The sequence below is a fragment of the Schistocerca nitens genome, chromosome 11 (genome assembly GCF_023898315.1).
Source record: "Schistocerca nitens isolate TAMUIC-IGC-003100 chromosome 11, iqSchNite1.1, whole genome shotgun sequence".
In the NCBI taxonomy this organism is placed as follows: domain Eukaryota; kingdom Metazoa; phylum Arthropoda; class Insecta; order Orthoptera; family Acrididae; genus Schistocerca; species Schistocerca nitens.
In genome coordinates, this window is record NC_064624.1 from 67,738,547 (window position 1) to 67,882,725 (window position 144,179).

Consider the following 144,179-nt stretch of genomic DNA (forward strand, 5'->3'; position numbering starts at 1 on the left):
GAATGATTCAATATATTATCTACATTTAATACACAGCAACATGTAATCTGACACGAACCAAACACAGATTCATAGCGGTACCTATTTTTCACTGCAAACTAAGAATTTCTTGAATAGTTTACCTACTAGCGAAATATCACGATAATTATAACCATTAACGTAATGCTAGATGGTTATTCATGAAGCGGGCGAATTAAACTATGAGATGCGCGAGAATGAGCATTTACTACCGAATAGTTTCTTTAAAATCGTTTCAGAAACATCGCAGATTGGCCGGCTTGAGCGGCAGTTAAGCGAGCCTGACTGGTTCTGTGCCGAATAGGTCTGTACTGGCATTACACTGTGGTCACCTGCAAACCCGCGCAGCACACACTGGTAAACTGCACTTCCCTCCACTCGCTCTGTAGTGAAGTGTCGAGAGTCGCCACTTATTTTAAACGCACTTAGACTTCAGGTTTCCATAGTGTAAATTTACCACAGTTTTCAGTGATTAAATTTTCATAAATGTAATAATTAAACAAAAGCGATATTTTGCCAACAAACTTTCTTTTAGACAAATTGTCACAGGAAATCAGTCTTTGTACTGATTGTTTCGTATCCGACAAATAGAAAGAAATAGACAAGCATTTAGCGGTCTGAATCATGTGTTTGGTGAGGAAACGTGTCTGTATACAGTCATTGGCACGTCGGCAAACGTTTAGTTCTGATTAATTAAGTATATAACATTATATGTTACTTTCGTTTTCTATATGCAGTGCCATAATTACCGGAAGGTCACATTTGATTTGATTTCATCTTTTGCTATATTTCAACATGCCAGGAAGAAGAAACTGGCAAGAGTAGGTGAGAGTGCTCGATTACAAAATGAGTAAAAAATGATTTAATGGACCCTTCTGACTAGATGAAAGTGTCTAACATTACAGTATCAGTTGAGTGAATTACTTCTTGTATCATCGACAGCCGCTTGTTGAAATAAGCCTCCCCATTCCCACAAAGTTCCAGAATTCCTGCAGATCTGTGTCAGTTCCTTCAGCAAGAGGGAATACATGCCATCAACTTCCACCCTTTTTCCCAGCCGGGTTTGATCCCCACAATTTCTACCTTGTGGTCATCATTACACTGCCCTAACCCTATGAGTGACAAATACTGCCTGTCCAGTAGACCCAAAAACAACTGCATCCTCCAAGTGCATAATGATGTAACAGCGCAGTTCATACAAACATATTCTTGTGATTCCATATGTCATAACTTGAAACAAACAGTTAAGCCGATAATTCAGAACAGAAATAATATAGTTCGATGATAGTTACATAAGAGAACAACAATTACATAATAAATAATAATAACAAGAAATAGAAACAATTACTTAATAAATAGAAACTTCTAGTTCTCAGACATTTTGAATTAAAATGAACACCTTTACAAGAAATCAGACGGCCCACTTCAAGATTAGCACATAATTACCATCTAGTGTGAACGCCTGGACTTACACCAGGACTACTCTGTCTGCATGCTGTAATCAAGTGACAGTAACCAAATTGCAGTTCCAAACATGTACGCTTGGGGCTCTGCTGCATAGGCCTAGGACTACATCTTAGGTACATCATGTAATACAGGCTTAAAACCATACCAGCTGCAAGCGATGACTTCAAGTGACAACAAGTGGAAGACAGTTTTTGACAATGTTTATTTTCGGTGATGAAGCCAAGTTTTGTGTGTCTCGAAAGGTAAATCATACACACGAGATTATAGAAAAAATTCGTGGTTCACCTAACATTAACGTCTTTTGTGCCACGTCCTCTTCAAAAGTTTACAGACTACTTTTCTGCCTGGAGAAAACCGTGCCTGATTTCGTGTACCTACACACACTGCAGCTGTGGCTTATGCCAGAAGTACAGCAAGCAAGTGAAGGGTTCATTTTGCAACTACAAAATGCTCCACCTTACTTTCTTTCAGACATTTATGATTATCTCAATGCCGAACTGCCTCAGTGTCGAAATGCACATGGTTCCCATTGTCACCCTCTTCTCCAGTGGCCCCCCCACAGTCACCTGTCTTAGCTTCATATGATTTCTTCTTATGGGGTTAAGTCAAAGATCACCACGTTCCTGCTTCCATTGCCACTTAATTTGGAAGAGTTGAAAGGAAGGACTAATATGGTCGCTGACAATGTAATTGGTAATATAGATAGAAACTGCCTTGGACAGATTTAAAAGCACAGAGAACATAACATTATGGCATAAAACAGAAAATTCAGTTTCCAGTTCTTCAGAAGGATGAGAAATGCACTGAACTCTTCCTGGGACTGACATGAAAGAACGCAAAAACCGATTTAAAAAAATGGCTTGGGCTTGTATGCCACACAGTGATAAAAATTTCTCTGTATTCCTATCTGATAGTAAATACATAGCAGATGATATGTATATCTGACACTGAAAAATTTCACACAAGTATTAGTCATGAGCAGCATGACACCAGTAAATGATGTACTCTAGAACTAGACAACCTTAGAGTACTGCTAATTATTTTGAGCAGCTTGAGCTAATATGAAGAGACTAATACACTTCTATTCTTTCATTTTTCTACAGTGCGTTTGTGGAGAAAGATGTGTTACCCTGAGTGGCATGTGGCAGAGACCACGTGAACTAGTTGTGACATGTTTACCACAAGCAGCCAGAGATGCTAAACAGCACTATGAATTTTGAGTCAAAAGGTTCCAACATGTCCTTCACTCTTTATGTAAATGTAAACAGTGGTATAAATGTGCACTCTTGCTATACATTATGAATTTTAACAACTGAGAAGCATCAAAAGAGTGCTGTGTAGACAAGTTTCACAAGGTGCATTTTAGCTGTGTATGTTTTTACTTGCGACAATTCGGTTTGTAATGAACTTTTTGTCAAACCTGTGTGGAATATGCAATACGATCTCCACTCAAATGTGAACATTACATGAGTGATGAATGCATAATGGAACATGATGTAGACCCGAACAAGTTTTTAAAGATCTGAAGGTGACAATCTTAGCTGTTGAAACCAGTCAATAAGAAACTGTTTGGATCGAAATCTTGCCTATAGACTATTTCTATGAAGTACATAGAGATCGCTGATTCTCATTTCTCATTATATAAAAAATTCGGAGAAGTTATATGCCAGTTTAAGCTTAGGGAACAGGTGTATAATGAGCAGGCTGGCGGAAATATGGGACGAAATATCACAAAGGCGCCATTAGAAAACAAATTTTGTGAACAAACAAAACAAAAATTTTGTACAGCTGCTTGATATGTATTTACATAGAAATCTATAACTGGCTGTAGTACCTTTCCAATATAAGGAAACTTTTGAAAGTGGAGTCTTTTTAATTGACATTAGCAAATTAGAATAAAAAGTGATTGATGAACGTTTGTCATAGACTTTCTTCTATCAGTATGAAGCTTACAGTAGACGCTGAAGTTAACAAAACACACAGACTTGGAGAGGAACAAAGCACAAACTGAGTGTGACTTTACCTTCTGGATTCTTTTCTCGACTTTATTTCCAAACTAATTTATAGTAAAAATGTGAAAATAAGCAGTTAAATATTCATCTAATGCACTTTGCACATTTCTTTAACACAATTATTTTCTTACCACATTATAATGTCTTCTGTCATTGTTAGCACTTTTTTAAAGAGGACATTTAAGCTTCATTCGTCTTCTTTTTTTTTCCTGATGATCGGAGTTCCATGTGACTTTTCAATATAAATACTACATGGAAATCGTTGTTGTTCTGGTTTTCACTTTAAGACTTCTGTACAAGCTCTACACTGTCTACCTCAGAAAGGAATGTATATGTAGAATTAGCCATTTCACACCAACTTACTTGAACTTTGTAATTACAACTTTTCTCTCAACATTATGGCTATAGTTCGACACTGAGTTAACACACACTTCCCTAAATTGGAAGCAGTCAGGTTCGAGAATGGGGCATGTAAGAGCTACAAAAAGCAATATTTGGAATATCGATCGCCACTGGCCATTGGAGTGGGAAGGATTGAGAGCATTGAAGCTGCCAACCCTAAAATCCGAATATACTGCCAATACTGTATTTAGTTTCACCATTTGTAGAAATGAGTGAGCTAATGTGAAACTACAAATCACCTTCCATTAACTATCCAATTATACTTGTTTACTCAGACAGAAATCTTAACTGTGCATCATATAATGGGACAGCATAAACAATATAAATTAACAATGATGTGCCCACAACTGCAGTGGCCAAACGTTTCATTGCTAGCAACGCGAAATGTAGAAATTAAATATTACATTCCTGTTAATATACGAATCATATAGTCACAGTCAGTGCACATGCTGTTTGGAATAAAAACACGCATGATGATGTCAAAGTTACTTGGTGCTTACCAATAATGAAATAATGCACCACATCTTTTTCTTTTTTTGGCTTAAGTACGGTAACATTATTATTGTGATCAGACTTTCACAACTGTCTCTCTGCATTTCAAAGAATATATATGATATTCTTCAACATGCACACAAAATTAACTAATTAATTCCTTTTAGTAGGCTATAATATAACTTATTTACAACCATACAGTTGCAACATAATTTTTAGAAATAAGTCTGTATGGGTGGTAGTTGGACTGGCAGACACACCACTTCCAGTGGCTGTAGCACAACAAACAGTACTAAAATCGACACTTTTTGTAGAGATCTTTGATATAGTCTATACTGAATCTGCATATTATCCTAATACACAGGTATAAATATCAAAGCTACCAATACTGCATACTAGCTTCAGAAGCACTGAAACCATAATGGCAAGTGCTCCATTTTTATTCTGACACTAATTAGTGTGGGTGAATGAAAGTGGTGCCAAATAGTTAAAACGACTTTATCTTTTATGACATAGCTAAAAGTGGCTTCAATTGAGTGATGCCACAGTAATTGGGGTGCTGCAATTTCTGCATGGTTACAGTTTTCTATATGGCGTCTGTGTCAACTGAAATTATTGAGGCAGGTATTATGTAGTAGTATAGAGCGTGGCATTCGAATAATTAATTACACATGAAAGAAAATGCAAAAGATACCAAAACGGATTTCAGGCAGGAATAAAATGGAAATCACACATTCACCTTTAAAAGAATTACCATTCAAACCTGAAAATGGTTTTATAAATCATTTCTGAATTACAAAAACAAATTTAGAGTACTTCTTGAATCATGTATCAAGCTCCATTTAAAGATGAGGAACACAAATTTTTGATGCAAACCCAGTTTGCCTGAAACTGCAGGTGATGGATACTGGCATGTCAGTGTTATAGTGCCTCTACACTATCCCCAAAAATACATTTTTGGGGTACTTACATGAGATGCTGGATGATGTTTACAGAAGTAGCAACCATAAAAAAATTTCTATCTGTGGGCCACTTTCTAATAACAAGAACAAATGTTGCATAGTTGTAGAGCTGCATATTGGACACCATTTAAAAATCCGATACTCATATTAAACATGCATTATAAGTTCGAGTGAAACTGCAAATGACACTTCGATATTTGACATGTGGCATTTACCTGTCATCTCTACAATATTTATATCATGTCCCCAAACACAAATTTTTAAATTCTTGCATGTTCTGTTCCATGTTGTGTACTATGACCAGAAGATATAATTGAGAGCTAATATTTTTTCATCCTTGCACCCAATGTCAGTTAAAAATGACAAAACAATAATGTTACTCTATAATAAATTTTATAGTTATGCTTGGTTCAAGTGCACTATAATATAATTGAACATTGAATATCCATGTTCCTGTATTAAAAGCTAAAGTTGAAAGTATGTTGCCAACAGTAACCTTCTTTACTTCCTTCCTGAAATTCACTGGATAGATGCTCAAATGTATGTCGCCAGTACTGTGATCTGAATACATTTGCCAATATTGTGTTGACATTCAACATTTGTAGAACTTAGTGAGCTGCAGTGAAACTACAAATCCCCTTCCAATAATTACACAATGACACATGCTTACACACAAGCAGAACCTACCCATGTGCCTGATAGCACAGATATGATACATTTCCACCATATAGATTAACTATTTTTGCTCATATCTGCAATCTCAAAAAACTTTAGCTATGAAGAACTTCGAAAGTAGGAAGCTGATATATGCTCCTACTGAAATAATTTAACTAAAAACATACATATCATGTTGTAAGAATTGCTTGGTACTCACCTTGTACACAACCTACAGAATGATACCACACTTTATATCTTCTTGTTGTCTCACTGGCTAAGCAGAGTAATAACAGTATTTCTACCCAACTTTCTCAGATTAACAACATATTTTAAAGAAAATACAGATTGTTTTTCTAACAAAAAAAAACAAGCAAAAACCATCCAAACAGGCCTTGAAGGTTCAATAGTACTGACTGGCCGATATGTCAGCCTCAGTCTTTAGGCATCATCAGATGGGGATATGGAGGAGCACATGGTGAGTACACCACTCTCCCAGCCATTGTCAATTTCCGTGAGCAGCTTTTGTAGACACATAAAATAAAATAACAGGTTTCTAGAGTACAATTTTTTTCATGTAGTGCCAAACAATTTCAGCAAACAACCTTTTTAGGTGCCAGATAAATCTGTACACACGCCACTCTTCGAAGATTTTAACGATTTGTTATGTTCATTGATTTAGGCATAGTGATTAATTCTTATTTTGGCTTTTGGCACAAATAAATGACAACTGTATACAATTTCCCGTGTACCTACATCAACATATATGCTCTGTAGGCCAGCCTGAAGTCAATGGTACAGCGTATGTTCAAATACCAGTTATTAGTGTTTCTTCCCATTTCATTCCCTTGGAACATGGGAAGCATGACTGTTTGAACGCCTCAGCATGTGCTGTAATTAATCTAATCTTTCCCTCACTATACCTATGTGATTGATACATAAAGGGCTATAATATATTCGCATAGTCATCATTCATAGTCGGTTCTCGATACTTTGTTAGTAATCTTTCTTGGGATAGTTTATGTCTGTCTTCAAATTCTGCAGTTCAGCTTCTTCAGCATCTCTGTGACATTTTCACAAAGCTCAAACAAACCTGTGTCCATTTGTGCTGCCCTTCTCTGTATACTTTCAATATCCCCTGTTAGCCCTTTCTGGGACAGGTCACACACACTTGAACAATATGCTAGAACCAATCACATGACTGATTTGTAAGCTATTTCCTTTGTAGACTGATTGCACTTCCCCAGTATTCTACCAATAAACTGGAGTGTACCCTCTGCTTTTGCACCGACTGAGCCACCTCATATCCCTACAAAGGGTTATACCCAGGTATTTGTACAGCTCACCTCATTGGTATTATAGTAATAGGATACTACACTTTTTCGTGTTGAAGTGCACAGTGTTATGTTTCTGATCATTTAAAGCAAGTTGTCAGTTATTACATGCCTTTGAAATCTTATCACGATCTGGCTGAAAATTTACACAGCTTCTTTCAGACAGTACTTCATTATGGATGACTGCATCATCTGCAAAAAGTCTGAAGTTATTGTTAATATTGTATGCAAGGTCATTAATATATGCTATGAACAGCAAGAGCCTAACACACTTCCCTGGGGCACATCTGAAGTTATTACTACATGTAACGACGACTCTCCATCCAAAATAGCATGCTTCATCCTCCCTACCAAAATTCCTCAATCCCGTCGCAAAGTTCAATTAATACTCCATATGAATGTACTTTTGATAACAAGCACAGGTGTGGTACTGAGTCAGATGCTTTTCGAAAATCAATAAATACTGCATCTACCTGACTGCCTTGATCCAAGGATTTTAGTATGTCATGTGAGAAAAGAATGAGTTGGGTTTCACATGACTGATATTTTCGGAATCCTTGCTGGCTGGCATGGAGGAAGTAATTCTGTTCGAGATACCTCATCATGTTTGGGCTCAGAGTATGTTCTAAGATCCTAAACCAAATGGATGTCAAGGATGCTGGACTGTAACTTTGTGGATTACTTCTACTACCACCTTATAGATGGACGTGACCTGTGCTTTCTTCAAACTACTAGGCACCATGTTTTGTTTGAGGCGTCTGTGACAGATTTTAGTTGAAGGGGGGCTAACTTAGCGTAAATTCGGTGTAGAATCTGACAGGGATTCCATTGGGCCCTCGAGCTTTACTCAAGTATAACGATTGCAGTGGTTTATCAGCACCATTGACACTAGTACTTACTTCCCTCATCTTTTCAGTGTTATGAGGACTAAATTGGGACATTTCTCCTGGGTTTTTCTTTGAAATGGAAAATCTGAAAACAGAGTTAAGCATTTCAGATTTTGCTTTGTTACCCTCAGTTTCAGTTCCTGTTTCCTTCGCTAGGGACTGGACAGTAACTTTTGTGCCACTAACAGCCTTTACATACAACCAGAATTGCTTTGGGGTTTGTGAAATATCATTTGACAACAATGCCCGGCAATTCCTGCCCATCAGTACGTGAGGTCTGCCTGGTCTCGGTTTATCTATGTTTATTCCTTCATAGCTCCACGTCAGAGTCACAGCATCGATATTCGACGTGGGCAGCTGACAGAACATTTGACAATATTCTGCTCCAGCAGTCATTGAAAGCCTCACACATTGATCTCTTGACAGACAAATTGCGTTTTATTCAGCAATTCTCTAGCTACAGCTCTATGCTTTGTTTTACATCTATGACACAGTAGTCTCTATTTCTTTAGCTGTTTCTTTACCGTAGCTGTATACTGTAGACATTGCTTCCCATTATGAACTGTTCTACTGGGTACATATCTGTCCAGTGCATGCTCAACTATTCTTTTAAACTTGAGCCAGCATTCCTCTACATACTGCTGCCTTGTGCATAAACTTTCAGTTCCTCATTGAGATACGACACTACTAATTTTTTTATCTACTTTACTGAATACACACACACACACACACACACACACACACACACACATATATATATATATATATATATATATATATATATATATATATATATATATATGCTTGTTTCAGTTATTCTTTGTACTCTGTTAGTCATTTGCTGCCACAACCATATCAAGTTCACTGATGTGGACATCCTCAAAGAGGTCAAGTCTATTTGTTGCCGTTAGAAACAATATATTGTCATCATGAGTGAGGTTCCTAACTGTCTGTTCTAGTTAGTTTTCAGAGAAGGCAACGGGACCGATGACCTCACTGTTTGGTCTCCTCCCCCAAATTAACCAACAAACGACTAATTTTTTTCCTAGCAGATATGCAGCTCTGATTCCAAGAATGTTAGAACGACCTCCGTGGTAGGTTCCTTCTTCCGCATTGATTGACTTTGACCACAGCAGCAGATGACTGTATAGTTTAGTAGTTCGTGTCATGCGTTTGTACGGTACTATGTTGCGTTTTCTGTGTAATATGTAAGTGATATGATGGTGGAGACAGGAAATCACGGAAAGACGCATATTGAGTGTGGTACTAAGTCAATACTTAATTTTTATTATCATTACAGCTAACTGCCTCGAATGAAGTAGTTTGCCAATGCCTTGTAATGGTGCTATAGTAACTGTTCGTATAGTTATTATATCGGTTTAATTTCATTTATTGGGCACATTCGAATGATAAGTTTGTTCCACATTTAATTCTTGTATCATCTTTGACGCCTCTGGTTATGGTTTGAGATAGCCCTAGAATTTCGTAAGTAATTATTTCAGGTTATGTGTATGAGAACCAAACGCTTGTTATTTTCAGTGAGCTTATGTTTCCGCATTGAGAGCAGGAGGTGACTAGTGTTTAGACAAACATATTAATGCACATTACGTACATGTGCTGTTCGGCAATTACGAAAAATACCAGATCGACGTGTGGGTATGTAATATGCTTGCTGTTTTCGTTCTGTCCGATAAAATTGCTAAATGTTTCCCGTGATTTAGCAAGAGAACCGCCAGAAATTTTGATGTGTTGTCTGTAATTACCGGAAAAGTGTCTATATGTGGTGGTTAGAGAAAGTGCAGGTCAATGTGAAATACTTGGTGATCGACGAAACAAGGCCCTCATGAAGTTCACACGCCCGTTGCATTCATATTGTTATATTTGTGTTGTGCATGCGAAGTTCGGTAACAATATTTGTGAAGGAAGGAACAGGGACAATAAGAGTTCACTGTAATCTGTAGTTCGCCCGGGTTGTAGCGCAAACAGTTATACTGCCGATACATCAGATTCGTTAGCACACGTTAATACAGAGTATCAGGGATTGGTTATGTTGGTATGAAAGTGAATGCTGTAGAGGGAATTCATTGTGTTGCGTTTTCCATGGATTTTCAATGTGCGTATGTGCTCCATAGTTTAGTAAATAGTGTTAACTGCTGTTTGTAGTAATATGCACGTTTCAATCTATGGAAGGATATGGGAAATGTAATTGACTCTGTAAGGCCTAATGGGTATGTGTAATTGCCATCGACAAAAGTATCCCAAAACCACAGAACATTGTCATGGGTACGCTTATGAGAAAGTAATTTCACCAAGTCTTGTTAGAGGAATTTAATCGGTGTTAAATCTTGACAGTCATTTATTTATTTTTCCATGCAACGTTCAGGCAGCAGTGTGTGTTTTTTAGTGACTGGGTAAAGATTGCAGCATTGCGATATATTGAGTTGATAATGTTGAATATAGTTGACTGTATAAGGAAACAGTTGTTAAAAATACATACTAAACTGACTGAAAAAGAAGAAAGTTCTGTCTGTATGGGTGGATTTTCATGTTCTGCTTTTCTGCATACCATGAGCAAATATGGGTTTATAGATTGATTGAAAATGCAGCCAGTATGATTGAGAAGTAATTCTTTTCTGTTCTTGCCTACGTTGCTAAGAACATAATTATAAACCTCTTACATTATTCTATATATTAAGGAATTTGCAGGATACATTGACAGGCTTAGATATAGCTCGAACTCATTTAATCTTTTATTCTTCATACATAAAATTGTCTACAGTAAATAGATTTGTCTGGTAAAATCACTTTATCTTAGTTGCTTCACATGACACTTAGAAATTTATGTGGAAAAAGCAAGATGTCAGCTACCATATTCAGAATAGGATTGTATACCACAAGCAAATGCTACTAAGTAACAGCAGTAACTGTAAGTCATTTGTTTCCATTGTGTGTGGTTTTTGTTTTCTGTCAAATTCAGTTTTGTTTTCCATTAATGACAGTGAGGCTTCAGAGTCCTTATAACCAGCAAGTTGTAAATCAGTTCTTTTTATCAGCTTCTTTGTTCCTCAGCCAGTTTTAAATTTGTAATATGCATTGACTCGTTTGCTGCAGCCAGAAAATGCTGCCTGTGCACTACGTTGAATAGTAACAATTTAAACAATATAACTTTTGCTTTCTTGTTTTTCAGTGGATTAGGAGAGCACTCATGGACTCCAAGGGAACTAGTTGGCTGAAAAAAGAGAAGATTGAAGTATATGCAGAACCAGGCTCCTTGGTAAATAGCTTCTTGTATTTTGTTACCATTGTTTCATTAATTTCTTTGTGCAATGTGGTGTGTAAACCAGCAGATTACCTTCCCTGTTGTCAGATGAAATATTTGGTACTGGCTGTTGGTTTTGATTCTTGACCAAATGAAGTTGTGACTCTTGGCTGTGCAACATATTTGCAATGGATTGGTATCTTGTAGTATATAATGCTGCTCTCCAATATTTAATTTGTTTTAAAATTTCTGTAGCTTATTGTTAGTGTGATGTTGGTGTGCCAGTAGTTAATGATTACAGTTTTGTTGTCTACTAGGAAATTGTCACATGTTCTTGAACTATTGTGGTGTTTGCAATCACTTGTTACAAATTAATTTTCTACTTTGAGATTTAGTTTGGTGTGTTGTTAATGTCTAGTTTGTTCCTTTCTTAGAAAGTGGTATTATTAATGGATATGATAAAGTAATATATGAGTAGGACTTTACTTGCTAGAGTGCAGATGATTCAGCTGCTACTGTAGATCAGTTGTATGGCTTGCTGGATGACTTGATCAGATGCTCTATTTGTGGTCAGTTTTTAAGTCGACCATAGTTGCTTTCTCAGACAAGAGGGATATATATGTGGATTTATTGCAAAGACAATATGTGGCAGTCTATTTGTCATGGTGCCTGATGGAGAAATCTAAACTCATGACGTACAATATTGTTTTCCTGGTGTATTATTTTTGCTATTGCTCATCTAATTGGTTTTATGCACTCAATGTTTTTGTTAGCAATATTACTGTGCTTGATCAGTTTTTGATATGGGGGTAGGTATTCAGAATCTATTAAATATAGGGAAGTGGTAGGTGACAAAGAGCTGTTGTTGAAATCCTTTGAGGAGTTTAAATACTATTAAATGGAAGAGCAGTTGGTAGTGTAATTTACAACCCTAAGAAGGAAATAGTGGTAATGCTGATACTAAAAGAGTAAAGAAGTGTTAGTTTTAACTATGGAATGTTTGCAATGCTCTTTAACCAGTAGATTTTCACATTACCACTCTAAATATTTGGTAACACATAAATTACTTAAATGTTAGTATAATCACAGAGTTAAACTGTGTGGGCTCAAATATGACATACCTGTAACACACAACATATGCCTACAGATTTGGTGCTCATAAAAGAAGTAATTATAGCAGAATGTCACTGTCAGCTTTCGGCAAATTAAAACATGCTGAAGCTACTGTTAGAGCTCACTTCTTGATTCAGTATGTCTGAGATCAGCAGGATTTGAAGTTGCCAGTGTGTGGCCATCAACATTCTACGAATAATTCTCTCCTCATTGAACTTGTTTTGAAAATATATTGTTCATTTCTTTCTTCATCAAAGTGCTGTATTTAATTTGTGTTTTTGTAGCTGGATCAAAACACGTGTGACCCTGTAAAGATGTCTTTGCTCTGAATCATTCATCTTGAAAGTTCATGTAGAAGCAGTGAAAACACAAATGTATACCCATGCTAGACAATGTCACGTTATGAAAGTAGCCTTGACAGGTTTTTGTTAGCGTCAACTGCCAAAGTCTGGGTCAAGTAGGACCTTCCTCTCTCCCCCCCCCCCCCCCCCCCGCCCCCAAGGAAGAAAACCTTTGTACTTTCAATGTCTCACTTACCTTTCTTTCTATGAACTTGGTGTGTGTAGTGTCTTGCTCATATTCAGGGTGTTCATTCTTCTAGTGGTACTGTGGGTCTAGCATTGATCTAAAAATGTAAGCAGTTGGTAAAGGCAAGTCATCGTAGATTTAGCACACATGCCTTTGGTGTTCCAGTCTTCTTATCACTTCTTTTTGGAACAACTACAGAAGTGACGACTACAATGCACGTTCATATCATGTGTTACATCTGTATTGTAAATGTATCTGTTTTTCCATTAGCTCAAAGCTGTGTGACTGAGCAGTCGCTGTTCCAGGTTTTCATGTGAGGTTGTATCTGAACTGGTCCAACGGTGAAAAGCAAAACTCAGTTGCCGACAACTCAGGTGCCTCAGTTACATTTTCCAAAGAACAGAGAAAGTAAAATCAAACACAGAAAATGTCAGGATAGAATAATGATATACAAAGGATACATTTGTACTCAACACATTGAGGAGGCCTTTGGTTGCAGGTAGGTAGAATCAATTGACTGCTAAATATTTAAGCTTTTGGACAAAGTCATTCATATGAAGTACAGAACAACACTAGAGCATGAATACATCTAATGCAAGCAGAAATCTGTTGGTGTGACTGGTGGCGTAAAGGGGTGCTGTGGGGTGGGAAGTGAGGGATAGCAGGGTAGGGGTGGAGGTGATGCTGTGCTGCCTGTGGGATTGGTCAAGGACATAGGGTGACAGAATAGGGCTTCTAGGTGCAGTGTTGGGAGGCTGTATGGGGGGGGGGGGGGGGAGTTGTGGGGTAGGTGTGTGCACTGCTCAGTGCTAGAATGAGAGCAGGGTAGGGAATAGGTGGGGCCGAGTATACAGACTAGTGAACATTGACGCTATAGGGGGTTATGGGGATGAGTGATATGTTGTAGGAAGAGTTTCCATTTTGTACAATTTAGGAAAGTGCTGTCACCCTCTATGATCACATCCCCCAACACACATGACTTTGTCACTGAACAGTACCTTCCCCAGTGTCTGACTGTCTCTTAACCTACAGCCCATTCCTGGTCGCCATGTCCAACTACATTCTCACACACAATTACTTCTCTATTGAAGGGATTGCCTACAAACAAACCTGCAGTACATCAAAGGCCAACTGTATGTCACCATGTTCTGCAAATTTATTCATAGGCCACCTCGAGGATTCCTTACTAACCACCCAGAATCACAAACCGTTCACCAGATCAAGATTCGTTGATGACACTTGTGATCTTATTGGTTTGTTTATTGAACTTGATCTGATTAAGTCCATCAGACCCTCTATTAAATTGGATCATGGTTTCCCTTTTTATATCATATTTTTCTGAAACTAAGTTTTAATATGGCAAATAGTATTAAATGATTTGAGTGTCTGAAGTAGCAGTGTCAGTGAATAATATTATGAACTAAAAGTTAATACTGGCAGTACTTCTACTACTGCAGTTTCTACCACTAGTGGTTCTGGTAGTGGTGGTGATGAAAGAATTTGTAGGTGTGCAAGGTAGACTTTTTCTGATGCAGAGCGTTACGGGGAAAGGAAATGTAAGGAGACTCTACCAGCTAAGAATATTGGGAAACAATGTGGTTTGAAGGAAATGCTAAGGGTCACACTGAGGCGTGCACAGCCTAAAATTTCCTTTACATCCTTTTCCCAGAAATGGGATTCCCATGCCTTGTCTTGTCAGTCACAAATACAGAAGTGTCAGAGTCCGCCCATCTGCTTTGACCCATGACGTCACAAATATGGCGGAAACGGCCATACACTAAGACTCCAATATGGCGCCTATGATGTCATTACATAACCATGACCACTAACATGAAAATACAATTAAAAACCAACACACATGTTCCACAAAAACCTAAGGAAACTAACGGGACAAGTGTGGGAAATTGGGGGTTTTTGGGTGGGGACAAAGTAAATACAACCAAATTTAGACACACACCACCATACTAAACGACAAAAAAATGATGGCACAAAACTACTCAAATGCCACTAAACACAATATACAGTGGAATCGGACACTTAGCTTGATCTACATAGTTCAACAGCAGCTCCCGATCCCACAAATTGGAATCTAACATTTCCATTCACCTGTTATCCTTAAGACACCTCCACATATAGCCATCCCTGATAAGAGATGCCAGAAGTTTAGTAAGCCGCATTTCTTCACAACACACTGAACACTTCAAGACTTCATCCAAAAATCCGAATAGTTGAAGAAATTTTATTAGAGACAATGTCCCCCATCATCGCTGACAACCGAAAACTGTTGACCCTGCCAGTCACATCCATACCTACCAAACACATAAAAAAAGCAGTTTACCAAAATTCACACACACCAATCAAAAAAAAGTAACATTGACATAACAAAACCAAAATTAACTCCCTGAAAAATATTACGCTGAAAGCAGTCACTACCAATACCACACACATGCAATGCTACAACGCAAATGAACATCATACGCCACGTAACACGCTACCCATAAACACACTACCAGAGAGAACCACCAACCGCAACAATACACCACCTATAAACACGCCACACATGCAAACTAAACCAAAAACATCACCTAACACACAACACATGAACACACCACCAGATAGCACCATCGATCACATCAAAACACCTACAAATACGCCACTCTCACAAACTAAATTCCACACCGCCATGATGTCACATACCACAATAGCCTTCAGTCACGGGTCAAAGCTGACGGGTGGGATCGGACGCTTTGGTCGACCCCCATCTCCCACATACTCCTAAAGTAGCACTCCCCTTCGAAGTCAGTACTACCCATGACTGAAGCAACTGAATCACATTTTCTGCTGGGATTTACCCTACCTCTCATGCCTTGATATGAGGAATAATCTCTCCACCCTTCCCACAGTTGTGTTTTGTCTCCAATTGAACTGATAAAATATTCTTGCCCATCACTACTCCAGCGCTGCTTCCAACCTCATGTCTCATCCTAAAACAAAGCTACAAGCAAGACATGCATGTTTCCTGCAGCCCTGTCAGACATCTCCAACACAAAGGCAGGGCTACCTGTGAAAGCAACCTTGTGATTTGCAACTACCCGCCTGCAGCCACTGTGCTGTATCCTACATAGGCATGACAACTAAATTACTCTGTCTGCAGGAGTGACCACTGCCAAAGTGTGGCCAAGAAAGCTGGACCACCCACTTGCTGGAAGTGCCCCCAGCATGATGTGGTTCACTTCAGTAACTGCTTCACAGCTGGCTCCAACTGGATTCTATCTTCTAACACAACATATTATTTCCTGTAACCCCTCTAGACTCAGCCTATGCTAGTCCACGTCCTGTACCCATATCCCCTTTCCCTGCTCTCACTTCACCACACACACACACACACACACACACACACACACACACACACACACACACGCTCTCTCTCTCTCTCTCTCTCTCTCTCTCTCTCTCTCTCTCTCTCTCTTTCTTTCATCCCAGTGCAATTACTATTTTCCCTTTCTCAATTTCTCTCCTCCCCTTCCCCTCCCACAGTACAGCTTCCCAAAACTACCTTTAGCAACTCGTACATCTCTGCCACATCCTTGCATGCTATCACAGAGAACACATTATCTTCCCCCCACCTCTCCTTCCACTTTTACACTGCTATCCCTCTCTCGCTACCCCATGCCTCCTCATATCTCATAACCCACCCTAACAGATGGTTGCTCATACCAAAAGCAGATGGTCCTTCCCAGTTCCTGGAGACAGTGGCCATGTGTGTGTTTGTTGTGTTCCTGTGAATGTGTTCCCTATTTTAGAAGGGCTTTGTCCAGAACCTCAATTTTTTAATACTGTTTCATTGTATTTGTCTGCAAGTCAGTATAGAAAGTAAACATGCCAAATTTCATGTTAATGGGAAAGTGAACTGGAAAAAAACACACCAACAAAATCTGCAAGAAAAGTCCTCAAGATTGTTCTACCTCGTGTGTAAACTGAGAGGAGTGTTTCATTCAGACATGTGTTAATTCCCCTGATGTCAGTAACATAAAAAAGCTCCGTGTGATATGCTAGGTGGAACATACAGTGCCGTCTGTATTTTGTTTACCAGGCTTACAATACTAATAGTTTTTTATATCTCAATGACTCTACTGTTGGCATCAGGGAGAATGTTAAAGAATGTGTTCCCAGAAAGCAGTTTACAAACAAGATACTGTAAGTAATGCAAAAATCCACATCCCAAGTCATAGGCTAGCAAGAACAGGAAACTCTCAGTAAGTGAATGGCCTCAATAATTTTACTTATTATTCCCTCCCTGCTTCATCCACATTATTTTAATATTTCAAGATAAAACTGTGTGATTGGCTGATAGAAAATGCATGTTGCAATTAGTTGTATGATATGGGTATTGTTGATTTTAATATTAAAGATTCTAGTTGTACCCACTGATTTCATTATACTACTGTTTTTTTTATATGATGCGCATTTCGTATAAAATAGTTAATGATAAGTAAATAAAGATTATGGAAGTAGGAAATAAGATTGAAAATAGCAGCATAGGAAAATGAAGTGCAAGATGCTAATAAATTTTCAAATATGTTGCCACTGATCATTCATATAACTTTTCGATCATTACCATTGAAATGCACCTTACTGACTGTCACTGAGAAGGCCACTCTCTGAAAAGAATGAGTCATTCATTCTTTCGAAGTGTCATAGACTTACAATATGTGATACTTTCTTGTAATATATCTAAAATTGTCTTCTTAAGAGAACTCCTTGCAGATATTTTTTTACTATTCACCACAGGTTCAGTTACACACATCTACCATGAAAGTAAAAGAAGAATTGGATGAGCAAGAGAACCAACAGGTAAGTCTAGAATTTGTGACTGTATGAAATTAAGCAGTGTTATGTTATGGCTCAGTTTTGGTGAATATAATATAGATTGGCTTGATGCACTTGTCCACGGTAGTCTACCCTCCACAAACCTCTTAATCTCTGATGACTGTCACCTACTACATCCATTTGAACTTGCTTCTTGTCTTCATGCCATAGTCTCCCTCTACACTTTTTACACTCACATATCCCTCCATTACCAAACTGACTATCCCTAGATGCCTCAGAATTTGTGCTATTAACAGGTCCCTTGTGTTAGTGAAATTGGTCCCTATTTTCCTCCCTCATTTGTTTCGTCTACCCATCAAATCTTCAGTATTCTTCTGTAGCACATTCCAGATGCTTCCATTCTCATCTTGTCTGAATTGCCTATCATTTATGTTTGACTTCCATACAGGGCTGCACTGCAAATATCTTCAGAAAATACTTCCTAACACTTAAATTTATATTAGATGAGAACAGTCCTCTTTATTAGGCACATGTTCCTTGATATTCCTAGTCTTCACTTTATTTCTTTCTTACTTCAGCCATTGTCAGTTACTTTGGTGCCCAAATAGCAAAAGTTGTCTGCTGCTTTTAGTGTCTCATTTTCTAGTTGAAACTCAACATTGACCTATTTCAGCTAGATTCTATTGCTTTTATTGATGTTTGTCATACAATCTCTTCTAGTAATACTATACAATTTTACTCTTTCAGCTTTTACCTCCCACACATCCCTTCATTGACAATTTCAAGATCTGGTTTTGTTGATAGAATTACATTGTCATTGGTAAACACACAGTTTGCTTTACTTTCTTCCAGATTTCCTTTGTGTCTTTGTCATACAGGGTGCATACCAGATGTAGGCTACAAGCCTGTCACATTTCCTACTCAATGCTTCCCTTTCATGTCTTTCAGCTCTTACAACTGGAGTCTGGTTTCTGTGAAAGTTGCAAACAAACTTGGGCTTCCTGTCTATTTATTCTGCTGCTGTCTAAATTCCAAAGAGTGCAGTCAACTCCACATTCTCAAAAGCATTTCAGTAAATCTGCAAAAACTGTAAACACAATTTTCTCTTTCTTTAACTCGTCTAAGGTAAGCCATAGTATCAGTTTTGCCTTGTGTTACATGTTCCTGGTACCCAAAGTGATCTTTAACCCTCTAAAAGCTTTTCCATTCTTGCAAGCATGATATATTAATCTGATGGTCTGGTCCGATAGTATTCACACCTGTTAGCACCTGCCTTTCTTTGAATTTGAATTATTATATTCTGGTTGATGTACAACTTTGTCAGCTATCTCGTACCTTGCACAAAAGTGGAATAATTTTGTCATGGATGGCTTTCCCAAGTATCCCAATAATTCTGAGGGAATGTCATCAACTGCAGTGGCCTTGTTAAGACTTTGCTCTTTCAGTGTTGTATCAAATTCTGGCCATATCCTATTATCTCCAGCCTTGTCTACAACTACTTGCTTTCCCCTTTCTGGAGCAAGTTTGTTCCCCTTTGCCCTACAACCATTCTTGTTTAGCCATATTGCATGTTCTGTTAACATCATTCCAGTAATGTCTGTATTCCCTTTTGTCTGTTTTAATAGCCACATGTTTGTATTTTCTCTTCTCATCAGTTAAATTCAGCATCTCATGAGTTGTTAATGTATTCATACTATGCCTTACTTTTTACCTATGTTTCCTCCTGCCTTCACTGTTTCATCTCAAAGCTGCCTATTCATCACCCAGTGTATACTTATCCTCTATTTATCACTTGTTGCCTAATGCTCATTTTCAAACCATCAATGAGTTTTGGTTCATGCAAGTTTATCTAAATCCCATGTACTTAAATTCTACTTTTACCATTTCAACATCATTACTCTGCAGTTAATAAAAACAACTCTAGCCAGAGCCCACAGCTAGCACTGGAAATGTTTTGTAGTTTATATTCCTGTTTCGAAATCTTTGTTTTTGACATTACATAATCTGCTTGAAACCTTGGTTTCTCCACGTTATTCCACATACACAAGCTTCTTTCATGATACTTGAAACAAGTATTTTCAGTGGCTAATTCATGCAATGTGCAAAATTCTACCAGGCGGCTTCCCCCTTTCAGTCATTTATGCCACTGGATGTTCTCGTAACTATTGTGCATCCTGTTCCTACTACTGAATTTCATTACCTTCTAGAATTGGCTTTCATCTTCTTTAGCTATTGAATAATTACTCATCAAACTTTTTCCTATTCCATTCTTATGCTGGTCTGGTTGCCATACAAATTTCTACCACTGTTGTGTTTCCTTCATGCGTATTTCACCTATGGTAATTCATTGACATTGCTGTTGATAATAGAGTACTCATGTTCCTATTTTCTTGCTCATTACTGGGGCTCCCCCGCATGACTCCTATTTGATTTTTTGTAGATAATCCTGTACTAACCTGATCAGAAGTCTTGTCCTTTCTGCCACTGCACTTCTGCTCTTACTACAACTGAATACAACCTATCAATGTTTCCTTTTTAAAGGCTCTAACCTCCCTAGGCTGTTGTCGTCGTCGTCAGTTCAGAGACTGGTTTCGTGCAGCTCTCCATACTACCCTATCCTCTGCAAGCTTCTTCATATCAAAGTACGTACTGCACTCTACATCTTTCTGACTCTGCTTAGTATATTCATCTTTTGGTCTCTCTCTTTGACTTTTACCCTCCACACAGCCCTCCTATACTAAATGGGGGATCCATTGATGCCTCAGAACATGTCCTACCAACAGATACCTCCTTCTAGTCAAATAGTGCCACAAATTCCTCATCTCCCCGATTCTATTCAGTACCTCCTCATTAGTTACATGATCTACCTATCTAATCTTCACCATTCTTCCGTAGCACCACATTTCAAAAGCTTCTATTCTCCTACACACACACACACACACACACACACACACACACACACACAACACACGTGCAGGGAGCTGCCAAGCTGTGCTCTCAGCTCTCTGAGACTGCGTGCGAGTGAGTGTCTACTGCTGACAAAGGCCTTAATGGCCAAAAGCCTTAATTCTGTGAATCTTTTTATTGTGCCTATCATGACTGAGCATCACTGCTGTATCATGAGTAGCGACTTTCCTTCTCTGGTATTGTTACATTCCATCCTGGATTTTCCATTGTTTGATGTTTGCTTCTATTCTCTTCTTGTTTAAACTGTTTGTCATCCATGTTGTCCACTTCCATACAAGACTACACTCCAAACAAATACTTACAGAAAAGACTTCCCAACACTTAAATCTATACTCAATGTTAACAAATTTGTCTTCTCGAGAAAAGCTTCACTTGCCATTGCCACCCTACATTTTATATCCTGTGTACATTGACCATCATCAGTTATTTTGCTCCCCAAATAGGAAAACTCATATACTACTTTGTGTCTCATTTCCTAATATAAATCTCTTGGCATCACTGATTTATTCAGCTACATTCCATTATCCTCATTTTGCTTTTGTTGATGTTCATCTTACATTCTCCTTTCAAGACACTGTTCCTTCTGTTCAACTGTTCTTCCAGGTACTTCACTGTCTCTGACATAATTAAAATGTAGTCGGCAAACCTCAAAGTCCTTATTTCTTCTCCATGGATTTTAATTTCTGCTCCGAAATTTCTTTTGTTTTCCTCACTGCTTGCTCAGTATACAGATTCAATACCATCAGGGATAGGCTACAACCCTGTCTCACACCCTTCCCAACTGCTCTTTCCCTTTCATGCCCCTTGACTCTTTATAACTGCCATCTGGTTACTGTACAAATTGTAAATAGCCTTTTGTTCCCTGTGTTTGATCCCTGCAACATTCAGAATTTGAGAGTGAGTAATCAAGTTAACATTGTCAAAAGGATTCTTCAAGTCTGCAAATGCTAGAAATATAGGTTTGCTTTTCCTTAATCTGTGTTGTAAGACAAGTTGTAGGGTCAGTATTGCCTCATGTTTTCAAATATTTCTATGAAATCCAAACTGATTTTTCCCAAGGTCAGCTTCTACCAGTTTTTCCATTCATCTGTAATGTATTCGTGTTAGTATTTTGCACCCATGACTTACCAAACTAATAGTTTGTTTATTTTCACGTCTGTCAACACCTTCTTTCTTTGTGATTGGAAATTATATTCTTCTCGAAGTCTGAGGGTATTTCACCTATCTCCTACATCCTACTCACCACATGGTAGAGGTCTGACAGGGCTGGCCTTTCGAATGCTATCAGTAGTTGTAATGGAATGTTGTTTACTTTCAGGGCCTTGTTTCGACTCAGGTCTCTCACTGCTTTGTCAAATTTGTCATGCAGTATCATTTCTCCCATTTCATCTTCATCTACATCCTGTTCTATTTCCATGATATTGCCCTCCAGTATATCACCCTTCTATAGACCCTCTATATAATTCTTCCACCTTTCTGCTTTCTCTTCTTTGCTTAAAACTGGTTTTCCATCTGAGCTCTTGATATTCATCCAAGTGCTTCTCTTTTCTCTAAAGGTCTCTCTAATTTTCCTGTAGGCAACATCTATCTTACCCCTAGTGATGTATGCTTATCCTACTAAGAAATGTACGAGGGCTATTCCGAAAGTAAGGTCCGATCGGTCACGAAATGGAAACGACTATGAAAATCTGATAAAGATTTGCACAGATGTGTTGGGTAGTGTCTCTAGTATAACCCCAGTTAGCATCACGTCGCTCTTCTCATTTCTGAGCTCGCAGTTAGTGCGTAAAGATGTCGAGAAAATAGTGTCTGCCGCCAAGTACGAGGGCCTGGTGAGAAATATCCCCTGAAGCTATGCAGCTAACATTACATAACTGTCGTGCTGTTTCGTCTTCAAGACAATTCTCAGCCGCATTCTGCAGGGGCAATGAAGATGCTCCTGCATCGTTTTCAAATGGAAATGTGAGATTACCCACAATACAGCCCGTAATTGTCTCCCTCTGAGTTTCAGCTCTGGTCACATGAACCGCTGTCTTTGAAGACAACATTTCGGCACAAGACAACGAGCCGTAGGCCAGCGTAGAGAATTGGCGGAGAGCACTGGCGGCTGCCTTCTATAGCGAGGGTATTGGAAAGTTGGTACAACGCTACGATACACGTCTAAGTCGGGTCGGCGACTATGGAGATAAGTAGCTGCAAGGTGTATCTAACTGTTGCAAATAAAACATTTTTGATTTTTACCGTGGTTTCCATTTCGCGACCTATCGGACCTTACTTTCGGAATAGCCCTCGTAATACTCCACACTCATACATATAGACTGCCTGGCATGCTTTTCCTGATAACATCCTCCTGAGTAGACTCTGCCTGGAGATCTGAATGGGGGACTATTTTACCTCCTGAATATTTTGCCTAATGTAATTTCGTGCAGTAGTGCTGCATGCTCTTGAGAAGAAAAACAAAGAGAGCTACAGTTTCGCTTTGCTTTCAGCCATTTGCATTATTGGCACAGGAAGTTGGTTAATGCTACAAGGCCAGGTCAGTTGATAATCCAGACCATTGCTCCTGCAACTGCTGAAAAGTATTTTGCCCCTCTTGAGGATCCATGTCTAAGTTTGATATCTCCTCAGAGAATACTTATTTGTGTTTGCACCTAACACTGTTTTCAATGTTGTTGACATGCAAGCAACCCTGCCTCGGCAGTGTCCATGGGGCTCATTTGGGGTGGGGACGGTGAACTATTGTTTAAAGTGCTGTCTTTGAGCAGGAGCAATAGTTATAGCATGTATATCTGTAGAATTACTTCATTATCTATATGAAGATAAATAACAATTCTGAGAGACTGCATTGGTAAACATACAAAGCAACAGATGAAAACTGTTGCTAGGTCTCAAATTTGAGGCTGTAACTCCTAGTTTCAGGATCAGTTACTTAAACAATTAGCCTAACCAAGCATGCCTCCAGGGCTGCCAAGGGGATTTCACTTGTGTGTCCTCATAGATTTTCGTCTTTGGTTCAGGATTTGAAGGTCAGTGGCCAACCAATTATTTGGTAAAGCAGTATGATACCATTCTCCATAAAAGTAGAAACAAGAAATGCATTTGGCAATTGGGTGATTTGTGAGTGCTGGCAAGTGTAAAAAATGTATTATATAGTTGTCTGTAGCTGAGTGCATAGGGTAATATTATTATAATCATAAAATTGGTGGTTCTGATCACACTAAGTGCTACCAGTTCTTTTAGTTTTATTTAAATTCCATATGTAAAGCAAATGGTAATTTTAATTCATGCTGATTCATACTTTTCTAACAGTTATTTTTAGTTAAAAGTTACATAAAAATGTGAGTATTGTTAAAAAATTACGTTTTGGTACAAAAATGGAGAGCATCAAATTGAAAATAAATAAATCTCGCATAAATGTATCAAAATTTTTGTTTTAATATGTTGAATGATGAAAAAATATGTAATTTTTACCAAACCATTACAATTCAGTATTTGTTAAATTTGCAGTTTGTTAGTAGATATGGAAGTTTTTAAAAAGTAGTAGTTCCTACTAGGAGATTCAAACCAGCAACTTTTTGATTAAGGCACTTATATGGTATTCTTCCAATTACCAGCAATTGTGTTAATAAACAGGAAATGTTTTGTAGTAGGCAGCACTAAGAAGTCTTCTGATCTTCAAAGTCAAATTTTTTTTAGTTTGGTTACTGCCTAGTGCTGGTTTAGGAAATTGATGTTCCAGCACTAAACTCCAAATACTGTAAATCTGAAGGAAATTGAAGAGGATGATCTGCAAGATACCCTTTTTAGTCAAGTTCTTATTGTCACAGGTATGTGTCCATAATGGTTAAGGTGGCAGCCCATAAAATGCAAGAAATCCAGGTTTAACTTATCAGTGCAGTCAAAATAAATTTTTACATCTGTTGTTAGACAAATCTCTAATATTAGACAGTCACTAGATCACTATGTGAATGTTTCTGATTAGCTTAAATCACCCGGTATTCAAAATTGTATTGGCTGATTGCATTCAGCAGAACAATGAGTGAATAGAGTAGTCAATTTTACTTGATGAATGACTGTAGGATTCATTTTTATTCATGCAGAGGAACTGTTCTCTTTCCAAAATCATATAGGAGAACAAAATTATCTGCTGTTTAGGTCTTTTGCTCCAAACATGTTTGCTGTGCCTTTTCTTACGACCTGAAATGACCTGTGCATTTTTATATTCCCATGCAACGCCACTGTTCCATAAAATAACAGTTCCATTGCCAGAAGTGATCCTGCAACATTCACTCGTTTTATTTCATCTGATGGCTGCCCCTTCAGGTCTAGTGGTCAATTGTGCAGAAAAAGTTTGGTTTTTACTTCTCCCTCCTGTCCCCACTTTAGTCAATTATGTATCTGTCATTTTAGTATCTGTGCTGTAGTAAGAAATGTGAAATGCATTTTTATGTTCTTTAGTGGAGAAAATTTCTAAGGCAAAGTATTGTATTTATGTCTTTTGTGTTACTGTATTCTGTTTTGCTACCATCTGCATCATTGTCAACTATCAACTGTAGAGATGTCCTTGATCCCCTTTCTAACATTTTTGTTAAGAAGTTCTGGGGTTTTCGTTTTTTGTTCCATGTTTTGCAAGATATGATTTTGCTTATAAATTAATGGAAGGCTTCTTATATAAGCTGTCTTGGTGGTTCTCATATGTTCAACTTTTGGTTGGCCATGGGGATTCAGGGGATTTAGCTTCATTTTAATTTGCTGTACAGATATCTGCTGTCATGTAACTATGTAATGTTGTTAACATTTGCAGGTCCTCACTGTATTCCACAACATTCTCAATGCTGTGGGTGTATTGGCTGTTATGTCATGTCTGATCACTTTACCAGGTTTGTTAGGCAGAAGTATGTTCCTGTCTTCCAGAGTTTGTTTTTAACAGTGGCAATCTGTGATGCTTCAGTAGTCCAGTGCTCATGTTCCAATCTCTGTATTTAGAGAATTTATTATTTTGGGCATGTCTATTACTAACAGAATAGATATTTTCCTGTTGTGTGGTTTTTCTAAACAGTTACACAGGCTAATTTTGGGAAAACATGTTTCATAGATTTTCACAGGAATTTTTGTTTTCACAGCTGTGCTAATGTCACAGGACATCATTTTGAGATGAAAGAGTTCAGTTTGTCCTCTCAAAATTTAGATCTGCATTTTCCATGGATTCTCTAAATCTCTTCAATGAAATGGATGGACAGCATGGCTGATGTTGTCTATATTTGGTCAACCTCATGTCATGTTGTATTTTATTGATGTAATTTTCCTCCAAATCTTTTTCACTGTTTGAATTCATGCATCTTCAGTTATGTAGCTGACAAGTATATATATCCTGTCACTGCAGTATGATAGAGGATTTTCATTTGTATACAATATTTACCAGACTATTTCCTAAGCATTAATGTACTATGGTGGGTGGATGTTGGAACTCAAATAGTTACTTTTTCCACATCACATTTGACACTTCAAAATTATTTTTTCCTCACATTTGATACTTACCTGCATGCAGATTCCAAATTTCAGTAACATTCGATGAGATAAATGCAGATTTATCTTATGGTCCAGTGCTGATTTTTCATGATAATGTATTACTGCCTGTGTTCTGTGGTGCATCTTTCTAGTAGGTCCTCGGCATGGAATATCTGATTTTGTAGCTAATTATTTCTAGTTTTCCTTCCAGTGTTGTGTACAATGCCACTGTTAGTTAATGAAACTCTGGATCTTGTCTTGAATGCATATACACTTTTCTAAGAGTAAGAGGATTGCTTATTGAATGGGTGTGAGGCTACAAATTCAAGTGTTCTGGGTTCCATCCCAGGCATCATCTGTCACTTTTTCACATGGAAATTGTCTATGTGGAAAATGACAGTTTCCATTCCATTGTGAAGCTCTAGGTCCTCATGTAACTTACTGTATCAGTGAGTTCAAAAGTTGGAGGAAGCCAGTGGTGTACCACACCCAGTAAGACAATGTCTAACAGAGCACTAAGGTGTTAATAACTAACTCCAGGTTGTTGAAAGCTTTACTTTTACTTCAGTTTTGCATTAGTTCTTGTGACATTAGACATGTATTTGCCTCAGTACCAAAATTTGGTGACCTACACTTAGATCTGCATTTACCTGCTTATTGTCTTTACAGGTGGTTTTCTGACCTAAAAAATGCATTCTGCATATAACCTGCTAGCTGCTTAGTTTCTTCTTGACCATAGTGCCCTCATTGGCTTTGCATAAGTACCCTATCATCTTTCACTGAATAACATAGGTCAGAAAATAGGGAGCTGAGATCATCATACAATCAAAAAATGTTCATATTGGAGCCTTCACCTTGGCACATTCAGGGGGGGGGGGAGAGAGAGAGAGAGGGGGGGGGAGTAGTAGTAGTAGTAGTAGTAGTAGTAGCTGCTTGGCAAGGATGAAATAATTTCTGTTTGGTTGATATCTGATGTGTCTACCTCCAAAGTAAACAGAACTTTGACATCATATGTTCGTCATGTTTTTCTGACATTTCCTACATCGTGTAGGACCACCTCAGTATGAATCAATTGGAATGAAAGTAAATCTAATTTAATGTGACACATATTCTTGTTACCTAATGTCAGTAAGTGAACACATGTGACCAATAGCTTTTTAGCCCCACTATATGTGTAACACAAGAACAGAAGCTTTGAATATGCCATTCTTTCTTTTTTCAGTTTCTTCAAGATCCACCAAGGATTGTAATGCCTAGTCTTCGTATACAGCAAGACCTAGAACTGAAACGGGATTTAGATGGCATTGAGCATGATGTAAGTTTTCACATCGGTGATGCATTGTACATGAAGTATTGTATGGATATCATGAAATGCATTTGCTGCAGTAAATTCCAGTGATCATAAATGATGAATCATTAAAACCTAGGATATTAGCACTTCTCCAGAATTTTTATAGTATTTCAGTTGACTGTAGGTATATTGTTCTACATCTACATTTATACTCCGCAAACCACCCAACGGTGTGTGGCGGAGGGCACTTTACATGCCACTGTCATTACCTCCCTTCCCTGTTCCAATCGCGTATGGTTCGCGGGAAGAACGACTGTCTGAAAGCCTCCGTGCGCGCTCTAATCTCTCTAATTTTACATTCGTGATCTCCTCGGGAGGTATTAGTAGGGGGAAGCAATATATTCGATACCTCATCCAGAAACGCACCCTCTCGAAACCTGGCGAGCAAGCCACACCGCGATGCAGAGCGCCTCTCTTGCAGAGTTTGCCACTTGAGTTTATTAAACATCTCCGTAATGCTATCACGGTTACCAAATAACCCTGTGACGAAACGCGCCACTCTTCTTTGGATCTTCTCTATCTCCTCCGTCAACCCGATATGGTACAGATCCCACACTGATGAGCGATACTCAAGTATAGGTCGAACGAGTGTTTTGTAAGCCACCTCCTTTGTTGATGGACTACATTTTCTAAGCACTCTCCCAATGAATCTGAACCTGGTACCCGCCTTACCAACAATTAATTTTATATGATCATTCCACTTCAAATCGTTCCGCACGCATACTCCCAGATATTTTACAGAAGTAACTGCTACCAGTGTTTTTTCCGCTATCATATAATCATACAATAAAGGATCCTTCTTTCTATGTATTCGCAATACATTACATTTGTCTATCTTAAGGGACAGTTGCCACTCCCTTCACCAAGTGCCTATCCGCTGCAGATCTTCCTGCATTTCGCTACAATTTTCTAATGCTGCAACTTCTCTGTATACTACAGCATCATCTGCGAAAAGCCGCATGGAACTACCGACACTATCTACTAGGTCATTTATATATATTGTGAAAAGCAATGGTCCCATAACACTCCCCTGTGGCACACCAGAGGTTACTTTGTCTGTAGACGTCTCTCCATTGATAACAACATGCTGTGTTCTGTTTGCTAAAAACTCTTCAATCCAGCCACACAGCTGGTCTGATATTCCGTAGGCTCTTACTTTGTTTATCAGGCGACAGTGCCGAACTGTATCGAACGCCTTCCGGAAGTCAAGAAAAATAGCATCTACCTGGGAGCCCGCATCTAATATTTTCTGGGTCTCATGAACAAATAAAGATAGTTGGGTCTCACACGATCGCTGTTTCCGGAATCCATGTTGATTCCTACATAGTAGATTCTGGGTTTCCAAAAACGACATGATACTCGAGCAAAAAACATGTTCTAAAATTCTACGACAGATCGACGTCAGAGATATAGGTCTATAGTTTTGCGCATCTGCTCGACGACCCTTCTTGAAGACTGGGACTACCTGTGCTCTTTTCCAATCATTTGGAACCTTCCGTTCCTCTAGAGACTTGCGGTACACGTCTGTTAGAAGGGGGGCAAGTTCTTTCACGTACTCTGTGTAGAATCGAATTGGTATCCCGTCAGGTCCAGTTGACTTTCCTCTGTTGAGTGATTCCAGATGCTTTTCTATTCCTTGGACACTTATTTCGATGTCATCCATTTTTTCGTTTGTGCGAGGATTTAGAGAAGGAACTGCAGTGCGGTCTTCCTCTGTGAAACAGCTTTGGAAAAAGGTGTTCAGTATTTCAGCTTTACGCGTGTCATCCTCTGTTTCAATGCCATCATCATCCTGGAGTGTCTGGATATGCTGTTTCGAGCCACTTACTGATTTAACGTAAGACCAGAACTTCCTAGGATTTTCTGTCAAGTCGGTACATAGAATTTTACTTTCGAATTCACTGAACGCTTCACGCATAGCCCTCCTTACTAAACTTTGACATAGTTTAGCTTCTGTTTGTCTGAGAGGTTTTGGCTGCGTTTAAACTTGGAGTGAAGCTCTCTTTGTTTTCGCAATAGTTTCCTAACTTTGTTGTTGTACCACGGTGGGTTTTTCTCGTCCCTCAGTTTTACTCGGCACGTACCTGTTTAAAACGCATTTTACGATTGCCTTGAACTTTTTCCATAAACACTCAACATTGTCAGTGTCGGCACAGAAATTTTCGTTTTGATCTGTTAGGTAGTCTGAAATCTGCCTTCTATTAATCTTGCTAAACAGATAAACCTTCCTCCCTTTTTGTATATTGCTATTGACTTCCATATTCAGGGATGCTGCAACGGCCTTATGATCACTGATTCCCTGTTCTGCACATACAGAGTCGAAAAGTTCGGGTCTGTTTGTTATCAATAGGTCCAAGATGCTATCTCCACGAGTCGGTAATTTTCGGATAGTGCACTCAGTATAATGTCACTCTATGCTCTGTCCCTACCACCTGTCCTAAACATCTGAGTGTCCCAGTCTATATCTGGTAAATTGAAATCTCCACCTAAGACTATAACATGCTGAGAAAATTTATGTGAAATATATTCCAAATTTTCTCCCAGTTCTGCCACTAATGCTGCTGAGTCGGGAGGTCGGTAAAAGGAGCCAATTATTAACCTAGCTCAGTTGTTGAGTGTAACCTCCACCCATAATAATTCACAGGAACTATCCATTTCTACTTCACTGCAGGATAAACTACTACTAACAGCGACGAACACTCCTCCACCGGTTGCATGCAATCTATCCTTTCTAAACACCGTCTGTACCATTGCAAAAATTTCGGCAGAATTTATTTCTGGCTTCAGCCAGCTTTCTGTACCTATAACGATTTCAGCTTCGGTGCTTTCTATCACGCTTGAAGTTCCGGTACTTTACCAACACAGCTTCGACAGTTGACAATTACAATACCGATTGCTGCTTGGTCCCCGCATGTCCTGACTTTGCCCCGCACCCGTTGAGGCTGTTGTCCTTTCTGTACTTGCCCAAGGCCATCTAACCTAAAAAACCGCCCAGCCCACGCCACACAACCCCTGCTACCCGCGTAGCCGCTTGTTGCGTGTAGTGGACTCCTGACCTATCCAGCGGAACCCGAAACCCCACCACAGTATGGCGGAGTGTAATGGTATTTCAATGAAACTTGTAGGAAACATAAGTTTATTAACTGTAACACATGGTAATTTTATTGTACATGTAAATAATGAATGCCTCAAATTCGTTCTTGGAACAAATGTACCAAAGATGACTTCCTTGCAGCAGCTGTCAATTTATTTGTCTCTGTCAGAGTTCTATAATAGAAAAGATGTAAGAGGTAAAGCAATCAACTGTAAGCAGTATGTTATCAGACAAGTATTGTATTTGTCATACTATTTCTTTTCTCTGAAGTATTTAATGCAAAACATACTGCGTTACTGGAATTCTGTTTGCTCTATGTAAAGACAATGGGTTTATCCAGTATGCATGACATAAATTTACAGTGTAATGGAACATTGCTTATCCCAAACTGCTTGCAAAGAGAAAACATTGTGATAGCAAGAATTCTTGTAAACAGCATTAAATTTAGCACATTACAGTGATAGCGTGTGAAATTCCATATTCATTTAATTAACTATCACCATAGTGTACTAAATTTAATGCTGATGAAGGTTTCTCAGGTCTTCAGCTGCATGGTAGTGTTGATATCTCGCAACGTTTCAGGAATTGTCATACTGCCCATCTTCTGGCGAAGTGTCGAGATTGGTGGAGAGCGGGTTATTTATATGTGCGGTCACCTCCATCCACAAGACCTTGGGTAGCCGCGGTGGACCAGTGGCGTGCACACAGTGATGGCGATGATAGTCGCCCTTGGCAGCCATGTTTGGTTCTCGGTGTAAGCATTCTGTCTACGTCCGTGGCGGAGGACGTTGACGGGTAAGCTCCCAATGGACTGCCACTATCGCAGAGTTCCACGCTGCACCGAGTTGAGATCCCTCATCTCTGTTGACCAGATTTTTGCGAGTCCTTACTTCTATGGATCCTTTGATAATGCTTTCCCAGAAGCCAGATGCTCGGCACTGTACCCTTGTGTTTTCGAAGTTGAAGGTGTGTTTTTCATTTATGCTGTATTTTGCTTTGGCTGATTTTTCTGTGTGGCCTAGTCGCACACATCTGATATGTTCTTCACAGCGTTTAGATATACAGTGCTGTGTTTGCCCAATGTATTGTTTTACGCATTTGCATGGTATGCTTTATACTCCTGGTGTGTTAAGGATCAGCAGGCCTTTGGCAGTACCTAGGAGCTCCCTAACTTCGGTGGTGGTTGGAGAACGGTTTTGATATTATATTTGCCCAGAAATAGTGCAATTTTGGCTGAGAGCGTAACCGTGTACGGAAGGAAAGTGAGTCGTTTGTCTCCTTCTAGTTCATCATAATCTGGGATTCTCACTGCTTCCTTATTCCTTTTAAGTGCCCTGTTGATCTGCGTTTCACTGTAGCAATTTTGGAGGAAGACTTCCCTCAGGTGTTGCAGCTCGGATGGTTAGCTGTCTTAGTTGCAGATGACATGCGCCCTATTTACCAGCGTGGTAAGTACTGTTTGGCCGGCCGGTGTGGCCGAGGGTTCTAGACGCTGCAGTCTGGAACCGCACGACCGCTACGGTCGCAGGTTTGAATCCTGCCTCAGGCATGGATGTGTGTGATGTCCTTAGGTTAGTTATGTTTAAGTAGTTCTGAGTTCTAGGGGACTGATGACCACAGCAGTTAAGTTCCATAGTGCTCAGAGCCATTTAAGTACGGTTTGTCTTTGTGCTGGATGGTGGCAGCTAGTTGCATGAAGGTATAGGTCTGTGTGTGTCTTCTTCCTATGTACTGCATGGCCTAGTGAACCATCTGCCTTCCTCTTAATTAAAATATTAAGGAAGGGGAGGTATCCATTTTCCTCCATTTCCGTTATAAATTTGGTGTTCGGATGGATGCTGTTGAGGTGTTCCTGAAAGTCATCTAGCACCTGTTTTCCATGTCCGCATATAACAAAAGTGTCGTGGACATAGCGGAAGAAGTGCTTTGGTTTCTGTCTGGCACTTTGAAGGGCCACCTCCTTGAAATGTTCGATATAGAGGTTTGAATTCACAGGAGTCAGTGGAAAGCCCATGGCCACATTGTCAATCTGTTCAATGAATTCCCTGTGGTGCTGAAAGTAGGTTGTTAGTGCTTGTTCGAAAAGGCTGACTTTGTGGTTGTGCTGGGCTACAAGTGTCAAGGAGTCTTGAAGGACACTTTCGTGAAAAGCGACGTCATGTTGAGGCTCACGAGTAGGTCCTCGATTTGTAGTAGCATGTCCCTGAGTATTTTTACAAATTTGGCTGAGTTTCTCACATGGTGGCTGCAGTGTCCCACAAGGGGTTGGAGCAGTGTTGCTAGCCATTTAGCAAGTCCTTAACTGTGAGAGTTGGAGTCTGCAATCGGTCGAGAGGTACCCCTTCCTTATGGATCTTTGGGAGTCCACAGAGGTGTGGCATTGCTGGCACTCTAGGGTACAGCCACTTCTTCATTGGCTCAGGTAAGCCAGATTTCTTCAGCAGAGTTATCATCTTTCTATTCATCGTCAGGGTTGGATCCTTCTTCAGCCTCTTTTAGGCCTCGTGTTGTGGCAGTAGGTTTATTTTCTACCGGTACTCGGCAGTGCTTAATAGCACTGTAGCATTCCCTTTATCTGCTGGTAGGATCGTTACTTCAGTCATCTCAAAGGGACCAGAGAACTGCTCGTTCTTCCGCAGATACATTATTTGTAGGCAACTGAGATCTGTCGATTGTTCTGGAAGATTCCCACCTGACTTCCTCTGCTTCCTCCTTTGGAAGCCCTTACTGCTTCTTCCACACCACTATAATGTCTGGTTTCAGGTTTGTTCTGGGGATAGGGGCAAAATTCAGTTCTTTCTTGAGGACTGCGATTGTGGCAGCGTCCAGTTCTTTTCCAGCCAAATTGATCATGGCTCTGATGTCATTCATCTCCTTTTTTGTCAAAAACGTCGCAAGATATCAATGCTACCACCCGGCTGGAGACCCAATAAACCTTCAACAGTCTTTGCCGGGAAAGCAAACAATCAAATTTAATGCTGTTTACAAAAATTTGTAACACATACTAGAAATCTATTCTTTGTAACAGTATCCAGCTCTGTGGACTAAGATCAGTTGTGGTGAATATTGGAATTTTTACTGGGTAGACATGATTGGAAAATTAAGAGAAGGGAACTGAAACATTTCAGATGTGGGATTAGAGAATGCCACTGAAAATTAAGTGAACTTACAAGGAATATGGAGTCCTCAGTAGAACTGTTAAGGAATGAAATGTACAGAAAATGCTGACTAAAAGAAGGGACAGGATGAAAGGATAAGTGTTAAGACATCAGGTAGTGAACTAATCAGATGTGTTTCCATCTCACTTGGGGAAAAATGCTACTATTACACATATCAAATAGGAACTTTAAATATGTTGTTGTTGTGGTCTTCAGTCCTGAGACTGGTTTGATGCAGCTCTCCATGCTACTCTATCCTGTGCAAGCTTCTTCATCTCCCAGTACCTACTGCAACCTACATCCTTCTGAATCTGCTTAGTGTATTGATCTCTTGGTCTCCCTCTACGGTTTTTACCCTCCACGCTGCCCTCCAATGCTAAATTTGTGATCCCTTGATGCCTCAAAACATGTCCTACCAACCGATCCCTTCTTCTAGTCAAGTTGTGCCACAAACTTCTCTTCATTAAATAGAATGTAGTTAATTTTTATGTTAGTTACATAGTCAATAGTGGCACCTCATCACGCATTTGCAACTCTAAACTAGTAGATAAAGAAGTGCTTTTTTGAGGAGGATATAGTGTAATTCAGTACACAGCAAGATTTGGACAATGTACTATTTATTCCAATATATATCTTGCAAAATCAGTGTGGCAACAAAATAGGAGGCATTAGAGCTAATATAGATGCTTCCTGGCAATTGTTCTCCCCAACCACCACCTTGATATGGAGTAGGAAAGAGTGAAGTAATGGATGTAGTGGTACCAGTTGTACCCTCTTCCATGCACCATTGGGTGACTAGTCTGGTGTAAATGTAGGTGTACAAAGAATCGGATATTAATAGGCAGGGATATGGACTCTAATCATACATTTATTATGAGAGAATAAGGAACCCATTTCTTAAAGATCACAGTACTCACAGACAATGATTGAACAGCACTGTGAGGGTGTTCAACAACATCGTCATCATTGTTCAAGTGTGTTCAACATAGTACTTGATAAATTAACAGTGATACATTGAATGGGAAAATCTGTGCCTGGCACTGTCATAGTAAATTCCAGAGCTAAAATGGTTGTCCATAGCATGCATGAAAGTTGGTCTGTAGAGCATTACCTGAGGAAACAGGTTGAGAACTGTTGACACATGGGTACAAGCTACAGCTGAATTTAAAGCACTAGAACATTAGTAGATCAATAACATTGAAATTATGAAAATGATCGTGTGTAAAATCACAATCTACAGTAAAATTAAAACTGAGGCTTGTGATCTATACTGTCTACAAAAGTACTTTGGTATTGACACTAGAGCAGGAACACATGGAGATGCAAAATGCAGTTGCCTCACTCTTCCTTGACTGTTTGTATGATCTGACGTTTCATTGAACACACTCTAATTTGCATACTAATCAGTGTACAAAGGTGGAAGTGGGTTCTGGAGGAGTTGCACTACATTCTCATTTTAGATTTGTTTGTGGCAATTAATTTGTAGTTTTATATGCAGAATATTTTCGAAAATCCATTATCTAATGTTCCTGAAAATTTGACTCGTAGGGAAACTTCGTTACTGAGTTTAAATGACCAAATTGTGTTAACAAAATACTTAGAATATATCTCATTTTAAACAGCTCCAAACTCTGTCAGAGATGTCTAACATAAGATTAATTTAAATTAAACATTGTGTGATGCTCTGCTCATGTGATAAGGTATCAGTCATCTGTTTTGTTGAAACACAGCACAGCATTTATGGTTAACATGACATTACATTTTCTGATCAAACATTACAAATCTTTGTAGCAAGAAAGTTACCCATTTTGGTAGAGGTATGGAAATTTAAGTATGAAAGTAAGAATAATAGTGATAACATCGTTCACTACCTTCTAATTACAACAATTATGATTCAAAATATTAAGATTTTGTTAGCGTCACTAGTGCTGAATTCCTGAGGTGCACTTCATTTGATTGTAGTTGCCAATAAAAGCCTTCTTAGTAATGAAAATACAATCTGCTCTGCAGGTAAATACACCACACATTCTGTGGTAATTTTCTTAACAGCTTCATTACTGAGTTCCCCAACTGGACAGTGTACCTTTTTTACTGGTTTCATCAATGTTTTGCAACATAATCTTCAATTTAGGCCCATATCAATTCTGTTGGGTTGAAGTGCCAGTGAGAAGTTATCAGCCTAATTATTTTATGCCTGTATGTTTTTGTCAACCGGTAAGTTTTTGTATGTGGCCAACTGGTTTATTGAGAGGTATTGGATTTATATGCTATATCTTTTCAAATTTTTCGCTTACTTCCACTTACGGATGCTGAAGCCAATAATTTCCTCTTTTTATTTTAGCGTAAGTTTCTCATCAACAACAGTACATTTGGGAGTACTATCAACAAAAGGTGTTGATGATGTAGGCAGATTATGCACAAACCATTTCTCTCAACTGATTTTATATTGCAATGCCTTGAACAAGAGTGAGATTGCTATGTTGTTGTTGTGGTCTTCAGTCCTGAGACTGGTTTGATGATGCAGCTCTCCATGCTACTCCATCCTGTGCAAGCTTCATCTCCCAGTGCCTACTGCAGCCTACATCCTTCTGAATCTGCTTAGCATATTCATCTCTTGGTCTCCCTTTACGATTTTTACCCTCCACGCTGCCCTCCAGTACTAAATTGGTGATCCCTTAATGCCTCAGAACATGTTCCACCAACCTATCCCTTCTTCTGGTCAAGTTGTGCCACAGACTCCTCTTCTCCCCATTTGTATTCAACACCTCCTCATTAGTTATGTGATCTACCCATCTAATCTTAAGCATTATTCTGTAGCACCACATTTCGAAAGCTTCTATTCTCTTCTTGTCTAAACTATTTATCGTCCATGTTTCACTTCCATACATGGCTACAAGCCATACAAATACTTTCAGAAACGACTTCCTGACACTTACATCTATACTCGATGTTAACAAATTTCTCTTCAGAAACTCTTTCCTTGCTATTGCCAGTCTACATTTTATATCCGCTCTACTTCGACCATCATCAGTTATTTTGCTCCCCAAATAGCAAAACTCCTTTACTACTTTAAGTGTCTCATTTCCTAATCTAATTCCCTCAGCATCACCTGACTTAATTCGACTCCATTCCATTATCCTTGTTTTGCTTTTGTTGATGTTCATCTTATACCATCCTTTCAAGACACTGTCCATTTCATTCAACTGCTCTTCCAGGTCCTTTGCTTACAATGTCATCAGCGAACCTCAAAGTTTTTATTTCTTCTCCATGGATTTTAATACCTACTCTGAACTTCTCTTTTGTTTCCTTTACTGTTTGCTCAATATACAGATTGAATAGCATTGGGGAGAGGCTACAACCTCGTCTCACTCCCTTCCCAACCACTCCTTCCCGTTTATGTCCCTCGACTCTTATAACTGCCATCTGCTTTCTGTACAAATTGTAAATAGCCTTTCACTCACTGTACCACCTTCAGAATTTGAAAGACAGTATTCCAGACAACATTGTCGAAAGCTTTCTCTAAGTCTACAAATGCTAGAAATGTATTGATATATCCACTGAATAACATTTGCTGAAGTGGCTTTTACAGAGTGTTTCAAAAATGACCGGTATATTTGAAACGGCAATAAAAACTAAACGAGCAGCGATAGAAATACACCGTTTGTTGCAATATGCTTGGGACAACAGTACATTTTCAGGTAGACAAACTTTCGAAATTACAGTAGTTACAATTTTCAACAACAGATGGCGCTGCGGTCTGGGAAACTCTATAGTACAATATTTTCCACATATCCACCATGAGTAGCAATAATATGGCGTATTCTCTGAATGAAATTACCCGAAACCTTTGACAACGTGTCTGGCGGAATGGCTTCACATGCAGATGAGATGTACTGCTTCAGCTGTTCAATCGTTTCTGGATTCTGGTGGTACACCTGGTCTTTCAAGTGTCCCCACAGAAGTCACAGGGGTTCATGTCTGGCGAATAGGGAGGCCAATCCAAGCCGCCTCCTGTATTTTTCGGATAGCCCAAAGCAATCACACGATCATCGAAATATTCATTCAGGAAATTAAAGACGTCGGCCGTGCGATGTGGCCGGGCACCATCTTGCATAAACCACAAGGTGTTCGCAGTGTCGTCTAAGGCAGTTTGTACCGCCACAAATTCACGAAGAATGTCCAGATAGCGTGATGCAGTAATCGTTTCGGATCTGAAAAATGGGCCAATGATTCCTTTGGAAGAAGTGGCAGCCCAGACCAGTACTTTTTGAGGATGCAGGGACGATGGGACTGCAACATGGGGCTTTTCGGTTCCCCATATGCGCCAGTTCTGTTTATTGACGAAGCCGTCCAGGTAAAAATAAGCTTCGTCAGTAAACCAAATGCTGCCCACATGCATATCGCCGTCATCAATCCTGTGCACTATATCGTTAGCGAATGTCTCTCGTGCAGCAATGGTAGCGGCGCTGAGGGGTTGCCGCGTTTGAATTTTGTATGGATAGAGGTGTTAACTCTGGCGCATGAGACGATACGTGGACGTTGGCGTCATTTGGACCGCAGCTGCAACACGACGAACGGAAACCCGAGGCCGCTGTTGGATCACCTGCTGCACTAGCTGCGCGTTGCCCTCTGTGGTTGCCGTACGTGGTCGCCCTACGTTTCCAGCACGTTCATCCGTCACGCTCCCAGTCCGTTGAAATTTTTCAAACAGATCCTTTATTGTATCGCTTTTCGGTACTTTGGTTACATTAAACCTCCGTTGAAAACTTCATCTTGTTCCAACAACACTGTGTTCTAGGCGGTGGAATTCCAACACCAGAAAAATCGTCTGTTCTAAGGAATAAACCATGTGTTCTACAGCACACGTGCACGTTGTGAACAGCACACGCTTACAGCAGAAAGACGACGTACAGAATGGCGCACCCACAGACTGCGTTGTCTTCTATATCTGTCACATCACTTGCAGCGCTATCTGTTGTTGAAAATGGTAACTACTGTAATTTCGAAAGTTTGTCCGCCTGAAAATGTACTGTTGTCCCAAGCATATTGCAACAAACGGTGTATTCCCATCGCTGCTCGTTTAGTTTTTATTGCCGTTTCATATATACCGGTCATTTTTGAAACACCCTGTAGCATTAAGCACTGCACAGTCCACAACTGCTAACAGTAATGACAGGTAACATTGCAACTAGAAGTATATGAATTGAATGCAAACAAAATACCATAGTGCAGTGAATGCTTCCAAAGGACAGAGAGCTGCCTAAAACTGAACTGTACTGCACTTGGGAAATATATTGGCAGTGTGGTGAAGGTATATCCCTTGGGATAGACTGAATGTATGCTCTGCAGTCTTTGCATGTATTACCACACCATTTCATTTCTAGTTGCCAGTCCTAAAGTAATTCTAAATAGAGTTCAATTAAATTACCCTGTTGCTTTCTAGAACCAGGTCCTTGATTGTCACACAGGCAGTCAATGCAAAATAATTTTTGCAGGCTGAAAATCTTGGATGTTATCTTGCGTCCAGTGCAAGACACTATTGTTGATTGGAGAGGAGGAGAAGTCAAAGATTACCAGAACAATAATACATTGCCCAGAAATGGGTGTCAAATGCCTGAACTCATTTGCTCTAAAGCTGTGAGTGTGAGAAGAAGTTAAGTTGATAAATGCGGGCAACAATAGGCGGATGTAGGCTGAACACGAGTGATAAAAGGTGTGTGGATAGGAAAAGCACAACACTGCAACGTGAGGCAAACTTGGGTCACCAGACGATGGTCAGAGTCTGTGCTGTGCTGTGAAGTAACAGTGTAGCAGAGAGCTGTTAGTGTCTCTGCAAAGAGCACAGTGAAATGTACCACAAGGTGGAATCATGGGAATGTGGGTTAGAAAAGCTGATCAGCAAATTATATCTTTGTATTACTGATTTGCACAAGCTGTATTAATTTGAATATTCTTTGTCATTTTCTTGAAGGTCTGTTGGGAGTATCTTGTCACGGATTCTATCAGTGAGGATCCAAGACTAAATTTGGTGTGGGATGATCTTGAGAATATTGCAAGCATTTACATCACTAATATTGCATGTAGATTGAGAAAAGTTATCCCCTAGTTGAAAGCTAATTGAAATAATCATACATTGTGAGTTTTCTAGAGATCAGCAGTATATTAGTAACCAGCTGAGTTCGTGGCATTGCTGGGGTAGGTATTTATTCCAATCTGTTAGTCCATCTTCTCCTCCCACGTTCATTCCATCTCCTCCGTTGCCACTCTTTTTGTCTCCCCCTCGCCCACTATTTTTCCATCTTGTCACCTACTCTCTCTGCCTGTCTCGTCCTTGCCCTTTATCTCTGCCCCTCAACTTCTCCTCAAGGTGTGCAGTACACCTATGAGCTCCTTTGCAGGCAGAATGACATACCTGTCTAATTACAGTGTCATGTAGCAATTGTATTCCAGCTACCACCTTGAAAAAAAAAAGTATTAGTCAGCAATATGAAGCACATACCAAGCAGTAGTAGGAATGAACTATTTCTTATGACTAGACACAGCCATGTTCCAGTTAAAGTTGTGCTCAATGCTATGGGATGGTGGAAACTTGTTGTTAACAAAATTAAATTTTTTTGTTGATGAGAAAGCAATGACATTGCAGAGGCAAAGGGTGAAAGAATACACAAAACAAATATTAAATGTCTGATTTTCTGTATGCAAGCTATGGCAAGAATAAGAATATGTAATACTGAGATGAGTGAAATCGGAATATCTATGCCAAAGGAAAAGCAGTAACATGTACACAACATAAATTCCTGGCCAATGTGATAAATGTGTAGTATGGCAGAAATTCTGTGAGCTTATGAACAATCCAAAAAGGTACCAACTTTGCTAGAGGTTAATAGCTTATGTTGAAGAGAAATGGATAGCAGAGCTAGCAAACAGTCCGACAAGGGGATAGGAAAACAGACTGCGGCTGCTGTTATTTAAAGTGCTGGGTATCCCATCCAGAAACCATTTCTCATGGTGGCATTTGTTGCACATGTATCGACAAATTTAAATCTGTTTAAAAGATTACACCTCATTTAGTATAACAGATCAGGTTTGTGGTTCAGATCCTACTACACAATGAATTTTCCCTCTTTTCCTCTAAGGAAAATCAGTAAGATACTTTTCATTGCACCATGAACGTTAGGTGGACAGCTTGCCACAGGTGCATTTAATTTACAATAAATTTAAGAAACAATTTATTAGGGATATTATGCGCCATTTGTTTTTTTATATTAATTTTACAGCCATTAACCAGTATGAGATTTAAATTCAGCTGTCTTAACCATTATTTTCAGTCATATATGCCAACATATGCTGTCATCAACAAAAATATAAAAGTAAGTTTGAAAGTAGCATCAAACCTATGAGCTGTGGAGCCCCATTGTGATATTACAGCACTCTTACCAATGTTAATGCATTTACTGTTCTAATAGGTGGTAGGTAATTTCATCTCATGTGGTTACCATGCATGAAGTTGCTGTACAACAGCTCAACAGTGTGAACAGCTTTACTATAAGATAGCTGACAGCTTAAGATAGGTTACCACTGTTCTTCTTCAGCCCCAATATGATGCACATCCTCCACTTCTGAGGAAATTTGTTCCCTGAATGAAATTCCTTTTTTCACCACACCTGTGTGAACAAATTATCATGCATAAACAATGCAACACAATTTCCAAATCGACTTATCAAACAGATTTTTATGAAAATATGAGGCATATTACTGAAGTGGCAAGTGGCTTATTTTCACAAAGCATGGATTTATGTATATTGCTGTATGATTAGGTACTGCCAAGAGCAATCTTGTCTAAAGAACATTGCCACAGTGCCTGTCTTCATTTGTGTTTTGCAGTGATTGGCATGGAGATGTCTAGGGTGTTGCATGCTTTGCTTTTTACGGATACCACAGTTTTCATCATTATGTCCACACAATTCAGTTTCTAAAGCATAAACGTGGCAGTACTGTGGAATAGCCTATGACATAACTAGATCTCTCTTTTCTCAAAGGTACTAGTGCTGTAGACACAGTACCTGAACAGTTGCTTGCATACTAATGAGTACAGAATATGGCATTGTGTTTCCAGGCGACCGACATTGAACTGAGGGTGACAGTATTTCCAAAATGCAGTGCAACTGTGGCTGTGATCTGCTATGTGCTGCAGACAAATAAGAATTGAATATGGCAGTACACAGTAAGTGGACCAAACATTGAATGTAAGATTACAGTTATTGGAAGAACTGTCATCATCTGTTGGAGATTACACAAGATTTTGGGTTTTTGACATGAATCGCATTTAGGGCAGATACTCACTATCACAAAGAAATAAATGTAAAGGTGACCACAAGTGTTCGATGAAGAAATGGGACCTAGAAAAGGGCTATGTGGGGTGATCAACATACTACTGTGAGTCAGATGATCACCAGTTTGAAGGCAGCAGGGCCTATTGCTATGAGAACTTTACTGAGACAATTGCAATGCATAAGACTTGGCACTTAACCACATCCTATGCCTACCCATGACTCTTGAGCTACTCAGCATATATGAAGATACGCATTTGGTAAAATCTGTAACAAAACAAGGTGTTCTTGTTAGTGTTCAATGTAAAATACTTGCATTTCCTGTATTGTTTGTGTTGCAGCCACCTGGTGCATGTACATACCCATGATTAATCTTCATTCTGTTTATACATCTGTATCTCTACTCTGCTACATATGAGTGGCAGTCTTTAAAAAAGTTTGTTACATAATTAAGTTTTGCTTTGTTTGCAGGTACATATCAGCCTTGCTGGTACCCTTTTTAATTTTCGAATCACAGTAGGCTGCTTTATGACGAAAAAAGAAAAATTATGGAAAAGTTTTAGTCTAGAGTAATTCATTTCCGGCAGCAGCTGGAACGGTTGAGCTGTGTCGAGCTTATCCTTATGACTGACTTAGCTGTGTGGATTGGTTCCCTTAGTGAGGAGCAGACATCGAAGTTTTTGTTTCTTATCCATGGATTTTAATTCCTACTCCTAATTTTTATTTTGTTTCCTTTCCTGCTTGCTTAATATGCTGATCAAATAGCATCACAGATAGGCTACAACTCTGTCCCACTCCCTTCCCAACCATTGCTTCCCTTTCATGCCACTTGACTCATAACTGCCATCTGGTTTCTGTTCAAATTGTAAATACCGTTTTGTTCCCTGTATTTGACCCCTGCCACCTTCAAAATTTGACACAGTGTTAGTCAACATTGTCAAAAGTTTTCTCTAAGTCTACAAATGCTGGTTTGCCTTTCATAAATCTATCTTCTAAGTTCAGTGAACTCTCTGCCAGGCACTTACATGTGATTTGCGGAGTATCCATGTAGATGCAGGTGATGCAGATTTGGATAAGTCATAGGTTCAGTATTGCCTCGCATGTTCCAACATTTGTATGGAATCCAAACTGATATTCCCTGAGGTGAGCTTCTACCAGTTTTTCCATTCATCTGTAAGGAATTCGTGTTAATATTTTGCAGCTGTGACTTATTAAACTGATAGCTTGGCAATTTTCAAACACCAGCTTTATTTGTGATAGGAATTATTGTATTCTTCTTGAAATCTGAGGGTATTTTGCCTGTCTATCAGGCTGTCAGTAGTTCTAATGGAATGTTGTCTACTCTTCGTGGTTTCACTTGCTGAAGACGGTCAGTCCTTCACAACAGTAAATCTGTTTCGAATTCAGAAAGGTGTTGATGCAATTGCAAGCCCTGTGATGTCCTGCTATCATTTTGCGGAATAGCACTTTGCTTTTGGAAACTGCTTCTGATTCTCAAGCATGACGACTGCTTGCTGCTTTGCTTCTCGACGACATCCTGTTTCTGTTGAGGCCCGTAGAACTCTGAACTCTTTCAGTGTTGGTGTTTACAGTAGGCTGCTGGATGGTCTGATCAAGGCCGAAATCCAAACATACCACTCTGACCAGGGTGCCATTGCCGTCAATCTGGTGATGAAAAAGGTAGGTGCCTCCTTAGTGTGCATGCACGCGCACCCCCCCCCCCCCCTCTCTCTCTCTCTCTCTCTCTCTCTCTCTCTCTCTCTCTCTCTCTCTCTCTCTCTCTCTCTCTCTCACCATTGATAGATTGGTGCTTCCGTCAAAGATCAAAGCAGGCTATGAAGTTATCACAGTCCAACCATGTATTCTGAATCTGATGTGCTGCTACCAGTGTCATTGTTTCAATCACTCGAATGTCTTGTTGACACCTGGCCAAATGTTTAACCTATGGTGGGGATGCACATAAGGGCAATTGTTCTCTTCCTCCCCGCCGTATAAACAGAAATGGTCACCATGCTGTTCTCTTGAGATAGCCCCATGTATCTTGATGAGTGGGGTGTCCAGGAGATCTAGCTAAAAGAAAAAGTACCTTAGCTGGTCGCTCGAAAGTTACTGGCTAGTCTCACACCCTGCCTTCTGCTGTCTGGTACTTAGAGTACCATTCTTGCTAAATCTTGCTCCATGCAAACCTGAGATCTTAAATTCTACTCTGAGGTTGTGAAATTGCCCAGTGTTACGGTAGCATGGCTATTCCTTCTTCCAGTTGTGCAACAAGCTATCCAACTCTGGCCACACAGGGTGAAGTCACCAGTTATACAACTGGCAGGCCAGGAAGGACAGCAGGAATACTCCCGTGAAGAACTCGAATGACTCTCCTGCCAACCACAGCCTGAGTCTTCATCTGCTAGCCAGAAAGGTCCGAAGAAGTCCAAGAAAGGCAAATGGTCTTCTGCTTCGCCAATTCAAAGAGCCTCTTTGGTGGTGTCGCCACGTGATACCTTGGCCTGGCTGGCCTTTGTGTCTCTGGTTTGCGCCACTAACCATTTCTCTGTATTGAACTCTGCAAGCTGTCTGCACAACAAAGCGGACACGTCTGTAGACTAAATGGAACACGATTGTCATGGCTCTGTGTGAGTCTTGACAGGATGGCAATCGGCATCCGCTGAGGTGACATCCATTCATTGTTTCTTATCATGACTCCCTGAATGGATGTTCGTGGCCTTCAATCCAACAAAGAGGATTTAGGGCTGCTTTTAGAATTGCGGCATCCACTTGTATTCTGCTCTCAGGAAACAAAATTGTGTCCTCATAACTGCATTGATATTTTGCATTTCTTCCTGGTCTGATTTGACTTTCCTCAAGCTCATCTATTGGGGAGTCAAGCTGCTCATACCGGATGATGTTCATAGTAAAACCATCTCCCTGACTCCCCATCTTCAAGCTGTTCCAGTTCGCCTTTTCCTTCCTCATTTGACTTCCGTTTGCACCACTTACATCCCTCCATCATTCAATGTCACCAGGGAAGACTCTCGCAGCTTGTTGGGCAACTTCCTCACCCACCTCTGCTGCTCAGTGACTAAAGCACACCATCCCTTCCTACCCCCCCCCCCCCCCCCCCCAACTCTGCAAGTCCGGTGGTTAGAATATGCCCGAGGTATTCCGGCCTGTCGTAAGAGGCGACTAAAAGGAGTCTCATATGTCTTGGTCTTTGTGATGGTCCCCTGTCTGGTTTGACCATCTTTCTAAATTTTCCTGAAGAGCGAGCCAAGTGGGGAAGGGTGCCTTACACGGTGCATAGTGTCCATCATGCATTGAGATCTGTAACACACTTTTTCGTCATCGCATTGCAGTCCTGCCCATTCTGCATATCTTCGGTGAGACACCCTCCTGTGTGCATTTCCACCATGAACTATGCAGTGTCACTTTCTGTGCCTGTGGTGACCATGGACTTCTTTGCACCTCATATCCAGCACAGTATCTAGTCCAGTGTGTGTGTACCCAGAGTGGGTACCAATGACATTTGTCTCTTTGGATTGGAGGAGACTATCTGGTTTCAGGCGGCTAGCGGAAATGGTAAAGACTGCCAGTCTTGCTTCTGAGATTAAAGTGGAGCTCATCGATAGAACCAACTGTGGTCCTTTGGTGCAGAGCCAAGTGGAGGGTCTGAATCAGAGGCTCAGGCGGTTCTGTGACCATGTAGGCTGCAGATCCCTTGTCTTGTGCCATCGGGTGGTGGTTTTCCAGGTTCTGCTTAATAGGTCAGAAGCCCACTACACACAGGAAGTGGCTAGACAGGTACTGGCAGTTGTGTGGAACGGACTGGGCGGATTTTTAGGTTAGAGGGTCTCAGGGAACCACAGAAGGGACATCCGTCTAAAAGTAGGCAGGTAAAACATTGTAAGGTAGTTGTAGAAAAGACTGGTATTGTAGTTGTAAATTGTCGTAGCTGTGTTTGGATAGAACCAGAGCTCCAAGACCCAATAGAAAGCACTAAAGCTAAAATACTTGTAGGTACAGAGAGGTGGCTAAAGCCAGAAATAAGTTCAGCCGACATTTTTTCGAATGATCTAACAGTGTTCAGAAAGGATTGATTAACTACAGTTGGTGGTGTATTTATTGCTGTCAGAGGTAGTTTGCCTTGTAGCGAAGTTGAAGTAGATAGTTCGTGTGAAATAGTATGGAAAGACCTTATACCTGACAATCGGACTAGACTATTAATTGGATCTTTTTACCGAGATCTATTTACGAAATTTTTACCGACCCCCCCCCCCCCCCCCCCCCCCCGCGGACTCATGGTAGTTATTCGGCCATTGATTTATCAATTGGCAGCCCAGGCTTCCCCAGGGAAGCGTCCTGGGACCTCTGCTGTTCCTGATCTATATAAATGACCTAGGTCACAAACTGAGCAGTTTTCTTAGGTTGTTCGCAGCTGATGCTGTAGTCCACCGTCTAGTAAGGTCATCCAAAGACCAGTGTCAGATGCAAAGCGAGTTAGAAAAGATTGCTGTATGGTGTGGCAGGTGGCAGTTGACGCTAAATAACGAAAAGTGTGAGGTGATCCACATGAGTTCCAATAGAAATCCGTTGTAATTCGATTACTCGATAAATAGTACAATTCTCAAGGCTGTCAATTCAACTAAGTACCTGGGTGTTAAAATTACGAACAACTTCAGTTGGAAAGACCACATAGATAATGTTGTGGGGAAGGCGAGCCAAAGGTTGCGTTTCATTGGCAGGACACTTAGAAGATGCAACAAGTCCACTAAAGAGACAGCTTACACTAAACTTGTTCGTCCTCTGTTAGAATATTGCTGCGCAGTGTGGGATCCTTACCAGGTGGGATTGACAGAGGACATCGAAAGGGTGCAAAAAAGGGCAGGTCGTTTTGTATTATCACGTAATAAGGGAGAGAGTGTGGCAGAAATGATACGCGAGTTGGGATGGAAGTCATTAAAGCAAAGACGTTTTTCGTCGGATTATAGCCAGCGTCCACTGTAGAAGGAATGAGGTAGTTTGCTGTCATGAGGGTAATTCCGAATGCGAAAATATTTTGTTGAGCCCAGCCTACATAGGTAGGAATGATCATCAAAATAAAAGAAGAGAAATCAGTGTTCGATCAGAGAAGTTTAGGTGTTCTTTTTCCCGCGCGCTTTTCAGGAGTGGAATGGTAGAGAGATAGTATAATTGTGGTTCGATGAACCCTCTGCCAAGCACTTAAATGTGAATTGCCGAGTAATCATGTAGATGTAGATGTAGATGCAGACTTGTGATCTCACCTTTAGTGCCACGATCGTCAGATCGGCCAGCGCAAAGGTCGTCCATTCGACCTCCCCACTATCACCTGCTCACTCTACGACTCGCCCTTCATCCTCTGCTGAATCGCGAGCCCCAAAATAAGACATCCAGCATTCAAAAAGGAGCCTACTCGTGAAGATTTTTTATGTACCCTGACTTCACAACCATCGATTCCTCCCTCATCTCAACGTCCTGTTTCCAAGAAGGCTCATAAGAAACCCAGTTCCTCTCCTCCTCCGCCATGGCGTGTCTCATCTACAGCGCCACCTGGCGGTAACCGCCCTCGGCCATCTTCCGTGTCGCCAAAGCGCACTGCTGGCGGCCGATCAACCGGCCGATAGCTGGTGGCAGGAGCTGCTCCCAAACAACCTATGGATCAGGATCTTCTGCCTTTGGCTGAATGCCATTCCACGCTGTCGGCCGCCGACCCTCAGCAGTCGTTGAGTTGAGAGCCACTGTGATAAGATTCTTCCCTTTTCTGTCCCGCCTATGTCCATTATCCATTGGCATATCCACGGCATTAGAGCCAATTGGGATGAATTGTCGATCCTCTTACGATCCTACTCGCCGGTCATCTTCTGTCTTCAGGAAACGAAGCTGCATCCCCATGATAACTTCTTTCTCCTCATTTCCAGTTGGTCCGGTTTGATCTCCCCTCTGTTAATGGCACTCCAGCACATGGAGGAATCACGGTTCTTCTCCATTATACTGTACATTATGACCCAATCCCCTTAAACAGTTCCTTCCAAGCTTTTGCTGTCCGTCTTTCCCTTTCTGGATACATCCTCTCTCTTTGTACTGATACATTCCATCGTCCACACCGATGGCAAGAGGTGATCTCCTTCATATCCTTGGTCAGCTCCTGCTCCCCCCCTCCCCACCCCCCTATTTGCTGGTTGGGGACTTCAATACCCACCACCTGATTCAGGGATCTCCGCATCCTTGTCCGCAAGGCTCCCTATTGATTGATGTCTTCCACCAAGCGGATCTAGTTTGCCTCAACACTGGGGACCCTACGTTTTTGTCCACGACAAATTTCTCTCATTTGGACCTTTTGGGCGGTACTGTTCAGCTAGCTCGGTGCTTGGAATGGTTCGCTCTTGCTGATACACACTCGAGTGACCATTTTCCATGTGTCCTTAAACTGCAGCCACAACTGCCATCTATGTGCCCGAGACGCTGGAAGTTTGCCCAAGCCGATAGGACACTTTCTTCGTCTCTAGCAACATCCGATGACTGTCACTTTCCCAGCATCAACCAACAGGTCACTCATATTACAGAAGTTATTCTTACAGCCACATATCATTCAATACCTTGCACCTCTGATTTGCCCTCAGGCCCCCTACTTCCTTGGTGGAACGACGCATGCCGTGACGCAATACGTGAGCGGCGACGCGCTCTTAGCGTTTTCCGCCACCATCCTACTTTGGCCAAGTGTATCCACTATAAGCAGTTACGTGCGCGATACCGTCCGCGATAGCAAGAAGGCAAGCTGGGACTTTTTTACTCGCTCTTTTAACACCTTCACTACCTCCTCTGAAATTTGGAGTTGAATTCGACGGTTGTCTGGCGCACCTAGTCTCTCCCTGATCTCTGAGCTCATTGTCGTGCATGATACCTTGGTGGACCTCGTCGCAATTTCTAACTCATTGGGTCAACACTTTGCTGAGATTTCGAACTCTTCTGTGGCGTTCCTCTGGATCCCAGGACACGTTCATATCCGTGGAAATGAGGCGGCCAATATAGCGACCAAGGCTGCAGTCTCTCTTCTTCAGCCTGCTGTTCGCATGGTTCCCTTCGCCGATCTACAGAGTGTTTTATGTCGTCGTGTTGCTCTTTTATGGCAAGCACATTGGTCTACACTTCCCAATAATAAATCGAGGGACGTGACAGCTCTTCCTTGTGCTTGGACCTCTTCCTCCCGAACTTGTCGTCAGGAGGAGGTAATTTTAATTAGACTCCGGACAGGGCACTGTCTTGTGACATCGACATCTTTTAAGTGGCGATCCTCCCCCACTTTGCAGCCCACTGCTCTCAACTGTGGACAGTGAGACACCTTTCACTTGAGTGCCTCTATTTTACTCTGTTACGCGCCAATCTACAGCTGTCGCCTGATAAATCTTCCATTTTAGCAGATGACATGCCCTCAGCCGATCGCGTTATCAAGTTTATTATCTGTAAAGAGAAATTATGTTGATCTAATAAATTTGATTGTGTACAATGCACTACATAATCCTTCCTTTTGTTCTTCTCCCATCATGTGTTAGGTGATTTCACCTCTGCTGGTCAACATGTTCTAGCAATCCCTTCTGTTATCTTCACCTCTTTCTTGTCCCTTGTGGTTTGTAATCAAGAATTAGTTTAGGAAGTTGCTTTCAGGCATTCTATCTACATGTTCCCACCATCTATTTCCATTTCGTGTGCATTGAATCAACTTGCAATTCATTCCTAATGTCTTCATTTCTGGAACTATGTTGCCTGCTCATATCCATATGATTCATAATAATTGAAGAAAATGAAGAGAATGTTCAGAGAGCTGTCTATCATCTTGATTTGTTGGCTTCTGAGTGTCACACGAAAATCTCCATTAAGAAAACAAGTGTTAAGGTAGTCAAGGGAAAATTCATATATCAGATCGAAAATGGTTATAAATAATGTAATACTGGAACAGGTAACTCACTTTCAGTGTTGCGGTTGTGGCATAAGATGAAATTCTTGCAATGATATTGATAGGGATGGGGAGTATGACATAGATGGTGACCTGGAAAAGATAGCCACTCAGACTGGCAACACGAATGTGCATTTCATGGAACTGTTTCAGCGTCACGATCGGCCTCATCTTAATACAGCCGTCAGGCGTAATAACATGAGACTTGGGGGTGCGCTGATGACAGAAGGCATGAGTCACATTTCAGTGGTGTCGGTGGAGTCTATCAGCAGGACGGGTTTCACTAGACATGGCCTGCACCTCAACAGGTATGGGAAGGGGAGGTTGGCAAAACTTATAGGTGACAACATAGGTGGGGGTGGTGGGAGCACTCACGGGAAAATTCCGGTAGTTGTGGGTGTTAGAGCTGTACGTTTTTTAGATTGAAGTCAGCTGATAGGTATTCCTGCTTAAGGGAAGTCTCTCTAACAAAGAAACCACTTTCTACAAAGCTTGGGTATCCAATTAATGAGGGAATTAGTATATTTCATCAAAATATACAAGGTATTAGAGATAAAGTTAGTGAACTGCTTATAGATGTTGACTCTGAAATTATTGGTATATCTGAACACTTCTTAAATAAGGAGATAATTCAGAGGCTTCCTTTACCAGGATACAGGTTGGCTGGCAGCTTTTCTAGGAGCTCTTTGCGGTGTGGGGGAGTAGCCATGTATGTGAAAAACGGTATCCCGTTTGAGTCAATTGATGTTTCAAAGTACTGCACTGAAAAGGTGTTTGAATGTTGTCCAGGTTTGGTTAAATTTAACGGAGCTAAACTTTTAACTGTTGTTATTTATAGATCCCCAGACTCTGATTTCACGACATTTTTGCTAAAGCTAGAGGAGGTTCTTGGTTCACTTAATAGGAAATACAAAAAGTTAGTTATATGTGGTGACTTCAATATTAATTGTATAAGTGATTGTGCAAGGAAAAGGATGCTGGTAGACTTCCTTAATTCATATAATCTTATGCAAACCGTATTCTTTCCAACGAGAGTGCAAGGGAACAGTAGAACAACCATAGACAATATTTTTGTTCATTCGTCATTATTAGAAGGGCATTCTGTTAGCAAAAAGGTGAATGGCCTTTCAGATCATGATGCACAAATTTTAAGTCTAAAAGATTTTTGTGCTGCAACACAAGTTAAATATAGTTACCAACTTTTTAGGAAAGCTGATCCAGATGCTGTACAGACTTTTGTAAACCTTATCAAGGAACAAGAGTGGCAAGATGTTTATAGTGCTGATACAGTAGACGATAAATATAATGCTTTCCTCAAGACTTTTCTCGTGCTCTTTGAAAGTTGCTTTCCGTTAGAACGTTCAAAACAGGGCACTAGCACAAACAGGCAGCCTGGGTGGCTGACTAAAGGGATAGGAATTTCTTGTAGAACAAAGTGGCAATTATATCAAAACGTTAGAAACAGTCACAATCTAAATGCAGCAGCCCATTACAAACAGTATTGTAAGGTGCTTAAAAAAGTTATTAGGAAGGCAAAAAGTATGTGGTATGCAGATAGAATAGCTAAGTCTCAGGATAAAATTAAAACCATATGGTCAGTTGTAAAGGAAGTGGCTGGTCTGCAGAGACAGGTCGAGAATATAGAATCAGTGTGTAGTGGGGATGTCCGTGTTACTGATAAGTCGCATATATGTACAGTACTTAATAATCACTTTCTGAATATAGCAGGTGAACTAAATAGAAACCTAGTCCCAACAGGGAATCATATAGCGCTCTTAGAAAAAAGTGTTCCGAGACTGTTACCTGAAATGCTCCTCCATGATACTGACAAGAGGGAGATTGAGTTAATAATTAAATCACTAAAGACCAAGAACTCTCGTGGATATGACGGGGTATCTAGCAGAATACTGAAGTATTGTTCCATGTATGTTAGCTCAGTACTTAGCCATATCTGTAACTTTTTCTTTAGGAGTGGTCGGTTTCCTGACCGATTAAAGTACTCGGTAGTGAAGCCACTTTATAAAAAGGGAGACAGGGATAATGTTGACAATTATAGACCTATTTCTATGCCATCGGTGTTTGCTAAAGTTATTGAGAGGGTTGTATATACAAGGTTACTGCAGCATTTGAATTGACATAATTTGCTGTCAAATATACAGTTTGGTTTTAGAAATGGCTTAACAACTGAAAATGCTATAGTCTCTTTTCTCCATGAGGTTTTGGACAGATTAAATAAAAGGTTGCGAACGTTAGGTGTTTTCTTTGATTTAACGAAGGCTTTTGACTGTGTTGACCACAAAATATTACTGCAGAAGTTGGAACATTATGGAGTAAGGGGAGTAGCTTACAACTGGTTCGCCTCCTACTTTAAGAACAGAAAGCAGAAGGTAATCCTCCGCAATATTGAGAGTGGTAATGATGTTCAGTCCCAATGGGGCACTGTTAAATGGGGCGTTCCCCAAGGGTCGGTGCTGGGGCCACTGCTGTTTCTTATTTATATAAATGATATGCCTTCTAGTATTACAGGTGATTCAAAAATATTTCTGTTTGCTGATGACACCACCTTGGTAGTGAAGAATCTTGTGTGTAATATTGAAACATTGTCAAATAATGTAGTTCATGATATAAGTTTGTGGCTTGTGGAAAATAATTTGATGCTAAATCACAGTAAGACTCAGTTTTTACAGTTTCTAACTCACAATTCAACAAGAACTGACATTTTAATCAGACAGAATGGGCATGTTGTAAGCGAGACGGAACAGTTCAAGTTCCTAGGCGTACGGATAGATAGTAAGCTGTTGTGGAAAGCCCATGTTCAGGATCTTGTTCAGAAACTAAATGCCGCTTTAGTTACCATTAGAACAGTATCTGAAATAAGTGACATTTCAACATGAAAAGTAGTATACTTCGCATATTTTCATACGCTTATGTCATATGGTATTATTTTTTGGGGTAATTCTTCTGATTCAAAAAGGGTATTTTTGGCTCAAAAACGGGCTGTTCGAGCTATGTATGGTGTAAGTTCGAAAACCTCTTGTCGACCCCTATTCAATAGTCTGGGAATTTTGACATTGCCCTCACAGTATGTATTTTCTTTACTGTCGTTTGTTGTTAGCAATATTAGCTTATTCCCAAGAGTTAGCAGCTTTCACTCAGTTAATACTAGGCAGAAATCAAATCTGCATATGGAATGCACTTCCTTGACTCTTGTGCAGAAAGGAGTGCAGTATTCTGCTGCATCCATTTTCAATAAGCTACCACAAGAACTCAAAAATCTTAGCAGTAGCCCAAACACTTTTAAGTCTAAACTGAAGAGTTTCCTCATGGCTCACTCCTTCTATTCTGTCGAGGAGCTCCTGGAAGAGCTAAAAAATTAATCAAATTCCAGTGTTAAATTCTTGATTTTCTTTATTTAAACTAACGACTTGTCGCCTGAATATGTTTCTTATATTTCATTTCATCTGTTTCTACAATCGTGTTATAATTTCATGTATTGACTCGTTCCATGACCATGGAGACTTCTCCTAAATGTGGTCCCACGGAACACTAAATAAATAAATAAAAAAATAAATAAATAAATAAATAAAAGATCCTGAAATTTGAAACAATGTGTCTCCCATGATAAAAGTGAAACCACACATGTGAGAAACAATCTTACTGTAAAGTGTATGTTTCTGTGTATGTTTATATATTTTGTGAGATAGGAATCGTACTTTTAAAACACACATCAGATCTGTATTGTTCTGATACTTCATTTCTTAAAACACAACTGGAAGAACTTATCATTTATAGAATAAAGGATTATTACTTGAAAATCTGATTTAAGTAGGAAACAGAATCTGGTTATAAAAACAGCTGTGTTTTAGAAAATAATTACAGTACGTATTGAGACAGTTGCAAGATAATAGTGAGGGGAAACAGAATGGCCACAGAGGTGTACCACATGCCACAGCAGTTTGTGTGACAAATCACACCTGTATGTTTATGCAGGCCAGTCTGCACCAACCACCATCTTTCCATGGCTGGCAGACATGAAAAAAATCCACGTTGATTGGAGTAGTGAACCACTGGAGATCGTATGTTTACTGGAGAACATTATCATAAATATAAATAAGTGGTGTAGGAAAATATGTTTTGTTCATTAATACTCTTTTCTTTTGGAAGTATAAATTTGCTGCTCTTCAAGCAATCAAGATACCCCTCTTTCCAGCTATGTAAAATCATCTTGTTGCTATTGTCAGTACTTCTGATTTTATGGTTGTTGACAAATGTGTACCTTGTGCAGTTTTACTTTGTGTAACACTGTTTTATGTTACATTTTTAGCACCAGTGACAAACTACACCTGGCTGAAACAAGTACAAATAATTTCATGTTTTAATGTCATTTGCTGTACCATTGTAAGTGTCAGCATTATAGTGGAACTCAGATAATTTTTTGTATTGTTGCACGTCATTCTTCCATACACCAACCTAGATCTGGAGATGACCTGCCATTCAAACCAAAACTCGCCGTTTTTAATAAAAATATAGTAAACGAGATAATGTTTTTCATTGATTCCTCCTTATATGTGCACAGTGCACAATGCACAATGGATTCCTTCCCCTCCTCAGCAGCCGTATCCCCTAATGTTGGAACTCCCAACTACCAGTAAACACCCCCCCCCCCCCTGTGAATGCCCAGACCTTGTAGACTGAGAAGCTTGTTCTGGAAAAGAGGAATGCCTTCATCTGGCTCAGGAATTTCGTCAGCTACAAATAGCTCCCAGAACTTGTTTGTCATACTATCTGGGGTGGAACTCTGATCAGCCCCTCAGAAATTCTTTTGTTGGAGCTACTTATGACTCTACTGCAGGTGAGGGGTCAGCTCCAGTGCCGGCAGTTCGGAGGAGGGCCACAGTAGTTGACCAATCGGGAGATGTGTGGGACATAGTAGATGTCTAGTCTTCTATAGTGATGCCCATTGGCAACAGCCTGAAGCTGTGTGGCCGGAGCCAACACCACCTGGAGCTGTTTGCTAAGTCACCAACTAGGCTCAAATCTGAACAGAGCAGTCAGTGCCTATTCATACCAAAGATGGAAAAACTGTAAACTACCCAGTTATTAGGATGCTAGACTATGCCTGGTAAGTATTCAGACATGCAGGAAATTAGAAAGTAAACTGTATCCACAAAGATAACTGAAAATAAGTCGCTGCTGTTTGATGCTTGTAAATACAATTTGCAAACAAATGGTGTACTCACCTTATCTGCAGCAGCACATAAGATAGGCACTCTGGTGGTCTAGCCAAACTGACCCAATCAAAGCAAAGCAAAAAACAAAACAAAAATGACATTATGATACAGGGATCAATAAAAGTGTCAGTCAGATACTCCACGCCACACTGTGGAATGAACAGTTCTCATGACACATTACGAACGCTAGCCCTATCTGGGACATGGCCACATGGTCAGTTATAGCAATCAACAACTCCATCCAGATAGGGTGCCTCCCTCTTCCAGATGCTGCACCAAGCTCACTTATGTTTCATAATTTCATTGTCATCTCCGTTAAACCATTTAATGACATTGGTCCTCTCCGCAGACCTTACTGTGTCAGTGCAGCACTGTAATTCCTGCTCTTAACAGAAAACTGTTTCACTAACAGCCCATGGTCTCACTTGATAGCCACACTGTTCACTCATGTTATGGATTGTCAAATGACAGCATGTATGTCATAGTGTCAGACAAACAGTGTAGTGTCAAATTTTGCACTGGGGTGTCCAAAGTCAGAACTGGCTTTTTCCAGTGTCATCCAGTTCCCCAATTAATGCAGGTACCAAGTTTTGCTTTGGTATGATCAAATTCCATACTGAACCTGTGCAAGTAGCTGCTCTTTAATTACAAGTACCTGGTGCTGAGGTCCCATGTGTATAGCTCCCATATGTGTCGCATCAAAATTAGATTTATTACAGATTTCATGAACACATTTAAACAGTCATTCTTCCTGCGCTCCATGTGTGAATAGAATGGGGAAAAAGCCAGTGGGATGTTACCTCTGCCGTGCACATCACAGTGGTTTGCAGAATTAAGATGTGAATGTAGACAGACCTCTCCAATTTATATAATACTGTAAGTACCAGTTCATTATTTTTACCATGAAGTGCCCACAAGTACCTGTCGATTCAAACCTATGTAATAAACATTCTTCATACTTAGAGAACTCTATGATGGCATTTAATACTAACAATCCTTGTGGATCACAAAAGGATTTGTACGTTGTTGTTGTTGTTGTTGTTGTTGTCTTCAGTGCAGAGACAGGTGTGATGCAGCTCTCCTTGCTACTCTATCCTGTGCAATCTTCATCTCCCAGTACCTACTGCAACCTACATCCTTCTGAATCTGTTCAGTGTGATTTGTTTGTATCTCGTGTTATTTTTCACTGCTTAAACTAACATTATTGATTGGCATTATTGCTAATTACTTTACATTACATTGCTACACTTCGTTCCAAAAAAGGTGTTTAACTTTCATTGGTGTCTGTATGGTTGTATAGCGGTCGTGTCACATTCTTCATTCCCATATCAAAATATTGCTGTATTTTCTTCCTTTTATGTATATTGCCATTTTGTAGTAGACTGGTACGTGGCATTCTGCTTTAACAATATGTAACATAGTTACCATAACTTCAGTGACAGTTATAAACTCATTCATATGAAGTATAACCATGCCTGTATGGATTACACTAAATCCTAGTCAGTTTTCAATGCATACAGTAACTGGTCATACCTCAACAGTATATTTTGAAATGAACAGATAAGGATACCATTTCAATCAGTCAATTTCTTCAAACAAAGTAATTTTCTGGGCTTCAGTCTGGTAGCCTCCAAATCCAATGCATGAACAGAACAGTGCATAGCAGTTTTGTTACTTCATGACCCAAAGTAAAAGTGCAGTAGCTCAGCAAACGTTTCATACTTTGCTTTATATTGATTCTCCAAAGACTTACATTTATTATTTTTACCATTATATTTCCACCGAAAACCTATTGATTCTAACCTATGTAATGTCAATTCTTCATACATGTTACGAAATATGTTCATTGATTTCTCTAACAATCCTAGCTCATGGAATACTTTGTTTCTATCCTATGTTGTTTCCTCGATATATAAATTAATGGTAGTGATGTATACAATCATATTTGGAATAAAAGGACCTGGCAAGGAATTTGTAATCACTCAATTCAATTGGCTCTAAACAGCTCTGTGCTGATTGTTGCCATGAAGGCTGTGGGAAACTGTAGTTGAACTGAACAATAGAACGTGTGAGGTCCTCCACACCAGAACTGTAGAACGCCACTGAATTTTGGTTTACATGATAGATCATACAGATTTAATGATTGTAGATTCCACAAAACACCCAGGGACTAAAGTTACAAAAACCTTAACTTAACATAAAAAATGTTGTGGGGAAGGTGAACTGAAGTGTTTCATTGGTAGTCCACGTAGAAGGTGCAACAAATCAAGTAGACTACCTACACTATGCTTGTCTGCCATCTTATGGAGTATTGCTGAACAGTATGGGATCCTTAGTAGATAGGATTAATGGAGGGGACCGAAAAAGTTCAAAGGAGGACAGCTTGTTTTGTATTATTGCAAAATAGGGGGGAGAGTGTAATGTGTACATTATGAGTTCAGGTGGCAAACAGAAGAAAGGCGTTTCTCTTTGTATTGAGTTCTTTCCGCAAAATTTCAATCACTGACTTCTTTTCCTCTGAATGCCAAAATATACTTAGAAACATCTACATCAGGAGAAATGATAATAAAATAAGAGGAATCATGGCATACACAAAGGGTATTGTTAATCTCAGCACTGCTAGATTAGTCTCTGTCCATCCATACACACACAAGTAGTCTCAAGAGGGCAGAATTAGACTTTTTTCTGTATCTCCTAACTGTTAGTGACGACTAGCAGTGCAGTTCTTCACATGCCACTACTCTGAAGAGACAGGAACTGTGTGTGTGTGTGTGTGTGTGTGTGTGTGTGTGTGTGTGTGTGTGTGTTGAGGTGAGAGCAAGGAAGGGGGTATGGGTAGAGGATTTTGACTAGCATAGGTTGAGTCTAGAGGGGTTAGGGGGGTGGGGGGTGGGTAGTCTACCGATTGCAAGGACAGCAAACATCCTTTCAGTGCACTCGAAGTGTAGAGTCTAACTCAGTGGAGATGTTGTGTTGTATTATTATAGGTGAATGGAAGGAAAAATGGAAAAAGAGTGAAGAGCATTTACATCCATGCCCTCATAAAAATTCATACTCTGGAATGTGCTGAGAGTTATACGGCAGATAGTACTTCCTACTGTACCAGCAAGTAGGGCTTCTTCCATTCCATTCACAAACTGAGTGCAGCAAAATGGCCATGAAAATGACTGTGCAGCCGGCCAGGGTGGCCGAGCGGTTCTAGGCGCTACAGTCTGGAACCGCGCGACCGCTATGGTCGCAGGTTCGAATCCTGCCTCGGGCATGGATGTGTGTGATGCCCTTAGGTTAGTTAGGTTTAAGTAGTTCTAAGTTCTAGGGGACTGATGACCTCAGATGTTAAGTCCCATAGTGCTCAGAGCCATTTGACTCCGTGCATGCTGTAATTAGTCAAGTCTTGTCTTTACGTTCCCTGGGGAAGTGATACATAATAGGATGTAGTACATTTCTAGATTCATCACTTACAGCTGGTTCTTAAATCTCTGTAACTAGGCTTTCATAGGATAGTTGGCATCTATCTTAAAAACATCGATGTGTCTCGTTTCTTAGCATCTGCATGACACTGTCACATGGGTCAATCAACTTGTGAACATTTGTGGTGCTCAGATGTGATAGTCATAGGTGGTGCAGGTGCCACACACCTGAGCAGGCTTGCAGTATGAATTGTACAACTGTTTTATAAGCCATCTCCTTTGTGGACTAGTTGCATTTTACCAGTGAACCAAAGTGTGCTATATAAGTGCAGTTTTACATTTCTGAACAGACTGATGATCTCAGCAGTTTGGTCACTTTTCTGATCATTTACAGCAAGTTTACAATCTCTGCACCACTTTGAACTCTTATCCAGATGTGACTGACCATTCATGCAGCTTTTCCTGGTATAGGGTGACAAAATATAAACAGCATTACAAATGACCTACAAGCAACAAATTCGTATTCCTTGCTTTTATACAATAATTAAATTGTGCCATCACTATCCAGTACAGCTGACTCTTCGGCCTTAACACTGCATAATATGAGCATGAGAGAACTACAGAGGAATGTATTTGATACCTTATGAAATAGGAAAATGCTGATTTTTTTTTTAAATATATATGCACATGAATCTGGTGTGGATTTTTAACACAGTGAGACCATTACACAATGTGAGAGGAAGAAACACTTGGTTATGTGAAAAAAATTTTAACACCACGCTAATGAGGGGAAGAACAATGGGATGGGTTAGGAATGGCATAAGAAATATTTAATATTGGAAAACTTTTTCAGTTCTTACAAAAATCTCAGGTGATCTCCTGGAAGTGAGAAACTTCAGTCACTGGGCACTGGTTGCAGATCTACCAGATACTTTCTTCATAATTGTTTGCACCTCATGTATGCATTATCACCATTGGTATAATGAATGGAAACCACCATCTGCATCACTATTATCTGTAATAAAGATGGTCAGTTTTCATAGGAATAGCAGATAAGTCCCATATAAAAGTTGGAAAAGGAAAAATGACAGAAAACAATATAAATATTACGTGTTGTAACACCATAAAAATAGTGATAATGTTACAAGAAATAACATCAAATAATGGTCTCATTCATATCCAGTGCTGTAAGTTGTAGATTGCCAGTAATGACAATATTTCACTCAAAACTTTAAAAGGTATAGAGGATGCAATACATGGACTGAACAGGTGTGGTGACAGAGCGAGAAATTATCAGAACAGTATGGAATTCTTTAAATTATGGTGATAAGTTTAGGAATGCTGTGTTCATTTGTCCAATGACCACTGAACTCTCTTTTTTATAGCCCAGTCTGTGAAGCCCAAAGATGTTCGATTAGGGGAAAAATATCGTGTAGCCATTAATTTTTGCCTAGTGTCAAGAGGGAGTGTCGTGATCAGTATGCTAAAAATCGAGTGGTAGGATGTGAGTCTTGGGATGGGGCAGTGATGTTTAAAGATCACTTTTTACGTTTCATTTCGAGTAACTCAAAAACTGCAGTTTCGACTGAAAATGTTTCCCCACACAGAATCAAACTACATGAAATTTGCTAAAAATGTTACTTTTGCATCTATGAGTAATAGCTTCTGCATTTCAGGGAATAGAAAAACCAATTATTAAAAATATTGCTTTAACTATACGAAATTAATTATCTTTACATGGAGGGTTCAAAAACAAATTTGTGTACCATGTGTAAGTGTAGAACAGCCATACTACAGTACAAATCATGTTCTGGGAGTGCAACAGGGTGATGGGGAGGTATGGGGAGTAGAAGCAAAGGAAAGACAGGTTGCCAGATTATGTTCATGCTCTTCCTTCCTTCACAGGTCTGCAAACTGAAGATAAAGGTGGTGATTCCCCATTCGATCTACCCCACTATGTCACAAGCAGCAACCAAACGGTGTCTCGCAAAGTTATTACAACTTTCCACAATGTGCCTATGAAGAGCTCACTACCACAGTCTGCAGTCATGCCTGGAGGCCATTTATTTTCCACAGAATGCGTCAAGACTTAATGGAAAGCTGATATTGGTTGGTAATGACATTAACACAAGAAACACATATAGACAGAGTCTCTGAAAATCTTTTCAGACTGTTCTGCGCTGTTGGAGGGGAAACTGATTGTGTCATCCTTTATGGAGGTTGTAGCCTTCTTGTGGGAGGTGAAAATTCCTTCACCATGAGTGCTGCTTGCTTTTCAATTTAGACAGACTATACCTCCCCAGCATTTATTGTCCAGTTCGCCTGTGTGAGAAGACAAAATAACTTCACTGAGCTCATATTTGTACAGTGGAGTTATTTTTCAGTTTGTTAAGGAAGTACTTTGTTGCAGTTGTTCGGTGAGGTATTATGTAAATAAAATCTCAACAGAGGAGCTGTGAGTGTCCCCACACTGAAGAGCCTGTCTAAACTGTAACACTCAATCAATATATATGTGATAATGTCAATTTCTTTGTCTTTTCTATGCCTTTCTGGAATATTTTTCATGACATCAGGGATTTCAAAATGCACCTCTTCAGCTTTTGCTTACCAACCTGTGAAGAGACCCAGAGTCTTAAATTGCATTTCTCTACAACAGAGATTGGTAACCTGTTATAGAACGTAAGATATTTCACCATAAGACAAGCAATGCATTACAGCAGACTACTGTTCTAGATGGAATATGGTCAGTCCCATTCCAGCAGACATACTCACGCCCATCTTGGAAGATATACTATGGATGTATGGTACGTAGGTCCACTCAGTGCAGCCCATTTCACAACTGCAATAAGTTCCACTTACTCCTAAACGTAAAAGATTTATGCATCCTATCACTAACACAATTAATAGTGAGAGACCTGCAGTACCTTTCTGATGATTTGTTAATTCACCAAGTGACAGCAACATAATTACACAGCTTTACAACATACTTTCAATGGTAGACAGCAACAAGGTGACACATTTACCAATCTAGTCCCTTTGCCACCAACACTATCACATCTACAAACTAAGTACTTCTCGGCCCTATTTCAGGCTTGTATTTTACACATTACCTCACATAATACATGCAGTGACTATTGATTTAATAATCTGAAAATAACACCACCATATAGAGTGTTTTTTCCACCATTTACGAACTACAGGGATTGATGGATGAGGGGATACAATACAGAAAAGATCCTATGTCCAAAATGAATTATTTCCGTGCTAGAGACCATTTATTAAATCACACATTGTTACATAGAGTGTGTTCTAATATGTACCATATCATCCAGCCACAGTTACTGTATGCATGGTTTCCCACTAGAAAGTAATACTGTTTCTCATACATCTTGCCATAGGATCCTCTCCTGCCATAGTAATTGGTAATGTGTCCGATTCACTTCTCTTATTGACTCAACTTGTAGTGGATGTGATACAGCATTGTACACAATCGTTCCATATTCGTATTGAGAGGTTGCAAACGTGATGTTTCCTTATGGAAAGGCGAATGGCGATGGCTAGCAGGGTTGTATCAGGAGACCTATCCCCGCCAATAACAACCACACCATTCAATGTTGGCAACAGTGTTTCACTGTTTCTCTGAGACAGGGTTGTTTCAGGAAGCAGGAAATCATGGTGTATCCAAAATATGCAGACACCAGACTTGGAGGAAAATGTAATTAACGCTGTGGAAGGCAACTGCTGTGTTAGTTCCAGACAGTCGGCCTGCCAGTACAGTGTAGCCCATATGACCATGTGGAACACTCTATGACAATTGTTGCTACCATTAACTCTTAAGACAACAGGCCTTGCTTGCTAGTGACAGATTTTCCACATCAGGAGCAGTTTCGTGTCTAGTCCCTTCACCAGACAACCACAGTTCTAACATTTGTCATCCATCCTATCCACAGATGTGGTCACCTTTATGCAGAGTAGTATCGTCAGCTTTCATAACAGTCATCTATGGGACAGTATGCAGAGCCCCTGTGGTATGGTGACAGTGAATCATCAGGATCAGTGAACAAAGGATTATGTGGCTGTATATGATGGTGCTCCAGCCCACTTCACTGTTGATGTCGGGACCCCTCTCAGTTGTCTCCACTGGTAGATGTATCTGTATTTGAAGAGGGGGGGGGGGGAGGTCCAGTACATGACCCGCTCATTCACCAGATCTCAACCCATTCGATTTCTGGTTATCTCAGAAGTACTGTACATGCAGAGCCCATTCCAGATGTGGAGACATTGGAGCAACGTATTCATCCTGGCTTTGCCACCGTTTAGTTGCAGCTTGACCAAACAGCTTGAGACAGAACATGCTACAGCACATACTCACATGTAGGGAGTCACATGGAAACCATTTCAGTACTTATTGCAACTGTGACAGCTTGGTACAGCACAGTCTAGGTCGCAGTCTCTATATGATTACATAAATGGTCTCTAGCAAGGAAACTATGCGTTCTGGACATAAGTTCATTAGACCTTCTTTGTTCTGCATCCTCTCATCAATCAATCCCTAGAGTTTGTACACGGTGGAAAAATCACCATGTTTAAATGCCAGCTGAGTGAAGTTATTTTGTCTACTTACAGAAGAGGACTGGACAGGGAATGCTGGGAGGTATAGACTGTATGTAAACTGAAAATCGAGCTACAGTTGTAGTGGGGGAAGTTGCTTTCCCTGGAAGAACATTTTAGTTACTGTACTGGATGACACACAAAATTTCTCCCTCTAGCAGTGTAAAACAGTATAGACATTCATACAGATTTTGTCCATATGTTACTTTTATTACCATTATTAGTGAAGTGTTAATGCAAGTTGTTGAAAAGAAACAAAACACCTTCACACTTACCCTCCACCACCCTCCACCTTCCCCTGCCCATGCCATGGGCATATCTTCATACTGGGTCCCCAGTAATTCATTAACCAAACTGTGGAAGGGTCCATATTATTTTGTGAAATACCCTACTCTTAATTTTTGTAACAGTGCTGTTAAGAGAGTGGAAATTTCCTGCTCACCGTTTTGCAGGCTTATTAAGGAGTGAAGTGTATGAACGCAATCCTGCAACTTACTTTCCATTGTGCTTCTACTCAACACATCTCGCTCTTCACATACCCACACACCCTGGTACATAATTTATATGTTACATTTACTGTATTGCACTTAAATGTGGTGCAAACCTTTAATATTTGATTTTAACCCATTTCATTTAAAGTTACAAATTAACTTTATACCGTTAAAACTGCTTTTTTCCATTCTCTGCAATAGTATCAATATAAACCCATCCATGTGATAACAGCGTCACCTGGCAAAGGATGACTGTCACACATGCATGGTACATGTAGTATCAGTGAGCATCCTCTATGTGTAGAATGGAGAAGGTGTGTGATCTGAGTTTGACTAAGGGCAGATTGTGATAGCCCAGAGGCTCAGCACGAGTATTTCGAAAAATGTATGACTTGTCAGGTGTTCGATGAGTGCTGCGACAAAACCAAGGTGAAACAACATCCAGACATCGTGGAGCTGGGTGGCGTCAGATGTCATAAGCTAGGCAGACTGGTAAGAGGACGGGCAGCAAACTGTGGTAGAACTAACATCAGACTTTAATGCTGGTCAGAGAAAAGGGTGTCTGAACACACAGTGCACATAACACTGCTGATGGACCTCTGAAGCCTACGACTCTTGAACATGCCAATGTTAACATCACATCATCAGCAACTAAAACTGAAATGGGCAAGTGACCATTGGCACTGAACGTTGGCACAGTGGCAGTGTGTTACATGGTCTGATGAATCCCCTCATCGTGTCAGTGGGAGGGTGCAGATCTGTCGTCTTCCATGGGAACAATTGTTTGTCTTGAAATTCGTACTACGGTTAGAGACAAACTGGTGGCAGCTCCATTATGATCTGGGGATCATTCATGTGGCCATCATGCAACCAATGGAACTCAGGTAGGGCACAGTGATGGGCAAGGGGCAAGGGCTATCACACACTAGTTGCAGGCGACATATGCCACTTCATAAGTAACGTTTCGTGACAGCACTGGCATTTTTCAACAAGACAATGCACCATGCCACAAGGCCAGGAGTGTGATGGAGTAGTATGGAGTGGTTAGAGGAACACAGTGGTGAGTCCCAGTTGATGTGCTGGCTCCTTCTCCCCCAACTCGCAACATCTGAACCCAATCAAATAGTTCTGGGATGTGATTGAACATAGATTCAGAGCTCATTGGTCACCCCGCCCCCCCAAGAAAAAACTCCCTGAAAATACCTACCAAGGCATCATCGCTTCCAGGCCACAATGCCTTGCTGCTGTTACCCATGCTGAAAGTGGACATACTGTCTATTAGTTAGGTGATCATAATGTTCTGTCTGATCACTGTATATCTTTGTGTTTTTAAGTAATAGTATCTAGCTTTGTAAAACAAGAAGAGTCATTACTGGCTAGATGGAGGTGGAATACAGAAAATAACTGAACCATCTGAGATGTGTTATTACAAAAGAGTGATCAAAATAATTGAACTGATATGACTGGGTGATTGGGAATGAGGTTCTCCATAGAATTACTAAAAAGGCACTTATGGAAAACACTGATGGGAAGGGACAGTGTAATAGGATGTGTATATGAAGACAACAGAGAATTACTTGTGTGATACTAGACAGAGTTGTAGAGGGCAAAAACTACAGGGTAATGCACATTGGAATATACCAAACAAGTAGTTGAAGATGTTGGATACCATTGCTGCTATGAGATGATGAGACCAGCACAGGACCCCCAAGTCATGACAGCCCACATCAAACCAGTCAGAAGTATCCTCCCCTCTCGTGGACAAAAAATACCAATTTTAATGTTATGTATGTCAAATAGGTACTGTAAATGGAGTGTAATTAATGTGTGCATTTTGTGTGGTGCATAGTGTATACACATGTAGTACAAAGGAGGCAGCTCAGAACTGGTAGGTAATGTGTTTTTTGAGAATTATATGCTATACATCCATCTGCACAGAATTTTGTAAGAACAGTGTGACATAATATTTATTCCAGTATTGGACAACATGACTGTGATGTCTAAATTACAGTTTTGAGCACCAACATATGCTTCCTGACACTTGTTGATACAAGCACTGCATTCACAAGCACCTGAACTACAAAACTGTTTTTGCAAATGTCAGATGTTTCTCTAATATTGCCTCTGTTGTGGGTTACTGGAAAAAGATAGTTGTATTGGTATCACTAATACTCCAACATGCAATGTAAATTGCCTTGCACAGTTTAACTGTAGAAGCAATTGGAAGTCAGTAGGCAGCAATGTGAACTTTAAATCACATTTATGAGGGCATGTTGAAAAGTAATGCCTCCAAATTTATGTGAAAACTCGTACAGATTTTTGAATAAATCTTTATAAACATTCTACACCTTTATTCTTCATCTCTACATGTTTGTGTTGCAACAAAGCCACATTGGCAATGTAAACGTTTCTCCCAGTGAGTGATCGGTTCATTGATACTGTCGCTGCAAGCTGTTCAACTTTGTTGATGGAGCCACAGCCTCACCTCTACTTGCACAACTTAATCACTATAAGACTCAATTCTTCAAAGATGTCTTTAAGTGTTGGCGTATGCAGCTGTCCACTTTGAGCTGAGGTTAGGAGTTCCGTTTGCTTCATTATGAATATGAACAACTGAATGTTTTGACATTACTGACATTGATATAGTGAAAACAATGCACCGGTTTCGTTCTTCTGTTGATTCAATTGAAGGCTCATTTTGTGCAGTTACAAACTTGATTAGAGCACACTCTTCCACATGCAATAACATAGTTCCATTACACACTGCAGTGTTACACACTACAATTAGAAGCTGCATAATAGTAATGTTGCAACTTGTCAGTGAAATTGGAATTCGACCACGTAATATGCATGATAAGTAATACCTAAATTGATACTGAGAACAGAATAAAAAAATTCAGCAGCATTACTTTTTAATGAGCCTCCATATTACGAGACAATGGGAGAAGTGCAAGGAATTTAACTAACACATTTCTTCAGTGTTAATAGATTTTTCCATCATCCATAGCAAAGACGTCAACGTGATATGGCACGTGACATAACAGCGAGGTTTGTAGTCCAAAATGCTAAGAAGCCATATGTGTTGACTCTGCCTTCTGGAGTGGTGCAAAGTAACCCAGTGCATACTGGAAATTTCATTTACAACCGTAGAGAAATTTTGTTGTGTGGGCACAAACTTACAGCTGGATGTTAAATGAGGCAGCATTAGTCATTCAAAGCTCTGAAACTATGAAAATGATTGTGACTTAACTTAGTATCTCCACCAACACTAAAATTTAGGCTCATAATCGAGTTACAGCCCCAGGGTTGGTCTATAAACCTAGTTCTTAATTATTGTAAACACAACTGAGAGAAAATCTCATCTCTATGATCTTTTGTCCATTCTGAGACAATGATGATATGGTTCAAAATGGCTCTGAGCACTATGGGACTCAACTGCTGTGGTTATCAGTCCCCTAACTAACCTAAGGACATCACACACATCCATGCCCGAGGCAGGATTCGAACCTGCGACCATAGCAGTCGCACGGTTCCGCACTGCGCGCCTAGAACTGCGAGACCACCGCGGCCGGCAATGATGATATCTCGACAGAAAGAAAAAACAGTGTTGGAAATGACATTGTTGGAAAAGTCTCATATGCCAGAAAATATTCAAACCAGAGCTGTGAGCATGAGAATGTTAACCTGGTAAATCCAAACAGGAATAAATAGGCAGGTGATTTAATTAAAAATTAAGGACAAGTCGTTGAGTGGATGGAAGAAACACTGTAACTGCAGGCAAACATATTGAGTAGAAGAGGAAACATGCTGACTACCCTAGTTCAGTAGTTCCGCAGTGAGATATCAGTTCGTCTACTTGTGACCCACAGAAGTATGTGTTACAATGGCAAAATCAGCAGACTGACCTACATTGTGGATCTTCGGTATTATATGGAATACAAAGGTTTTTTTTTCAAATATGTTTTCTGCTCCAAAACTCTGTATTGGTTCTTTTGCTGCAAATATCCAGCAAACATCTGCATTTCTCTTATGCATGACGTCAACGAAAATTCGCGTTTATGTTCAGTTTCTGCAACAGACAATGAAAGTTTTACAGGAACTGTACTGGCAAGCAAATTGTAACTTGTCCAAGCAGAATTAGTCTTACTGATGAGTGATGATTGCAACTCGGAGACCTAGAGATACCGAAATGATGCTGCTGTTGGGAGAGAGATGCAACCTCTTTTCCATAAGTATTTAGCTATTTCTAAGGTACTATTAGAGGTTACTCTTAGCGGCCAGTGTGTTCTTTCAGAACCAAAGCTTTTACTATATTGGCTAGAACGCTTCCCCATTTCATCAACTTTTTGTGAGCCTGTGCGTTTTGTACAAAGCATCACCAAGAGAATAAAAGTGTGTCGACTAAGTTGTTCATCTATCTAATAAATAATCCCGTTGATTCTGGAGAACCATCTTGTCGATAATTGAAGTTGATGATGCCATTGTTAAAACGTACATCAGTTTTATCACATCAACCATTTGTTACTCAATTCATGACGTGGATAGCGTACGAAAATTCCCATATTATTCTGGTCGTGTCAACTGCATTTGATATTGACCAAGGAACTTTATTTTTTATGTCAGTAATTCCTAGACACTGCTGGACCTCTTTATTCAGTCTGTACTGTACCATAAGAAGTGCATGTAACAAGTGTCATTCTGGCTTGATCTAGCTGGATAATTACTTGAATCAATATATTCTAGACATCACTAGGAGTGACAGTGTGATTCGAGTACACAAAAATAGGGTGAATACAGTTACACATCAGAGCAACAGATATGAACTCCAGAGCAATGATAGGCAAAGTTATTACTACAGTCGTCCGAAGTATATACCCATAAAGTGACGAAACAAATTTTCAGCAAAGTGTTACTGAAATGTAAATTTCCTTTTGCTTTACTTCATCAAAAATGAGCGTATCTTGTTTTTATTCGTTCTTTCCGAAAATAGTTCTTAATTGTTCTACAGCCTCTTTGTTAATTTCACATGAGCATTTGAAATCATTTAATTTTGGAGATGTTTCAGAAGGTTGTTGCAACAATGCGTCCTTCAATGTCTATATTCTTTGAGCTGCTAATGTTCAAGAACCCGGTATCCAGAATGAATTAATTGTCACATCACATAACACATTCTTTTTTTTTAATTGGCATTTCTTTAACATCGTGACAAATATGATTTTCTGTTTTCACTGAGTTTACAATGATCTAGGACATTTGACTGAGCCATTTTATGGTTTTCATCTAAGACTTGCTTTTGGAAGAGATTTATTTCAGCATTTTCTGTCCTTAATTTATCACGTAATCGGACAGTTTCCAGTTCCTGGTACATCAACATCGTTTTAATGTGATTACTACTCCGTTCAGTACTGATATGCTCCCTATATTTTCCTCAGCAAAAGCAGCACTGGCAGGCATTGAAACTGCAGCTTGTTTACTGTCTTCTTTCCACAGATTCCCTTTAGCGAGTGCTTGACGGACGATTTTCTTTTGTGTAATATTTTCGACAGATATTTCAGTAAACTGGGAAATACATGAGGAACCACTCAGCCGCTCTCGTTTTAAAAGACCACCCTCGTCTTACAATTTCAACTTGTTTACTGATGATAGAGATTTGTTGTTCCTCACTAAAATGAGAATAACAGACAAAACAACTCTTGAGTCAGATTGTCTTTCTGGGGAATTGCTGTCAACCATTTTGAAATTATACTTAAGTTTTTGGAGACCTACAAATATTTACCCTTAGTTTCTCTTCAGCCATATCGGTTCACTGGATCGAAAAACGTGGACATGTTTTGTTCGTTTTCTTCTATAATTACCAGTAACTACAACTCTCAGCACCTGTTTATAACCACAGACTTGAACTCTTAACCATTCACTCACAAGTCCTAAACAAACTGTCAGAATAAATTGGGGCAGAAGCAACAAACGCCATCCGATTGCATGTCAACTTGAGTCTCAAGTGACAGTGCTACTCGTAGTTCTTGCATATATGAAGATGGTACCTGTTGTTTCGGACATTTACAAAAGGATACCATCTTCAAGGCTCACTGGCCATTTGACCGTCTTCTTCTATGCGGATGCACAAACAGTGCCTGAACTCTTATGGGAATCGGCAAAAAGCTGCGAGTAATGAGTATAATGGGCAGGGGCACTATGAGTATAGTGCGGACAATAGGTTGGGAATGTGGGTCTCACGGTAGGCGTGCCAGAGATAAGTAGATAAGTCTTTGCAGTTGCACAATCGTCCGTGTCCTCAGTGGCTCAGATGGATAGAGCATCTGCCATGTATGCAGGGGATCCCAGGTTCGAGTCCCAGTTGGGGCACTTATTTTCAACTGTCCCCATTGATTTATATCAATGCCTGTATGCAGCTAGGGGTATTCATTTCATTGTAGTTCTCAGGCTCGCCACCTCTCCTGTCCAATTACGTTAATGCACAGGGAGTAAGCACACTCTCTCTTCTTCTTGCTATGGGCAAAGTGCGAGGTTCCCAAATGAAGGATAAGGGTCAGTAAGCACCATGAAGTACGCTATGTACTGACTGATTATGTGTAAAATTAGTGCAGTATAGCGGAGTGTGAAATTATGGTGATACGTGTTGGCAGAATAACTGCTATATTCATAAAAAAAAAAAAGAAATATTGGGAGCCATGTCATAAGTACAGAAGGGTACAAGTAGTTTTAACTGAGACTTTTTCTCTCTTTCAGTGTCTTGAAGATAATTCGGTAATCTCTCGGCCAAATCATTTTATCAAGGAGGATCCTGAACTAAATTTGGAGGTGGGTGGAACTGAGAATACTGTAAGCACTCCCATCTCTGATTTATTGCATGTAGAGTGATAAAAATGTATTTGTGTAATTGATGTAAGAAATGCATTACTGCGGGACAGGCACAGATTGTGAGTTTTCTTGACCTAAGTGCAATTAATAACTTTACAGTACTCTTGTGATATTCCACTTGATGTGGATTAGCAACTGTTATTTGCTTATTGTTCTGGATAGAATCCAATCGGAATCTGTAACAATATGTTTAACCATACTTTCTGTGACCCTCCTGGATGTTAAACATTTCGTATAAGTTTAAACCATGAGAGTGTAGATCATTTGAAAAATATTCCTCCTTCCAGTAACTTATGATTAACTGATTGCAGAATAATTTGGACATGGTTTATCTTTTCAGTGAATCATTGATATTTGTCAGTTTGAACTAAAAATTTTCAAAGTTGCCAAAGGTACAAAGTGTGCTGCTATTTTTATGTGACAGATCACCCTTGATACATTGATCTCAAAATAGTTACAGTATGGCTACCTCAATGGTATATGTTGAATTACTCACAGATTTGTCAGTCACAGAAAAACTCTTGGACGTATGCAGATAAATCCATGTATTACCTCATCATAGAAGTCATAGCAGATCCAAATAAATTATCTTCTTGGCACAACTTACAGCTTTGATAAGGTCTCCTTGTATGAAGCATAAAACGTAATCCAGTAAAATAAAATGTTGTTGTATTAATTTTGTCCACATTGCATAAGAGAAAGTGGATGGTTAGATTCATAAACTTCTCACAGGAATAAAACCTAACGAACATTTGGGAATATAAGGTAGAGGACTGAAAATGTACGCATAGTGCTTAGAGCCATTTGAACCATTTAAACTGAGAAACGTAAATCCGAAGACATACTATGCAAGACACTGTATGGTACATGGCGGTGGGTATGTTCCACCACTGTTAGTCATTTCCTTTTCTTTTTTGCTTGCAAGCAGAGTGAGGGAAAAGAAACTGTCTGTTGCCTCCATAAAAGCCCTAATTTCTCGTCTTCTTTTGTTGTCTGTAAATGACCCTCATACACATTGATGCCTGTTGATTGTGCAAGCATACCACTCAAGGAGAAATGCTAGGGACAGCGGATATGGTATACAGGATGTTACAGAAAGGTACGGCCAAACTTTCAGGAAACATTCCTCACGCACAAATAAAGAATAGATGTTACGTGGACATGTGTCCAGAAACGCTTAATTTCCATGTTAGAGCTCATTTTAGTTTCGTTACGGGAGAACCAGTTGTTTCCATACCATGTACAACGTGTGCATTCACTATCAGCAGCTGATTGGCCTCCACGGGTACACTTCTCCGAATGGTTCATCCAACAATGTGTCAGTCCTCATTTCAGTGCAAATGTTCTCTTTACGGATGAGGCTTCATTCCAACGCAATCAAATTGTAAATTTTCACAATCAACATGTGTGGGCTGACGAGAATCCGCACGCAATTGTGCAATCACGTCATCAACACAGATTTTCTGTGAACGTTTGGGCAGGCATTGTTGGTGATGTCTTCATTGGGCCCCATGTTCTTCCACCTACGCTCAATGCAGCACGTTATCATGATTTCATAATGGATACTCTACCTGTGCTGCTAGAACATGTGCCTGTACAAGTGCGACACAACATGTGATTCATGCACGATGGAGCTCCTACACATTTCAGTCGAAGTGTTCGTACGCTTCTCAACAACAGATTTGGTGACTGATGGATTGGTAGAGGTGGACCAATTCCATGGCCTCCACACTCTCCTGACCTCAACCTTCTTGACTTTCATTTATGGGGGCATTTGAAAGCTCTTGTCTATGCAATCCCAGTACCAAATGTAGAGACTCTTCGTGCTCATATTGTGGATGGCTGTGATACAATACGCCATTCTCCAGGGCTACATCAGCGCATCAGGGAGGGTGGATACATGTATCCTCGCTAACGGAGGACATTTTGATTATTTCCTGTAACAGAGTGTTTGAAGTCACGCTGGTAGGTTCTGTTGCTGTGTGTTTCCATTCCATGATTAATGTGATTTGAAGAGAAGTAATAAAATGAGCTGTAACATGGAAAGTAAGTGTTTCCGGACACATGTCCACATAACATATTTTCTTTCTCTGTGTGTGAGGAATGTTTCCTGAAAGTTTGGCCGTACCTTTTTGTAACACCCAGTATAAAAGAGAGTGAACCTAGAATAACTGGTTCCTGCATCACATTTTCTCTTCCCAAATTAAGCATTTGTTTGTTAGGCGTCATTCCGTTGTATATGCATGATGTAATAACAATTTTCTATGGGGCACAGGCATAGTAGATTTTGCATATGGTATTCACTTTGGAGAATGTGTTCAATATTGAAATCAGTTCATTTAGCAGAAGTTTTCCTTTACTGTCACTGCTCTGATATTTTCCCATATGACATCAGTTCACAATAAGAGGTAGATCGACACCTTGGACTATTAACTTAGTTGGTGGCATTGTGCTTCATAAAATTTTCCATTAGTAAATGTGCCTCTGCATCATTTCCAAGTTGCTGCCTTCATGCTATTGTGTGGAAAATCAATCTGGAATGCATAAATTTTAGTTCCATTTTGTGCACTATCTTTACAATCAACAGCGCACCAGAAAAAAGTATTTACAAGTTAACGATCCATGACTGTATACTGCCCAACAGCAACCTTACATAATTGATCTCCTCCCATTGTTGTGACAAAACTCACTATTCATTGGTACACATCTAAACTCTGTCTTCTGGAATATTACCATCACTAAATCCTATTAAACGTTTTCTATTTCAGTATACACAAACAGATGATTTCAAAATTAACAAAAGACATTAGATGAAAAAACAGTAAACATAGAAAAATAAAACTCATTATGTCTCTGACAGTTATGGAGGATACACAATGTGTGATGCATTATAATATAGGCAAATATTAGTATGCAAATTAGACCAACAAAGTTTTATTATGGTTCCTTACAACACACGCTGATCAACAGTTACATCAGCAGTGAGCCTCAAATGCAAGTTCCATAAATTTTCTCAACATTGATTCTCAAAAAGAACATCATCTTCCCTCCAAGGATTCCTGTCTGAGTTGCTGAACCATATCCATAACATTTTTGTGCTAATGAAAGCTAATAGTAGCAAATCTAAAAGCATGCCACTGAATTGCTTCAGTTTCTGACTGGTGGGATGTCACATTGTCAAGCATGCGTATGTTCCAACAAAAAAAAAAATTGGAAAACAGGAGTTCAAAAGAGAATATATAAAAATCGTGAGATAAAGCTGGGAAAATGAGGTCAAAATCACTACCACATAATTTAAAACTGCGAAGAAGCTACAAAAATGGAATTTTCTGAACTCAGCTCTGTGTGTGTTTCAGATAGACTCTGATGTTATAGCCAATAAGGATAAAAAAAATACGCAGTGTAAGAACAAGAAAGGAATTTTTTAGTCATTTCAACGTCTCCTGCATATAAAGATTAGATTTCAACCTGTCGGAAAAGAAACACATATGAATAAATCAGTCATCTTTAATCCATTAACACTCGTATTATGAGTAAGAAATTTTTCAACAAATTATTCATTGCTTTACCATAAATTGTAAGAAACTTGCAGACATACTGAAAACCATTATGAGATTATGCTAACAACAAAAGAGGAGTAAACACCGGTCGTGGAACATTGTCTATGATCACGGTCTAGTAGATGTGAGGGAACAAGCATTGAAAATTTTAAATACTAACAAACCCTAGAAAATGGCAGGAATTCTTGAAAGTATAGGAAATAATGTTCAAGGCTATAAAAAAGAATGTAAACTGGTCACTTGAAACCAACATAAAAATAACAATTTTAGTCTATGACTTCCACTCAGTTCTTGACTGTGTGCCTCTGAAAGAACAACTAGATTTTGGAGGCGAAACAATTCAGATTAAAAATCATCTGTTGAGGAACTGAAGGAAATCAGTACTTTGGAAAATGACAAGTCATCAGCGGAAACAGAAACTCATAACAGAAGTATGAAGATACGGATACTGAGCAACAGTAATCTGACACAAGCAACTGACAGAATTATGTTAAACATTTGTAAAATTGAAAAAATTACTGAAGAGTGGAAATGTGCATTAATTGTTCCTCTTCATAAAAATGACATAAAACCAGTCTGAATAATTACAGGGAATTTCACTGCATCCTGTTATGCCCAAAATTCTTCAAAAAGTCCTGTGAAGTCAACTGGATGAACATGTAGAAAAGTCTGAATAATTACAGGGAATTTCACTGCATCCTGTTATGCCCAAAATTCTTCAAAAAGTCCTGTGAAGTCAACTGGATGAACATGTAGGCCCATTAATAGTCGAGTATAAGGCACGATTTTGCAAAGGGTAATCGTGTAGAGAACAGATATGGGAACCAAAGTCAATTTTGCAAAGATGGTGATGTGTAAATACTGTGACAACTTATCACATGTCTCAGAAAGGCTTATGATTTGATAGAAGAAAATCTTGATTCAGTACTTCAAAGGAATTCAAAATTGACAGGAAAGCAGTGGCAGTTATCCAACAGACATTAATGGGTACAACCTCAAATGTTAAATTGATTGGAGAAATTTCAGAAGCATTTGAAATGCACAACAGTGTGCAGCCAGAGATCCACAATCCCCTCCAATTTAAAATAATTCTGAAAAAAGTTATGAAAAGATAGGGAAGGAGATGAGGGAATCCAAATTGAAATTAAAAAAGAGCAGAATACCAACATGAGGTGTATGGCTCTTATAGATACTCACAGTTCTAAGAAACTGTAGAAAAGCCAAACTTGCCCTGGAGAAGCTTCATAAAATGTCACAGAAAACTGGTCTACAAATCATCTGTGAGGAAACTCAGTAATTGACAGGAAGCCTGCAGATAATCTCTTCACTATAACTTGGTATGAGGAAGTGTCACAAGATATATACATTAAATATCCAGGAGAGATAATCCAATCAGCATTTATTTATTTATGCTAGTCTGACGAGGGCCATCAGGTTCTGTTCTGCATTGGACCAGGGTTTCACACATACATCATAGTTACCCAAGAAACAACAGTTTTAATATGACAAATAGTATTAAAATGATTTGAGTGTCCTAAGTGGCAATGTGAGTAAGTAATACTATGAACTAATAAAGTTAATAATGACATTACTAGTAGAATTACAGCTGCTGCCACAAATGGTGGTGGTGGTAACAGTAGTAATGACAACAATAATAGTGGCAGGTATAAAAAGGATTTATAAATGTACAAGATAGTTTTCAGATATATTGAGTCCCGTGGAAAGGAAATTTAAAAAGCCTCACCAACTAAGAATTCTGGGAAAAGAGGAAGATTTGGGTGGAGCATCATTATATGCTCACATGTCAGTTCAAAGAGCAATTTAAAAGCAGCCAAACGTCGCTACTTCAGGACGTTTGTAGAGTACACACATGGGTGACTTTATGTTAATGGATGTAATGTACATGAACATATTCCTCTTGTTTATCTTCATGATTGTTTGATGTGTGTAGCACATTATGTGATAAATCAAGAGTATGTGTATGCCACAAGTCCACCCAGTTGTCAGTTACACCTGTTGTATCTTGAAAAGATGTAGTCTTCTCAATTTACGGAACTTGTGGACATACTTGGTTTGAGCCACATCTCTGATAGAAGTATCAAATGTATGTCCATGCCTTGAAATATGTGACACTTTGTTATGATGAGGTGGCAGAGATCGGACATTTACGAGTGCAGTGTGATGTTCAGTACATTTGGCTACAAGGATCATGATGATGCTAGATAGTAGCGACTTTAGGCTGGTGCGGTTAGGAGAACAAAGAATACCAAAGTGCATTGTGGTAGGGGAGCAAGGTTCTTGACGTGAAAGTGGGAGATATCTCCAGGAGGAGGGAGGTTTTGTGGCCAAGGCCAGCAGGCTTTGCACTGGTCAGTGAATTGTCAGCTGAAGACAGGAGTAGAAAGTTCCTGAACAGAGCTAGAACAGTCTCTTCACAACAATATCGAAAGCAAGATAAATGGAATGAAAGCAGTCTGTCTTGCTATTGGTGCTAATGATGAGTAACCACAGTAATATGATGATAAATTATTAAAGTAGAAATAAGACTGTAATTTTTATCATCTGAATCAGAGCCTTGTGAACATAGAATAGTAATAGTGAATTAATGAATAGTATTGGTCGTGGAGGTATGAGAATTGAGCAGAAATGAGTACTAAAAGTAATCATAGACAAACAGAGAATAATAAGAGGGGAAACTGTTTTAAGTATAATATTAGTAAAACAAAGTGTTTCTTTGCAAAATAGACATGAAAGTAAACACACAAAATTAGAGGCAACAAGAGTTGAAATTTTTTTTAGCTTCAAACGTCCTGTCTGCATTGCAGACTGATCATTCCTATTTTAGGTCTTCACCATCATCCTGCCATCATTTGTCCACAAGTTTTGCAGCTGAAATCTTGATATCACACTGTTCAAAATCTTCAGTCTTTCAAAAGTGAGATCCTCCCTTATTGTCAAACGTAACTTCAGGAGTTTCTTGCTCAAAAGCTTGTCAACTGATGTGGAGTTGTCGTAACAAAAAATCTATTTTAGTCAATGTAAAACTACTGCTGTAGAAAATACTGTGATTCATGGTTAAACAAAAATGACTGACTGAGAAGCAGGAAAGAAAAATTCTCAGGATAATATTTGGACAAGTTTTCTGTGAACGAATTTGGATAAAGAGGCCCTTTAGAGAGATCTATAGATAGACAGAAACAATAACGGACACCCACAGATAAAAAGGGATAAAATTCTGTGGACGCATCACAGGATGACTGACTACAGGCTCACAAGGCAGATCTTCGAGGTAGCAAGCACTAGCAAAAACAGTTCAAAATGGATCATAGGTACAGAAGAAGTTGGACTCTCACAAGATAACATAATAAATCGAAAAAGAGTCTAGAAAGACCATGAAACATACTTAAAGAGCGACACATGGAAAGCAGAAATGGATATAAATATTTCGAAGACCACACAGGACATACACTATGTGATCAAAAGTATCCGGGCACCTGGCTGAAAATGGCTTGAAAGTTCGTGGCGCCCTCCACCCGTAATGCTGGAATTGAATATGGTATTGGCCCACCCTTATCCTTGGTGACAGCTTCCACTCTTGCAGACATATGTTCAATCAGGTGCTGGAATGTTTCTTGGGGAATGGCAACCCATTCTTAACAGGTGTTTGCACTGAGGAGAGGAATCGATGTCGGTCGGTGATGCCTGGCATGAAGTCAGCATTCCAAAACATCCCAAAGGTATTCTAAAGGATTCACATAATGTCTCTATGCAGGCCAGTCCATTACAGGTTTGTTATGGTCGTGTAGCCACTCCGCCACAGGCCATGCATTATGAACAGGTGTGTCCGATCATGTTGAAAGCTGCAATTGCCATCCCCAAATTGCTCTTAAACAGTGGGAAGCAAGAAGGTACTTAAAACATCAATGTAGGGCTGTGCTGTGATTGCGCCATGCAAAAAAGAGATGAAAGCCACCTCCATGAAAAACATTATGACACCATAACACCAGAACCACCTCCGAATTTTACTGTTGGCACTACACACACTGGCAGATAATGTTCACCAGGTATTTGCCATACACACACCCACCCATCAGGTCACCACATTGTGTACCTTGATTCTTCACTCCACACAACGATTTTGCACTGTTCAATTGTCCAACGTTTTCGCTCCTTACATCAAGCGCGGCGTCATTTGGAATTTACCTGCGTCATGTGTGGCTTATGAGCAGGTGCTCGACGGTGAAGTATAGGTTTTCTCACCTCCCACCTAACAGTTGTAATACCTGCAGTGAATAATTATGAAGTCTGGAATTCCTGTGTGATGGTCTGTATAGATGTCTGCCTGTTATACATTACGAACCTCTTCAAGTGTCAGCAGTTTCTGTCAGTCAACAAACGAGGTAGCCCTGTACGCTTCTGTGCTGTATGTGTCCCTTCACGTTTCCACTTCACTATCACATCAGAAACAGTGGACCTAGGTACGTTTAGGAGTGTGGAAATCTGTCATAGAGACATATAACACAAGTGATACCCAATCACCTGACCCAGTTCGAAGCGCCTGAGTTCTGCGGAGTGCCCCATTCTGATCTCTCATGATGTCTAATGACTACCGAGTTCGCTGATATGGAGTACCTGGCAGTAGGTAGCAGCACAATGCACCTAACATGAAAAACCTATGTTTTTGGGGGTGTTTGGATACTTTTGATCATTTTGTGTATGTAAAGAAATTGGGAAGGATATAGGAGTAAGAAGAAAATTTTAAATTTAGACACTATCTCTTATAAGTTAATGTATGGGATGACGACGATGATGACGACGACGACGACGACGACGATAACGATGCAATCTGGAAACATCTCCCGTAATTATCAGTGTGAGGAGATTAGAGGTATCTGACTGTCAGTACCCTTATCTTTGTTATTACTCATTTTCAGTGCAGTTGTTATTTTTGAAAAAAATTAACTGATTTCGTTACCTTAATTCAACTTGCTGTCAGAGATGACTCAGTCTTTACTGTTAATGTGAAATAGTTTGTTTCATCTGACATGTTTCTCATTAGGTGATCATCTCTGGGTTTGATGACTGAATCTTTAGATTATCCTTGATCTTAATGGTCTTCTGCTAGACTCGAGTAACACTTATTTTACTGCTATTGTAGTTGTCCACATGCTCATTGATTCTTCATATGTATTCATTGTATGTATGAAAGCACATTCAATCATTTGAAGAGGACGCTGTCCTCATGTTAACCATGTTGTTTATTTCCTATTTATGATAATACACGAATCTTTGTCATTTATATGCCTATAAAATAACAGCACTTCATGTAATAATTCGTATAACTTTCATGTCATGCTGTACTCCATAATTTCCTCTGCAGATGAAACTGATGTGACATTTAACGACTTTGATGTTCCATGCAGTGAGCTATCTCAAGAGTATGGCATAATATTCAATGCTACAGATGTGAAAAAATACGTTCAATAGCAGTTCAGATAGAACTTTTTTTCAGTTCAGTTCTTTTCTTTACCTGTTTCATCAATAAAAATTGGACGATTTTTTACATTTTTCTCTGGTACTTCACCTTACTGTATGTGCATGGCAGGTGAATGATGATTCACGCTTTTAATTTTGAAGTATCAAGTAGGAAATTTGTTTTCAAATAAATCTGTGTCTTTATAATTATTTACAAAGCTAAAAGCAAAGTGCTGAAATGAAGTGTTAATTTTTACTTATAATTTTCTTCAATAACTGCGACAGTTATGTTGTGTCTCTTTGATAATAATATTTCCAACTATTGTTTGGAACAATCAGATGTTAGTGGGTGTTAATACAATTTTATTTATTTACTGTTTCATCAATTTTAAATCACCATAATTCTTTGTATTGTTTCAGGTGGCAGCCTCAATAAGAAATGCATCTGATAGTTTACGGTACGTTTTTTATTATTCACTGCAGAATATTTTGAGCAGTATAAATTTTTAGTTACTCCATGTGAAAGAAAAATAATAACCCCTAGGGACCAAAATACCAGAAGTTATTTTTAAAAAGTTGTGTTTTTGGAGTTCTATTTTTTTCTATATATTAACCATTTGCAGTATATACATACAGTATATACAGACTACAGCAATGTTATGCATATTATCAGAGAAAACACTACTATATCCACTATTCTATTATTGCAGAAGATTATAAAGGAGCTTTACGATATTACAACGTACATCAGTCCCATTTATAACATTGGTTTGCAATAACAGCACAAACAGCAAAAATGGAAACTAAAGCCCTTACATTAAATACTGTACTGTAACCTGAAAAATTATACACTCAAATAATGTTCTAATTTTAGTATATTGTGCTGTCACAGAGAGGAACAAAAATGCCTGAAAAATTGCACTTGCAGATAATATTCTAATGGCAAACATTCAACACAATGTGGTGCCACAGAAAGAAAAAAAAAATGCTTCCTAACTAGATGGCCAGCTGTAAGAACGTCTGTAAAACTAATGATCTGTTCAGATGTTGCAGCAAAACTTTCTAAAGTGTCCAAGGCATTTAACACTTCATGGTGGGTAGGCAAAATGGTCTTGTCCTCCTCACATTCTTGTGATGTGTTTTGCACCTCAGACAGAAATGTTTGTACACCAGGTTCAGAATTTTAAATGTCTTGCAAAATTTTCCATTGTCAGGTGACGTGATATTGTTGTCACCATCTAACTTGCCAACATAATGTCTCCAGGCATTGCTAAAACAGTTCTGTAAGTGTCATGAGGAAACTGATGGAACTGATCCCCAGCTTGTATTGCATCCAATGCTTCCATCTCGTTTCCAGCAATAAGGATAGCACAAATGGCTTGTGATATAATGTCTTCATAGCAGCAGTAATGCCTTGACTCAAAGGCAGAAGGTAACTTAACATATTTGGTAGTAAAAAGTGAACATTTACTTTAGTTAATATTAAAACAAAAAAGCCATTTATCATTAACTGTCAATCCAAGCTTTCCAATAATGAGAGTAGATGCAAGGTAAAGCAGTAATTTCATATTCTTAAAACATATCAGTTTCTCAGATTTACTGATCACCCAAGATTGTTGTTCATCTATGTTGTATGAATTACAGACAAGTACAAAAGTTAAAAACATTGTTTACTGCTGGCCCCGCCATGCCACATGTCACTTTTTTTTGTGGGTTTGACTTGGCAGAAGTTGTAAAGAAATCCTAGTTTTGCCTGCATTGCTGGCATAATATATAGCAAACTTTTCTCTCACTTGGTCAAATTCATGCAACCAATGCTTGCCCCTTCTTCATCAACTTTATTCATTTCATTGCCAATCACAGAGCATGAAATTAGGCTTCTATTTTGGAACTTACACAGCCAACAAGCAAAACACCTGATGTCTGTCTTGAATGTATAAATTTTTTTCTGCAGTCTCATTTGTTGTTGATTGAATTATAGTTCCACTTAAAGATACATTGGAAGTGCACATATAGCTTGAACCATTGTAAAAGTAAATGTTCAGCATCTTCATGCATAACACTGTGAAATCACCTTTGCACCTGGAACCCAGTGCAGCAGAATTAAGAACTTTTCATTTAAATAGTGTGGATAATCTAAATTTGCTGAGTCTAAGCTTTCTGCCAGTTGTGCTGTTTTTCAATACACCATGTTCTGCTTCCTGCAGAATATTTTGTTTCGCTTGCTGATCTATGCTTTGTGCTTCCTATTGCATGACAACCCTTTCACTGCTTGGAACTCAATGTTACTAATAGTAGCCCTGTTTAAAGAATATAAAAGCACATCTCAACATGGAATTGCACTTGTTAATGGAATCTAGTTTTCCACACTGTTGGTGTCACAATTGTTTTCCTTGTTGATGGCGATTGTTGAGCAATGATATGCATAAAGGTCAGCTAGAGAAACATTAGGAAAAGAGAAAAACCATTGACAATTCAGGTTTAATGAAAAATGTAATGATGCAACAGACTAAAAAACAGTTTAGGGTTAGTAACACATTCTATAAAACAGTTAGTTTGTGTATTGGTTCCTTAATAAAAACAGTGTACTTCTTTTATTAAAAAGAAGCAAACTAAAGTGCAGGTGAAGTGTCAGCAGCTGTATAGTGCTAACTATTCTAATTGAATATGACATGGAAGTAATAGAAATTCAATGTGATGGGTACAAGCTAATGTCCTACCATGTAGAATGAGTAAGAGGAAATGGTGAGTGGTTATATACCCAACAACTGGAGTCAAGTTTAAGCCCCTTCAGATTATTGAATGTTGGGGTGAACAGCTCTTTGAATACTGTGTCAGCAATGTGGATTGGGAAACATAAGCTTGTTGTATTGACAGTTTACAGGCCACCATCATGATCTTAAATTTCATACAGCAGCTGTAGTCAGCTTTAGTAAGGCCATGAAGAATTAACTGGTGAGTCATCTTTTGTGACTTGAGAAGCTACTAACAAAGGATGCCTAGAATTACCAATGTCTGAATTTGGGAAATCTCACACAGTACAATTCCCCAAAAGGACTTCATGCACACATTGCAAACTTGGCTGATTTGGGAGCAAAACTGATAGTGATTTATCTGGCAATGACAGTAAAATGAATACTGATCAGTTGTGCTTCGATCATAGAAGGAAAGTTTTGTCACCACAGAATTAGTTTGAAATTACAGGACAAATGTTATCAATTGTGTTAATAATTTTCCTAATATTCTTATTCTCTAAAAAACCATGATACTGAATGGAAGTAAGAGCAAGGGAAGAATAACTCCTTGGACGTAAGTATCTTGTGCAAGGTAGACAGAGCTCTAACTACTTCAGAACACAACAAACTGTGCATAGTGAAATATTCTGCTATACTGTCTGTAGTGCACTATCAGATCTTCCTTTGTGTTCAGTAAAGCTCTTTTTTCCTAGCACAAAATGTTCTCATCCCAAATTGTGGGTATGCTTTTTTGGTGTTTGAACTGTAGTAGCCATTTCACCTGTTGTATGGGAAGGCTGGACTCATGAGGTTGCAAAATCATTTTTAGGAAATAATTCAATTCTGCATTTACTGTGTATATCCATGGTAAACATTTACCATTTTTCAGCTAGTAAATGCTCACAGATGAGTGTGACCGCTATGTCTAGATCTATATCTGTTCCTTGCAAAGCAATGTGAAGTAAAAGATTAATATCCCTGGTTAGACCTATTTGATATGCGTAGCAATGTTCTGAGGTGAGTCACACAGTCGTTTTGAAAGCATTGGATTTCTGTGGTATCCCAGCAATCGACTGACTGCTGTACCTACAACTGAACCAGTGTGATGATTCCATTGGTATCTTCACATATTGCTACACTCAAGAATTTGAGTGTAGTGATAGGGCACTATGTTTCTCCTTTTTGTGAAACTCACTATTTTTAATCCTAATGGTTGAAGGCTTGCTCCACTTCAAAATTTTATCTAGGTACAAGCTTATATATTCTTTTAAGTTCTTCATAATTGACAGAGCTAGTAATTATATGTGCCTGTACAATTATGAATAGTTTTACCTTTTTGTCTGTGTTGCCTATGGAACTGAGTCAACAGTACTGTTCATAATAGTTTACCTACACTTCTGTATTATTATTTATAAATACTTCTACTCATGCATTACTCCAATTTCATTTTGTGTTGATAACTCTGCACTCACCTAACCAGAAATGTTGTTCTTCCTCCCATGCACCACACTAATTCCCACCATATCAAACTTCAACTTATCCATTTCTGATTTCATGTTCTCTGACTCACCTAATCAATCAAGGGACTTAACATTCAACACTCTCACTTGTAGTGATGTTTCTTTCCCCTGATGATATCCACCAGAGTAGCCCCCTCCCAGAGATCTTATTGGGAGGCTATATTGCTACTGGAATATTTTACCCAATTGGATGTCATTATCATTAAACTATACAGCAGAGCAGCATGTCCTAAGGAATTGCAAAATAATTTCCCTAGCATATGGTATGGTGGTGGCTGGTACCTTTAGTACTAGAAAGACCGGCCATCCATCTTCATTAACCACATGTTAGCGTGTGGACCCTCCCTAGATATCCTTCCATTGCAGTTTTATATACTGTATGTCTCCCAGTTTCATTAAGGCAGGCATGTCACTTCACTTTGGCAAGATAAATGTTTCATATGGTAAGTGGGTGCCACACAACTGAAACATGTCAAATAACTTAGTTATTACCAAAAAGTCACAAAATTAGGAAATCATGACATTGTGCTGTGGAGATTCTGATAGACTTTTTAATTTTACACTAAATATATATTCTCACAACACTATAGTAAGTTTTTGTATATCATAAGTTATTTTTCAGACGTTACACAGCAATTAAGAAGGGCTGGTAGAAATGAGGCAACACATTCTTGAGGAAAATTATGAATAACTAAAATGGTAAGATGCAGTTAAGAGATATAATATTAAACTGAAGTTCATAAGGGTTAACAGCATGTGTTACTGCTCATGTAATCAATCTTGACATGATGCCATAAGTCCCAAATATCACAAGCTTTGTTGTGGGATTTCATTGTGTCATTTAAAGGACAAGAACTCTATGAGAAATATCAGAAAGCTGCATATGAATCAGGAACATAAGTGTTGCAACAATTCTACCAGCTTCAACCATGACTGTCCAGCAATAGACTAGTATATTTGCTGTGTCAATCACTTTTGTTATGCGAAGGTTGTTCCAATGGGACATCTTGGTATATTCAGTGTTGGAACTTTCACTAGCAATGTCTTCAAGAACACATTTGATGATGGCTTTAGGGTTGTGGCAACTGATGGGGTGTTACTTGATGTTCTACTCTATCCCAAAAGAATAAGATAGAAAATACTTGAAACCTAAACCACCACCATACTCACTGGAGAAAAAACATACAAGATAATAACTGTCCAAATAATGAGACTTGGCACTTTTAGAGCATCAGGTACAAATACCCTATATCCCATGAATCACATGTGATGCAAACATTGATGGTTTTGTGATGGAACCACAAAGTTCCACAGTGAAAACCTTCAAATTGTCATCTCCCTAATGCCTTGTAGTAATAACACAAAAGCTTATCATTGGTTTAATATCTGTTATACTGCAATGGAACATTCATGTTTTGATAGCACATGTGGAGTAAATGAAGCTTTTTATTTGCAGAAGATCACTGTATTTCACATGAGTCACTTTGTAAATATTTCAATACTCCCATGCTGTCAGGGCACAGTATCTGACTGGTTGCCACTGGGGGTAAGGACAGCTGGATGGGCAACCTGTATTATTTGCTGTGTGTGAGGCATAAGTGAGGACTGAGATCAGACACTAGCTGTATGAATTCTTAGGGCAGTTACTCAATGATAACAATAGATTTTGTTTTGATTTGCCAAGATTCTCCTTGGAAGAAGCATTGCTAATATTGTCCTAAAATTTTGCCAGCCATTTCATTTGTAGGAGATATTAATGTCAGTAATATGCAGGTGTAATGCCAGCATCTCCTGTTGGGTTGTGAGATAAGCTATGTCTTCTGAATACAAGTGCTAGAATTTACTTCAGCACAGTTATTTATTTTCTCACAACTAATCTCTAATCCTGCTTAATTATAATTGTAACCTACACACATAGGCATGTCAAAAGGTCACTGATGTGGGTACCACATAGAGCAAACAGATTGTTTTATCATCTGGTGATATTCAAAATTGCTTACATCTTGCCAGACTATGATTATTGCAAGGTAGATTCACCACACTGTTGGTGCACTTGTCCTGTTGTGGAAGTAAGTGTCAACCTACAGTATTCACCTCTTGCAAAGCTTGGTGATAGTTCCAATGTTGTTCATCTACAGTGAATATTTAGCCCAGAACAGCTGTCTACATCATTTCTTTTGTCAGCTGGCTCAAAAAAAAATATGAGTAATGACGAGGAGGATTTATTATTGTTGTGATAGCCCATAAAACTGCTGTATCAGTCAGGAACAAATCTGAAAACCAGAGGGGAGAATAGGAGATAGCTCAGAGAGGGTGGATGTAATGCCACAAGAAACTTAGATATGACTTTTTATTTTCAAGCAGTGCTACATAACAGCTGAACTAGTAGGAAAATTTCAGCTTTATGTGAGAAAGCAATCTTACCTGTTCTACTGAACCCAGGGGAAAATGATACATTGCACAATAATTACTGTAAAGTGGCCCTCACCAACTGTAAGCCAAATGACAAGAAAACTTCGATCAGCATGTGGCATACCTGGTCTGTAGAATCCAAGCAACTACGCACTCACATCCAGCGTACATTTGAAGGATATTGCTCCATCCTGAGAATGTGAATGGCTGGAATACACTGCCTTTCCCTAATCTGATAATATGTTGGAAATGTGTGTAATTGTGGCTGTGTCCTTGTATATGTGTACAAAGGAGTGTTTGGGGAAAGTCAGTGCCTGCCATCTATGCCATCTGTAAGCTTTGAAAGTGGGAGGTGTTTTCAGCCACATCTGGCAGATGTGGAAGCAACTGTATAAGAAATATACCTACATAGGGCATACCCAAAAGGCGTGTTCTTTTTAAATTCAACATACAGCACTGTAGTCAGTGGGATATAATATTCTTCATTAACTTAGCGTCTGATGATTTTAGACAGCCTTTTGTAGCCTTGAATTTAAACTCATGCCCTAACCTTACCACAACTGTATGAGTTGCAGTATATCCAAGAAAACAGAGATTAACAATCTGCAGCACAACTGAGATCATGATTATTTTGTTCAGAGCTATTAAGGCTAACCTCTATGAGCGAACTCAAGACAGAAAAATTTCTTAATATATTTCGTTGGACAGCCATCTACTGCAGCAAAATTTCAGTTTTTGATTAAAGCAAACTGTAATGTTTCACTGTCATTGGTTACTTGAAACCACATATCCATCAAAAAGCAAAACAGTCAAAAGCAGCAATCAGGATAGAATAATAGCATGCAAGTATGTGCATGCTCCTACACACCCACAGCCATATCCACACTCAAATGACCTCATTGGGAAGCTCAAAGATGTCCAGTTCCATTGTGATGGCATGGGGTAGCTGCAGGTGGAATGATTGGACCCAGATATCACACAGGTAGACCATGCACCTACTGCCATCACTTGTTCGCAGAAGACTATGGTAGGCTGGACTGTACATGATTTGTGCTGATGTCACCATTGATAGGGGTGTGTGATTCAGTTGAGGATGTTTTGGAACTCCAGGGGACAAGGAGTTGTGAAGATACTTTCGAATGGGAGGCTGTAACTGCATTGGCATCCTCCCTGACAGACAATATGTCAATTAGAAAGGGCTACACATAAGCTGTGCTGCTAACAACACACTCTAATGTTGGAATAATTTGTGTGTGTCATTCACATTTGTTCATCAGTCTGGAAATTTATGTATGTGTTCCTGTACAGGTGTTGTCCACCTGGTTGATGGCCATACTACCTAGCCAATAATAAATGTGATGTTTGTGGTAGTTGGGGATTCATTTGGAATCAAATAAAATGCCATGCTTCATTGCTTTGTGAAATAAACTTATCATGAGTGCTTTTAAGAATTTATACTCTAAGCTCAAAGTGTTCTCCAAAAAAAGAAAAATCCACTTGTGAGAGTGATTTATTTTAATTTTAAAATCATTGATTTCTCTTTTCTTTTCCTTTATCTTTGGGTGGAAACTGTTATGTCAAAAACTGGAGGATATTATATCTAATAATAGTAATAATTTGGTCTAAAAGATTGTTGAACAGTATTTTAAAAATATTACAAGACTTTTTTAAATGACAGTACCTACTAAAAAATTAGGAAACCCAGTCAGCACTGAATGAGACTGGTTGTTATTGAATTTCCTGTGATCATTTGCCTTATAAAAATTCTATCGCTCTGGCAGAATGTCATGATAATTTTAAATCACTTACATGTACTGAATAAGTTATCTGTGACACCCATACATTTTTATCTTTCGGTTTAAAGTCCCTGATTTTGTGGATGGTGAAATACTGTTATTTGTATCGTGTAATTTCACACCTCTTTTCTCCTTCCTCAGTTTCATTCAAAGTGCTGGTGACAGCTGTAACGTTTCGTATCAAGAAGCATTACATCAAGGACTAGTCGATGACGATCTGGAGATAGATACAGAGATGTCAACAGATTTCAGTATGTCTCATAACTATAGCAAGTTACGGAGTTCACAAGAAGACAGCTTATGTGGCACAAGATTAAGTTGTAGCATCAGGGAAAAGGAATTCCATAAGTTTAACTGTAGTTTCTGCCTACAGAGCTTCCCTTCAAAATACAGACTCATAATGCATATCTTCATCCACATTGATGGTGTGCAGGCACCTGCATATGTGTGTAAGTCATGTGGTGAGGTATTGCCCACTGATGACAGCTTGAAAGAACATTTGAGAATGAGTGAGGGTGACCAAGCATTATCAGCTGCCAACAGTGAGAAACTTGAATGCAGTGATGACCATGAAAACAACATCACCTTAGAAAGTGTACGAGAAGAAATTGTGGAACAGACTGAGAAGCAATCTTCATCCAAGGAAACCAGGAAAACTTTAAGGAAATCCTTTAGTGACATATGCAATACACATACCGTGACACAAGTTGCAGAGAAACTCAGATGTGATGACTATGGAATTATGTGTACAAGTGATCATGTTAATGTCCACACTGTGCTAAGTGCAAAGAGACATCACAAATGTGATGTTTGTGGTAAATTGTTTACTCGTTCGGGCGGTCTCAAGGTACACGAATTAATACACATGGGAAAGAGACCCTACAAATGCCATGTTTGTGGAAAATCGTTTACTCAGTCGGGCAATCTCAAGACACATGAATTAATACATACAGGAGAGAGACCCTACAGATGTACTGTTTGTGGCAAATCGTTTATTGGTTCGGGGAATCTCAAGGCACATGAATTAATACACATGGGAAAGAGACCCCACAAATGCCGTGTTTGTGGAAAATCGTTTACTCAGTGGAGCAATCTCATGACACATGAATTAATACATACAGGAAAGAGACCCCATGAATGCGGTGTTTGTGGAAAATCGTTTACTCAGTCGGGCAATCTCAAGACACACGAATTAATACATACAGCAAAGAGACCCTACAAATGTACTGTTTGTGGTAAATCGTTTATTGGTTTGTGTAATTTCAAGGCACATGAATTAATACACACGGGAAAGAGACCCCACAAATGCCGTGTTTGTGGAAAATCGTTTACTCAATCGAGCAGTCTGAAGACACATGAATTAATACATACAGGAAAGAGACCCTACAAATGTACTGTTTGTGGCAAATCGTTTATAGGTTCGGGGAATCTCAAGGCACACGAATTAATACACACGGGAAAGAGACCCCACAAATGCCGTGTTTGTGGAAAATCGTTTACTCAGTCGAGCAGTCTCAAGACACACGAATTAATACATACAGGAAAGAGACCCCACGAATGCGATGTTTGTGGAAAATCGTTTACTCAGTCGGGCCATCTCAAGAGCCATTTGTTGACACACATGGGAAAGAGACCCTACTAATATAGTGTTTGTGGTAAATCGTTTCCTCAATGGGGCAGTCTCAAGAAACAAGAATTAATACACACTGAACAGGGACCACACAAAGTCAATGTTGGTGGCAAATCGTTTTCAGAACTGGGTCATCTAAAAACACAGAAATTAATACACGCAGGAATGAGCCCCCGCAAATATGATACTTGCGGCAAATATTTTTCTTCCTCTGGTAATCTCAAGGAAATCATTAGTACACACCGGTAAATGACAACACAAATGTAGTATTTATGGCAAATTGTATAAAAACTCTAGTAACCTAAAGAAACAGCTATCACTGCACACTGAAAAAAAGGCTACACAGATGTGATATTTGCTGGGTATCTTTTACTCTGGTCTATCTTCTTTAGAAGCATGCAATAATACGCATTACGTAGAGACCACTCAAAGTATTGTTGAGGTGTGACTTACACATGTTCAAAGGAGACCACAAGTGTGTTATGAATATTGATCGCATGTGCTACAGGAAGGTCACAAAAAAAAGTACAAATCCGTTTTCACAGCTTCATGTTCATAGAAGTTGCATACTAAATACAATATATGAAGCACACAATTGCAATTTTTTGTTGTAAATGCTCCATGCTATAACGATCTGTCTACCAGAAATTGGTGCATCGAGAGATATCTGTTACTCGTTTGAGTAGAAGTCCTATGCAGTAATCAGGACTCCATATTCTTCAAGAGAATTCACCAGTATGTTGCTAGTTATTTGAAAGAAATATTCATGAAGCTGTAGGCAGTACCCAGGCGACAGCATAAATGTGTTTATTACACATCCATCACTCATGCTATATTTCTCAACGATGGAGAAAGATACAAAAATATCATGATTATGCAAACATGTTACTGGGGTATGCCTCCTTAATAGTAATGCTATTTGTGTGATCAAAATTTGCACACATGTGAACTATCTGTGCTACTTCTACATTAGGAAATAACTGATGGTGGCAAGTATGCAGAGATTGGGCAAAAATTGTAATCATCTGCCTAGTAGCATTTTGATTCACCTTCAGACTACAATACAACAGTGCTTCTGTATGGTATGGACTCATTAGTTCGCTGTTAGTTTTCCACTAGTAAATTGGACTATATATCTACACACGTCTCACACAGTTCCCATTAACTGCAGGCTATCAGTTTGTTGCTGTTTAGTTAGTATGCAATAGCATCCCAAATTCGTTTCATAATGACCTAATGAGGTGGGAAAGACAACAGTGTGAGTTATCATTATGCTCAAACCATTGCAGTGTGATTCTGACCTTGTGATTTGGACAGTTATCCTGCTGTAAGATGTTGTCACTCTCAGGAAATACATCAAGCATTAAGTGACACAGAGGTTGCAAAAATGTTCGTGTTCTCCACATCTGTCATGGTGCTTCCAATTATGACCAGCTGCTTCTTGGCGTCTCATATGAATATCCCCCATAGCATGACATTGCCACCATCTTTCTGCACCTGTTGTGTTGTGCATGTGTTGAACGACTGTTCATCTGGATAATGGCACATCTGGGCACAACCATTGACCTGGTCCACAAGAAATGTCACTTATCCCAACACGTGACACATCTTTATTGGTATGCAGTCCAATCTCAATTATCCCATTCGTATTACTATAGTAACTGACAATGTTGTTAGATCAACATGGGAATGCGAAGCTGTTATATAACTTGGGGCCTCATGTTCAACAGTGTATGCTGAATAGCTTGAAACTCTTGTGCCTGCTCAAGCATTTTCTTCTGTCTCCACAGATTGCCATCAATCCCACTTTACAAAGCAGCTAGGTTCTGATCTCCTTGTTCTAGGTAATGCATGGTAATCCTACAACCTTTTGTCAACTTGTGGATATCCCATCTTTCAACGATGTTCCATAGAGGCTAATGATAGAAGCATCTGAGCAGCCAACCAGATTCACTGTTTTTTAGATGCACTTACCCAGGCATCAGGCAAAACCATCTGATCTTTGGCAAAGTTATTTATGCCAGTTTTTTACACATACTGTAACTAGAATGATTACCCATTCATTGCTGGTTATATAGTTTCGTTAATACGTGACATAACCAAAATGCCACTGGGTAGCACACACTCCTAGGGAACTGGGTACAATGATTTGGATCAACAGTGTATCTTGACACAAAAGGATCTTTTGGTACATTGTGTAGTAATTCAACTTTTCATGCTTCGTTAAATTTTATGCCAATACACTATTGTCAGTTTAAGTGCCATATTTCTTGTGAAAAATATTTGTATTAAAATCCCTGTACATAATTCTGATTAAATGAAGATTAATTTTATGCATCAAATCTTTCAATTATTTGTCTGTTTTTAAATATCATGTAACTACTGTACAAACATCAGTGGCAAAACTGTCATCATGTAGTGTCAGATTATAATTCCAATTGTTTGTATAAACACAAGGACAGTTAAAAGAGCTCAGTGTGATTACTAGAATATGAATTTAATCCAAATGCATAATTTTTATTGTAATAAGTTAATTTATTAAATGTGCTTTCTTTCTAATTGCTTTGTTTTAATCTGATTTTTTTGGTTGTCTGTTATCTGCTTTAAACTTGATTTCATAGTGTGTATTTTCCATAATTTCTCTGAGTAAATCTGAGTTTTTCAGAAATCTTTACTAATACTTTGTCTTATATTTCATAATGTTTGTTCTTGGTCAGTGTTTTCGACTTCTCACCAATTTCTTATTGGTGTGAGGTAGTTCGTTTATTAAGTTTTGTCATACTTTCAATAACTTGAGACTATTTTTATTAAGTGATAGGCATTTCTGAAGTTTGCAACACTTTCAGCTGTGTGGCTTTTTACTGTAATGAGAATGTATCTCTCATGATGGTTCTTGCAACATAATAGTGTGCAGCTATCTAGGATGCAATACTGCTGTGGCTTTTAAATATTTAGGGAATGTTGATCTATTTATAGTTTGTGGACTCCCATCCTCATACACACTTCATTAGAAATTTTGGTTGTGACTTGGAAAGAAATTGCATGGATTTTAAATTGTGTCATTCTCCTTATAGTAATGTTGTTACACTATTCTGTTCAGCTACTTAGTTGCATATTTCTACTTCAGTTCCTGTTGGTACTGTGCTTTTTGTGGTTGGTCTATTTTAATCAAAACAGAAAAATATTTTGTTCTCTCAGTAATGCTTGCTGAGACAAACATCATTACTATTATTATTCAGATAAGAACAGAGCCTTGAATTCACAAACTTACAATACTATACTCACATGAAGCTTAAATTCTGGCTTGTAACTCTTCTATTTTAGTAGTCTCATCACTGAAAATACGCTTGTGATGATTCTAAAGATTCTGAACAGAAATTAAGTAACCCACAGTGATATATTAAAATAGGACTTCAAGTGACAGAAGCAATGGGAAATATTGACAATAGTACTTTGTCAAAATAAACTGCTATTAATTGTTGTAATGTGGTATTTATATAATAAGACTGAAACAAATGTCTTTATTAGTAACTGGTTATTGTTGCCATCATCATATGATGTTCCTGACCACTTTTAGATGTTTTCCACTGAAATATCTGTGGCAAATTCCATAAAGGCTGTAATGAATGTCTTCACATTATCACCACTGCACTTCAAGCTAATATGGGTGGCATTTTATAACCAAAAAGTTCTTAGGAACCTCATTTAGACAAGATAATTGTTGCCTTGCACTCCTGTCCAAAATGGATCTTTTTGAAACCTGTATTGTTAGACATCTGTCGAAAGACTGTTAGTGTTAACTTGAGTCCAAACTGAATCATAAATCAAGAAAGTATGATTTTAAATATTGTTGTAAACAGAATTGGAGTACTTTTTGTTTGAAATTACTTGAGTGAATGGAGTTTGTTGGAAGATGATACAGGTTTCATTTTAAGCTAGAAAAGCTGCTTTTCACTAAAATATAAAATTGTGAAAATAGTTTGCAGATTCATGCTACTTATTTGGATTCTGCATTACGTATTCCTGCTATTAAAATTTTTTATTGTTTCTGTTTAATGTGGCTACGTTTACTAAGGGTAAGTTAACTAGTGTGCCCCATAGGACTGCAGGTGTAACTCACTCATACATTTATACCCATAAATTTGTACAAGTTGGAGCTAGGCAGTTGCACATCGACATAGTTTCATATCTTTGGTTACAGTGCATGGCACATGAGATAGATCTATGCAATTCATACATTGTCTCATAAAGAACAGATTGAGATACACCAATATCCCCCTGTGGATGTTCCATTAGCTAAGTCTATTTGATTATACTCAGGTTAGTTGATTTTCAACAAATATTGCCGTAAAGCATGCTATGGGACATTTTTAAGCATTTGCATTACTACAAATAATTATGATCTCTCCAGAGTTAAGGCCTCATCTAATAATGGAGTACACGAAAGGAGCCTCCCTGAAGATTGCAATGTTTGATGATAAATACAGAGATATGAATTGCAATCAGGTGTACCCTGGGAAATGTCAGAATAACCTGGCAGCTGATCCTTTCACACCAGAAGTATTAGAGACATCAAATCAACAGTCGTTTTTGGGCCAGTGTTGACTATAATATCCATGAATATTGAAGGAATACCTTCCTGCAAGCAACAACTCTTGCAAGACATGTGCCACACTAAGTACTGTGATATCTTGTGTTGAAGAAATACATAGATACCCGGCAGAGATGTCCTTCTCTTCCTGGAATGAAACTGGTTGCTGACATGATGTACAGTATGGAAGCGCCATCCTTATAAGATATAAGATCGTCAGTCAGATAACAATAATGAAATTATTACTGTTAAGTAACTGTAGTCACATCAGCATATAAACCTCTAGCAACAGATTTTTCCTTCACCCTACCTGAAAATTTTATTACAGAGAAAGATTCTATTGTGATACCTGATTTCAACAGTCACAGCCTTGCTTGGGGGTACACTCAAGAGGATCAAAATGGTGAGGCTGCCCTCATGTGGGCTGAAACTTTCCATCTCTCACTCCTTCATGACAGCAAACTACCTCACTCCTTCTACAGTGGACGCTGGCTATAATCCGTATCTGATTTTCGTTAGTGAAAGTATTTTTAATACCTGCACTAAATCCGTCTGTAAGCCCATACCGAATACACAACGTCGACCTATTATGTGTCAAGTTCTCCCACAAGTAAGACCTCAAGAACTCCCTTTCAGACGAAGGTACAACTTCAAAATAGCTGATTGGCTGAAATTTTCAAAATTTTTAGATGAGAAAATTTAACTATAGGTCCTGTGATAGATCAATATGAGAATTTTGTTAACATCGTTAATGCCTCTGCCTGAGCATCAATTCTAAGGGGATGCAGAATGAACTATATCAAGGGTATATAACACATGAAACGACCACTCTTCTTAAAGAGTACTACAGGGAGTTGGAAGAAGATCCTTTCAGTGAAGCCACATCAAGCCTTGCACAGAATGTCCTCTCTTTAAGATATGAGGCTAAGAGAGAAGAATGGATACAATTAATGGTAGACTGTGACATGAGTAAAAGTAGTCAAAAGGCCTGGAGGCTATTACATTGCCTGAGTAATGACAACACTCAGGGCAACACGTATGTTAACAATAAACCAGACCAAATTGCTTACAACTCCTGATTAATGGCAGATCAACTAAACCCACAAATATAGAGAGGAAACAATTATTCAGGCAAACAGATCAAGAGAATAGTATCTTATCTCCATCTTTCTCTCTTGAAGAATTGAATTCAGTCCTGAATAAATGTAAATAGGGAAAAGCAGTAGGACTGGATGACATTAGAGCTGAACAAATCAAGAATTTTGGTTCCGCTAAAATGCTTTGGTTACTGCAATTTATGGGCAACTGTATTCGAGAGTGCAAGATCGCTAAAGTATGGCGAAAAATCAACAGTAATTGCCATACCGAAACATGGAAAGGATAGGAAAGATCCCAAAAATTATAGACCAACCTCTTTACTCTGTAACCTCTACAAAATACTGGAGAGGCTCATTCTTCAGAGAATGATTAGAAAGGTGGAGCATCTTCTAATACCACATCAAGCAGCTTCAGAGAAGGGAAGAGCCACACATCTTAAATATTAAACTTAACACAACATATCGAAGATGGATATGAGAAATGGCTCATTACAGGTGCTGTATTTATCCATCTATCCACAGCTTATGATACGATCAACCATCGGCTCGTTCTGAATAAAGTTTATGACATAACTAAAGACTTAACATGCATGTGCAATATTAGAAACCTTCTCCAGAATTACAGATTTATTTATTTATTTATTTATTGTGGGATTTCAGCGTAAGAAAAGTAGGTGGAGAACTCAGAAAAATGGGCTGCCACAAGGCAGTGTGCTTGCACTGCTATTATTCAACATCCATACCAACGATCAACCTATCCCTGAAGTGCCCCTAAGCTTTATTTATGCTGATGACTGCACTGTCACTACTCAGGCTTATTGTTCTGAGTCTGTAGAAGATATGCTATCAAAATCTCTGGAAAAATTCACTGTTTACTATTATGGGAATTACTTGAAACCTAATCCTGCCAAGACTCAGATCTGCGCTTTCCACCTGAAGAATAAACAGGCAAATAGATCGTTAAATATATCCTGGGGAGACATCGTACTCGAGCATAAACCTACTCGCAAAAATCCTAGAGTAATACTGGATTGCACGCTGACATATAAAAAGTGTTGACTAAACACCAAACAGAAAGTGGCATCCAGAAATGATAACAGTGCGAAAATTGACAGGTACATCAAGGGGTGCTAAACCATGCACTGTGCGCTAAGCGCGTTTGTCTGTGTTGTTCCACTGCTGAATATGCATGGTACAAGTCCAGTCATGCCAGGAACGTAGATGAGGCTCTAAATGAGCCTTGTCAGATTATCACGGGTTGCTTAAGACCTATTCCTGTGGACAAACTCCATTGCCTCACTGGCATAGCTCCTCCTGAAACGAGATGTTAGGTAGCTGTGAAATATGAGAAAAGTGAGGCCACAACGAAGGAAGCCCAACCACTGGCTGAAATCAAGAAAGAGCTTCTTGGCAACTATTGAGGCTCTCATTGAGAATCCACATGTGGCAAGGAATTTGCGATGGGGGGAGAAATGTCGGTATGTGGGAGAATGGATCACTCCAAAGAAAGAACTCCCTCATGGATATTCGGAGAAGTGGTCAATATGGGGTCTCTCAGTAGATTATGATCAAACACAATGTGCAAGACCAGTCTGCAGACTTGGGGTTTCTCTGTAGACTCAGTTCTTTGCCAGTGTGGCGGTTGGCAGACTAACAGCCATTTCCCCTCAGTGTTCCTCATCACCAACCACCTGCACCATGCAAGACCTGTTGAGAGCTACACCAAATGCACTTGACGTGTCCAATTTTTGGTATTCTTTTGTATATATATTTTTGAAACTTCTGTTCTTTTGACATGACAAATAAATAATCTAATAATAGTAACTTCAAGAAAAAACTATATCATTTGGTTTTAATGTCCAGTGTAAAAAAGATTATTCATATGTTAGTGGAGGAGATATGACAAGATGGCTTTTGGTACAGTGATATTAGCAACGAAATGAACCTAATACGGCATCCTTTTTGTGGTTAACTAGACGGAATGCCACAATCATAGCAGTAACTCTCATCATTTTGCAGGTACGAAGATGCACAACCTACTTAATAGAAACACAACTTGATATTCCTTCTGACAAGAACAGAGACAGTAAGGATATCGTGGAAAATATTTGTACTCTGTGTATGAAAATTAGCAAGCACTAAAAGGATGATGGATAGCAGCAGCTACAAGAGTTGTGCCTGAACAAAAAGAAAAACGAGTGAAATCCTAGCTTGAAATAGTATCAGCATCATTTGTGGGAATATAGGAGCTGCTGCAGTGCAGAACACCAGGTGGATTGTGGGCAAGATAGAGTCGATGGTTTCGTGATTGTGTGAGGGCGAATTAAGAGTCATAAATGTAGTCAGAGATGTCTGCAGTTATTGCAGTGATAGTTTCTATTGGGCCCTCCAAGAAAGATGAAGTTGCCAGTCTCGATAGAAACAGGGATGGGTCAGCTGCTCTGTAGCAGAGATAAAACACAATTGAGGCTGTTGTAGATCGCACAAACCATGTTTGATTTAGCACAAGTAAATAAAAAAAGACTCACAAGCATATTGGACTAAATCAACTTCCCTGTACCAGCATGTGCACCTAGCCATGATTGAGCACAGAAAGTGGAACCGTAACGACAAAGAAAAGACAAAAATTATTAATATCTACGGATCCTTGTTGGGACTGGCACACAGAGTTGTACATTCTTAACCCTTCACCCTTTCGAATAGTTCACGGATGTAGGAGAAAGGACATTGTTAGGAGCAAAAAATTACAGGGCAACAGTGTTTGTTCAGATCTGAGTTTGGTTTATATTACAGTAACAAAATAAAAATAAAAATATCTGTCCATAATAAAAGGTTTGCTGGCCATTAGATGACCCAGGGTAGTTGTTGTGGTATTCCAGATCTGGCAGAACTGTTGAAGTGACATACTCAGGAAAAGAAAATATTTGAAACACTTGGACAGTCGTAATGGAAGGAGTCTTCAGAAATAGTGTAGTAATAGTAACAACAACATAAATAAAAAGGCTGTGTTGATACTGAGGATAAATGTAGTAAGCAGTAATAATTTCAACTGTGGGAATTAAAATTAATTAGAAGTACAAAGTGCCAATACAAAAAAAAAATGACTCTGAGCACTATGGGACTTAACATCTGTGGTCATCGGTCACCTAGAACTTACAACAACTTAAACCTAACTAACCTAAGGACATCACACAAATCCATGCCTGAGGCAGGATTCGAACCGGCAACTGTAACAGTCGCGCAGTTCTGGACTGAGCACCTAGAACCGCTAGACCACCGCAGCCGGCAAAGTGCCAATACATTTACTATGAATAGAATGATACTGTGCAAAACTTACAATATGTTAAAAAATGGTAGAAATTTGAAAATTTACTACCCAGTCCACAACAGAATTAAAAGAAAGAAGAAAATACAGTAAAAGGGGACAAATTCAAAAACAAGTGTGTACATCGTTTTAGAAACTAGTATTCCATATTTTGAGAGGCAGTAGTATATATCATAACAAGAAAAACTGTGTAGGAGGCATAAGCTCTAAAATACTTACTTTACCTTAAGGGGGGATATAATGGAAAATGCAAACATTTATTTAAAAAATCATTACAGCCATATTTATTAATGTACAAATATAAAATTTTATATGTGTAAACCAAAAGAGCTCTGTTTTAACGGAAAATATAATAAAATATGCAGGAATAATATTTTGCCAGAAATTTTAATTTTTTATTTTTTATTGTCTTTTTTTATGAAAAAACCTCAACTCAAATTCTATTTCAGTGTTCTGAGAAGGTTATAAGACCGCTAAACTACAGTTATTAATTTGTGGTACAAATTGTATTATTAACAGAGTTTCTGATTTTACGTATCCAAAATAAACTTTTTTCTACATATCTAAAAATATCTACATATCTAAAAATTTGAATTTAATAGCAAGCAGTTCTTGAAAATTTCATAGCATTAGCGCATATACTTTCTGAGAAAATGCTTCTAATAACGTGAGAAATGTAAAACAGAGACACGAGGTTCAAAAATTTTCTTATCATACTTCTAGATGTAATAAGCTTACCTCAGTTTTAAAATCGTCCATACTGATACATCCTCCAGATTTTTTATCTTTTTGAATCTCCCTGCCCCTTTTTTTACAGGTCAGACACTGATCTGTTAGCTTTCTTGACCCAGCCCTCATCGATGGTGTAAAATGATTTTGTTTTAAACACACCAGGATCTACACCAGCTCTATCCATCACTTCAGTTCTGCCATTATTTCCGTTGTTGTAACATAAAACTGCATCATAGACACCTATTTTGAGTACTTTAAGTCCACACAATGTTCTTTTTGAGCATTTAATCCAAATTAAATTCTTGAGACTTTCATTTGCATATTGTGCCTTTGCTTGAAGACACTTCCTCAATAAATCAGGGTTTGCAAGAAACACAAACATGAAAACTTTACAGCCTGGCAGAGAAGCTCTAAATCAATAAGTCTGAATCCAGTGGAATCCATATCAACATCATTAACCTGTACAATTATCCAGAAGCTGAGAACTGAAGCTGAGAGCTTATGTTCTTCAATTCGAGTTGCTTCCTCTTTTTTGTGGTAATCCGATTTCCAAGAAACCTCCGTTTCCTAAACACTGTTTTTCCACCACCCATTATGCATAAATCTTTATTTCCACGTAAAGGTTTGCGAATTCAACCCACACCTACTAATATGTGTTAGTATGGTCAAAACGTAAATAAACCGCATGCAAGAAAGTTTTCAGGCAGAGGTATAGATGTCAGCCGAAGATATCGAAAGAATATAGCCTTCACACTGATAAAAATTCCGCTGAAGCAAGCAGTTTCCCAAATGTTGGAAAAGGTGGGAGTGGCTGCCAGTGCAGAGTTAATCAGTTTAACAATTTAATGCCTTTCTGAAGTTGCTATCACGGTAAAATTCACACAAAACATAGATTAAACTCTGTAGATCAAGAAAATAATGTTTTTTAAAAAATCGATTTTTTTTACCAAAACCCACTACATCCCACCGCAAGAGATAAGAGTACTTGTTGATTTTCGTACTGTGAAACATCTCTTCTCCCGTGAGCTCTTTTTTTCCAAAAGCTACCAAACAAATTGATCAGCCTATAGAAGGTAGTAAACAAATGAGTAGATTGCAACAAATAAGACGAGTGTATTCTCTTATTGTAGGACAGTAGAGCTTCCAATGCATCTGCTAATGTATCCAGCCAGCATTTGTGAGCCAGCACTGAAAGAGGTGTCCATTATGATGTCCATTCACAGTAACGCAAGCTTCTATCTATGTCTTAGGGAATCTTGGGTAACCACATCCTGTGGAGAAACTCTCGTGTGTGACAGATGTGTTGGCGGATGTTGATGATGTATTTCTGTAGTGTCTGAACATTGTTAATGGTGCGTCCATACACCAAATGTTCCAAGTGTCCCTACAAACAAAAATTCAAAGAATGGCAGTTGGGGGATTGAGCTGGCCAAAGTACTGGGTCACCTCATAAAATCCATTGTCCAAGTGGTATTCTCATACATTCAGCAGAAATTGGGCTGATGCTCCATCTCCATTCGTTGGTGGAATGCTATATTGTCTAGCAGTGCAGACAAGTCAATTGTTTGGGATTAATGATACCTCATACCAATGAACATGTTTGCTAGCGTTTGGTAGTATAAAGGTTACAGTAGAAGAGCTGATGTGTTTCACAGTGAAGAAGATGAACAAGTTCTCATAGTTCTTACAGTATGCATTTTGAAGTCCATATTGACTGTACATTTTTGTCTTGTTTTGATTCATACTACCACATCTAACAAAGTGGAGTACTTTTTTAACACCCAGTATACAGCAGCATAAAATTATCTCACAAAAACGAAAAACAGAGATATGCTGTGTCAAAATCAATTGTGTGAGACACACATGCTGTGCTGTGGAGCGACCAGTATGGTTGAAAATAAACGCACTTCATATGCTGAGATCAGAGTGCAGGCAGTTTTATATGATAATATTCACCACCACTTGCATGGACAATATGGGGATGTTGGCTGTGTGCTTTTTTACCATTTGTGTGCATTTTACCAACTGCGTGTATTTCATCAACTAGATTTTTATCATGAAATTTATACATGCAGAGTGCCTTTTAAGCTTTGACTTCATGTAATGTAGCATGGCAATTTTATAGCAAGTTACAGAAGATCAGATGATGGCAGCATAAGACTACCATATTGGAGCAAAAGAGTGTCTACACTGTGATGGTGGCATATGAAGTGTGCTCATTTTAAAACCTATTACAATAAAACCTAATATTCCTATGAAACTAGGTTGAGAAAAAGATAGCAGAGCATTTATGTAAAAGACAACTGTAGCCCTAACTGTTAACAAGCATGAAAAACTTACAAATGCTTGTATTAGATATTATGAACATTCTATCTCCCATAGTCACAACTACATGTTTTTCTCTAATTCTTGCTTGCCTTGTCCCATTTTACGATGGGGGTTGACATTTTTGATTGGGTTGTGGTAATGTTAGTTACAGTGGGTGACTGTGTGCCCTTCCTGATGCCACTACTCCCCCACTATTGAGTCTGTATAACCTCTCTGTCTGCATCTAGAATAAATTTCAAGTGAAAAACTCAGAACATTTTCTTTTAAATTTTTGCGTAGTGAGTATCTGAGGTACGACAACACTAACCAGCCTGTATTTACATAATTGATTCTGGGAAATCGCCTAAAAATCATACCCTGGTTCATCAGCCCTCAATGAGGCTAATTCAAACTAGTGTTGGCTCGCCTCCCCAAATCTTGTATGTGGTACATTAACGTGTGTGGCTATCTGGATAGGCTGCAGCATCAGAGTTATATAAATAACAGATAATTTAACCCAATAAAGATGTGAAGCAAATGGCAGCAACAAGAGCAGCAGACATAGAAGAAATTGTAATTACTCATTACCACACATTATAAAAGAAATACTGTGTTGTTTTTCTGTTTCCAAAAATAACCTTAAAGAATTATAATGGCGGTAGCTTGTTTACTTGTTTTTCAAGAGCAAAGATTTACACGATTTTAATTGTGAACTTCTGTGAAAGAAAAAGGAATCACGTGAGAATGGATGGTCAGGAGACCTGCAGTACGTTACTGTAGGCGGTGTTGCAATGACATGGTGCGTTGATACCAGATTGTTGTCTTAACATTTCGTGATGAAAAAGCATAGCTGAAAATTCCATTTAATCCATAACAAACTACAACACTCGTGACGCTCTTGGAAGGAGGGCAACATCCTCAAGTCACAGGACAGACTCAGACAGTGACAGCACGCTTGCCTCAGCAATGGCCTGTTATATTGGGCAGTATGTAGAGTCAGGTGAAGCGATGTGGTCAGCACAGCAGCACAGATGCCGATTTAGACAGCGAGTGGCAGCCAGCAACAAAGGTCAGACACAGTTACACAGCTTGGACTGAGGTACGCTAGAATGTGCAGAATGAGACTGTAGACTCAGTGTGGATGGCGGTGATTCACAGCGATGATTACCAACACAGACAATGAAAAACAACTACTGTGTTTGCCCACATGAGAAGATAATCGACAACAGTGTTTACGCGCTCAGTCGAGTGCACCTTGGCTCTGGAACACAGAACACCAGGTTAGGTGACAAGTAGTGGTCAGTGGTTTGCTAGTGGGTGCGAAGTCAGCAGCATTCAGATGCAGTACAGGTAGCAGGCCCACACTTGGCGGAAGCAGTGTCTGACAGTGGCAGCTTTCTACACATTTAGTGGACTGACGTGGCCTCCCCCCTTAACTATGGTCTGGTGAGGACTCATAATACCTGTCGAACTTTGGCGGTATGTGTATAAGCTGATGTGCTGTGGTTTGGAAATGGTAGCGCTCCTGATCTGTAATTACTAACAGGGTCCAGACTGACCACAGAGCAATCATGACATCACTGCTCCATCTTGCCTGTCATATCAGCAAGTTCACACCATTGACAGTGCTTTAATGGTGTAGTAACTTCTTTCAGAAGGCCAGGGCAATGTCATCACCCCCCCTGATTACGGCATCTTTTCCATGAAAACTCATTCATTGTGGTTGCTGAGACTCCCTGCTGTGACATTGCCTATTAAGCTGGTCACAGGCTCTCTGCGTGCCTCCAGGCAAGGCCTTGGTGCAACTGCATTGTGCAACTGGTAGCCATAAGCCTAATAATTAAAACAGAAGAAAATATCGGATTTCTCACAGGACAAAAATAACTTACTTTGATGCCTGATTCCACTTGCAGACCTGTCTGCCATATGACAACCACTAACTTTACAACGATTTGCAACTGCGTGTGACATAAATGAGACAACATTCTGAGATACTTTTTGCGTGAAGTCACACTGAACAAGAGGCTCAAAAGACGATGCGCACTAGCCGGCTGTGGTGGTCGTGCGATTCTAGGTGCTACAGTCGCAGGTTCGAATCCTGCCTTGGGCATGGATGTGTGTGATGTCCTTAGGTTAGTTAGGTTTAAGTAGTTCTACGTTCTAGGGGACTGATGACCTAAGATGTTAAGTCCCATAGTGCTCAGAGCCATTTGAACCATTTTGAACGATGCGCACTACGAGGTGCGTTCAAGTTCTAAGGCCTCCGATTTTTTTTCTCCGGACTGGAAAGAGATTGAAACATGCGTATTGTTTTAAAATGAGGCCACGTTCATTGTCAATACGTCCCAGAGATGGCAGCACTGTACGGCAGATGGAATTTTACCGCCAGCGGCGAGAATGGGAACTGTTTTAAATACTGAAAATGACGACGTTTTCCTTATTTGAACAGCGTGCAATCATTCGTTTTCTGAATTTGCGTGGTGTGAAACCAATTGAAATTCATCGACAGTTGAAGGAGACATGTGGTGATGGAGTTATGGATGTGTCGAAAGTGCGACGGTTTAATGAAGGCAGAACATCGTGTGACAACAAACCGAAACAACCTCGGGCTCGCACAAGCCGGTCTGACGACATGATCAAGAAAGTGGAGAGAATTGTTTTTGGGGATCGCCGAATGACTGTTGAACAGATCGCCTCCAGAGTTGGCATTTCCGTGGGTTCTGTGCACGCAATCCTGCATGACGACCTGAAAATGCGAAAAGTGTCATCCAGGTGGGTGCCACGAATGCTGACGGACGACCACATGGCTGCCCGTGTGGCATGTTGCCAAGCAATGTTCACGCACAACGACAGCAGGAATGGGACTTTCTTTTCGTCGGTTGTGACAATGGATGAGACGTGGATGCCATTTTTCAATCCAGAAACAAAGCGCCAGTCAGCTCAATGGAAGCACACAGATTCACCGACGCCAAAAAAATTTCGGGTAACCGCCAGTGCTGAAAAAATGATGGTGTCCATGTTCTGGGACAGCGAGGGCGTAATCCTTACCCATTGCGTTCCAAAAGGCACTACGGTAACAGGTGCATCCTAAGAAAATGTTTTGAAGAACAAATTCCTTCCTGCACTGCAACAAAAACGTCCGGGAAGGGCTGCGCGTGTGCTGTTTCACCAAGACAGCGCACCCGCACATCGAGCTAACGTTACGCAGCAGTTTCTTCGTGATAACAACTTTGAAGTGATTCCTCATGCTCCCTACTCACCTGACCTGGCTCCTAGTGACTTTTGGATTTTTCCAACAATGAAAGACACTCACCGTGGCCGCACATTCACCAGCCGTGTTGCTATTGCCTCAGCGATTTTCCAGTGGTCAAAACAGACTCCTAAAGAAGCCTTCGCCGCTGCCATGGAATCATGGCGTCAGCGTTGTGAAAAATGTGTACGTCTGCAGGGCGATTACATCGAGAAGTAACGCCAGTTTCATAGATTTCGGGTGAGTAGTTAATTAGAAAAAAAATCGGAGGCCTTAGAACTTTAATGCACCTCGCATCTTCAATATTCGTTACCTGTACAGAAATCACAGTAGAGACGTACCAAAAGGACAAATGTTTCGATGTGGGGAAGTGCTAAAGAGTGTTACAGAATAGATCGAATGGAATTTCAGGTAAAATAATGCCCCCAAGCTCAAGTGGGCACTGCAAGAGTCGACGTGAATTTCTCTGACCACAGACGTTGGGAGGGTAACATTGGTGTGGTATTTACAAAGAAACACTCAGTGGTAGCTGTTGTGTAAGAGCACGAGAGCATGTGAACACGCTAACTTTTGACACCTTTCGGAGTTTTTGGTGATTTTTCTTTGAATGCTGGTAAAAGTAATGTAGAAGTGATAATCTGAAACATACGGCGCTAAATCTACCACGCTGCACTACATTGCTACTCCTATAGAGTGTGTGAAACTTGGTTTCACGGTCGAGAGCACACCTTCAGTTGAGCGCGATTTAAGGGGCTTTTGCGCATGCACAACTGGCGTGACGCAATTGACTTATGGGCCAGATACGTACGAATTTCATAAACAACGTGCACGGTTCATGGTGTGCACAGCTAGCCCTTTCTATTCAACTAAAAGTTCATGTCAGTGGCCCCAAGTGGTAGCAGACTGCAGCAGACTCTTTTCGCCATTCGCTTCTCATAAATCCCATTACACCGTTGCACACTCCTCAGATACGCCAATTCACTCACTATATGTAAAATTAAACCGGATATCAATAGATGTTATTCTTACACTGACAGAAAAATATATTTTGTAGTATTATGAGTAAGATATAATATATTAAGTAATGGATTTTATCATACAGTATTCCGTTTGAAGCACTGAGAACCATGAAGTATATCATTGTCAATTGTGACACTGTAGCATGATTTCATGCTTAAGATAGCTGTTGATTTTATGGTGGGTCAGGTTTATCTGTGCTGTAGGCCCACATTGTAAATATGAACAATCACGAAAAGCTCTCTTACTGGTTTCTTTGATATTTAGTTAAATGTGGGATCAATGATAGTGTACTTTTGGTCTGTATGGTACTCAGCGCCTCATTTCTATTCTTGTCAATTGATCGTGTTGATAGACAATACTACATGAATATAATCATTTCCATAAAAGGTAGTTTGTGTTAGGAGTTGGTTGTTTAGTGTGCTAGAATCTGCTTGCGTGTGTAGTGTCAACATGAACTCTGGCGAATATGTTTTAAGTTCTAACAGAAAAGAAAATTAGTAGAAAAAGTTGGCTGCAAAGTAATTAGGGCTTCCCAGATCACCTCCATTGCCTGAGAAAGTGATGAAATCAAATAAGTGTGACTACAAGCGAACAAAGGAGTGTGTAATAAACGTAAGTTGTGTGGGTGTAATGTAACAATGTCTGATTTTCAGTCTACCAATTTATTCGTTAGCTAATGCATGTGATAGGAATCTTGTACATTTGTCCGAAAAAATTAAAAAGCATGCAGACTGCCATTTGCACAAAAATGCGAAACGGAGAGTAACCCAAACTTGCACATTATTTCGTTGTTGCCCTAAACTGTATTTAATTATGTACAAAATAACAAAATCAACCAAAAACAATTCTTTTTTCAGGCAAGTTTTGCATATTATTGTTATTAATATTATTGTTATTATTATTATTATTATTATTATTACTACTGTTTTTTATTATTGGCAGAGGCTGTAGTTGTGTAACTATGTTGATTATACAGAAGATACTATTAATTTCATACTGTCACTATATATCTGAGTCGATAAATTTGTGAACACATAGAACGTATGATCATGAGCCACTACCGGCAACACTGATGGGAAACAGTCGTTCATTCAAAAAACCTCACTGAACTATAAAGCTGAAAATATGTCATTATTTTCTATTTTCACTTGTTGTGTGAGATACTTCGACACAAGAATGGGAATAAATCTCTCAGAATAGAGCATAATGAGCTTAATTTCAGAGGAATGGAGTACTGCATTCACAAAAGATTCTCAGAGTGTCTGGTGCAGTTGGTGCTGAGACATTGGTACGTATTTCTGAAATAGAATAACTGTTCAGGTATACTGAGTCCACCTTGCATACCACATAAATAAAAGTAACAACAAACGGAAAATGTGATACCCTGCAGGAAAACATCGATATTCCTCTGACAAGCAAACTTGTTACAGAGAACTGCTACACGCCTAAGATGGATGGTAGAGCATTGGTGTAGATGTACATGTAGACGAAGAATTGTCATCCTTCGAGACTGCTCCCAGATAAATGGCAGATTTAAAAAAGGAATAGACTGCAAGGCAAAGTTGACACGTCCTTTTCACTCCCAAAGAGTACCTGATGAGAGAAATACAACAAAACTGGAGACTATTACGGATAGCCAGAAAGAAGACAAACTACATTTCCGACACTACAGAGAATTCAAAAATAGTTGACAGATACTACCGACATTCGCGTAAACATATTAGGCTTCGAGTGTTATAGAACACTTTGAGCTTAGACGAAATTAAATTTTTTGCCAACATACACAGAGCAAAGCAGTAGAGGAGGAACAAACACATTGAAACAGAAAAAATTTATGTTTTACACTGAAACATAATTAACTCTTTATTCAAGTTAAGAGGCAAATGCTTTCGACAGATCTCAAATTGATTCCATATTTCTAGATATCCTGAAAATTTTTGATACCATTTCTCAGAAGACACTTGTAATCATACTCATGCCTATGGAATGTTGCCTCAGCTATGCGAATGGATTCATGATTTTCTGTCAGAAAGATGATAGTATGTAGTAATCAAGGGAAAATCATCGAGTCAAACAAAAGTGATTTTCCCCTAGGAAGTACTATAGGCCCTCTACCGTTCTTAATCTACATAAATTATTTAGAGCATAATCTGGGCGGCCCTCTTAATCGTTGCACATGATGCTGTTATTTATAGTGGAGTAAAGTCATCAGAAGATCAAAACCAAATGGAAAATGATTGAGACAAAATATCTGCATGAGGCGAAAAGTGTGAGGTCCTCCTCATGAGTACGAAAAGAAATCCATTAAATGTTGATTACATGATAAATTACTCAAATCTAGAAGCTGTCAATTCAACTACATACCTAAGAATTAAAATTTCGAACAACTTAAATTGCAATGATGATGTAGATAATGTTGAAGGAAAGGCAAACTAAAGACCGCATTTTATTGGCAGAAGACTTTGCTAAACAGACTGCCTACACTACATTTCTCCGGCCTCTTTTAGAGAGTTGATGTGCACTACTGGATCCTTATCCGGCAGGAATGACGGAGGACGGCGAGGAACACCAAAGAATGGCAGTTCGTTTTGTAGTACCCGAAATGGTGGAGAGACAGTCATGTATATGATAAGCGAGTTGGTATGACATTCATTAAAATAAAGGCGCTTTTCTTTGCAGCGAGATCATTTCACGAAATTTCAAGCACTGATATTCTCCCATGAATGTGAAAATATTTTATTGTCGCCAACGTACAGAGGTGGAAATGGTAATCGGAAAAATAAGAGAAATCAGAGAACATATAGAAATATTTTACTACGCACTGTTAGAGGGCAGAATGCTATAGAAATAGTCTGAAGGTGGTTCGAATAACCGTCGGCCAGGCAATTAAGTTTGACTTGCAGAGTAATCATGCAGACGTTGATGTATTTCTTCCATGTCCATTGTAATAACCAGAAAAATATACAAAATAATCTTTCTCCCAACAAGGGCATGGATTACTCCCATTAAATTCTTTTTTAATTGCAACCTAAGAAATAAGTGTTTTGGAAGCGATGCCCGATGTCTTTTAGTTGTTATTTACCGCTGTTTCACAGGAACGTTTTGTAATAACTAAAAACATCATTCATCATCTACATATACATCTATATCAATATCAGAAAACCACTGTGAAGTGCATGGCAAAGGGTGCCACTTATTCTACCAGTTATCAGTGTTTCTTCACATTCCATTCACATATGGAGTGTGTGAAGAATGATTGTTTGAACACCTGTGTGAATGTTGTAACTGTTCTAATCCTGTTCTCATGATCCCTATGTGAGCAATACTTGGGGAACTCATCCGAAATTTCAATGTAGAATCGGACAGGGATTGCATTGGGGCCTAGAGCTTTGTGCAATTTTAACGAAATTTAACGAAATCAGTTCTTTCTCAACACCACTGACACTAAAAATTATTTCACTCATCTTTCACTTGCACAAGGGTTAAATTGGGGCAGTTCTCCTAGCTTTTCTTTGAAAAGGAACATTTGGAAACGGAGTTAAGCATTTGAGCTTTTGCTTTGCTGCCCTCAGTTTGGGTTCCTGTCTCATTCGCTAGGGACTGGACACTAACTTTGGTGCCATAAACAGCCTCTGCTTACAACCAGAATCTTGTTGGGTTTTGTACAAGATCATTTGACAATATTCTGCAAAGGTAATCACTGAGGACATTGTCCTCTTGATACGGAAATGTGTTCCATTCAACATCTCTTTATCTATAGTGCTGTTCCTTGTTATACACCTGGTATGCACTAGTTTCCGTTTCTTTAGAAGTTTCGTTACAGTGACTGTATACCATTGATGATCCCTCCCATTACGAACTGTTGTACTGCGTACATATCTGTCCATATGGTGAACCATTCCGTTAACTTGATGTATAGTTCCCCTACATGCTCCCGCCCTGTGCTGGAAGTTTCAAGTTCTCCATGGAGATATGACACTACCGATTTTTTATCTAGTTTACTGAACACACATATCTTTTTGCTTGTTTTAGTTGTCCTTTGTACTTTGGTAATCATTCTTGCCACAATCTCCTCATGATCACTGATAACAGTTTGGATGTAGACATCCTCAAAGAGGTCAGGTCTATTTGTTCCCATTAGATACAATATATTTCCATCATGAGTGGGGTTCTGAACTATCTGTTCTAGGTAGTTTCCAGAGAAGATGTTTAGTACTGTTTCACAGGATGACTTATCATGCCCACCACTAACAAAACTATAATTTCCCAATTGATTCTTGAATGACTGAAGTCTCCATCAATGATTACATTATGACTGGGTAACTTACATAGAAGTGAACTGAGGTTTTCTCTGACGTTTCCAGTTACATCAGCAAATGAGTTTGGTAGGCAGTAGAGGGTCCAATTACCTTTTCATGTCAACCACTGATACTGAATCTTGCCCAGTCAGTCTCTCATCCAGCTTCAATTTCTGATACTGAGTCTTGCCCAATCAGTCTCTCATCCAGCTTCAGTTTCTATCTCAGTGGATTTCAGTTTTTGAGTACTGTGACAAAAACATTGCTTACATTTCCCGTTAGCCTGTCCTTACGATGTACACTTAAATTATCCCCAAAAACCTCATTGCTATCAATTTCGGGTTTCAAATGGCTTTCTGTATTATGGAGGCTTCATTGCTTTTCAGTAGTGCTTCGAATTCTGGCACTTTGTTGCGAATGCTTGAGCAGTTAACCACTAGGATTTTAATACTCTCACCTGTGAGAGGCATTTGTTTCGATCTTACACAGATACTACTTCTGGATTTACTGCAACTCTTGTTCCCAGGATTGCATAGTAGGTCCCCTAGTCTAAAAAACTTTTGTTTGCTCCCACATACAGTCAGCTACCTGGATAGCAGCCTCTGATGTGTAGTGCACACCTGACCCATCTAGAGGCACCATACAGTTCTCCACACAATGGCATAACTCCAGGAAGTAGCAATCTAGCTTGTCACAGAACTTTTGAAGTCTCTGGTTCAGTGCTTCCACTCAGTGCAGAACCAATGATCCACAATCAGTTCTGGAGATAATGCTGCAAATTGTGAGCTCTGCTGAAACTCTTCGCACAAGGCTGGTCTTCTCAGCTGTCTCTATCAGTTTCTGAAATGATCCGAGTATGACCTCAGAGCCCAGACAACAGGCTTCATTTATTCCAACATGTGCAACAATCTGCAGTTGTTTTCACCTCATTCCCTCAATGGCTGTTGGAATAGCCTCTTCAAGATATTGAATGAGGCCTCCAGATATACACACTGGGTGCACCTCATGCCCTTTCCTGTCCCTTGCTGCCATTTCCCTAAGGGGTACCACCATTCCCTGTACAATTGAACTTCCAACAGTTCAAACACCTCTACCTTTTTGCGTTTACCTCCTACTGACACTGGACAAAAAAGGTTTCCCGAAAACAGGTGAAGTGAGTCCCCTGGCTTAGTTTCAGTTTCAATTTCAGTGAAAGACAGCACCTCGAAATTGATATTTAGGGTATCAGTACAACACCCTGAGTGCTCCATGGTCCCTGTTGACACTGTGGAGGATGCCTGGATCTACCACTGAAACGCCACTCACAGTCTAGTGCACGAGTAATGAGAGATTCTGTACTCTCTGCAGAGGAGACAGGGTCCATAGAAGAGGACAGTTCTTGAGTCGCCATTGATACTGGCACCACAGGTATATGACTCTCGGGAACTCTTCATCACACTTAAATGCAGCGTTTGACAGTCCTTTGATAGTTGTCAAGGCGATTTCCAGCTGCCTACAAAAGTCAACCAGCTCATCCCATGACTGAGAAAAGCATTCACTGCGGGGCTGAATTTTGGCTGGCGCAATGTATTGCAGGACAGTGAACAAATAATTTCAAATTAACCCTGCTGATTATCTTTTATGTCCATTGAGCTAAAAAGCTACTAATTCCCGTAAGAACTGAAGCAAACATAGAGAACGATATTTCTATTAAGACAAGAGAGTAAAATTTTTAGAGTCAGTTATAGCTACTAGGAAACTTTAAAATGGAGTTAATTTATGATAAATGTAGGTAATATGTACGTTCTTTAATGGAAAACTATATGTCTGCTACAGTACCTAAATCACAAACTTTGATTGACAAGATTATGCACAGGACAAGCAGCTTCTGAAAATTCTCAAAAATCCACGTTTATGTACGTCGATACACAGTGAAGTTTGGGGTGATCTACTCTTTGGCAGTAACTGTGAATGACAAACACTGATTTTCTACGAAATAAGTTATCCAAAAACACTTGCGAAAATATAGTTTTGTAAGCGACTAAAATTTCTCACAAGTAACGTATTTCTCAATTAATTATACAGTGCAATTAGAAAAGGATTGTTTTCAAAAGGATAGGCCTATTGTTCTAAAAAAATTTACGATAGCAAAATTGAGTTAAAGCCTACAATTAACAATAACAGTATGCTTTGATTGTGACACTCGCGATTATTCGAATTTCACAATAGACCACAATACAAACGGATATTGATACAATCAATAAAACATTATGTGGAACTGACGTGATCAGTAAAGCATGCAAATCTACAATTTCAACTCGGCTCTTCAGTCTCACACAAAGGAAAATTCCGAATCGACTTTTATATATAAATAAACGTGCTAACTGCACGAGTTTTTAAGTTAGCTGTTTCTGTGCCAACTTCTTCCCTGGCGTGCTGAAGAAGAACACTGCAGCATGTGTTAATCAGTCGAAATATACAAAAATGTACAGCACTAACAAAGCACATTTTCTGCTTCTTCCAGCTACCTAGATATCTGGAAGTACAATATGAGTTAGATTTTCAAGACCAGCACAGAAGAGAAAACCTCTAGTGTGTGTGTGTGTGTGTGTGTGTGTGTGTGTGTGTGTGTGTGTGTACCTGAGCGTGTGCATGTGTGTGTGTGAGTGAGTGTGTGTAATTGCACATAAATACGAACAAAAATTTATGAAGCAATTTTCATTAAATAATTTGAAGTAAGGCTTCACTGGCTTGTGTAAGATACTCATGCAAGGTATGCTTTTATCTCATGATCATTAAATTCATTATACTCAACGACTGTAACATAATTCGTCAAGATTTTAGAAACTTTTATTATTCTCATCAGTGTCATCATCATCATAAAACTCTTATGACAACATAAATTTGTAAGAAAGCTTGAAAATATCGTCAAAATATGTATCAACGTAAAACTTTCAGTGCACATCCCATTCCTCCCATTCCACAATACTCGCTGTAAGTGTGACAAGAAACAGTGCGTAAATTATATATTTTCAACTCAGTCACGCTGCTGCTTATCAGGTGCGCAATACTACTTAAGAATATGCCCACTTACTGTCAAATGCATTTAGCCTGAATGTAATTGAGCCGTGGCGGGTCCCCCTTATGCCTTACATTAAACCTTGTTTGCTATTCTGTGATTAGTCTCCTGCAGTTATCATGATCATGCTGTTATCCTCTCTCTCCGCAAGTGGCAGCAGCAGCGTGTATCGATATTCGCACCCTTGTAGTATATTTGGCCTTGTGCCTATACTTTCCAGCTGTGCTATGCTGGCAGTTGGTTGGTTGCCGTGGGGCAGCGAGGAAGTCTCTGTGGTGCGTGTCTCGCCGGGCCTGCTGGCGGAGTCCACATGCAGTCAGAGTGTGAGGGGCTGTTCCCATTGATATAGTCCGTGGTTCACCAATCGCGGGCACAAAAGTTGAGTCTTCACTTAATCTACCAGCCAGTCCCAACTGTTCACATTGTGTCTCACGTAAGCGAGCATTAGTGTTTGAGTTACAGGCAAACCTTTGGAAACTTCTGAGTGCTGTTTGATGTGCTGTCTTTTCTTATTTGTACTTGTTGTTTGTTTATGTATGGCTTCTAGCCGATTTTAAATTAAAGTTGTTTTGCCCTTAAGGAGTGAGATTGTTTGGGCCTTCAGCCTAATTTAGATAAATGTTTTAAGATAAGACCTTCTGCCTTTTAAATTCAAATTCCTGTTTTTGAGTCTTATGTTATTGGCCTTCAGCTGATTTTAAATTAAAGTTGTTTGGCCCTTAAGGCATGAGATTGTTTGGGCCTTCAACCTAATTTAGAGAAATTTTTTAAGATGAGGCCTTCTGCCTTTTAAAATTCGAATTATTGTTTTTGGGTCTTAAGTGGTTAGCCTTCAGCCAGTTTTAAATTAAAGTTGTTTTGCCCTTGAGGAGTGAGATTGAATGGCGCATTTAGCCGGGAATTAAGTTCTAAAATTAATGTTTGGCTTGCTCTGTTTTTAATGTTTCCTTTACTCTTGTAATGTTTGTAAAATGAGTAAAGTAGTATGTTCGAGTGCAACTGACAGCCACTCATTTTGGTCGCTTTCCACAAGTTAAACTATCTGTCCTGTCCTGCGGGTGTCTCAGAGGAACTCAGTAATATCGAATGAGGCTGAAAAACGTAGAATGATAAATTGCAAATAATCAAGTGTGATGTCAGGAAGAGTAAAAATTGAAGAAATGTCCCACATAACTCAAACACTACATGGTCATTAGACACACTGCGATAAATGTCGACTTACACCTGAGAGAATAGAACAGCAAAAGCATTTCACATTGTATTTCAAGATGGCATTCACACAGAGTGTGAATGGCATGGAACACTATAGCAATGTCAAAGTTTTTTGAGAAGAAAGTATTGGCACTGATGCAGGGTGGAGGGGGGAGGAGGCGACGATGACGATGAATATGCTGTTGTCATCTAATACCACAAGTCAATCTACATTCACAATGCTTCACTCATGTTACAGTACTGGATTTCGTACATCTGCGTCTTCCTAGTTCTTATTTTATTATTATACTTTGCTTTCTTGGCACATTGCAGACTTTCTATGGCAAGTTGGTTTTTTTATTGAATGTTCTTCCATAAGACTGGCTAGATATCTGAATGCACAATATGTGGTAGGTTTTTCAGTAACAGCACAGATGAAAAAAATCAACACAGAGTGTGTGTGTGTGTGTGTGTGTTGAAAAGACTCTGCATAGTATTCCAGTTTTGTTAGACATGTTTCTACATTTATAATTTCTTTAGCAAATGTTAGTGTCAATGTTCAGAAATGTTTAGACCACATTTTTCCGAGTGATTCAGTTCCCAGTAATTTAATGTGCATTCGTTGTAAAGAACATCCTTATGAATTTAGCTTTGGCTATTAATAAGCTTATGTCGGTTCATGGCTAATATCGGTACCAATAACGCGTGTCTCTTCGGAGCAGAGGAGATTCTCTCTGGTTTCGGGCAGCTAGTGGAAATGGTAAAGACTGCCAGTCTTGCTTGTGGGATTGAGGTGGATCTCACCATTTCCAGCATCGTAGCGGGGCCTGTGTGTAATAGTCTGGGCGGTTTTTTAGGTAAAAAGGTCTCAGGAAACCATAGAAAGGGCGTCTGTCGAAAGGGGACGGGTAAAACACAGTAAGTTGGTTGTAGAAACGATTGGTATTGTAGTTGTAAATGGTCGTAGCTGTGACGGTAAAGAACCAGAGCTCCAAGCCCTAATAGAAAGCACTGAAGCTGAAATAGTTATAGATAGAGAAAGCTAGCTAAAGCCAGAAATAAATTCAGCAGCAATTTTTCAAACGATCTAAAAGTGTTCAGAATATATAGATTAAATACAGTTGTTGGGGAATATTTATTGCTGTCAGAAGTAGTTTACCTTGTAGTGAAATTGAAGTAGATAGTTCCTGCGAAATAGTATGGGTAAAGGTTATACTTGACAATCGGACAAAACTATTAATTGGATCATTTTACCGAGACCCCAACTCAGAAGATATAGCTGCTGAACAGTTCAAAGGAAACTAAGTCTCATTTGAAATAGGTACTCTACTCATACAGTTATAGTCGGTGGTAACTTCAATCTACCCTCGATATGCTGGAAAAATTATACGTTTAAAGCTGGTGGTAGGCAAAAGCGTCATCTGAAATTGCACTGAATGCTTTCTCACAAAATTATTTTAAACAATGAGTGGATGAACCTACTCGAAGCGTAAATGCTTGCAAAAGCATACTTGACCTCTTAGCAACAAATAATCCTGGACAAATAGTGAGTATCGTGATGAATACAGCGATTAGTGAACACAAGACAGTTGCTGCTAGGCTGAATGCTGTAACACGTACAACCATCAAAAAGAAAAGAAAAGTACGAGTATATCTATTTAAAAAATCGGATAAAAATGCTCTGAACGCCGTTTTAAGAGACAGTCTTCACTCCTTCCGATCTGATCATGTAAGCATAGGAAAGTTGTGAAATGATTTCAAAGAGATAGTTTCAACAGCAATTGAGAGATATATACCATCGTTCTTGCAAAACACAACTGCCTCTTTATACTCATGAAGTTATGAGTGCCATCGACGGGGGATGTCAGATTGATTCCATATTTTTAGATTTCCAGAAGGCTTGCGACACCACTTCTCACAAGTGTCTTCTAACCAAACTGCATGCCTATGGAATATCGCCTTATTTGTGCTACTGGATTCGTGATTTCCTGTCAGAAAAGTCACAGTTCATAGTAATAGATGGAAAGTCATCGAGTAAAACAGAAGTAATATCCAGCGATCCCCAAGGGTGTGTTACAGGCTCTATGTTGTTCCTCATCTATATTAACGATATAGAAGCAACACTCTCAATTTATAGATAATTGCAATAGTGATTACGAACTAGTAGAACCAAAGTATAAAAGATTGTTTCTTAAATATGTTATAGGTCAAATAACGGGTTCTGCCCGCAGTAAACTTATCGTTAGAGATTACACCGAAACATGGTCAGAAGTGAGGGAGATTCTCACAGAGAATTATGCAAACATTATGACAGTAGATTTCTATACGTGCAAAATCTTTAATAGCCAGTGCAATGGGGAGCCCGAGTAGATTCTCTGCAGTTTCAATTCAGAGAAGCCATGAGGAAGGCAATGATGAGAGACGAAATTCCAGGCAGTTGCGCATTGATAGGAGAATTAGAGAGAGCTGTTTTTATACAGGGACTATTTAGCGAAAGGATAAAGGCGATAGTGCGAGCACAGGGAGAGAGAAGCACTTTGTCAGAAGCAATTGATGTAGCATCGACGGAAGAGAGTGCAATCCCCTCTGAAAGGAAAATATCGGCAGGTAGGATATCCAAAGCAAATTAATAAGAAGGGGTGCCATAACTGCGGGAAAACAGGGCATTTAGCGAGAGAATGCAAAAGCAGAGTACAAATGAGTTCAGCCAGAACAGGGGGGCTCAATCCAAACCCATGAGAACTAAGCTACCCATAAAGGAAATAGATGTTGACGAGCTGTGAGGAAATGGTGCACATGGAGAATGTCCTCTGCCAATAATGTGTGTAAAGTGTAACCTAGTAGGTCATTCCCTCCTTGTAATAGAGCAAAACAAGCCGTCGCACAGGACACTATGCTAGTGAATGTAGTGACAGTCGTTGGACCAACATACATCAACTAGAGAGGACCAACAAACATCAACTAGAGAAGCCGGGAAACGGACCACAAACGTAATGCAGCTGTTCCATTACGTTGTAGTGACAGGAATAGTACGTAGAGCAGACTGCATTAGTAAAAATGATTACTTACAATAGAGAGCAAGATAGGGCTGTTAGTGGACAGCAGAGCACACGTAAGTATAATTAAAGCTGAGGTTTTAAAGCAGAAAATAGTAGACACCAGAAAGGCAGTGACAATAAGGAGTATCGCAAATGAGGAAATTAGAACTGAAGGACAGGTTAGAATACAGCTGCAGACGAAAAGAGGTACAGGATATTACCACGAATTCCAAGTTGTAAGGGGACAAATGTATTTGCCATTTGAAGGGTTACTAAGAAGGGGTTTACTAGAAAAGCACTGAGTAGTGTTAGATTATGTACGTGGAAGCTTTAAGTTATGAGTTTAATGGTTAGAGTTGAGGGAAGCCACAGAAGACGCACTGTTATCGAAGCCATCTCGAGTAGTAAACAGAGAACGGGCCAGTTACGCTGCAGTTACCAAACACGGACGATCGGGAGCGTCACCGTTAGCAGATAAGCAAGGTATGCAAGGCGAAGGCCACGAGGACTGGATAGACACATATGGAGAGACATAGAGGGAATCTCACAGATAAAGAGAGGGTGCCATGCGTTGAAAGTGAGTGTAAATACGGAAATTAAGAAATATGAAGAAGAAAGAAGAGAAAAGAATAAAATAAGGAAGGAAAACCGTTATTTAAAAGCTATAGTGTATTTCGTGGAGAATGAATTAGAAGCTGCCAAAAAGCAGATAGAAAAACTGAGAAGGGAAATAGCTCATCCCAGGAAATCAGTTGAAGGTCAGATAATTAAAATGAAGAATAGCACCGAGAAGCCAGAAGAACATAGGTTCACAAGAGAGAAACTGCTACTTATGGCCAGTAAGGGGCAATCAGTGAAATGTAGCTAGCAGGGCAACCAGTAAAAGATTGTAAGTATGATTAATATAACCAGCAGCGGCTAGCACCGCGCAAAATTACGATCGGTTCCAGGGAGGAAAGATTCGTATGAGTATCGAAAGTGAACAGCACAGAAGTGATAATTCCGAAACAGGGACGTGATTATCCCCGAGGCAATAGTAACAGTCCAAGGAGGGACTTGTATTACTGGTATATTAAATACTCGTGAAGAAAAGGTACAATTAGACATGCCAGACATGTTAGCAGAAGAATTTCCGCCACCAAGTAGTTATAAAATTAGACAAGTATCGACCAGAATGAAGAGCGTAAATACGTCAAGGCTCTTCATGTAAAGAGAAAGCAGGCGAACAAAACATTTAAATAGTTAGGAAGTACAGGCTGTCGAGAGGATATGTGCCACATATAATGTTGTATTTCATTTACTTGGAAATGTATTGACTCATACTACAGTAGTGAAGCATAGTATACCGTTAATACCAGAAGCAAAAGGAGTGATAATAAATCTAAGGCCGTATAGAATACCCCAGGCGCAGCAAGAATCGCAACAAAAGAAGTACAAGGGATGCTAGCTGAAGGCATAATATCCCATAGTACTAGCCCATGGAATTTCCCCATATTGATATTGCCAAACAAACTAGATGCCAGTGGTCGGCAAAAATGGCGAATAGTAGAGGATTATAGGAAGTTAAACGACATTCCATTAAATATGGTTTATCCCCTTCCCAGGATAGATGAGATATTAGACATCCTGGGAAAACGAAGTATTTTTCCATGCTAGATTTAGCGAAAAGGTATTATCAAGTGTTGATAGACGAAAAGTACCGAGAGAAAACAGTTTTTAGCACTCCCACAGGACATTATGAGTACAATAAAATGATCATGGGACTAAAAACCGCGCCGTCGACATTCCAGAGACTAATGAATACGGTACTCAGTGGAGTACAAGGCAACAGGGTTTTTATTTACCTCGATGATATTGTGGTAGTGGGTGCAACGTTAGAGGAACATAATGCACACCTGGAAAAAGTATTCGAACGGCTAAGACAAGGAAACTTGAAATCACAAGTAGATAAATATGAGTTTCTAAGAAAAGAGGTAACTTTTGTGGGCCATGTCCTAACTGCATCAGGACTACAGCCAGATCCTGCAAAGATAGAGACCATCAAAAAGTACCCACCGCCAAAGACAACAAAGCAATTGAAATCATATCTGGGGCTTTATAAGGAATTTTAGCAAAATGGCCAAACCCCTACATGATTTATTGAAGAAGGGAATTCCGTATGAGTGGGGATAGAGCCAAGAAGAGGCATTCCAGCAGTTGAAGGAAAAACTGATTAGTCCACCGATATTGCAATACCCGGATTTTGAAAAAGAATTTATAGTAACCAAGGACACCAGCAATCATGCAGCCAGAGTTTATCTAAGCCAGAGACAAATGGGAAAGGATTTAGCCATAGAATTCATATCGCGAACATTAAATAACGTGGAACAAGACTATAGTACTCGCCGTTGTATGGGCTGTGAAATATTTTAGGCCCTATGTATTTGGTGTGAAGTTTAAAATCGTGACCGACCACAAGACACTTGTGTAATTAGGAAGTATATCAGATCCATGATCGAGATTAATGAAGTTCCTGTTGAAGGTAGAAGAATACGACTACCAAATACTGTACTGAAGGACACATTATCACGGATTACGAGTATGCAAGAAGGAAAAACAGAGGCAGTGCCGAAGACGGAAGACGAAGCACCGGAAGAAACTGAAACTGCGACCAGGGAGGCGCAAAAGGAACAAAAAGGCATAGAAGAGGCAGAGCAAGAAGCGGCGCCACCGATGGACTCAGAGACTGCATTGAGTCAGGAAGAGAAAATGGATATTTTAAAGCAGATGCACGAGTCACCGATAGGGGGACATAAAGAAATGGGGTGGGCATATGAGCGAGTAAAACAGTACTGCAGTTAGCCTGGAATGAAGACAAATATCGAAAAATTTATACGTTCTTGCGAGAGTTGCCAGAAGAATAAGATAACACAGACGAAGACAAAACAGCCATTGGAGATAACGCCAACGCCAGAGTTTATTTTTTAGAATTGTGCCGTTGACATAGTAGGTCCTATGACGCTATCGAATGCAGGAAACAGATACATCCTGATGTTCCCAGATTCTCTGACAAAATTTGTTATAGCAGAACCAATAGGAGGGCAAGATGCGGATACAGTGGCAAGAAAAATAGTAGAAAGTGTAATCTTGAAATTCGGAATACCAACATCACTGCTAAGCGGTATGGGAAGTAAATTTTTAAGAGAGACTATGAAGCGCGTGTACAAATTATTAAAGATTGAGAAAATACAGACAACCAGCTTCCATTCACAAATGAATGGGGCTCTGGAGTGCACACATCATACACTAACGGAAATGTTAAGAAATTTCACAGCAAAGGATCAGACCGAGTGGGATGATTAGATACCGTTTGCAACTTTCGTATTCAACACGAAGCCACACAGTACAACAGGTTATACGCCTTTTGAATTATTTTTTGCGAGAAAGTGCAATATTCTGGGAATATTACAGAAGAAGCCAGAGAACGTAATATATAATTACAATCATTATGTGACAGAAAGAAGGCAAAGGATGCAGATATTACATCAAGAGGCTAGGGATAACACGCAGAAACACAAAGAACAAAGTAAATAACAATATGACAGACACAGAATCCGAAAGTGTAAGAAGAGGGCTTTCGAGGAAACTAGATAGACAATTGAGAGGATAATTCACTGTTGTAGATGTAAAGGGGCCAAATGTAGTAATAAGGATAAAAGGACAGAAGTACGTAATAGTGCATCCAAATAGACTAAAAGAGTTCTTTTAATTACACATGATGGCAGCAAAGATTAGAGAGTAATAGTAATTGGAAGCTTCTCAGTGGCCAGTGTAACAGAAAACAAGATACTTCCACAGGAGGTGCAGGTGCAGAGAATCCAGTCAGCACCTGGTACATATAACGGTAATCAAGGAACTGTACAGCTACACAGCACAACGCGGCGAATAGCAAGTTATTTTAATTTGAAGGCATGGCACAATAAGTTTGAAAGCACAAATCAGGTATCCACAATGGCAATGGCAAATTGCATAAGAGAAATAAAGAAGGCGAAACTAAGTACCGTAGAATGTGGGAATGCGAACCAAACCATCAGCTGGCATAGCGGGAAAATAATGGAAGCGAGGACATTAATAAATCAACTAGCCCGACACCAGCAAGGACGTGCGAAACGAGGCATTTTGAATTTTATAGGTGAAACAAGTAAAGTGTTATTCAGTACATTATACGAGGCAGATGTGTAATTTTTTGAAGTAAGGATAGATGTTCTGGAAGAAAAGCAGCGAGAATTGTTAAGGCTGTCAAAGGAACAAGTAACGATCATAAGGATATCATCAGTGGGGTTCAATCAGAAAATAATTGCGGTAACTAAAAAATGAGGAAATTAGAGAAAATGGAATACATAAATTGAGCAAACATATAGAGGAGTTCGAAGATAGTATGGATAGGATAATACCGCTAACATTGATTTTAGTAGCAGTCACGGAACAGTTAGTTCAGCTAACGATGATGTTTAATGAGTTAGAAACAGAATATGATCTGTTCATATTAGCAGTTGTATTTGCACGCAGAAAATTATTAGAGATGCGCTTAATAAATCCTATTCCAGTGGTAAAGTATTTGGGGCTAATTAAGAATGAATTGAGAGATAAAAAGTTTCTGATTGAACTCACTGAAGACTATGGGTATCAGCTATTACTTGTAATAGACTTAGATGTATTTTTAGCCAGCAGTACATTAAGTAATGTATTAAATGTAACATCAGTGGATAGCAATGAGTACTCTTTAAATAAAATATGGTCTTTACATGCTGACTATGATAGTAATATGAGGTAATTTACGTATATCACCCCAGAGAAAGAGTTTCTCATAATTGATTATGGAAAGAGGCAATACACACAAATGGCAGGAGACAAACTTGTGTGTGAAACGATAACCATGAAGCACCAAAAATGTAAACAGAATTTATTAATTTCGAGGTATGACCATGAGAGGTATGAAGCAGGAATGCTTCAGTCAGTTAGTACAATACTGAAAGGTTGCAAACTGAAATATATTATATTGAACGAAAGTATCTGGACGCAGATATGGGGAAACAAATGGTTATTCGTAGTCCCAAAAGAGGAAGGATTGACTATACTATGTAATGACTTGCCACCCTCCGATCTCATAATAAGAGGAACAGGAAAATTGAGTTTTAAGAGTGAATGGAAAGGATATGGTGCTCCAATAATGTTACAATCAGAGAGAATAATTCTTACCAATAATACTGTAAAAGATATAGTCCCACCCTTAAATACAGATATTGATTGTTGTACACTGGAAGATGAGAAGCAGAAGGTGTCAGAAATACTAGTGATGTTACTACTGGAGCATATAGTACCTCATTTAGATGAATTAAAAGCAGCAGGACATAAGATAGGTCACCTGCAAAACGAAATATAATATCAACAGTGGACCACCTTCCGAGGCTGGTCAATGAGTACATATTCCATGTGGGGATACACGTGGTCTGTAACAATAGTGTTAATTATTTCTATCTGTTGTATATTGCAAATGTTGTCGAAAATGTGGACGAAGCATGTGTGAAATAAGTAGAGGTTGTTGTGCGAAAATCTGTGTAACAAACAATGTTGTAAGCAGGAGCCAAACAGGGAAATAGTGAGGTATAAGCACACACAGGCCTCCAAACCTATGAGGCAGAAGAAGAACTAAACACTGTAAGTTTCTCAACCACTCCAGTTAACAGAGCATGGAGAGAGAGAAAAAATCACCAAACATGTCCATAGCATCAAGACCAACCACTCCCATGGTTGGATAGCCAAGAATATTCACAGATAAAAGATAGATAAACTTGTAAATTGTAGTAATAAAAGGTATTGTGTAAGGAAATGTCCACTGAAAGAGTATTAAGAAAAATGTGTAAAAAGAAAAATTTAGTTGATATGTATTTAAAAATAAATGGTAATTGCTGTATTACGTATAAAGGAACGTGATGAATGGAAAAGAGAATTCAATATTAAATGTTGTAAAATTATGTGTGAGTGAATTTCCATGTGTCCAATCAATGTTAATAGACGCCATGTATTTTGATGGAAAGATATTGAAGAATGTATAAAGCTAATAAACAAAAGAGAAATGTTCCACTGGCATTGAAACAGAGCTTTCAGAAATTTTATAGCCTCTCAGAACAGAGCTTATAAAATTTCCCCTGGGGGAGGGAGGTGTTGCGAATCTCAATCAGCGACGATTATAAATTAAATGTATTATGACTTATTCAGCTGGAAAAGCAGCTAGGCTCACGCTCCAGGAAGCATTGCAACAGTATTTGTAGGTGATACTGACCAGCGCTGATGAAGTGGCGCCAAGAGACAAATGACGTTACGTGACTAAATGACTGCTGTGGTCAGACTCAAAACAGGGATCCAAGTAGCTTTCACACATCACATGATGATGGAAATGCCTCTCGATAGTAGATATAATATGTTCTAGAAGCTTTCTGATGACACACGAAAGCTGTATAATTGGGGGCTCAGGAGGACCCTGTAGTCAGTCGAGATCTGCTGAGTATAACGACACAAGCTCAGTGTCGTTCTACGACAGACGTGGGAACTTTGTACGAATCGCAAGCCTCAGCTCCGTAGCATTCAGGGAGATCGATTCCAGATAAAAGGGTTCAACTGATAAAATTATTGCAAGGCATTGCCAGTAGGGCTTTTCAGTTGTCAAGCTATAGGAATTTTATGAATTCTGCCCTGAATAAGTAACCACTCCTTACCGAGTTTCGTATCCTTCTCCTTAGCAATAGCTTACTCCTTCTAGAGGTCAGAGTTGCAGAAGCTGCCTGCACCTCCGTCAACTCTTCGAGAAGAGTGTCGATCTAACTCCCTCTCTGAACATGACAAATCTTAGTAGCTGTCTTAGATTGTTTGCAGATGATGCTGTCATTTTCCAGCTTGTAAAGTCATCAGATGACCAAAGCGAATTGCAAAATGCTTTAGATAAGATATCTGTGTGGTGAGAAAAGTGGCAATTGACCCTGAATTAAGAAAAGTGTGAAGTTATGTACATGGCTACTAAAAGAAATCCACTAAATTTAGATTAAGCGATAAGTCACACAAATCTGAAGGCTGTAATTTCAACCAAATACTTAGGGATTACAATTATAAATATCCTAAATTGGAACGATCACGTAGATAATATTGTGGGTAGACTACGATTCATTGGCAGAACACTTAGAAAATGCAACAGGTTTACTAAAGAGACTGCTTACACCACGCTTGTCCACCCTATTCTAGAGTATTGCTGTATGGTGTGGGATCCACATCAGGTGGGACTGATGGATGACATAAAAAAAGTACAAAGAAGGGCGGCTCGTTTTGTGTTATTGCGAAATAGGGGAGATAGTGCCAAAGATGTGATATGTGAATTGGAGTGGCAATCATTAAAACAAAGGCATTTTTCGTTGTGACGGGATCTTCTCACGAAATTTCAATAACCAGTTTTCTCCTCCGATTCCGAAAAAATTCTGTTGGCACCCACCTACATAGGGAGAAATATTCATCACGATAAAATAAGAGGAATCAGGGCACGCACAGAAAAATTTTAGTGCTCGTTGTTCCCGTGAGCCGTTCGAGAGTCGAATGGTAAAGAGACAACTTGCAGGTGATTCATTGAACCCTCTGCCAGGCACTTTATTGTAAGTAACAGAGTAATCATGTAGATGTAAATGTAGAGATCATTGCTAGGTTCTTTATTCTGACACTGTATTCAGATTTTTTGAATTATGGAGGACATAACTTGACTTTCGTCATTCAGTACTGTGACAAGCAAAGTGATATCATGTTGATGTTCCATCTAGTGTGAAGATGTTACCATTTAACCATTGCGTTGCCAGCCACTATTTACCATTCTATTGATGTGTGGTGTTAATCAATCTAAGCTGTCAATTCCTGTTTCTGGAGATTGAGTAGTATTGTTACTATATATAATATTTTCAAGAATAAGGAATTTTGCACGCCTCTCAGCTTTTAGTTTACTTGATATTTTACATGTTCTAACAAGCTACTTTACAATTGCCAGACGTTTACACTATACATTGAATTACCACTTATTTTGTTAATTTACTACACATTTTATACTTCACTGCTCTTGGAAATCTTCTACTCTTCAAAAGCAGTTATTTCGAGTTTGTTTTAGAAACTACTTTTAGAAACTGTTGTCCAATCTTATAAGTATAGGGACAATCGTAGAGGGCAGAGCAGTCTGTAAGGCCCCCTTGTTAGCTAAATTGCAGCATCTTCACATACCATAGTAAACACCCATTATAAAATAAAAATCTGACGAATAGTGCACCAAGTGAGGTGGATCTGTTGTTAGCGCACTGGATTCAGATCTGGGAGGACAACAGTTAAAACTGGTCTCTGACCATCCAGATTTAAGTTTTCCGTGATTTCCCTAAATCACCTCAGACAAGTGCGAGGGTGGTTCCTGTGAAAGAGGACAGCTGACTTTCTTCCCCATCCTTTCCTAATCACAAGGGACTGAGAACCTCATTGTTTGGTCCTGTCTCCTAAATCAATCAACCAACCATCAAATAATGCAGCCCTCTAGCAATGTTTTCGGATACGCAGGAGACAGCACTTGAAAGGAAATACAAGTGAGACATACAATAAAACAATATTTCCTTGCAAATCTGCTCTTCACCATCACCTGCAACAAACAATGGCATCTACTAGATAGGAATTTCTCCTGCATACCCAGTTCCCAATAGGCAAAACACAAGCAGCATAACATTTATTCTTTATGGCATCCAGTGCCCATAGATACAAACAGCTATGACACAGGGAGCATTCTCTGAAGCAAAAGCTGTGGTGGTGGCGAAAGCACATGGAAAACCGTGTGGCAATTGTTAGCTGTGCCACTTATATCACGGTGGCATCAGAAAGCAATGTGGAGCTGGCTGCAGTGCCATCATGTGCAGTGGCAACTGACCAGTATCAAACTCTTCACCTGAAGCCTTATTTACAGTGGCGCAAATGCGAGCAGAATAAGTGAACAAGCATTTGCAGACAACTAAACAGTGTTTACTACCATTTGTTTATGCATCTTCTAACCACTGTCTGTTATACTCATAATAGTGAATTAAAAAAACGCCTTTATATAGCAATCGAAATGCAAAAACGATTATTTTTGCAAAAATTAAGGTAATTTTATAGTAGTGGTGGCAGAAAGTAAAATAGTATTACTACCATCTTCTTGGCAATAATGTCCAGTGGTTCAAATGCTTGATATCATTTTTCAGTAATCAGATCCATATCAAGTCTGAAACACCATTTATATGTTACACTTGTGAATTTATAACAACGTTTTTCTTTCATGGCATTGATAGATAATTTTTTAGGGTCAGGGACAAAATTTTGCTTATCTTGTAATTCAATAGTAGAACAATTACACATGACTGACTCATTCAAGGTAACTAACTGATTACCAGCATGCAGAAATGTCACAATTGCATCCCTAAAGGTACTGCTATGCATATATATATATATATATATATATATATATATATATATATATATATATATATATATATATATATATATATAATGATATAAATTATCAATGTATTTGTTAATATTGTAAATAAAAGTAGTACTCATCTATTAATTCTTCTCTTTTAAATTATTTCTGCATCACAAAATATATGATTTTATTTATTTTTATGTCTACTGGATGTAATAAATATCTGTATGATTAAATGTCTGGTGTATACATAGTCAGTTTTGCATATTATATTTATAGAAGATAAATAAATAGTAACAACTAAAAAGTATGCTAATAAACCTAGGTCCCAGCAAAAACCAATAACTGCACAAATAAGATCACAAGTGGTACCATATGTATATATACGGAAACCGCCATTGGTAGATTCAGTTTTGATGAGAGGCTATCAACCTCATCACCCTCACAGAAAGTCATGCATAGCTCAATATGACATTTTGTGCCCCATGGAAACATAAATTGCACAGGAACAGTCATCCAGTACAATTATGAAAGCAAAGTTTTCAAATAGTCGAACTGTCTTTATGATATGAGAAGTTTTGAGGGAAGTAGCTATTGTTAGTGAAAAGTGTGACAAAGCAGCAATTAATCATGCATCATATTACAAACTGAACAATACTGTTCTTAACAAAACAAAATTTCTGGATTTTATCAACATATTGTAGATAAACATACAACTGGTTAATTAGGTCATAAAAACAAAAGCAAAATATAGAAGTTTCAGATCTGATAACCCAAAGACGTAAAGTGTGTAAAGAATGGCTACATTGTTTTTGAAATTGATGTTAAATCTGCACAAGATGTAGTTTATGTGAGTGTGTGTGTGTGTTTTATCCATAAGTAACAAAAGCTGATAAGACTTATCAAAGTTTACTTTTATATGAAACCAAGATCAATAAATGATTTCAAACATAATCCAACTTTGGATGAATGAATCATATGGACTGAATTTACAATAAATTTTAAACAAAATTCATAAATCTATGACAACAAGCAGAATGTGAACTGATATTTGACAACTGTAGAATTTTATATTATCTTCCTGAAATCAGATTGATGCAAATGAATAAATATGTATTGTGGTGTTAGTTTTAAAATGAAAGGTGCAATTACAAATTCATGGCAAAGAATAATTATTGCACTTCTTTGACAAAGGTAGGTTTTAAACCCATTTACACACTTCTACTAGTAGGAAATAAAAGCCGAGAATAATGAAAATACAAAAAAACTTTCACAAAACTTATTAAATTGGAATAAGAAGCACTAAATTAACTACTAGTCACACAAATTTGAAAACGCTTGAATAATGCACCAATTATATAACAAGATATATTTCTGAACATAGTTGTAGACTGAAATTATTGCCAATGCTCAGCCTCATCTCATGTAACTACTCCACTTATTCCTTCAAACGTAAGGAAAACATTATCCCTGGAAAATCTCTACTGAGAACAACTTTACCAAATGACATGGCAATACTGTTCAAAAATAGTTAATTTTCATAGAATATTGCCAATATCTTCGTCATAGAGTTTGACCCCTCCACAACCACAAATTATTATTACTTTTTAAACAGCTCTTTGAGACTCAAACTTCACAAGTAAATACATATAATGATTATTCAAAATAGCTGTATCTGAATTCATAGTAAGGGAGACCGGTGACAAAAGTAACAGGGAATGAAAGTAACATTCCCACTCCATCTTTGCATGTAGCTCCGAAAATCACATGTTTCGAACAATGAATGTCCTTGAACATTCTGCACTGCCTATCAGTCGATGGCTGTTATTGGAAAGGAACTGTTTAGTGTGACCCAATAAAACGTGTTTTCAGTACTTCGAGTAAGTTTTCTCAAACCTCTTAGTTTTGTGTTAAGGGCAACAGAACGTTGTAAGTGTAAGTCTACTATAATAATCTAACTATGTTACGCTCATTTTTGACCCAGAGTTAGTATCAATGTTTTTATTATTTGTATAGGTCTTGCCAAAAACACGAATTTAATAGAAAATTGTGGCTGGGGCGAAAGTAATACTGTTACTTTCATCCCTTTCACTGAGAAAACTGTATTAGAGACTCAGATACCCTGCTTTTTCTCATTAGCGTCAGTAAATTATGTATAATACTGTTAGGACACATTGATACAATGTTTTATTCAACAAATCCGTTATTTACTTAGTTATTTTATTACAGTAAAGAACAATAGGTAAGACAACTACAAGAGGACTAACTGCTACACCTGTGTATTACATTTCGCCACATGATGCTAAGAATTATAGCGTAAGTGTTACAGCAGCAGCAAAAAACAATACGTGCCATGCGACTTTGCATCGGTACATTAAAAAGAAAGAGAAGTGTGTAAGTGATGGTAGCACACTGATACGTCATGTCAGAAACAGAAGCATAAAAAAAAAGTGTTCTCTGACGAAGAAGAAAAAATAATGGCTGAATATGTGATTATTGCACTGGCAATATTTTACAGACTTTGTCCTAAGGATACCCATAAATTAGCTCACGAATTGGCAATAAGAATAACATGCAAACTCCATCGACTTGGGTAGATAATAAAACTGCTGTTCCTGACTGATTTTCAGCATTTATATAGCACATAATATATCCCCATAATGTCACAAAACTCTAAGACCCTCAAGATAATACCAAAGTTACAAAGCTGTTCTGGTCATATGTTCCATACAACATTCATGACGACGTAGCACTTACACCAAACTACCATATCAACTCTTCTTCAAGATTCTCACATAAGTAGCAACATAACAATTTTTCTTTGAAGATGTGGTGAAAAGTAAGTACTTTTCACAAATTAACACTTATCTCTAATTGCCGCAGGGATAATAAACAGAGTTAACACAATTTGCAAAACTGTAGCTCAAAGAGATCCATAATCAGGTTTCCTCATTAATGAGTCAGATGTCACTTCGGTATCCAGGTTTATAGCTGACTACACCCACAATATTATGCTAAGACAGCAATAAGTGTGAAATACTATCTTTCAGCAAACAATTCAACAGAAAATCAATTTCAAGATAAATGGACAATAGTTCCCTAACCAAGGTTAATATGTGTTCACATTTTCATCTATTTACTCAAACAGTTTCAAAAACAAGTAAGGTGCTCTCTACCTGCAAGTTATTCACAACAAAGAAAAAATCATTCTGAAAATGCAAATTTTCCCCAAATCCACTTGCACTTCTTTAAAATAGTATGAGTCTTATATTTCATCAACCTTTTTTTGAATATGGTAATCATTGCGTCTTATGCATCATTGACTTCAGAAAAATACCAAAATATAGAGAGATATAAAAATTATTACTTTATGCAGCAGTATTTTCAGATATATATAATAAGAACACTCCTTTTCCAAAAGTATCAGTTTATTTCTCTTTACGCAAACACGACATATAAATGATTTTTTCCCTGTGCTGTAAGATTACATTATAATTTTAACTATTATTAATCTCTAGTAAGGATGATTCCTAACTACGAGAGACTGTGGTAGAAGATTACATTTAAAGCTCAACATAAGAATAGGAGAAAAGGTGCAGCAGGGAAGGGTGAAAACTTCAGAAGTAATGCTGCTTTGTCTGGGGCCATGACACTCATGTCATGATCACAGTTACATGACTCGGTGAGAACATGATTATTAATATTCACACATAGCATCACTTGCCACTACAGCTTCTGGTTTAATCTCTGTTAGGACTCCAAAAGTGAAAGTGAGTTTCAACTCTTCCAAATCTAAATCTTAGCAACATATTGCAGAGAAATAAACTTTAACTTCCTTTTGACTCTACCCTTTGTAAACTTGCACGTGAATGTAACATAGCCTTTCACAAATTTCTCTGTGACATAGTTTTCAGCATTTTCAAACTATCGTCACAGTAAATATTGTGGAAAGCGCTATAATGAGCCAAAACCTTGTTAACATGAGAGTGAGTCAACACAAAAATATTTTCGTCTTCCTTTCTACAGATATTTTTAAAAAATGTAACGCTGCAAGTTCCTAACATTTGTTTTGGAAAATCTTCTTCGTTAAATTCTGCAAATTCCACATAATATTTTGGTATTTTGGACAAGAAGTAGAAATTGATGAAAATGTGTTTCAGGTGTCATATTACAACTCAAAATTTCGTCTTGTTCTACAGAAATACTATTTATTACTTCAACTGAATTTTCTCCTCCAAAAATAAAACAGTCGTCACTGCCATTGCTATTAATGTTCCTAACTATTGCATTATTGAATCCGATTTTTGGTACACTCATTCAAATTTAACATTTTCTCGCAATAAATTTCAGTTTAACTTTCTATTTTGCTGAGTCTTTGATTGATTTTCTTCCTATGCACTCACAATTTATCAGTGTTTTCTACTAACTTCAACTGCAGCTGTCCATTGATTTCTAGTAAGCAAGGTGGCGCATCTCTTAGCACACTGGGCACATGTTTGGGAGGAAGTCAGTTGAAATCTGCATGGATTCACCAAGATTTAAGTTTTCCTTGATTTCCATAAATCGCTGCAGGCAAATGCTGGGGTGATATCTTTGAAAGGGCATGGCCAGTTTCCCTCCTCATCCTTGAAAAATTTGAATATGTGCTATATTACTAACAACCTCAACGTCGATGGACATGAAACACTAGTCTTCCTTCCTTCCATCCTTAATTGCTTTTTTAAGTTTAGAATCTGATTTTTGAACTATTTGAATGTTGTTTTCTAAGGTTTTGAATGTAATTGTTCGTCAGCATCGTGCATTAATCTTGCTTCCATCTTTTCCATCTGAACTATTAATGTTCTCATTATTTCTTCTAAACCTTGAGTTTTTACCTCGCTTTTGCACATCTGTCCCCATCCCATTGTTACTGAGTGTATCTTTCCACTACAGATTTCGTCGATAGTGTTTCCTTTTATTTCGCATAGATAAAATAACGACAAATAAAGTATTTGATAACACTGAGCTATTTAAGAAATATTGTTTGCTGCACTTATCTCCACGTGCTACAGTTCAATTCAGCAACTGTTTCCGTCAGGGTGCTCTGCTCTCAATTTCTCTAGAAATTTGTATGATCCAAAGTCCCTCATTATTCTGCATTTGTCATCCACCGTTCTTTATACATTTTGGACACTGTTTCACTGCTGAAAAACATTTCAGTCTGTGGTTTTATATCTTTGTGTAAAGCAGTTTAATAGTATCAGTAAGAGAACATAAAGTAATTATATTACTAATCTTCCACGAGAGAATGTAAAGTAATTGTGGTACGCATCTTCTTCCTGGCAAGAGAGTCTATAGCCTCCAATAGTGCATTGCAGTTTTCTTATAGGCAGGTCTGGGTTGTAGATCGAGACTGAAACGCCAATTATGTGGTGCACTTTTATATTTATTTCAACTTGTTTTATTTTATAAGTGCACTGGCAGATCGGTTTCTGCAATTACAGAGAAGATATCACACATCTTGTAGTTAGTCACAGAACAGTTACACCATGATTAACTCATTTCAGGTAACTAACTAGTTACCAGCATGTCATTATTTCACGATCATAGATCCAAAGACATTTCTGTGGCAGAGATGTACAGATGTAAAAAAAATGTATGGCACAAAGTGCAGGACACATTTCTCACACATAGAAGAAGAAATTATGTTATATGAACATGGGTATGGAAACGCTTTGTTTCCATATTATAACTCTTTTTCTCCAACTCCATAATCATGGAATATACACGAGAACAGATCATTAGAATCATGGGGGAAAATGAGCTCTTGGTGATATCTGGTTGCATTTTATATCACGTGTTCTGTTTCACATGTCCCTGTTGCCATGCTACGTACGTCATTGTTTGTTTACAGGTAACAATTGTTTCAGAGATCAGTACAAACGTTGCAAACACACTGTTTGCTACTTAATCATGGACTTGGTTCATGCATTGGCAGTGTACCCAAATGCCCCATTTGATGTATGGACTAGATGATGGTAATGGCGCTAGTGCTCAACTTTTGTACTGGGACGTATTTTCAGGATGAAGGTGCCCCAACAGAAAACGTTAGAAACCATTGGTCGTCACCTTAGGGAACATGGGTCATTTAAGCCTGATACTCACAAGTGGGGGGGGGGGGGGCTAGAAGGATGAGGACACTGCTACTGGTGGTGTCAATTCTTCATGCAGTTGAAAACGACCCTTGAGTTAGTAGAAGTGTATAGCTGCAACACTTAATGTTGGCTACATGTCTGTCTGGCGAGTGTTGCACTAGGACCACCTTAATCCATACCATTTACAGTGTGTACAAACAGTATCATCAGCTAATTTCCCTGCAGAGGGTACCCTTCTGGAAATGGTTTATTCATCAAAGAGTCAACCCTAATTTTAGTGCAACAGTGCTGTTCAAGATGAGTCGTATATTCAGCTAGATCACATTGTACATTTTCACAGTCAGCATGTATGGCAAATGTCATCCTCATTCAACTGTAGAATCAAGTCATCAACAAAGATTTTTTCCTCGATGTTGCGCCAGCATTGTTGGTTACTGTTTGGGAGGACCTCATTTGCTTTCACCCAGGCTCAACAGGAAAAGTTATCATAATTTTGTATAATATCTTCTATCAGTTCTGTTAGTATATGTGCCTTTAGCTGTGTGACAAAACATATAATGCATGCATGATGGAGCACTTCCTCATTTTAGTGTTACTGCCTGCTGGCTTCTAAATAACAGATTTGGTGACAGATGGTTAGGTAGTAACATGGCATCCATGCTCTCCAGACCTAAACCCGCTGAACTTTTGTTTGTGGGGGCATTTGAATGAGAGCTCTTAGCTCTTGTGAGTGGAACCTTCAGTACAATATACTCAAAGTCTCCATGCCTGTATTATGGAAGGCTGTGAAACAAGACGCAATACGCAATGGATTCATCAGTGCATCTAAGATACACTACAATGAGGGCTTCATGCACGTTTTAATGCCCATGAAAGGCATATTGAACATCTCCTGTGAGAAAGAGTAGCGTGCAGTATGCCAGTGTGTTCTGTTCTTGTGTGTTTCTCATGATTAATCATGTGGAAAAGTGAGTTGTAACATGGAAACAAAGCGTTTCCAGACCCACGTTCATATAACATAATTTCTTCATCTACATGTGAGGAATGCGTCCTGCAATATCTGGCATGCATTACTGTTACACCGAGTATATTTAAGTGTTTACAACGCGAATATTTACTGTGTTCTTTTAATACTGACAACAAAAATAGGACTGCTGTGTTATATTGTGGCATTTAAATTATTTCTACCTCACACAATATAATATTTGACTTATTTTTATGTAAACAGGATGATTAATTCTCTCAGGTATTCATATTTTTGCATTTATAACATACTGAATGTTCTTGTTTTATTTAAATAGGATAAATAAAAAGTAACAACTGAAAATTTCGTTAATAAAAGAATCTCCCCAAAAACCGAGAACCACTTAAATACGAATAAAAGTGGTATTTAAGGCAAAAATAGGGAAATTGACACCATTAGATTTAATTTATATCACAAACTACCACCCACCACGGGTCGCTACACTGAAGAAAGCAGCATCAAACACAAGAGAAGCAGCACAGCATACCAAACCAAGAGGTGCTGCATTATTGTTGTTTGAGCACTAATAACCTCCACGCAGATTTCACTAAACACAGAACTAGTTATAACCATGACAGAAAACTCTGATATTGTGAGAGGATTATTTTATAGGGTGAGTGTGTTGATTTTGATGAATCAAACAACCTTAATAGGAATAATTCCAAAACTTTGTACCTATACTGGTGTGCAAGACTTATGGACGAAACACACCTTTGCATGATATGTTACAGTCGAGTAACATGGCTTGAGGGAAGATGAACCTCACAGAGGGAAAACTACCATAGTATGGTAAAGAAAGGAACTGAAAGAAATACAGATTGAGATGAACAGAAATAACACTTTTATTCATAGAAAGTGATTACATTGATGTCACCACGATTAATGGTGCCCCTGGACAACACTAAAGATAAAACATCATTCTTAATAGGGTGTTTGATCACCTCAGATGGCAGTGGATGATCTGCAATGTGCTAATATGCTGGCCAAAATGTTGGTAAGGAGTTGCTGGTATCACACATACAGGTTTCTTGTTACTGACAAATCAAGAAGACCGAATGATGGTAGGAAAAGACAAAATTTTTAGGAGTTTCTATATATGCAGCTATGAAAATAGTGATGAGTGTGCCTTGTGGTGATAAGGAGATTAACCTGCTAGACGAGCCCTGTTTGGAACATGACATTGTATGCGCAAAACATAAAGACCCCCCAGTACATCACGCTGCAGATCAAATTTTAGCTGGTTAAGGCAAAGCATTATGTTCAAGAAAGGATACTGGTATAGGACAGCGCATTGCAGCATTTGTAATTGATAAAACAATGCATGGTAATGTGAAGTTGTGTCTAAGTGTAGATTTCAAGCAAGCAATGAACGCTGCACGTCATGCACTGAAGAAGAAGAAGACAACGACGAAGAAACAAGAAGGAATGTTTAAAAAACTGTATCCTGACAGCATTGTATGCAACCCTGAAGAATGAAGGACCGGTTAAAGCACTCAGAGTTTCACTGACACCCAAGATATCAGGTTGAATTATCCCCTTCCTATTTTCTGCCCTCCCAGGTCTCTCAGCGATGGGTTCACTGGCTGGTGGTGCTGTAGCTATTGCCAGAACAATGAAGCGGCAAGAGGAAGCAAGAAGACATAAACACATGAGGGAAGCAGCACCCATCGGAAAACGACTATACCTGAAACCATACAAGGAAGGTCTAGGTCCCTTTACAGATAAAAAGCCCTTAACTATCCTGCCGGATGGACCGCTTACAAATACAGCAAATACAGATCTGCTCAAATTTCGTAGGAAAAAATTCAACATTCCAAGATTGCGAGGTGTTTTTATGCGGTATACATTATTAAAGACTATGCGGAAATCTGGAGAATGTAGAATTGTGAATTTAGTTGTTGCTTGGGGGTTAGAGCCCCATTGAGTGGCATATGTTAAGAAAAATACAAATAACGTCAACTGTTTCAACTCATTTGGAGACCTGCAACCACCAGAAAAGTTGCAGCGATATTTCACCAACAGAACACGTGTGTTCTACAATTTTCATCGCTACAAAGACTTTAATACCTACTTATGTGAGCATCTGTACACCATGTTTTTCCTAACATTTACATATATATATATATATATATATATATATATATATATATATATATATAGAAGTATATATATATATATATATACGGTTTCATACCATATATATATGTACACCATGTTCTTCCTAACATTTACATAGAAGTATATATATATATATATATATATATATATATATATATATATATATATATATATATATATATATATATATATACTTCTATGTAAATGTTAGGAAGAACATGGTGTACATATATATATGGTATGAAACCAAAGTGCTCAACACACAGTGTGCACATCAGAACAGCAAGGTGATAATACAAGCAGACTATGAGTTTCTTAAATCGATGGGTCTGAAGCCATGCAATGACATCTTTCAGTATAACTAGCCCGATGGAATATGACAAGTGTATTTTACTCTAGGATTACTTCTTGCAAAAACCTTATGCATCAACCACGTTTAAACAAGAGCAATGAAATCAGGACTGTCTTCCAACACAACGACACTTTAACCCTCCCATGCAAGAGTTTCGTATATCTTTTGATGGGTCGTTACGAAAATGGGAGGTACTGCTACAGTGGCATCGAACCTTATGCATAATGCTTTAGCGTTCTTGTTTCCTGAGATATGATAAGAACTTAATGGGGTCGAGATTTATTGTACGTGCAATGTAGGTGTAACAACTCTTAAAACGTATGTATCTGCTTCTCCTTCGGATATGAACGATTTAGAAAATGCTGGATCGCTCATTGACGAACCAATGGATAGAACAATGGATGAGTACAAGAGATATACTCCATGTATACCTTTAAAACTGCTTATGAGATACTTTAAGGACATGTGGTGAATTGTTATGAATGCTAAACAGGTACTTATTGTGTTATGGAGTGCAACACATAACAATTCATTCGCTCAAGGAGCTCAAGAGCAGAACGAGATTACCATATGGAAAATACCATACATCATTGTATCAGATAAGCAGTGTTTGAAGCTTTTACAAGTTATGAATGCTGGCGTATTTCTACTGTGATCTTTCTGTTCATAGGAGGTTTTGAGTACCCAATGCTACCGACTGCAAGCAGACAAACATGGTCTATTAAACCTTCCGCTCATCTTGCGTTTCAGGCCAGTAAAAGAGGAAATATAGGAAATGATTCATCAAATTTGATAACTGCAAGTTAACTAATGCCAGAGACATCCTGAACTCCAAATTCTACCTGTATGATAATTTACACCTGAAAGGGGATGAAAATGTATACAGTGTAGTATATGACATGCGTGCGAGGTTCTATGTTTCATAATATGAAGAGGAAGAATGTCTATTCATTCCTCAGAAATTCAAGGAGCTGGCGCCAATCATTGTAATAGATTGCTCAAAACAGAATAATATAAATAAATCTGGATCTAAAGGTGTACAATTTGAATTTGAATCTGTGGCAAATTTCCCAGAACACACTGCAGTGTATGCTTTTGTTATACATGACCTTGTGGTCAACTACTGCCCGCTCAACTGCGTTGTGTAGCAAGCTGTACAAATGAACATGTGCTGCGCCATACACAGAGCATTCCACAATGGTATTTCAAGGTGTGAACATCATTGCAAATGCTCAGAGTTTCTATGACGATGAGTGTAGACAGTACATAGTTGAAGATGTTTCATTCATAGCATACACAAGAAGATGCAGCTATAAAAGGGACATTCTCAGCAAACATTGTATCACCAAGCTCTTTCTAAGATGTGAAGTGTGATAATACACAAAGGAGTGCAAGTGATTAACATATTTCTACTTTGGAATTCACTGGGATGATCCTGGAGTACCATATAAAGATATAGTGACGTCGCTTCTATTATTCAACCACACAGATACCATCATCTATGTGAAGAGGAAAGAGAAGATCACATGGATACGTCGAATATTCAAGTTTGCTGCTATTCAAGACCTGGATGTCTACAAGTGTCCTGCTCTCCGTCGACTCAAGACACAGAAGAAAATGTGTGAAAAATAGTGTTGTGTCTGCGTATGAAAATGTAAAATATCTGTTAAGTTTTGTGAAAAATTTTCATCTCAAAGTCTGCATATGATTTCTCTTATCCCCTTTTTCCACTTTGATAGTATACAGTTTTACTCAGATACTATGTCTATAGTTTTCTTCATGCATAGGAGATATAATTTTAGACATGTTTGCTGTATGTATGTGGAAGCAGACACAGTCACGTGCAACCTGCACCCATAACCCAATATGTGCAGCACGACAGGCATATCCCATGCAACCATTCTATACATTTTGTTATCTTACATGTTAAACTTCACCTTCATCTTCAGAACTAATGTAATTTGTGTCCTGCATGTCTTTTATATACGCAACGAAATAGGGGATAGTTTTTTTAAAAATAACAATAAAGATATATATAGTAACGAATTTTTCATTTGTTCAGTTCACACACAAACAATTTGATTTTTGAGAGACAGTTCAGTTCTTGAGATACAGTTCAGTTCTTGAGGTATAGGTCATTTCTTGAGGTACAGTTCAGTTCTTGAGACACAGTTTGGCTCTGATACTTCAGTGCAGAAAGACTTTTAACTTACATGCTAGTATTAATAACTAGGAAAAAAACCCTCCCAGCAGCAACAGTGGTTGAGAATATTTCTACAATTTGCCAGTAGCAATGGATGTGAATATTCACAATTTCCCAGATATATAAATCTATGGTAAAAACTAACACAGGGGAACTTTTTTACTGCAACTAAATTCCACAGTCCCATAGCAGATGTTTTACAAAAATTGTGATGGACTGCGAGCTATATATACTTAACAACTATCCATTCTTGGACAGTTACTGGCAGGCGAAACTTAAAAACTATTCTATTTGCGTGATGCACTACACATAGAGTTTATATAAATAAATATTTAGGTGACACCTTCCAATGTGTGATACGCATACATTTTTTATTACAGACCTAAAAACTCCGCAATTGGTAATACATTCACCTCATCTTTCATAAGGCCAATAATCTTCTTTTTCTGTGGAACAATACCATAAGGATTGTGGGCTTTGTATGAGAATATGCCGTATTCGTTACCATGGTACCTCATTACCTCATCAGGATCACAGTTCTTCACCCAATAGATGAAGCTACCTGTATCTATATAAAGTAACTTTGGATTTGCGAAATAAGTTTTCCCTAACTCATAATGAAAGTGGAACATGAGGAATATGGATAAGTCCAGTACACACATCTGCATGTAAATAATTTTCATAAGCTCCACTGCAGTCTTCCCCATCTTCACAGCAAAAAAGCTCTCATTGAATATGGCAACCCACTTAAAATTCGGTTCCGCAATGCGTTCTCTTACGGCATAACGCCCATACAATTCAGTTTCAATCACAATTTCACGACGATCTCTCAAATTCTCCATTGTTTTGCCAAAAATTGAATTATTCATTAATTTATAAAAGTCCTTCTTAAGGGCACACATCATGGAAGCTCTCTGTCTTGTATTCAAATGAATATACTCTTTCAGCCAGGTAGAATGCTTGAAGGAGGTAGCCTGAGTGATTCTAACCAGCTCCATCCCCAAGCTTAGACACTGCTGGAATTGTAATAGTAAATAATATATTTCCCCTCATTTCCCAGTGTTGTCATCAGTTTTGGGGTGGAGCATCCTCGCAGAATTAGCTGCTCTGGACACAGTGGCAAAGCAGATTGTGCATCATTCAAACTAATAGGGTATGTGAGTTCTGCCTCCACCCTGTATCCTACATCAGCAGCAGCTGCCATACTGCCCTTGATTTTTCCAACTAATCCCCTGCATTTGTCTGGACACCTATTGCAACTCGCCAGTTGGCATTGATCGCTGCATGGCATGCCTGCATAAGATTTTACATCCAGGTACATGATGTAATTCGATTCAAAGGATGCATTGAACCTGTCACCCATCTGTGAGCTATTTTCCTTGGTGTGCCTGTGGACACATTAGCAAACTCCCCCATGAATCTCTCACTCAATGAAAAGAAACATGTTGGAACCAGTCAATAATTTGATGCTGCGCTTCGTTTCCTGATGCATTGCGACCCAATACAACCCAGGTGCCATCTGACAAAGGGAGGGATACAGAGAATGTGTGGTCATGCATAGACTATGAAATTTCTCAAAACCATCTGCAAGCAAGCTCACATCTGTATCCAGGTAGATCTATGTATACTGTCCTAAAGTGGAGATGCTGAATTCCAATCAGATATTCATGGTATATTCATAATCTGCATCCATTATGGCACCGACTGCTACATTGCTGGAGAACGCACTTAAGATATGTAGCCTGGTTTCGTTGAGTTTTGCCATGATATCCAGATAATTGAGTGGGAAAACCCCCTTCCTAGCCACAGGTTGAAACTTTTCCTCATCGGGAAAAGCAGCTCTAGTGATGTGCATATCCTCCTGAGGTTGAGTTTTAACAAGTTTCTGGAGTAGTCTCTGCATAAAACGAAGCGAGTCAAGGAAGCAGAGTGTGAGTCTTGCCATCATTCGTTTGGAGAATGAAATATATTTCTCGACACTCTCAGGCAGGACACCGAACTAAATTTTCTCCCAGTCATTTTAGCCAAGTACTCAACAAGAAAGAGAGTGCATACCCGCTTAAATTATGGTATCTGCCTTGGTCACTGGTACTTCAAATTCCTTGTCTTGTGAGCTCCGCCACGGAACTTCCCTGTACGATGACAGTGGTCCCTATGAGGAGTTTCTGTTTTTTTACCTAACGGCAGCCCACAAACTTGACAGTCAACCATGTTATTGTACAAATCTTCATTTTCCTGAGATTCCATCATGGGAACATTGTCATGGTAAAGCTTATCAAACTCCTATGAAAGTTTTTCTAGCTCAGTGAGAAGCCAACTGCAGGATTGTCCCTGACATAAGATTTCTAGTGGTTTAGGCTTGAAACATAGGACGATACCATTTGGAACACAGAACATATGATACATGTTTTTCTGTAAATGGAGTATCTGAGGCTGGAGGGTCACTTGCACAGCGTGTCACAGGAGCAAGGAGGCATTCAAAGTTGGCATATATCACAAACAGACATCACTCCTGATGATTGGCATTCCTAAACTTTATGAACCTGTTTTCCTCAGTAAGCACAGTAACACCTACAGGGTCCTTGGAAGCACAATCTAACAGATGCTTGCTAAATACTCGCTTCTCGAAAAGGCATTGAGGCACCTTATGCAAATATGTTCTGTACCCCTATTTTCTTTACCCTTATTTTTATTCATCTGAAGACGAGAAAATGGGACATGTCTTCGATCCAAACAAAATGATAATTGTCTTTCTCCTTAGTTTTCTCATCATAGAATAAGACCATGTTTACATGCATCCTAAAAGTGGTTCAAATGGCTCTAAACACTATGGGACTTAACATCTGAGGTCACCAGTCCCCTACACTTAGAACTACTTAAACCTAACTAACCTAAGGACATCACACACATCCATGCCCGAGGCTGGATTCGCACCTGCGACAGTAGCAGCAGCGCGGTTCCGCACTGAATCGCCTACAACCGCTCGGCCACAGCGGTCGGCTCATGCACCTTAGAATCAGTGCCACATTGTGATAAATGGAGGAGGCTGATGACTATACACCTTTTCTGCTCATCTGACGTGCATTTCTCCAAGCCATAAACATGAACAGATATTCCAGTATTCTGAGCCTCAAATTTAGGTATGTTCTCGATCTTAATGGGGAACTCGATAACATCAAAGTTAGGCCCTCCAGGGATAGTATTTTTACACTACAGACCTTTTGTAAAATTTCTTTTGACCATTCAAAACAAGGCTTTTTCATTTTTGACATTAATGCATGCCTTCTTATTCGCTATATCTTTAGGTAACTCAGTACAGCTAGACTCTCCATTTACTCTATCATAGACATGTATATGGAAGTCCAGTGGCTGAGTGTTTTAGCTGACCCCATAACTTCCATCCAGATATGCTCGGCGTTATCACAGCATTATCCTCCCAAAGATAATGAAGACTTTTGCCTTCAACTCCAGAGGCAACATTGGGGGGTGGGGGGATGTGACAGTTTGATCCATTTAATGGCAGGATACTGTAGATCTGCAGACCATTAACACCCTTAAGGAACTTCGTTTCCACGACGGTAAGGCACGCTCTTAGAAATCCGACAAGGCTGCGGCATCCTCCTGCCGAATTCTCGATGCTAGTGAAGGAGATTCGCACCTCAATGGTGTCCGCAATCACCGAGTATTCTAATCGTGGTATGGTCTTACTACTCTGATTTTCTTCAGTAAAAGAACATTGCTACTACTAAGTAGGTGATGACGGTGTCCACCCCGTTGCCAAAAGTGGTTACAGCAAGGTGTTCAGGGGTATGTGCCAAACCACACACACCTTTCGTTGACACTGATTCTGGAGGGGATAAGATGATGGAGTTGGAGGTGTTGCTACTGGGTCAGGCCAGTGAGGGCAGCCTGGTTGTGGTGATGGCTCTCGCTGCTGCTGCTGCTGATGCTGTTGTTGCAGACCTGACCCGCTAGCCTGACAGGTGGAAGGCCGTTGCTCTTGCTGATTTCCTATCCAGGAACTCCAGAGCAAAGGTGGCGCTGGGGCTACACCGAGAGCAGGCTGAGCGTTGGCCGCAGCTGCGGCAGCTTCCCGCACCACGACTATACAGTAAACCACACCGTTATGCAGGGTGGCTTGTGTGCTGCGGCTGACTGGTCATATCCGTGAGGCTTGTGTACTTATTAAATGAACCTGTAACGAAATGCACCGCTCTTATTTCTATCTCCTCCATTTGCTCTATCAGTCCTGTCTGATATGGGTCCCAGATCGACGAGCAATACTAAAGTATTTGTCGAAAGCGTGAGCTACTTCCTTTGCTGATGGGCTAGATTTTCTGGGCTTTCTTCCAATGAATCTCAGTCTGGCATCTGCCTTACTCGCGATTAATCTGTGGTCGTTCCAATCCAACTCGCTCTGTATGCATGCTCCTGGGTATTTTATGGAGGTAGTAATTATGTGGTCGTAAAGTGAAGGGCCTTTCTGTCCATGTAATGAGGAATACACTTACATTCAAAACTGCATTCGGTTGTAGCTTTTGCCGTACTTCCAATGTCTCAACAAATAGTATAATTATAGCAAATTGACAATTGTTACCAGAAATCTAGCTACGAGTGAGTACTTTAACACAGCATTCAGATAAAAGATAAATATACTATAGGACAGACACTGCGTTTGCTAAGTGATCTAAAAGACAACTGCCTTGCATTAGACATGTAGCATTGCAAAATAGAAAATATAAAATATGTAATCTGAGTTCCAACAAATAATGTTTCTTCTCAAGAAAGTCAGTTGTATTTCCGTGGTTTACACAGGACATCAACTACAATAAACTAATTTTAATTCTATATTTTTATGAAAAT

At 39.0% G+C, this 144,179-nt stretch overlaps 1 protein-coding gene across 9 annotated transcripts; it reads left to right on the top strand.

Annotated features, from left to right (window-relative positions):
- The first annotated feature begins 9,358 nt into the window (after window positions 1–9,358).
- LOC126213145 (zinc finger protein ZFP2-like) lies at window positions 9,359–92,539 on the top strand. 9 transcript variants are annotated; one of them, XR_007541085.1, is made up of 8 exons: window positions 9,359–9,491; window positions 11,416–11,502; window positions 17,920–17,982; window positions 27,656–27,748; window positions 70,817–70,888; window positions 80,404–80,441; window positions 88,588–91,745; window positions 91,846–92,539. XR_007541085.1 is itself a non-coding variant. In XM_049940772.1 (8 exons), the coding sequence occupies exons 2-8, from the start codon at window positions 11,434–11,436 to the stop codon at window positions 90,086–90,088; spliced, it is 1,248 nt and encodes a 415-aa protein (XP_049796729.1). In that variant the 5' UTR covers window positions 9,359–9,491; window positions 11,416–11,433; the 3' UTR covers window positions 90,089–92,539. The 9 variants fall into 9 exon arrangements, 8 of the variants coding, with proteins under 8 accessions (XP_049796729.1, XP_049796721.1, XP_049796725.1 ...); XM_049940772.1 differs by having other exon boundaries at window positions 88,588–89,293; window positions 89,882–92,539; XM_049940769.1 differs by adding an exon at window positions 13,434–13,627 and having other exon boundaries at window positions 9,369–9,491; window positions 88,588–92,539.
- The last annotated feature ends 51,640 nt before the right edge of the window (window positions 92,540–144,179 follow it).

Bases quoted from the DNA above. Each gene is read 5' to 3' on its own strand.
- LOC126213145 (XM_049940764.1), top strand. From the start codon at position 11,434: ATGGACTCCAAGGGAACTAGTTGGCTGAAAAAAGAGAAGATTGAAGTA. The intron at 17,983-27,655 runs GTAAGTCTAGAA...TTCTTTTTTCAG, and splicing joins ATGAGCAAGAGAACCAACAG to TTTCTTCAAGATCCACCAAG. The intron at 80,442-88,587 runs GTACGTTTTTTA...CTCCTTCCTCAG, and splicing joins AATGCATCTGATAGTTTACG to TTTCATTCAAAGTGCTGGTG.